Source organism: Typopeltis vanoorti, chromosome 23 (genome assembly GCF_054136105.1).
Source record: "Typopeltis vanoorti isolate ZY-2024b chromosome 23, IOZ_Tvanoo_1.0, whole genome shotgun sequence".
Classification (NCBI taxonomy): domain Eukaryota; kingdom Metazoa; phylum Arthropoda; class Arachnida; order Uropygi; family Thelyphonidae; genus Typopeltis; species Typopeltis vanoorti.
This window is the reverse complement of record NC_143571.1, coordinates 71,773,604-71,917,782: the sequence shown is the minus strand read 5'-3', so window position 1 is coordinate 71,917,782 and position 144,179 is coordinate 71,773,604. Positions and strand designations below refer to the sequence as shown.

General features: G+C 40.4%; 24 non-coding genes and 2 pseudogenes across 24 annotated transcripts; all 26 read left to right on the top strand.

The window, feature by feature from the left end:
• The first annotated feature begins 52,747 nt into the window (after nucleotides 1–52,747).
• Nucleotides 52,748–52,917, top strand: LOC150093967 (U2 spliceosomal RNA; annotated as a pseudogene).
• A 1,267-nt stretch (nucleotides 52,918–54,184) lies between these two features.
• LOC150093966 (U2 spliceosomal RNA) lies at nucleotides 54,185–54,377 on the top strand. Its single transcript, XR_016550389.1, has one exon. It is a non-coding gene; the product is annotated as a U2 spliceosomal RNA (small nuclear RNA).
• Nucleotides 54,378–55,299: 922 nt separating this feature from the next.
• On the top strand, nucleotides 55,300–55,492 carry LOC150093965 (U2 spliceosomal RNA). Its single transcript, XR_016550388.1, has one exon. It is a non-coding gene; the product is annotated as a U2 spliceosomal RNA (small nuclear RNA).
• A 929-nt stretch (nucleotides 55,493–56,421) lies between these two features.
• Nucleotides 56,422–56,614, top strand: LOC150093964 (U2 spliceosomal RNA). The gene has a single exon (XR_016550387.1). It is a non-coding gene; the product is annotated as a U2 spliceosomal RNA (small nuclear RNA).
• A 930-nt stretch (nucleotides 56,615–57,544) lies between these two features.
• Nucleotides 57,545–57,737, top strand: LOC150093963 (U2 spliceosomal RNA). Its single transcript, XR_016550386.1, has one exon. It is a non-coding gene; the product is annotated as a U2 spliceosomal RNA (small nuclear RNA).
• Nucleotides 57,738–58,667: 930 nt separating this feature from the next.
• On the top strand, nucleotides 58,668–58,860 carry LOC150093962 (U2 spliceosomal RNA). The gene has a single exon (XR_016550385.1). It is a non-coding gene; the product is annotated as a U2 spliceosomal RNA (small nuclear RNA).
• Nucleotides 58,861–59,830: 970 nt separating this feature from the next.
• On the top strand, nucleotides 59,831–60,023 carry LOC150093961 (U2 spliceosomal RNA). The gene has a single exon (XR_016550384.1). It is a non-coding gene; the product is annotated as a U2 spliceosomal RNA (small nuclear RNA).
• Nucleotides 60,024–60,952: 929 nt separating this feature from the next.
• On the top strand, nucleotides 60,953–61,145 carry LOC150093960 (U2 spliceosomal RNA). The gene has a single exon (XR_016550383.1). It is a non-coding gene; the product is annotated as a U2 spliceosomal RNA (small nuclear RNA).
• A 931-nt stretch (nucleotides 61,146–62,076) lies between these two features.
• LOC150093959 (U2 spliceosomal RNA) lies at nucleotides 62,077–62,269 on the top strand. The gene has a single exon (XR_016550382.1). It is a non-coding gene; the product is annotated as a U2 spliceosomal RNA (small nuclear RNA).
• A 930-nt stretch (nucleotides 62,270–63,199) lies between these two features.
• LOC150093958 (U2 spliceosomal RNA) lies at nucleotides 63,200–63,392 on the top strand. Its single transcript, XR_016550381.1, has one exon. It is a non-coding gene; the product is annotated as a U2 spliceosomal RNA (small nuclear RNA).
• Nucleotides 63,393–64,322: 930 nt separating this feature from the next.
• LOC150093957 (U2 spliceosomal RNA) lies at nucleotides 64,323–64,515 on the top strand. Its single transcript, XR_016550380.1, has one exon. It is a non-coding gene; the product is annotated as a U2 spliceosomal RNA (small nuclear RNA).
• A 929-nt stretch (nucleotides 64,516–65,444) lies between these two features.
• On the top strand, nucleotides 65,445–65,637 carry LOC150093956 (U2 spliceosomal RNA). The gene has a single exon (XR_016550379.1). It is a non-coding gene; the product is annotated as a U2 spliceosomal RNA (small nuclear RNA).
• A 930-nt stretch (nucleotides 65,638–66,567) lies between these two features.
• On the top strand, nucleotides 66,568–66,760 carry LOC150093955 (U2 spliceosomal RNA). The gene has a single exon (XR_016550378.1). It is a non-coding gene; the product is annotated as a U2 spliceosomal RNA (small nuclear RNA).
• Nucleotides 66,761–67,690: 930 nt separating this feature from the next.
• LOC150093954 (U2 spliceosomal RNA) lies at nucleotides 67,691–67,883 on the top strand. Its single transcript, XR_016550377.1, has one exon. It is a non-coding gene; the product is annotated as a U2 spliceosomal RNA (small nuclear RNA).
• Nucleotides 67,884–68,813: 930 nt separating this feature from the next.
• On the top strand, nucleotides 68,814–69,006 carry LOC150093953 (U2 spliceosomal RNA). The gene has a single exon (XR_016550376.1). It is a non-coding gene; the product is annotated as a U2 spliceosomal RNA (small nuclear RNA).
• Nucleotides 69,007–69,936: 930 nt separating this feature from the next.
• LOC150093952 (U2 spliceosomal RNA) lies at nucleotides 69,937–70,129 on the top strand. Its single transcript, XR_016550375.1, has one exon. It is a non-coding gene; the product is annotated as a U2 spliceosomal RNA (small nuclear RNA).
• A 930-nt stretch (nucleotides 70,130–71,059) lies between these two features.
• Nucleotides 71,060–71,252, top strand: LOC150093951 (U2 spliceosomal RNA). The gene has a single exon (XR_016550374.1). It is a non-coding gene; the product is annotated as a U2 spliceosomal RNA (small nuclear RNA).
• Nucleotides 71,253–72,182: 930 nt separating this feature from the next.
• On the top strand, nucleotides 72,183–72,375 carry LOC150093950 (U2 spliceosomal RNA). The gene has a single exon (XR_016550373.1). It is a non-coding gene; the product is annotated as a U2 spliceosomal RNA (small nuclear RNA).
• A 931-nt stretch (nucleotides 72,376–73,306) lies between these two features.
• On the top strand, nucleotides 73,307–73,477 carry LOC150093949 (U2 spliceosomal RNA; annotated as a pseudogene).
• Nucleotides 73,478–76,066: 2,589 nt separating this feature from the next.
• On the top strand, nucleotides 76,067–76,256 carry LOC150093948 (U2 spliceosomal RNA). The gene has a single exon (XR_016550348.1). It is a non-coding gene; the product is annotated as a U2 spliceosomal RNA (small nuclear RNA).
• Nucleotides 76,257–77,226: 970 nt separating this feature from the next.
• On the top strand, nucleotides 77,227–77,419 carry LOC150093947 (U2 spliceosomal RNA). The gene has a single exon (XR_016550371.1). It is a non-coding gene; the product is annotated as a U2 spliceosomal RNA (small nuclear RNA).
• A 929-nt stretch (nucleotides 77,420–78,348) lies between these two features.
• LOC150093946 (U2 spliceosomal RNA) lies at nucleotides 78,349–78,541 on the top strand. Its single transcript, XR_016550370.1, has one exon. It is a non-coding gene; the product is annotated as a U2 spliceosomal RNA (small nuclear RNA).
• A 931-nt stretch (nucleotides 78,542–79,472) lies between these two features.
• LOC150093945 (U2 spliceosomal RNA) lies at nucleotides 79,473–79,665 on the top strand. The gene has a single exon (XR_016550369.1). It is a non-coding gene; the product is annotated as a U2 spliceosomal RNA (small nuclear RNA).
• Nucleotides 79,666–80,635: 970 nt separating this feature from the next.
• On the top strand, nucleotides 80,636–80,828 carry LOC150093944 (U2 spliceosomal RNA). Its single transcript, XR_016550390.1, has one exon. It is a non-coding gene; the product is annotated as a U2 spliceosomal RNA (small nuclear RNA).
• A 930-nt stretch (nucleotides 80,829–81,758) lies between these two features.
• On the top strand, nucleotides 81,759–81,951 carry LOC150093943 (U2 spliceosomal RNA). The gene has a single exon (XR_016550368.1). It is a non-coding gene; the product is annotated as a U2 spliceosomal RNA (small nuclear RNA).
• A 2,922-nt stretch (nucleotides 81,952–84,873) lies between these two features.
• Nucleotides 84,874–85,065, top strand: LOC150093942 (U2 spliceosomal RNA). Its single transcript, XR_016550350.1, has one exon. It is a non-coding gene; the product is annotated as a U2 spliceosomal RNA (small nuclear RNA).
• The last annotated feature ends 59,114 nt before the right edge of the window (nucleotides 85,066–144,179 follow it).

Below are 144,179 nucleotides of genomic sequence, written 5' to 3'. Positions count from 1 at the left end.
ACAGCGTCTGTTTAAAATGAGGTCATCGTACATTTACCAAAAGATACCGATCCGTTCCTCTACCAGCGTGGTTTTGAATTCTGAAAGGGAGGCGATTGCACATCTCGTAACTTGTCTCTGTTTGTATTGGATTTGTGTCCAGAGAATGAAACTACATTAAAGAATATATCTGAAGAATGATAACTTATTTTGTAGATGTCATCTATCCTTCAGATTCATTCTGTAGATATGATAATTCGAATGCCCATTAGCATTCAGGAATAGGAAACTGAGGTGAACTGCTCTTTATAAAATTGATACAAAAAAAAATGATAGGACGTACTTTGTCTTCAAAAAGAAGAGGTCGAAAGTCCCTGACTTGACTGGAAGCCACTTCCAAGTCTTTTGACTGTTCGAATTGAAGTGAATATATGCATTGAAATATTTTTCTATGAATTCTATCGAAAATTCAGTAGCAATTTTTCTTGATGCAAAAATCGACCTACATATGCATGGATTTATCTCTCCTAGTTAAGGCTGGCTTTTTCTTAGTAGACAGTAGAATATATATAGACGTTATTCATGTATTTATGGAAATATAAGAGATATATGTGGCATTATTTTGTATTCGGGATTGGCAACGTTAGTACGAGAAAGTTATCAAGAATGTCGTACGTTGACTTTTTTCTTTTCTTCTGGTTAAACTAATGTTTTCACATATACATGCAAACAATATTCACAGAAATTTAAATTTAATGAAAAAACAAATAAAACATTAATAAAAAATACTAAATAATAATAATATATTAATATAATGACTTTTTTTTCTTAACCATTCTTGCCTCTCAGATAAGCACAATTATTTTCTTCCAAAAAAGTCGTTTTAATTCCTCAAATCATTAAAAAAATCGATCGCACAACAGAAGAGGAAGAAGTCCCATTCTTTATCAACCCTATACATGAGAAAAATTGTAGGACTTATAATACAAAAACACAACAACGATAGTGCAGTAGAGGGGCAGGTGATTAGAGAAAACAAAGCAATCTGTTGATGTGTTTCGTGAATAAGGGTTGTATTTAATGGGGAGAACAATATGGAGGGTGGTTGTTCCAAACAATAGTAGTGGATAGTAGTAGAATAGTAGTTTCTCATCCTCCTCCTCTATTATTCGATCCACTGATGGAATAATAGAGGAGGAGGATGAGAAACTGGTATGATGTTGATCAGGAGAGTGTTCTTACATATTTAGAAGAAAAGTGGTGGTGGAAGTGGGTCCAGTTCGGTTGGGTATTGCATTTCCCCCTTTTTTTTCTGTTGCAGAAACAGAGTGTTTATAAGAACGCAACTGGAGGTATTTTGTGAGAGAGGGTGACCTATTGAGCGAATATTGTTCTCAACGAGTATTCTTTATGAAAGATTTTGGTGAACCACACCATTTGTGAGAATACTAGTCTAGGGTTGGGCTGATATGAGATTTATAAAGTATTAGGAGTTGTGCAGGAGAGATGTAGTGTTTTGAACAAAGGAGAACACCAAGTTTTTTTTTTTTGAGAGTTGTATTAACATTTATGAAATTGAAATTGATAAAAAAAAGTCCTAAGAAGTACCTCGTCCTCAAATAGAAAAGATTGGAAATACCTAACTAGATTGAAGCCACTGCCAAGTCTTTTAATTGCTTAAATTGAAGTGAATGTATGCGACGAAATATTTTCCCATGGATACCATGAGAGAGAGAGAGAGAGAGAGAGAGTCCATAGAAAAGTAGTGCTATCACATTCATAACCTTCTCCTGATTCCCAAGAGTCTCCGTAGCTCAGTCGATATAGACGAAGCCCTTTGGTCGGAAAGACCTGGGTTCGATTTCCATCAGTGACGTGAAGAACCTTTATCTGGTCTCTTTTGACGAAAGGTGAGTTAGCCGGTCTCATACGGAGGTAGGGATTTTTTACCCGGAAACTCGGGTGTTTCGTCCCTCAGAACCAGCCCCGCGAACACACGCATCTCCAGACATAGGACACACCAGGAGGCTTAGGGCCAACCACCTTATCCTCGAGACGGTTGCGGTTACAAGAATAAGAAACCTTGACGCCGTAAAAAGGCAGAAGAGGAGGATTAAGAAGAAGAAATAGTTCCAATGAAATCATATTCAAAACTCAAATATTACATGAAGTTAATCCCGTTGCATTTATGTAAGAGATTTGGAAGAGATTTTCTAAATGGAGGGACTTTGCCGGCAACTACACTACGGTTTGCCAGAACTGATATCGAAGAGTTGCTTCGTTGCTTCGGCAAGACATTTCTATATTCCGATGTTTGAGGACTTAAAGGACAACCTTAAACAAGTACGCTTTAAAATCTTTAAACTTCTGTGTTGTTGAATTGAAGAAAAGTAAATTGCAATTTACTAAAGTGCTGATTTTTTATTCTTTGGTAAGGATTCTTTTTCTTACAAGCCATCAGTAATTTTACGTTAGGCATAACTAAATTGCCATTAATCGCCAAAAAAATGTAAATTCAACTAATCATTAAGCATTTTCGTGCATTTTCTAATCAAGATGACAAATCTTGTTTATAAAAATAATATGAACGATCATTGACCTCTTCACTTGCTGATTTTATTTTTGTTAGTACGCGGTCTCTACATTAGTTCTTATCGTAGGTGTCAACGAAAACATTAATCGATCTTCACTATGGAAAACATTAATTCATCATCATGACACGATGGCAATCGTTACGTTAAGAAATGAATTAAGTGACTAATACGTCAGAGAAAAGAACGAGGACATATTTTCAACAAGGCTTAATTATTTAATGTGTGCAACGTAAGGAAATACATTACGGAGAGACATTATGCGCATTTTAATGTTTGTGCTCTGCAATATATGAAGCTGAAGGTGGGAGAGAGAGTTCCGACAATTAAATTCCAGGACTAAATGGATAGCTGGGAAGCTCGTATTGCAGTAATTTAATTGGCATCTTCTTCAAAATAATTTTTTTTCATCCTTACTCCTATCTTTCTTGCAATTAACGTTACAAAAATAATCCAGGTCATAATTTTAATCCTTTATTAAGCCTGTTTCACCTCAGTGTCTTCCATGTTTTTGTACCATTTGTAGCAGGAAGGGTGTTTAAAGAAACAAGAAATCCTTACTGGGAACAAAATCCGAAGAACACGACAGTCCAATACAACCACGTAGTTTTCAAATTAATATAGGACAATATGTATTGTAATTTTTCTAACGCTTTTTATTCTCAAATGAAGTAATTGAAGCTTTTCTTAAAAGATTATTGGGCAGCGGTCGATCATCCTTCAGCAATCAAGTTAACAATAAAACTTTCAGGGAAAAGATTACGGCAGACATGTCCCGCCATCTCCTGGCTCTAAACCATAACAGTTATATATTGTGCCCGAAATAGTGCTAATTATACGTTCGAGTTTATTAGGTGTGGGGTTAAAAACCCAAATTTCTACCGAAAATCCTGTTTTGCCTCTGCAAAAAATTAACTAACTCAGAAATTAGCCGAAAAAGAAGGCCTAGATGATGTTTCTCTAGTCGGTGATTAGTATCGAACTTTCCTAGAGCGGTATAGCGCCAAAGCAAAACAGATTTCCGCAAGGCAGCATAGGCCTGCAAGCTCACACACATATATATAAATATAAATGTATTTCGATTTCTCTTCTATTGCATTTTGTTAGATCCTGAATGGAGAGCTTTACAAGTAAATTCTTTATTCAGGATTTAACATGATATTTACTACTAATTATGGAGATAATCTGCATATCAGCTGATAATTAGGTTATGTAATAATTTGTAGTCCATGTGTGCAATATAGTGAGAGTTGCTCCTGCACAACTGAAATGAGACGCAGAGAATTTTGTGTCAAAATAGTAAGAATTGTGTAAGGGAATTGTTAAGTTATTTGTAATTCCCATTGAAGCTGTCTAGTACATTATGAAATTCTGAGAAAAATTATAAGTAGTAATCCGAAATAATCGCGTATAATCTGTACGAGTCGAGCGTAGCGATGGAGGTTATACCTACGCGGAAAATGACGTCAGAACAGCTACCTGGAATAATGTAGCCTAACAGGTTAGGGAGAGTGTAGGATCACCCAAGGGGCATGAACGATGGGGTTCGTGGGTGAAACCCACTTCGAATAGTGGGTGCCCGAAAAGGGTGAATAAAAGACGAAGTGCGCCATTTTAGAGGGCTTTTTCCTTTCGGTTACTGGATTTGAGTTTTAGGAGGTTTGTCGGGGAGTCGTGAGCGAGCGGTGGATCGACTACGGTGATGACGGACGGCGGTTTCTTTTCTTAGAATGCTTGAAGATTTCCAAGCGGAGCTGATCGCGATATGACGGCTTATGCGGAATCGAGCCTTAGCAGAATGTCCCATCGGAGATAGTTTCCTGCGGAGCGATAGAAAGCACGCCACAGTCGAAACGATTAAAAGAAAAGCGTAGTGCATCGCCAGGCGCAAAGACAGCCGAGGAACACACAGTAAGGTAACCCAGATCTACATGAGATGGCGGCATGAAATCTGAAAGGATCCGGTAATGTAAAGATTTTCATTCTATGTTAAAAATCTCTTAGAAGAACAAGAAGTTTGTGTATACTCTAACTAAAGGACACTAGTAGAGAACTTTAAGTGAGAAATCGATTGAATCAATTAAGACCATGTGGAATAAACAAGAATTGTTGATAGGCAGTATTTTGATTGAGAATGGCTAGGCTTGCTTAATGAAATTTAGAATTATTATATTTATTGGTAGAGTATTAATGAAGATGTTCAATGCGTGTTCTGTGAATCACTTGTGAAACGAATTATATCCTAGTAGTATTATGCCTACACTTAATCTTATCCTTTCGTAATCGAAGAATTTAGCATACTCAGATTCATTGTGATTTAATATGAACCTTAACTTAGAGTGAATTTTGATCCATTGAATAATTGGATTTTCTTAACTGTAAATGTTTTATGTATTTCCAATAAACATGCTTTGTACCTTATACCTGATTACGAATTTAAACCACCACTTATGAAATAGAATCTTTTGGCAGGAAGGAATTTAGATATAATTGCTTAAGTGAGATTCGAGTCGCGACTGCTACCTGAATCTGCACAGCGCTAGCGTGAGATTAATTATTATGTATATCCCTTTTGAATTTAGAATTATTTCCCTGAATAAGAGTCTCGTCTGTTATAGGATGTTGGCTGGCGCTGCATAATATAAATTTTGCCAATATCCGAAGAGGAGATAAATCTGAATTAATATTTAAAGGCATGACAGTAGATTAGAAGGAGGGCTATTTAGAGGTGGAACAAGATATAATATAGGGTAAACAGCGAGATAACAATATATATGACAATGATGCATCGAAGTAACAATTTCTTTCAATTAATCTGTATTCTAATTTTTTTTAATAATAGGTTACCGTAAAGTTAATAAATTTACAATAAATATTGCTTTGTGATTACATTTTTATCAACTTTAATCACTTAAATACTTAATAAAATTAATTAATATTTTTTTGCAATAACCTCACTGGTTAGCCACATGGACAACATCTCTGCTCTTTAACTTAGTTACTGACAGGGCTCGAGTTCCACTGTGAACCCTCAGGTGTTACATGCATATCATTGTCCGATGAGACACTATCACTCTGTTTAGTAGAGGTCCTGAGTGGTTTGAATAAATGCCACATTTGGTATCTAAAGAAGACTTTCATAAGTATACAAGGTGGTTCAAAATTCCTCGTACAAACTTTGAGGGGAGGTAGAGAACATCAAAATCAACCATATTCACATAGAAAAGCATGACCGGAAACGTCACTGGAAGATACTAACAGGGACACAAAGATACAGAAATAACACAAGGCAGTAAGTAGGGTAAAAAACTTTATTAGGCGTAACTGAACAGTTCAATAGTAGTTGGATACATAATATGATAAACGAGGTGCATGTCTACCATCTCAGCTTTCTTAAAACGACGCATGTTCTTCGTACGACGTCGAAAGCTTGAATGAGGAAGCCCCAGTTGTTTACCTGGAGCGCTGGCGAACAGCGTCACCTATCACTTTCGGGTGGCGTTTCCGGTTATGCTTTCCTATGTGAATATGGTTGATTTTGATGTTCTCTACCTCCCTCAAACTTTGTACGTGGAATTTTGAACCACCCTGTATAACCCTTAACTACCCATTGTGCTAATTAACTATAGATTTACAACTTTCATGAGTGACCTAGCAAAATAATAATAATAATAACTGAAAAGGTCGGAAATTTGCGCTTGGATTTCTGTCGTTTTTCTCCACCTTCCAAATCCACTTTTGTTAACAAATGTAAGAAAAAATATTACTTTTATTGCATGGAATGCAGACAAGCGAAACCAATATATAATAATGAAATAAAAATCATGTTATTTTTGAATATATGGCTAGTGTAATTCTCAGGAACAGGAAAACAAAAAAAAAGAGAAATTTGAATTCTTGTGACATTTCGTGAGAATGGCTAAATAAAAATCCTGAATAAACAAAACAAGTGTGACATCATTTAAGAATAATCTTTCGCATAAAAAAGTGGTTATTTTTCATGCGAAGTTATAATTATTAACCAGAATGAAATTCTCGAGAAAAGCGATAAAGTCTGTAGAGGGCGTAGTTTTTTAAATGAATAACCGAAAGACTGATTCAGGAGAGGCATTCGTCTTAATATGCTGTAGAAACACGGTTATTCTTTTGTTTCTATTTTTTGATGCCTGGCAATATCTAGAGATTTCAAAAAATTAGATAAAAGAGCTCTGCCTACTTCCTTCGGGAGCAATAAAGGCATTCGAGGATTTGTTTTATCTGATATGAATTAAAAACTTCATATCCAGCTTAATCATAGCTATAACAGTCATAATGAAGACAGGATTATTTCGAAAAGTATCACGAAAAAAAGGGGTAAAAAATTCCCTTTTTAATTACTTTGTTTCGCCAACCTTTCAATAAGTTAAAAGTTTTGCTTGTCTTTTTAGATTGCAAGTAGGTCGAAGGATTTTCAAAACAGCCACACTATCATACTTTTTATTACGAAGCTTAAAAGCCTTTTTACACTCGAATGCGTGAAGCACTCCGAAGGGTTGATAATGACCAGTCGGTAAACAGGCGTAAAGGTGGAAAAAGCCCTTTCGTAAAAAAAAAAAAAAAAAACTGGTCTTTTGGGGATTGAGTCACCAATCCTCAGAGCACACTATTAAGGCATAGCATACGGACATCAAAGTGATATTAGAAAGTCCTCGAAGTTTGTTTCATGAGTATAATATGAATAAAAAAGGAAAGAAAAGAGAGATAAAGTAATCATTTTCCACAAAAAACTTATAATTCCTCATTGAATAAACAATAATTAGCTCGATTAAATTACATTAAGAAGGGAAAATGGGTGTTCTATTTTGAGTGTAACTTTCAAATAGGCTTTCTTAAATTTACTTAGAAGATCCCAATCAATTTTTTTCCCTTAATGAATTTGTTCTTTCAGCATATTCTAAGAAAATGAATCACTTGTGTCACTTCTACTCATTGCACGTGGTCATTTGGAATAGTTTGTCGAGTATGCAACCCTGTGCGAGACTAGCTAACTCACCTTTAGTTTTAAAGCCCCTATAAAGGTCCTTCGCTTTCTATACGACATTTAGGGTATTTATCATCACATTGAATGAAGCAAATTAAAGTATCCCATGCACTAATGATCGCTTCACAGTCGCACTATAAAAACATGTATTTGATTCTTATGGAGAAATCTGGTATCCATGAATTCGAACAGCAGCATGCACCACAAATAAATCAATCAATAAAATAAAATAAGGTGATGGATCATTCTGGGATGCATGATAAAATTCAATATTGCAATTCAGATAGATTCAGATTTGGTTTTCATGACAAACTCAATTGCATATGATATTTGATGCCCATCTCTTTTGCAATTCGATGTGGATTTTTTTATCAAAACGTTCACCATTTTTTCCTTTCTAGTGAAAACAAGAGTTACAAGAAAAATGAACGGTTGCTGAGAAAAGTGTCGATCTCACGACAGTGAGAGACCACCTCTAAAATTGGTGCAACGGTGGTAGATTGTGAGGTATTGTTGAAGAACATTCATTAAAATTTTTAGAGTAAGTCCATTATTAGGCAGTAGGCTGTCAGAATGGAACGGAAAATAAAGGTGTCGCAATGCGATAAAACATGTCTACAAGGCATCAATAATAATCAGTAGCTATTTTATTAGAACACCCTCATAATATCATGTGTTACTTTCCTTACAGGATCATTCGAAATCTCAAACTTTAAAGGTGTATTCTACACCTAAAAGGTAATAATAAGATCACAATAAACATGGATCCGGAAACTCTACATTTCCGAGATGTAGCTTTTTGTATTTGCAGCACGAACACCGACAACAAGCACACCAGATAGATACAACTCGACAAATCACGTGATTTGCAAACAACCCAAATCGCATGCATGCATGTCTAATAGTTTTGCTCTGAGAAAGTGGCAGTTGCTATTTGTCTCAGTGTTTCTAAGTCATACGTCAATATTTTGCAATGGAAGGGGGAGATCACACTTACTGTACTGCTGATATGCACTTTTATTATGGCCTCAACGAAAAGCATTCAGTACGTTGGCCTTATATAAAAATTTCCCTGATCGTCGAATTCCTTGCTCTCAAACATGCACTCGTCTTCATCACTGCCTTTGCGAGCTGGAAGATTTTCTGCGTCGCGAAATAGAGAGGCAGAAGGAATGACTGTGAGGGTACAGAAAGTTCAGGAAAATGTATTGCTGCTTGTGGCACAGAATCCACGCACCATCACAATGAGAATAACACTGGAAGGGAGTATTTCCTAAGCAGTTCTTTGGCAGATCTTGAAAAATAAGATTTATCCATATCATTTCCAGCCGGTTCATTTATTTTTACTAGAAGAGCATCATTGGGGCAATATTTTATGTGGACAGCATTTTCAATTAACATAACGATCCCATGTTGGCCAATCAAAATCCCAATGCAGTTCATTCAAGTCATGAGCAGCGTTCTCCATTGGCTTATAAACAAGTATCTTAGGAGGATTAATAAAGTCGTATATTTTGTCAAACCAGTTTACAGAACTTTCTATCATGATCTCTTGTATAACATAGTAGAAAACATCTTCTAAGTTGTTCACAGTGATGATTCTTTAGTGTGGAGAAGAAATATGTGGGTCATGCATGACAGAATCTCGGTTGTGTAGCTGAAGGTATCTTATCAAAGGTTTCTTGTAATCCAATAATTGGTTAAGGTAAATCAATTACATGCCCTCCTCAGACACCTGACCTAAATCCTGTGGATTTGTGTGAATTTGAAACCTCTGGTGTAGTCTATTGCCAGTTGGAAATGCTGATAAACTGAAGAAATATGATAAACATTTATGCACTGCCATTAGATACCAGCCAGAAATTTTCGAGAGCATGATACTGACAATAGTGATATGTCACAACTGCTGCGTGGTTAGCAACTGAAGCCATTTTCAATATCTGCTGTAGAATACATTCTTCCAAGGAAATTAGGCTTATTTCTTGTTACTCTGCCTTCTGTCTACAACTTGCAATGTAGACAGAAGGCACAGTAGCTTCATCCTGCCATTAAAGGCTCTATTTATAAACCTCTAAATGCGAGGTTTATACACTATGTTTATTGGGACATTATCGTTAGTTTTTAAATTAAAATAGTTATATCGGAGTGTGGAATTTCCCTGTTTGCTTTATGGTTAGAAACAATTGGCTGAATCCTGTCTGAGACGTGAAGAATCTTTTTTCCAAGCAAATCGGATTTTTCATCAAATAACAAACACAATATACTATACTCATAATAGTTGCTTCGACCGTAATTTCAAACAACACACACAGACACGCTCGCCCACGAACAGTTTCAGAACTACAGCATATTAAAGCCATATTCTGAAAATACACCATGATTGAAATAGCTGGAGGGTGTAGTATCCAGGAACACTGGATATGGACAGTTGTTACCAAGGAAACAGAGGGAGGTGGAATAAAAGATGAGCTAGTTCAGTGAATTTAAAGTTGGACTTCATATGAATGAGCGTTGAGCAGCTACCACACAGGTGATTATAGAATTAAGAGAAAGTGGAGGAATGATTAATGCCAATTCAGTGAAACAGCATTTTCACTGAATTGGCATATATACCAGTACTGAAAATATATGACAGTAATGGACCGCTTTTAAGATAGGTGTTGTAGTGCGTCACCTGCACTCGTCGATGTCCTGTGATTAGAAAGAGATGGTTCGGATTCCATCTAGGACACGAAGAACTTTTATCAGGGCTTTTACTGAGGCACGAAAAACTTTTATAAGTTCTGTTCGACTAAAGATGAGTTAGTCGTTCTTGATCCCATAAAATAGGCAAACCAGCTGAAGAAAACACGCATTTAACGGATAAAATAGGTCATCTTAATAGCTTCGGCCATAATTCCAAACAATTCAGCCTACTCCTTTCTGAAGACTAAATGGATCATGAAATAAGATTGGTTTATGAAATCAAGGTTGAAACAAACAAAATTCTGAGCTACTAAATATGTTCTCTGGCGGTACGCCCTGCCTTTTTTTACAGGAAAAAATTCTTTTTTTTTTAAATTTAAATTTTAATTTTAATTTTAAGGAATATTGAGAACTTTTTTAAATTGGCCAGTGTAAAGGACACTGAAAAGGGGAGCCGATCGGCGTTGTGGACATTAAAGCTACCAAGAAGGATGACTATTTGGGCTGCAGCGATGTCAGAAACCTGAAATTTGCAACAAATTTAAATCCGGCCTAATTAATCGAGTGGTTGCGTACTCACTATCCTACTAAAACACTTGATTTCGAATCCCACCTTCTCATGAGCATGGATGTTTGTGAAGGTTATTAGATGAGAAATAAATTTCATCGTCTGGTGTGAGATCACTTCCCTGCCTATTGGAGCTGTAAAGTTGCTTGAAAATTTCATGTTTGATTTCTTGAGTAGAATTTCCAGATTATGTAAAAATAAATAAATAAATAAATAAACTCTCTTTAGCGGATGTCGTTTAGAATTAGTGATGGTCTTTTGCCAGCTATCTTTCACTGGCTAACGGCGGAGATTGACTTCACTTCAGTCTTCTCCCTATGAGGAATAGAAATCGTTAACGGATTTGTTTAAAGAAGAAATCATTTTTAAAGAAAACAAACTTTAGCCCACCTACGGTATTAATGTACTATAGATTTACAACTTTTCGTGAGTAAAATTCATATAAAAATACCGAGACTTTTTAGAGTGGGCGATTACAGCGAGCAAAGAACCTCAACTCTTTGATAATGAAAATATTTTCGTAATTCATTTATTATTAAATATAAATGACACCAGACAAAAGTTACTGAACACTTACATTTCTAGTCGATGTTAATGAATAATTACTAATACGATTTCAGAATTATTATTTTTTATTGATGCCATTAATCATTTTATAATATACAAAAAATCTTCAGTGTTATTATTAAATCATATAGTTCAAGATGTAAATAATTCTTTCCACCTTAGACCTGAAAAAGTTGATGATGATGTTTCTGTAAATAGTACACAATATCACAGCTTACTTAAAATTACATTTATATGTAAAAATTGAAAATGTATGTTATTTATTTATATAGACGCTGTGATTTTATGCACTTTTTCTGTTTTATCACTTTATTTATACTTTATAATTAAATTATAAAATAGGAAAGCTATAAAAATAAATTATAATTTTATAATTTATAATTTATAAACTATAATTCTGTAGTAAATTTTTGCACATTCTGAATTTTCATACGCTTTGTGTAAGTGACAAGCTATGAGTAGTAAATCTGGATTTTCAATATTTGGAGAAATTAAAGTAATTATGGGAAAAATATTATGCGATTTAGTTCCTCGTTTTACAAGCACAGAAATTTCATAATTATCAAAACAAATATTTGCCACTAGACGGACATAGCGACGGCAGCGCCCCTGTATAAATCATTGTATTATGCATTGAAAACGAAATGGTAGAAATATTTCACTGCGTAAATAAATTCTTTATAGAAAAATGACAGTAATGGAAATCAACAGATAGCCGTTTATTCAACGAAGAAGAAAATAAATACACAAATGAATTTCTATCGTAAGTTAACGCAATCAAATGTTTATGGTTAATGTTTAACGTTACTTCTCATTCAAAACAACCATTCGTGTTTGAAATGGCAATTCATTTCTTGAAATATCTTTGATTACTTTTAATAGCAAGTAAATATTTGAAATCTATAAGCGGTTCTGCCAGATTAAATTAAAACAGCAGTCCTTATTTTGATGTATTTGGATAGCACGTACATTGTCTAGGAATGGTTTGGGATTAAATGAAGGCATTTAATATTGTTAAAGAATTTTTGAAAAGAAAATGTGTAAAATTGAGTAGTGGTGGATACACGAAAAACAAATAAATAAGGAAAACCACCCTTTTAATAGTAATGCAGAATTAAAGGAAACAGTTTACAAAACTCATCGTCAAAATTAAATTGAAATTTTGACTTGAAAACTATAAATTAATCTACCAAGTAAAGTTTTGGATTTGAATTCCAGTTTTAATAATTCATTTGTTTATTATTATTATTTTCATTTTTTATTCATTAATTTATTTATTTTTGCTAAATAAAGGAATCTTTACTGTGTGTGTGTGTGTGTGTGTTATGGACAACAGATGAATATTTATTTCATAATTAGAATATTCAAAGAAATTTATTATTTTTTTAAATCTTTTATTTCTACAAATAATTTTCATTTGACATATCTTTCTTGAAACATTTCACTTCTTTGATACCGTCGACATTGAATATCCACTGTCCATCTTTCTGACTCTGAGTAGCAACACCTTTCAGATTTCCTTTAATTCTTTATTTATGTAAATAGTATAATTTTGTAATTGGAAATTAAGAATTTCGAACTAAAATCATTAGTTTTATGTTATGCTTTCTCCATATTCATTAGTGCTAGAGTACCATCGTGATTATAAAATATAAAAATGAAAACGAAGTAGGAAAAACGAAATGTAGTCGAATTTATTCAAATGCAAACCTTTCCCTTATGTAATGCGTCTCTGTATATCATCAATACCTCAAGTATACCAGCATTTGGCGAAACACCAACCAGATAATGCAAAGACTTTTTTGGTGTGTGTTATTTCCTGTGATCATTTTCACTGCACTCCCATAGTGACAAGTACTTCATTCCTAGTTGCCAATATTCTCCTAACGATTCTCTTCGTACCTATCTCTCAATGATTCATTTTTTTGGGATTTCTTTTTCGATAACATCACCTGAAATATCTTATTTATGCAGCTCTCTCCACGACTATAATAACCACTAACTTGCCATACATAGCTCTATTCCATCCTTTTCCAATTGAGTTTATTATACGAATTTTTATTTTTCACATCCGAACCTCATTCTGTTCATGGTTTCGCCAGTCGTCTGTTTCATTTTCTATCTTTTTATTACCCCTATATTTATTCGGTTGTCTACAATGACATTTCAATAACATCTAGATGCAAATCATCCCTAGCATGCGCAAAAATACTGAAATCAAACAACTTTACGCAACCTTTTTTTTTTTTTGCTTCTGTTAAAGAGAAATGTACCATTTGTTATATAAAGGCGGTTAAAATTCAAGCGTTTGCCCTTTGTGGAGAAATTATTTTATTTCATAATTTCACTTTTATTATAATTTTTTTTGTCAAGTTGCTACGATCAGCATTATGTTAAAATTATGCAATGGCATGAAATTCTAGCTCTTTAGTTTATATCAAAGCGGTCAAAATATGCTTCTTCAATCACGCTTCATGTATACAAAACTCCCAGAAAATCTTTTTATTAAATACATATATCAAATAATTCATTACGACTGCACTTTTTTGACAACTCCCTTACAAGCTCAGAAGAAACGTGCAACGGAAAAAGAAATAGCCTTTTACGTGATGCAGAAAAAATATAACTTTGAGGTTTTTGTATAATTAAATGCATATTTTGATTTGTTATGCACGGTTGAAAGTATGGAAAAAATGGTGCTTAGATATTTCGTTTTGGTTGGCTTATTCTAGGGTCTCTTCACCGCTTAGTTCAAAGACAATTTATTTATTTTTTTTAAATTTGAGATTAGGTTTTTAAAATGCGGTATAAGTAAGAAGGATTGGTGTGAGCTTCACTCGTGTGATTTATAAAATTAAATCAGCAAAACTACAACGTATATCAATGAACAATCTAGAATTAGTGGAGGTGCCTCCACTCTTGGGGTAGCAAGTAATTTTCTGGGAGGTAGGAATGTGTTGTAATATGAAAAACTTTTTACAACACACAGAAGCATTTTCTTTCTTTCCTTCTTTCTTTCTTTCTTTTTTTTTTTTTTTGAAATCCTTTGTTTGGTTGAAGTAGTTTAGTTGTCATATGGTTGAATCCTATAGTACTGTAGAATTCAAACTTATTGGCACTCTGTAGTTTTCAGAAAGCAAATAGCTGAGAACAAATCTAGGCTATATATATAAAATGATAAGCCTTTTTATGTAACTTTTTTTGTCACGTTTTTGTGTGACGTTTTTTGTCAAGTTATTTGAAACGTTTTGAAACTCAGGGGCTACCCTGAGTGTCGAGTCTTCAAAATTCGAGTCATCAGAATTCAACGAGAACCGGCCTACCAGTCCGGAACTCGGGGGGGGGGGGGGGCGTAGGTGCCAGGGGGATGGATCCCCCACTTTGTGACTTTTCAAAATTCGAGTCGTCAGAATTCAAGGAGAACAGGCCTACCAGTCCGGAACTTGGGGGGCGCTGTAGGCGGCAGGGGGGGCCTAATTTCGAGTTTTCAAAATTCGAATCATCAGAATTCAACGAGAACCGGCCTACCAGTCCGGAACTCGGGGGCGGGGGGTTTGGGCGCCGTAGGTGCCAGGGGGATGGATCCCCCACTTTGTGACTTTTCAAAATTCGAGTCGTCAGAATTCAAGGAGAACAGGCCTACCAGTCCGGAACTTGGGGGGCGCTGTAGGCGGCAGGGGGGCCTAATTTCGAGTTTTCAAAATTCGAGTCATCAGAATTCAAGGATAACCAGCCTACCAGTACAGAACTCGGGGGGTTGGGCGGCGCAGGCGCCAGAGGGCGAAACCCCCTTTCTAGTTTTCAAAATTCAAGTCATGAAAATTCAAGGAGAACTGGCCTACCAGTCCGGAACACGGGAGGGCGCCAGGGGAAGGTACCCTCTAGTAATATATAAAAACAATATTTTTAGAGTTTTAGTTCGCCGACAGCATAAAATATAAGCAGCCATATGAGCGCAAAGTGTAGAAGCTTGGTTTATAGATCTATTAGATTCCTTTAATCCATACTTACGTATTTATTATTATTATTATTATTATTATTATTATTATTATTATTATTTTAATTGAAATGCAATGTAGAAAATGAATCACATATTCAGCACCTAGTGCTGAATTTTGTAAAAATTACAAGTTGGAATGTCACTAAAGATGATTATTGTAATTGTGTAAATATTTCAGAAATCAATAAAACAATAATAATTATTATTATTATTATTATTATTATTATTATTATTATTATTATTATTATAACGAGAATGAAAATTAGAGAAATTCCTGTTTCTCCCCCCCCACACACACAAACATATGACGAAGTCCCTCTCAAAAAACCATCACTACAAGAACACAAAGAAACAAACACACCATGTCTAAATCCAACCCTATCTCCACACACAAAAAAAAGTTAAACTGTAATAGCAGTTGAAGTCTTCCAAGCACGTACCAACAAACAGTAAAATCAACACCTGGCTTGTGACCAGTATAGGAACATAACCAAGAAACCACCACCACCATCTATCATCTATTATCTTCCTCAGATAAGCTTTGCTAAGCTTCGAGGAAGAAAATTATTAACTTGCAAGTATCTGTTATCCACAATTGTAATGTGTTATAAATATTATATACAGTATATATATATATATATATATATATATATATATATATATATATATATATATATATATAATTATTACAGCACCTATGTATGCAATTTATCTTGACACATAAAAATAAATAAATAAATAAATTATTATTATTATTATTATTAAGTATATTCAATATTCAAAAATTCTGTATAATCTTTGTTGTTAATATTAGAAGAACATGTGTTGAAAATACATAAGACAGAGGCAAAAAGTACTTTTAAAAATTTTAATTGAAATCCAATGTAGAAAAATGTAGCACTTTGTGCTGAATTCTGTAAAACTATAAGTTGCAATGTCACTCAAGATGTTTATTATACCTGTAAATATTTTAACAGATCAATAAAAAAATTATTATTATTATTATTATTATTATTATTATTATTATTATTATTATTATTATTATTATTATTATCATTAGATCAAATTTGATCTAAGCCAACGACTCCATTATCAACCATTTATTTTTTCCCCATTATAAAAACTGGGCTAGTTTTGATTATCAAGACAATAATTATATTTCTTCTCTTACTGGACAAAATCTAATCAAGTTAGTTGCAGTTGATACTCTATTAAAATATACTGAGCCATTTCAGTTTCGGTTTCAAATAAAATTATGTGTAACTGAAATATATCGTGTTTTATGAGTCTATGATCATTCTCGTACTTCTGTAGAAAGAAATATAAGTTACAGTAAATAAACTGTCTACAATATATTAGCGAAATGCTGCTAGGTTCCTCTTGTTGTTGTTGTTGTTGTTAGTGATTTTGCACACGAGAGGTTGTCGAGCCTAATCGCGCATTAATTTCGCTGCTTTTAATAATAAATGATGACGAAGCTATACAGGACTGATATTGAAAAACACCCTTCCTTATTATTCTCACGAATAATTTTCATTAAGTTTACAATAGAGATTGTTTGTTTTATTAATTTTCCCGTAAGCAAAGTGTTGTCTGATTTATGTGGACTGATATTAAATATAGAAATAAATAAATCCGCTATAAGGTAGTAGGCAGAGCTTTGTAGTCCTAACAAACTTCTGGAAATCGGCAGGTGGCTTGTCTCTATCCATAACCGTTACTGATAGATGAGCTCATCACTGCGAATGATTTAAAAGATATGGTGGCGAGAGTACAACTGGAGTTCTAACTAATACAGTTGTTGTATGAAATACTATGAGTTTTTATGGTCAACATTTCGGAATTGATGAGCCTCCATACCTCAATCGGTATAGAAGAAGCCCTTTGGTTAGAAAGACCTGGGTTCGAATTCCGTCTAGGAAGCGAAGAAAAATCATCAGGACTTTTCAGCTGAAGGTGATATAGCCAGTTTCATAAGGTGGTGGCATGGTTTTCTCCCAGAAAACTTGGGTTTTTCGTCCCTCCACTAGGAAAACTAGCTAATAGAATACAGATAAAAATATACTTATAGGCATAGGACTAAACATCTTATCCTTGGTTACGAAATCCAAAGATACTTGGAAGGTGGTGGGCGCTTAAGTTTCTGTTAGAGTCACTGATGAGATGATTTCTTCTGAATGGAATCCGAATTTCCGAGAGAGAGAGAGAGAAAGAGAGAGAAGAAAAACCTACTTGTCTGCACCAAAGATCGACTTTGTCAAGAACCGGCTGGGGAAAAAAAGGCCTGGAGAAACGTTCTTACATTCAACAAGAAGATTGGAACCAATACCAGTCTCTTTTTCTGAAGATCCAACATAAAATGCTTTTATTAGATTACAAATACACCAATTAACGGAATATGTGTTATTGTTAAAGAATTGTTTCATCGTCCCTGTTACGATTGCGGTTAATATAATTATTATCAGCTTCTTGTAAACTTAAACAGGAAAATGCTACATTTCTATCATCGTTAAATCATATGCACATATTTAGTACGATATTTAGTATTTAATATTTTATTATATTACGATTTCCTGTATTTCCTTGACGAATCTCAGTAAACGTGTATGTCCTAGTTCATTCGCTGTTACTATCCCGAGTGGTTACCGGATTCGACTTTTTCTGACGAAATCTTAGAAAGAGGAACTGGCAAATACATCTTCCAGCTGCTCCTTCTGCTTCCATCTCTCATCATCCATTTTCAGTCTTTTTACTGGTTCACCCATGTCAGCCGTTTCAGTAATTAGTCTTCTTGGCCAAAATGGATGAGATGCGTTTCACCAGCGCTCATCTCTTTCAATCCTCAAATTATCCCGCAGACCATAAGAGGCCGTAACGGCTTCTGCGAAGAGAAATACCCACGTGACCGACTTACACTAACTGAAGCGCTCCATGATATTATCTCATGAAATTACCAGTTTTCTTCAACCATCTTTAACTTTCTTTTGCCACGTAAGGAAAATAAAAACTACCAATCAAATGACACAAGCATGTGACTTACTAAATAAAAACCCCACCAGTAATGTATCAAAGTCTTGGTGGAGAGAGAGAGAGAGAGAGAGAGTATCAATTTTCGAACAATTAAAAACGCTATATATATTGACAATTGACAAAAACGTCTCCGCTCTGTAACCACAGAATATGGATTCGAACCTCTTTTTTGAATGCATGCGAAGGTTGCCTGAAAAGTTCTCAACCTAACAATGAAAAAAAGAATTTATAGTTTCAAAATTATTTTAATTTTTCAATATAATCTCCCTTAAGACTAATACATTTATTCCAGCGATGCTCCGGCGCCATTATCCCGTCCCTGTAGTGGTTCTCAATAAGATCTGCAAAATACCCCTCTACAGCTGCAATCACCTTTTGATTCGAAGAAAAACGCTGACCAGCGAGGAAGAGTTTTAGTTTTGGGGAGAGTTAGAGGGAGCCAAATCTGGGTAATATGGCGGATGTTCCAACAATTCATAGTGCAGATCCCTTATGGGGGGGGGGGTGGGGGGGGGGGGGGGTGGGGGGGGGGGGGGGTGGGGGGGGGGGGGGGTGGGGGGGGGGGGGGGTGGGGGGGGGGGGGGGTGGGGGGGGGGGGGGGTGGGGGGGGGGGGGGGTGGGGGGGGGGGGGGGTGGGGGGGGGGGGGGGTGGGGGGGGGGGGGGGTGGGGGGGGGGGGGGGTGGGGGGGGGGGGGGGTGGGGGGGGGGGGGGGTGGGGGGGGGGGGGGGTGGGGGGGGGGGGGGGTGGGGGGGGGGGGGGGTGGGGGGGGGGGGGGGTGGGGGGGGGGGGGGGTGGGGGGGGGGGGGGGTGGGGGGGGGGGGGGGTGGGGGGGGGGGGGGGTGGGGGGGGGGGGGGGTGGGGGGGGGGGGGGGTGGGGGGGGGGGGGGGTGGGGGGGGGGGGGGGTGGGGGGGGGGGGGGGTGGGGGGGGGGGGGGGTGGGGGGGGGGGGGGGTGGGGGGGGGGGGGGGTGGGGGGGGGGGGGGGTGGGGGGGAGAATAAAACCCCCTGTCTCCGTTCTTATGTTGTTTCCACACATGAAAAGTTATTAGCAAACCTATAGTACATTTCGTACCATGGGTGAGCTAAGGATTTTTTTTTTTTTGAGACAGGTAATTCACCTTTCGTTGAAAAACAAATTTTATTCTCATCCTTAACAGAATCAGTTCTTTCCAGCCAAGGAGTATCGTTGTAACCGACTCAGTTATAGCGGTGTTGCCGTATTGTTGATCGAAAAGAACTGACCATACATTAATAGTTTGTTTCAAAAAAATGTGATATCCTAATATTTTTAACGCACTTACTTCGTTATTGAATTAATTTATTCGCTGACATTCAACTAATATACCCTTCATAAACATTATCTGTGTCATTTTTTTAATAGCTCTAGAAATTTCTGAATAAATACGGGCGGGTCAATATTGGTTGACTTCATTCATAATTGGGCAGATAAACTAAACTCGCAATTTGATCCACGGGAAGAGAGAGAGAGAGAGAGAGATTTAAAAAAAGTAGAGAAATAAAGGGTAAGGGGAATGATTTAGGAAAGAGCCTCAGGTTCGCAGCATTGCCTCCATAACCAGGGCAATATACGCGAGGATTAAACTCTCCCTCGATGCCCATTAAGGTTTAAATGACCCACCAAGGAAGGAAGAAATTTATTAGGCAAAAATTGGATCTCAGGATTAATAACCGCAGCGTCCTCAAGCAAAACCCATTTTGGTGTCTTCTGGAAGATTATGGTCGTGGTGTGTTATAGTTATATAAAAATTTAAATAAAAATACATAAATCCCGGTCATTCTCAAAAGATAACGAAGAAAATAATTACTCTGGGAAGTTAAGAGGGAGAGGTGAGAGTAGGAGACAATTTATTAACAGAAAACTCGTTGTCATGACAACCAATATTAAGTAAACAGGTTCCCCCCTTCCCTTAAGTTTTAATTTCTCTCTCACGTGTGGTCAATTAAAATGCTGATATGACTATAATAAAAGAGGAAATTAAAAATTTTATAGTTTAGTGCTCTTTTTGCCCTTTAGCAAGGATTTTTTAGCGTGACAATAGATCAAAAAATTTTTTTACTGTTTTTTGTTATGACCTCCGCATATTATATGTACATTCTGGATCAATCATACTGAATTGTGAAAGTATAAAAAAAGTTGAATGCACACCGTTGACGTCGTGACTGACATATAGCAGTAAGCTGAAGGGAGAGGTTTAATGTCTCATGATGAGTGTTGAAAAATAAGTTTAGTGTTAGAGCAGCTTCAACCAAAATTCACGTTCGTGCTTAAAGATACGTAAGATGAGCATTGAAGATGAATAAATGAACGATTGAGGGTTGCAGAGAGAGTCACAAATTCAGAATATGAGACAAGAAGGAGAAGAAACAGATCGAAAGAAACAAACAAGGAGTTTTGTGATCTATAGAATAAATAATTTTGTTTCAGGTTTCCATGAGAACCAATGATTGTTAGATTTGATTGTTAGAGCCTTCGGCCCTAACCGTCGTTGGTTCTACATTCAAATTCATCCATCTTCTAGAAAAATGTCTACTATATACAAAGCTCAACATCCTACGATCGAAGAAAAACCACAAGAGTGGATGTCAAACCTTGCTGTAACACCTAGCACATGCACGTTTTCCTTTTCTAAATGGCATTCATTTGTGCCATGTGAAGGTACAGTTTCACGTAGTTGCAAATGTAAAGTTAACAAGACAAATAAAAGAATAATAGTTCTGAATCTCTTAAGTGTTTTCTCCATTTCCATGCTGTGCCCTTTTCTGTTTTTAACAAGTTGTATCACACCTTCTGCATCAAATATGTCTCCTAGACATTTCATTTTAGACAAAAGGTTCATTGGACTGACTCAGAAATTTATCTAACATTTATTATTTGCATTAATTCTTTTGAAATAAATTACTTTGCTATTCAATCCCTCCCTATCCCATTGAAAATAAATAGTGATAGTCGAATTAAAATAAAAATAAAAAAAAATAACGAAAAAAAATACTATTTCATATCAGAGTGATAGAATATGCAGAATTTTCTTTATGGGGAGGGTGACCGACTTTTTTTTTTAAATTAACTTTTCCAGTATTATTATCTATTAATATATAATACAGTATTTTTCAATTCGCATTTCACCATTCGAAAATGGAGACTAGAAAGGACTTATTTCTGTGGGTAAGTATCGCATAAAATATACCGTCTTTTAAGGAGGGGGGGTATAGATCTCTAGTACCCTTCCTTGCATAACCCATAGCCTTATCATCAATGTAGTAAGACTAATTATTCTGTTAACTTGTCCACAAATGGCACCGATGTGCTATAGATGTTGTAATATCTGGTGTGCATATTTATATACATAATTTTACATTTTTATTACTTCTTTCTTTTATATTTTACTTCATTTAAATTTATTTCATACTTCGTTAATGTCACGCAAATGGTAAAAATGCTAACAAAAAAATTCATACAAAATAGCTAAAGATTGCAATGTAATGCATTATTTAATGAATTCTTAAGAATATTTCATAATCAATAGTTAATAAAACGGATAAATTTCAGCAAAAAAAAATGAAGTCTATTGGTATAAATAGTACACAAATAGTACACAACTTTAATTACAATTCGTAATTAAAGTTAAATTGTAAAATAGAGGTTTTTTTTTTTTGTCTAATTAAAATGTTTATAACTTAGTTTCAAGCAAAATTTTTCAAATATTTATACTTCATATAATAAACAGTATAATAATAAAATAAAATGGAAGTTTTTCATTTTAAACATTTTTTTTGCATCAAAATATTTAAGATCAAATCAAAGATATAACCGTTTATAGACACTTCATTGTAATGTCAACGAGGAGCGACGCCCTCTAGTGCTTAAAATTAGAAAAATACAATTTCTAATTAAATGTTTATACGTTAGCTTCAGACGATTTTTTTTTCAAATGTTCATACTTAACTTAATAAACTGCGTTGCTTTAATAGAATAAAATCGAAGTATTTTATTTTAAAGATTTTTGTTTTGTATATTTTTTACATCAAAATAGTTAAGGTGTATTCTCGAGTTCTAATAGATTCTCATTTAGTTGTCATCACGCCAAACCTTGACTGCAGAATGGCATACTTGACACGTATCCTATCAGCCTTCGAGACTACACCTGAAACCGAATAGCAAACACGAAGCACAAAGAAACCGAACGGCGCCTCGGGCTTCGAAGCATTCTTTCCACGTGCAGAGACATTTCCTGGAAAGCTAAGGAGAGGTGAAATTGGAGAAAAGTGAAGTCAGCGATCGATGTAGCAGTCTGAGAAATTAAGATCCCTTGTGATAAGTGTACTAGCAATACGGAGAAGGAAACTTAATAGCCTTCAAGGTAGCGCAGCATCCCGAAGTCAATATCCCGAAGCTGTGCCTTTCCGCCCTATGTTAGACCAGGTCATTACGGCCCACTGTTTCAAGTACAACTGATTGCACAGCTTTATTGTATGTTCAGCAGCAAGAGGATTTATCAGACAGCGATCTCAACTCACTTGGAACCACGTGTTTCCTTTTGTGATGTCATCCAACAATGGCAGCTCGCAAGCACTGTTGACATCTGGCCTGCGATTACCGAAAGATTCTTCCGATATTTTCTTCTTTAGGAGGTGGTTAGTTCGATAAGTGTTTTCGTTGTGTAGAGAGAACTATCTGAACATCGTATCGGAATTTGAAGTGTTTGCCAAAAAGAAAAAAAAAAGATAGGAAGGATTCTTGAAACACAAACAATGAATTTTCTTGGTTTTTTTTAAAAACAATTCTAGAATGTACAACGACGGTTTATTTTTCAGTACCTGCATATTAATTCCAAATGAATTCAAATTCTGCTGCATAATTTCATTTATTTGATCTTTGATACGTGACGTCATCATCAAGTTACAAACCTCATCACAAAAAGTATGTCGTTTATAACTCTCGTGATTAAAAAAAAAAAAAAAAGAAGCTCCAGTTAGTAATGGATTGGAAGCGTCATCATCATCATCATAGGAAATTAATGCAATTTTCAGTGGATGTGCAGAAACGCACAGGGTTTTGGCAGACAACTCTCGCCATCTCGTGTTCCTAATCCTAACTAGTATTATTGTGCAAAATCGTCAACGTCAATTGTTCAAATTGTTCAACGTCAATAATGTTATATATCTGCATTCTGTTATTTGAGTTTATGAATAGCAAGACGGTTATGATTTGTATTTATTAATTCCTTTGTTTAAACTTTAAGTTATACTATTTACCCCCTGAAGATGTAAATCCTACGATTTACGAAACTTGTCGGGAACTATTATTTCAGTGTTTTATATAACTGAATAATAAAAAATGTGGTGTAACACCGAAATATATCTTTTGAACCAATTAGCCACAGAAGTCTATGCCTGCGGCAGGCATTATATAGTATAATTAAAAATTAAAGTATGTGGTGTTGCAACTTCATTTTAATTTTGAACCAAAATGTTGAAATATTTAAAAAAGTTAAAGAAAAAATATAAAGATTAAAATCTATATATTATTTATAAAAAATTATATTTTATACTTTTGTAGTGGAAACATAAAATGCTAAGGTATTAAGAAATAATAGGCAAATTGAATATAGACATTTAATAATAAGGTAAATGGATTTAGACGTCAGCAATAACGCCAGGGCTATCTATAGGTAAATGAGCAAAGTATCATACCTTATCTATGATGAAATATATGTTTATACTGTATACATTTCATAATAGATAATTCTAGATCGTCTAGATCAATTTACCTTATATAGAACATGAAGGTAGGGTAGAAATCCCTCCTCCCCCTCATCCGTTCCACCCTTCCCCAATCTATGGACTGCAAGCGCAGCATCGACTTTTACATTTGTTCTACTCGCATCGTCTGGTGATTTGCTCCAGAGTCACGTGGCTTGACGGATGTCCACCAAAAGAACAGAAAGAAGGCGAAGAGAGAAAGATATCGCGGCCTGTCAAAGCCGTGAATTCCCAGAGGAACCGTTGCGGTTGCAAGAGGTGGTTTCGAAGCAGAGGAGACTCCCCCATTGCATTTGCTGAAATAAGAGTGATACGTCCCTTGCGTCAGAACGTCTCCTATGCGAACATTCGTTGGAAATCAGTGAGAGCGAAGCCTGGCAGACTCCCATTTGTCTTTCGTATGTTGCTGAAGTCTGTTCTGACAGAGTAAGCTGGCGGATAGGAAGAACGGTGTAGTTAATAATACGCGAATAATTGTAATCGTTTGAAATTCTTTACAAGATGGATTCACTCTGCTAGGATTTAAGAACAACCTTTCGGCTTGTAACAAGAATGGGAGATGGAATTGTATCAAAAAGTACAGGGTCCGAATTTTCTAAGTTCCAGTATGACTAAGTTGCCATACGAAGTCGTATTTGTCCAAGTAATATTTGACACGTTAGCAAACACTTTCAATTGGAATTCATTCATCCATTCCCATTTTTTATGAAATATGTTATAATTCTCATTTTTGATCCTTTACATTAATTAAAATCGTCGACCTCTAAGATGTATGTTCAATTTTTGGAAGAGGTAGAAGTCGAAAGAAGAAAAAAGTCAGTTAACACGTTCATTGCCAAGCTGAAAATTGGAATTTCGTGTGGTGTCCAATTTTTTTTTTTTTTAGTTAACGACGCCCACGCGATAACGCGCGATCGGCCGTTTGGTGAGAACTCGCATCGCGCGATATCGCGTGATTGGAAATGAACGCGTCAAGTATTTAGAATTAGCGTTCATACTACCAATCGAATGTATAATGTCTCTCAGGTATGTCACTTTTTTCTGCTAGTTTGTAAAGGAAGGGGGGGGGGATGAACTAGATTTCCTGGAACTCACTTCTCCAAACCCCCAAGGCTTTGGGGCACTTCGTTCTTCTTTTGTCACAGAAACCTCCGTATTTCTTGTGCAGGAGAAATGAAATATACGATTTACTCTTCTGAATAGGTTTTAGAACATCAGGAAAGAAACATGCTCTCCTATAATCTTCCCACTGCAGAGGATCCCTATGCAGTCTTCGTTTGAATTGCTTCGATGTGTAGCTATTTAAGAAAACAACGACTGGGCCATTAGATGTGATTAAAATGCTAACGAAAATTAAAATCCTCTTCATGAAGGGGATTAAATTCGGTCTCAATAGCGCCATAAATATACAGAATTAACACGCAAACAGAGGAGAGAAAGAGAGAGATTTTTTTTTTTTTTGTTCATTACACCAATGAAAGGTTATAATAAGACGTTAGAAACATAAGCGGTCTTGAAACATAAGTTAGCTCTTATAGGTTACTTTGCTCGACAGACGATCAAACATTGAACTTCTTCAAGCCACTTAGTAGAAGTACTCTTGAAAACACTTTTTAAACTCCGAAACATAAATAAATAAATAAATAATATAAAAAAAAACAGATTCAAGCGCTGAATAAAGTCGGAGGTTGGCTGTAGTTTAGGAGCTGCTACTTTGCTCATATTATTGCTATAATTCTTAAAAATGTAAATTCCATCTGAAAGTGGAGCGTTGCCATAATAGCAACTGCGGTTGCTTCTAAATTGTACTCAACTTTGTGTCTTCTTCAGTACTTAACTCGATCTTTTTAAACATGAGGTTCTTTAGAGATTGTAAATAAGAGAGAGAGTGCTGTTTTGTACTTGATTTGGCATATAATTATCTCCTTGTAACAATTCCAAGTGCCGGTTTGCAACTTGCATATGCTGTGTACAAAGCTTAGTGTTAAGAAAAAGTTTTTTTCTAAGAAAAGGGGGGGAAACAATTTTTTTGCCTTAACATGCATGTTTGTTTTATAAGATCAAAAGAGATTCATGTTGTCTTGTCATCATTTCTCGTTTATATATTTTAAAATAAAAATCTAGTCTTGGCAATTCCTTTTCGGCCTAAATCCAGAACCAGATCTTCATAAATTTTACATTTAACAAGTCACTTAAGTATTCTTGCCTTAATCTTTACTGGGACTTATTAGGAAAGTTCTCTCATATTTTCTTTTATTTCCCTCGTTACAAACTGGTTTTCACTAGATGTTAGAGTTCACAGAGGATATGAAATAAGCAGTGACCACTTCCTTGTTAAAATAAAATTAAGATTACCACCTAAATGGCTACAAGTAACAAGAACAGAAAGAAAAATTTGTTTGTAAAACTAGACTATTGAATGACACACATGTACAATGGCTATATGAACAAAGAATTAATCAGTATCTAGATAAAATAAAACAAAATGAAGAAATAGAAATACAATGGCTTAATATAAAAACGATAATAATGCAGCAGCAAATGAAATATTAGGAAAGACCAAAAAATTCAATAAAAGGAAAAAACTGAAGATCTGGGATGATACAATGAAAGAAATAATCAAAAAGAAAAAAGAAGCCTATCACAAATGGTTAAGCAGTAAAAGATTAGAAGATGAAATAGAATATAAAAGAATAAGAGCCATAGTTAAAAGAGAAGTCAGAAAAAGACATAGAGAATCATGGAATAAATTTGTTTCTAATTTAGAACATGATTTATATAAAATAAGACCCAATGTATATAAGATTTTGAAACACCTAAATGCAGATACCAAAGAAAACATAAAATTAAACACTGAATTGAAATTAGAAGAATTTCTAAATTACTACACAGAACTGTGGACATACAAATATTTTAAAAAAGACAACTGGCAAACAATTAACGAAAATGAAAAGGAAATAACTGAAGAAGAATTAGAAATCAGCCTGAAAGAAACAAGAAACGGAAAATCACCTGGAGAAGATAAGCTAGGTTCAGAACTATATAAATACGCAGGAACAAGATTCAAAGGAAGACTCTTATTATTTTTAAATAAAATTTACTCAACTGGTATCCCCCCAATAGAATGGAAAAAAGCAATTGTGATTCCTATCTTTAAGAAAGGTAATAGAGATGATCCTAAAAACTATAGAGGTATCAGTATACTAAATTCATGTTACAAAATATACAGCAGAATCTTAAATAACAAACTAATGAAATATTCCGAAAACTTTATTCTAGAGGTACAAAATGGATTTAGAAAAGGACGATCATGTATAGACCCAGCCTTCTGCCTAAAATTAATAATAGAGAAAAGAAGAGAATATAATTTAGAAACACATATTGCATTTATTGACTTTGAAAAAGCATTTGACAAAGTTAAAAGAAACATATTATTTAACATATTAAAAGAAAGACAAATACCAAATAATATCCTAAAAGCTGTCACAAGTATATATGAAAATAATCAAATACAAATAAGATTAAATCATGAGCTATCATATACAAGAGAGATAAACCAAGGGGTCCGACAGGGATGTCCCCTCTCAGCAACTCTTTTTAATATCTACTTAAATGAAATAATAATAAAATGGAGTAAAAATTTACATCAAGGAATTAAACTTCCTCCTATTGAACTTAAACACTCTTCTCTTTGCCGACGATCAAATAATAATTACAAATTCTGAAGATAACTTACAGAAAGCTATTTTAAATCTAAATGAGATATCCAAAGATTATGGTATGATAATATCAACGGAAAAATCAAAAACTATGGCCTTTAAAGGACAAGACCCAGCAAGAACTAAAATAGTATTAGATAACAAGATCTTAGAACGGGTGAATTCATTTAACTACCTAGGATGTATGATCACATATGAAAATGAAAAAGATATAAACGTAAAAATTGCAAAATAATTAAAAATAGCAGGTGTAATTAACTCTATATTTAAACCAAACCTAGCTCAAAAACAAACCAGACTAAAAGTATACAATACATTAGCCCTACCGGTCTTAATGTATGGAAGCGAAATCTTGACAATAAAACAAAAAGACAAACAAAGATTAACAACAGCAGAAATGAAGTTGATGAGAAAAACTGCAAAGTATACCCTATTTGATCACAAAAGAAACGAAGAAATTATGAAAGAACTAAACCAAGAACCAGTAATTGAAAAAAATAAAAAATATAAACATCAATGGATGGAACACGTTCAAAGAATGAAAACAGAAAGATTACCAAAACAAGCCTTAAAGTACAAGCCATTAGGAAAAAGAAAACCAGCAGGACGTCCTCTTAAACGATTCAACGATGACTTCTAAGGCCGGAACAGGCCATACTATGATGATGATGATGATGACAAACTGGTGTTTTGTAAGCTTTATTCCAATCACCGAAGCTTCTCAAGTACACAAAGCATCCATCATGAAACTTTTATATCAGCGTATTGCAGCATTTTACTTGAAATATCCTTTACTCGGTCTACCAAATGTTTTCGATCTCAAATGTTGAAATATAATTCTGATTGTATCCCGCTTGGATATTTTTACCACTTTCTTATCGTTTTGTTATCTCATTCAACAATTTTTCGAAGTAATTACTTCAGACGAAAATACCCTTATCAGTGTATCGTCTTTAGTCTGATCCTTTCGGATTCTCTGTTGCCTTATTTTCTTTCTAAAATCTTTTCATCGCTTTTGTTTAGCTACTTTTACACATAACGTAACTTTCCTACATTTTTTTCATGTCTCCTAAGAGCACATGAAGATTTACTAGCCAGAAATTCTTCCTTTCTGTTTTTTTCCCCCTTTCATATGATTTCTTTAATTTCCTGTATCCAGCAGGTAGCTAATATTTTTCGATCTTTCAAACACACTTTACCATGTTTCTCTATATGAGTTAAGATTTTTTTTTAAAAAAGATTTTGTACTCATACATATGATTGGGTTCTTGTTTTCAAATTCCTTGTAAATGCATAACTACTGACAATTGTTACGACGTTTTTAATTTATAATAAATATTATATTAGGCCTACTTTTTAAAACATAATAGAGAATGTTTGTATAAAATTCTGGAACTTATTAGTTCATGATATGAATGGCATGTTTGATGCATAATCCTTGTTATTATTGATTATCTCAAGCACGCTTGTCTCAAGTCCAAATAAGGCGTGTGTAGTTTTCTTGCAGACGTTTCGATGCTGCTAACAACGTGTTTGGAATTAATTACATAATACTTTTAGCCTGTTCTTTTTTAGGGTGATTCTATGCTTATTTTATTGAATATAGGTAGAGATTAGGCCTAATGTGTTTTATTGAGATTTTTCCTGATGTTCAAATGTGCCACAGAAAATTCCATGCTCCACTTACTTGTACAAGAAAGATGATTTGTTTATAAACAAACACGAATCTACAAAACTGATATATAAAATAGAAGAATAGGAGCACGGAAAAAATTATTTGATATTGTGATTTCTAACGTGGATGGTCTCTGTAGTCAGCAGAACTTCCTGTTTTTTCCATAAAATATAAAAAATGCGTTGAAATCTCTGTTTCTTATAAAAACATTAATAGTAACAACATTAACAACAGGGATATCACAATATTACTATCTACAATACTTTAATATTAATGTTGAGAACTTGGTGAATACAGCAATTAAATTGAGTTAAGGAGATTGTCACATGGAAACACAGTAAACGCCATTTTGTATAATTCCATTTCATTGGTAATCAGACAGATAACACCGAATAATCCGTGCGAGAATATGTACGAGATTTCATAGTTATTTTCGCGAGTCACGCGCAATGAACATGAATGATATGGCACGAGGTAGAAAGCGACATTTATACTCACAAGCGTGCTGGTCACGTGTGCCGAGAGGAAATTGGCATTCGTAGCACACAGCCAATGAAGAAATCCCCGAATTTTATTGCCTACAAAGTGTGCAAAAGTTTGCCAAACACGTTGCAAGCAATTCAAACCCAAATCATAATTACAATAACTCGGGACTTAAGTTTAACAATAGCTTTCAGCTTCTCAATTTTATGTAGAATGTTTGGTAACAATTCTAGTATAATCTGTGTGACATCGTGCACGCACTGACTTCAGCTATTTACGAAGCTTAATTCGGAATGTATCGTTCGTCTATTTCGCCATCTGCAGTCGCCGTGATCCGAAACTAACATGCACTCTATTGCTAGTTCGTTACCTAGGCAACAGCTGGTGCGTTTCATACAGCAATCTGGTCAGATGTTCTCTCAGTTACAAGCAGTGAACGAAATGTGTTTGTTAAACAGCTGGAAATAGATAGTTCTTAGCCTATCTTGAGAATAAAAAATAAAAAAACCTGATTTCCAAAATGCTTATCGTCCTAGAACTTCCCTTAACACAACATAATATAATATAATAACAACACGGGAATTATTACACCAAGGTAACATCGAATATTCACAACCTAAAGAATTGCATCGACATCGACAACCTTAAAAATTATACAAAGTCAATCTGCACCTTATCCTTATAAGGACTGGCTTAAAGGGGCGAAGCAAGAATGCTTTTCATCTTCCCCGTTATCTGTAGAGGACAGTGTAGGGATAAGGTGTTATTGAGCTATTAAAGCTCTGATCATGGCAGGAGGGTAACAGCAATAGCCGAGCCTCAGTTAGAACTTCATTGGCTATAGCATTGCCATCCATTACCCTCCAAGGGTATTAGAATGAATGAATCAATCACCGCATCTCACGGTCGATTGATTCCAAGTCAATCTGCACGGTTTTCTTTATTGAAATTAATAAAATAATAATATTTAAATGAACAGGTGTATTAAAGATATAAATATTTTAAAGAAAAATTTAAAAAAAAACTCAAATATTTTTCTTCTTTAAATTTAATTTTAATATTTGGTATTATTTTAATACATTTTGATTGTTTTTTTTTCTATTTTTGTAAAAAATAAGAAAGGAAGGAAGGTGCCTGAATGGTCAATATTTTCATGAATTAGTTTGAAATGTAAGCTGGACTTTTATTCACAGGCACCACTCCGTGCTCATATATTCGGTTTTCAGCAAATAACAGTGCATGGCTAAAATCAATTTTCATTTTTTTTTCTCTTCTAGAAACCACATCACGGGCGAAGATCGGAGATTTGTGGAATTTGTAGAAGCTGAAGAAACACGATGAATTCAACTGTCACTGGCAGGAAGGACTTTGATGCGATTTTGCTTCAGTTGTAGGAAATATCTCCTCTTTCATCTTTCTAATGTCATGTCGTGCGGATGCTTGATTTCGCCACCCAGAAGAGAGAGAGAGAGAGAGAGAGAGAGAGGCGATTTCAAATTTTGTTTAAAATATTTTTTCACTTAGTTCATGTGACTTATTGATATGCTACAAGCTTTCTAAAAGATTTATTGCAGAATACCGTAATTGGTAAATTGCTTTCGTAACTTTGTGGCAATAGGTCTTGCAGCGCTGATTCAAAACTTGAAATTCCTAAATAAAATGATACTCAGACATATATGCAAATAATCAGCATAAGTATAAACGCTACATATGGCCATAAAGTAATGAGACTGATTTTATTTGTGCACTTAATTTTTGCTAATTAGGATCGATACATGCTGATAATTTCAATTTGCACTGAAAACTGTCGTATTATAATTATTATTCATTAAAATTCTTTTGCTCATTTAGTATGAGCTAAGGATTAGCTCATGTGATTCCCTTGCTCAAAACACCAAACGTGGAGCTTTCTCTGGAATCCACTTCAGGTCTCCAATAAGCAGGGCGATGGTCTGCCATCGGGCGACGAAATTCATCTATCACTAAAACATATTCGCAAACATCTGTGCCTATAGGATTCGAATTCAGGAGGGTATACTATCCATTCGGTCAACCCAGACAGTTGAAGGATCATTTAGGGTTAATTAAGACACTCGACTTCTAGTGAAAGAAAGATCTACTCATGCGGTAAAATGAAATTTTCTGTGAAGCTGATGGCATCTCCATTGACCTTTGAAGTGTGAACACATGCTCTGAGGATCGTCAGTCATCAACTAAGAGTAGCTGACACACGGGGGGGGGGGTGCGTATTTACAACTGAGAAGACGGAATATAGCCCGAAAAGTAAATATTAATTCGAAAATGTAAATATTTTAGAAATAATAATAATAATAATAATAATAATAATTAATTAATTAAAATTTAAAAGTAAATTAGAGGTAACAAATTCGATGTTCGTGTTCGACACTCCTCTGTGAGTGTTAAACACACATACATACTGGCCTTATAATTAATTTTAATACCTCCCAACCCCTGAAATAAAAAGAAAATTTCGATTATTCTCTCTCTCTCTCTCTCTCTGTTCTGGATGAACATTTACCAATCGACAAGCTTTTAAAATAAAATAAATAAAATATGAACTGTTGTAGAAATAAAGCAACGCACTTTAGATTGAATATAGCCAAACTAAAGAACCCTAGATATGCAGTCAAAACACAACGAGATCGTTGATTTTAATGAAATCATTAATATTCATCAGGTCTCTAATTCGTATGCAATTTCTGATTTACAGGATTAGTTTCTTCTTCATAAGAACAAGTTTTGTGTTTAAAATTTAGGCACTTTTGTTTTGTTATAAAAAACAAAGTCGAAACAACTTGCACTTTTTTTATACTTTAAATTTTAACCAATGCTGGAAAAGGTCACGCGCTCGTCTAGAATGCATCTTGCAATCCTGCAAGAAATCCAGTTAATACCTAAACAAAACTTAGAAGGGGAAAGAAATGAGATATAAACGCCGATGTCTTAAAAAAAAAAATGCAATCCGAAGACGCGTGTCATTGATATTGCATACATAATGTTGTCATTCCCTTTTTCATTTAGCCATCTCCAAAATCTTGTTCCCTTCCCCCTATAAATATTCGTTCTTTTCCGAACACAGAGAGATTACTTGCACCAAAGGAAAAAGTTTCATACTTTTTTTTCGTTTGCAACGAAAAACACATTTTCAATCTACAAGCATCGCCGAGGCAACTGTCGGTCCTGGACGTATTGACGTGCAAGCAAAATGTGTCTTTTGATTAGCTTTTCTTTCCAAAGAAACAACAGAGGGGTTAGTATAGGAGGAGACTTCGTTTGGTTGACAAGGAAAATAAAACCTGACAGAAAGTGAAATGTTCACTAGAGAAAAGAAATAAACAGAGAGAAAGAGAGGAAGAATATAAGGAATGAAATATAGTACCTCAGGAGAAAAAAAAACACATAAAGAATGAAATATTCGTGAATATCTGAATATTTCCAAGGGTTTGTTTTTATTCAGTTTTATAAACTAACATTATAGGTTATAGCAATACTGGCAGACGAAATAATCAGTAATATAAGAGCGACTTACTCATTGGTGGAAAAATAATTAGTTATTTTGATTTGTATTTTCGGGGCTGGAAACACTGAAGAATCGTTTATGTACTGATAATTATCAATACGATGCGATTTCTTATTTCATGCATAAATCTGCCAATACTAACCAGCCTAGTAATATTTCATGCGTAAAAATTTGTCTCATTACTTGCGACCATTGATTACAAGAACGTATTTGGGTATTAATAACACGCCATGATTGAGTGCTGCAAATGAAAATATAAAATATGTAAAAAAAATTACTCTTCTATAATATTATAAAGAAAATTATATTTAAATAAAGTTATTTAAAATTTCTTATTTTTTATTTTAAATAAATATTAAGTTTTAAAAATACACCTTTTCTTGATTAATATACTTTTTGTAGTGATGCGGCAGAGTGAGTTATGTTAATGTTCCCGGGGCAGCAAATCCTATCCTTGGAGGGTAATGGATGGCAATGCTGTAGCCAATGAAGTTCTAACTGCTATTGCTGTTACCCTCCTGCCATGATCAGAGCTTTAATAGCTAAATAACACCTTATCCCTACACTGTCCTCTACAGATAACGAGGAAGATGAAAAGCATTCTTGCTTCGCCCCTTTAAATCAGTCCTTATGAGGTTGTTAATGTTCCCCATTTACCGCAGAATTATCGCCCAATCAGTCTCATCTCCAATCTGGGTAAGGTTGCAGAGAAGGTCATCCTCTCACGACTCCAAACCTCAGTAAATGACCTAAACATCCTCCCTAAAGAACAGTTTGGTTTTCGGCAACACCATAGTACTACCCAGCAAATTGGGTAGTACTATGGTGTTGCTGAAGCCAGTTGTAGCTGGTGGAATATATCACCACCAGCTACAACTGGCGCCAGTGCACAGGAGCGGTATTCCTAGACCTGTCTAAAGCATTTGACAAAATCTGGCATTTTGGACTCCTGCACAAACTTATCTCAGCCGGTATCTCACTAAAAATGGTTCATCTAATCCGTTCATATCTTCAGAATAGATCAATGCAAGTTAAAATTAACGGTTCTACATCGTCCCAGCGCCATATCTTTGCTGGAGTGCCGCAGGGATCTTTACTGGCTCCATTGCTGTTTTCTGTATACATGTCAGACATCCCACACAATCCGATGACTTCCATTTTAGCACTGTATACGGACGATACGGCAATACTAACCAGATCTCTCAGACCCCACTTCGTTACCAGAAAGCTTCAAGAAAATCTTCTAAAGCTGGAGGGTTGGTTCTCCAAGTGGAGATTGCAAGTCAACCCCCTGAAAAGCTCAGCGGTTCTTTTCTCAAAAAGGCTTTTCGTGTCTCCTGCAGGAGATGTGTTACTATTCAATACTAAAATTCCCTGGCAGAAAGAAACAAATTACCTGGGTGTGATTCTCGACAAAAAGCTATCTTTCAATCAACATATCAAGTCTGCATGTGCAAAACCATCTAAAGCCATAGCTCAGATCTACCCGCTAATTAATAGAAATAGCAAACTCAGCAACAGAATCAAATTGCAGCTATACCAGATGACGATTCGTCCTATAATCACCTATGCCTCTCCAGCCTGGAGCCACACCTCTAATACTAACATTATTAAGATACAGCGAGTGCAGAACAAGTGCTTGAGAATGATTTTGAACGCCCCGTGGTATGTTAGAAACAGCCAACTCCACAGAGACACAAATATTCCCTATATTCTCTCTTATCTACAATCCTTAGCTTCTAAATTTTTTCTAAAGACGTCCACACATCCCAATGATTTGGTTCAACAAGCTGCAGCATACGAGCCAACGGACATATTCAAATATAGAAGACCAAAAACTATATTAGCCTCCTATAGCGATACATAATCTCCATGCCCATTCAGGGCGACCAAACTGCTCGTAAATTTTACCCTCACTGTAACCACGACAGATAGCGGGGAATATGAAAAGCATTTTGCTTCACCCCTTAAAGAATAAATGTCAATTGTCAATTGTCAATGTTAATGTTAGAGCTGACATGGGTAAAAAAGTCCTTTCTAGGACTTCCAGGGTAACAAATGGCAATGCTGTAGCCAATGAAGTTTTAACTGAGGTTCGGCTATTGCCATTACCCAGCCATGACTAGAGCTTTTTAGCTCAATAAGACTCCATCCACACAGATTTTCTTCATTCCGGCAGATGACGGGATAAAGAGTCAAGGACTCAGTCCATCGCCCTGTTCTTTTACGAACTTTAAGATGTTAATGTTAGCTGTTACCCAGTCATGACTGCAGCTTTTCGTGTTGAACGTGTTTTACTTCAATCAGATGAAGGGATAAAGAGCCAAGGACTCAGTCCATCTTCCCCAACAATATATATATATATATATATATCAGAAATATTATCGTATGATGTGTGCATTTATTACTGTTTGCGGGCATTTTCTTCCCTACTTCGGGACCAAGGATCATGCTGGTCCTCGCGCAGAGGTTGCGGCTGAGTAGTATTATCTGCTATGTAATTACATGAAAGAGTTTACAACAGATGGTATAAACGTTCTTTAATTAAAATCGCAAAAGTTATATACTGCGAATTCTTTCAACTTTCGAGATATGACACTCCACATCTGGAAACAAATGCGGAAGTATTATTCAACAGCATCAAAAATAGTTGGGGACAACCATTTCACAGGGACTTGGCCTATGGCATCTTCCGGTGAAGTGGGTAAAGTCGCGATACAGACCCAGACCGTGCGATCCATTTGCCAGAACGTTGAAACGGTGGGACATTTCTTCTATTTCTGTCCCCTCCCCCCCGCTCAATGTATCTGGCGAAGACTCAGTAACGTATTAGGCATCCCAATGCTGACCTTTGCGGAGGTCGTGTATTTTCAGTTTCCGCCACCTGTTAGAAAAATGCAGAAATTCTTAATTTTCCTAGTAAATGTGCTGAAATGCCATATCCGGAAAGTGCGAAAAAAAATCCCAGATTCGGGATGAAAATAGAATATACGCGAGAGTGCTCAGTGGGTTTTATTTTTACTTGCCTAGGTCCTTGGCACAGGAGAGATACCTGCTAGGGGATGGAAAGTTTTTCAATAAATGATGCAAACCACCTAATATCTATTTCATGACACAGGGCAATTTAAACCTTGTCTGTTTTTATAAAATAATTCCTTGGTTTTCTAGTTTCGCAAATAGGAGGGGGTATTGGCCTGATTAAAACCGAGCTGCGAAGGCCAACATCGAGGCGGTTTATCAGCTCCTTGGGAGCTGTACCACTTGGGCCAGGTTCTTCCCCCATTTTTCTGTTCATTTGGTTCTCTAATCAACGGTTATTACATTATGACCTTCGTGATCATTTCGTCTCTTTTGTTTATTTATTTTTGATAATTTATGTTTATTTTTCTTTTTTGGCATTTTTTAGAACAAGTGTGATGAGAGTGATGTCTAAGGACCTTTTTAGCCACAATCTCACGGTTATATAACTAAATTGATCGACTGAGGCCTCTTTTATAGCCTCCTACTATCATACTCTACATTTTGATCTCTTCCCTCTCACTACTTGCTGACCCTCAGCATTCTTTTATACTATAAAGGCCGGTGATGAGAGACATGAACTCCCAAAATATCTAGTTACTCGAAAAATACGCGTGTATAGTACATGTATTTATAGTATTTTAGATAAAGAATTGACCTTACAGCTGATTACACTCTTCAATTATCACTTGATAATCAAATACAAGTCCGGCCGACGAAAGTGGATTCGATCCTACCGGTCCAGTATGGGTGGACTGGCTAATAATGATTACTGTCGAAAAAGACAAAACATGCAGCATTCAGGCCTTTAATAGACCACCATGCACCTGTAATTTGTACCAGTTCCTCCTCCCTCTCGTTAGTCCTGTATGCAAGCCACTTAGTTTTTATTTCCAATTTTATAAAGTAGCAGTTATGTGTTCATACAACTATGGATAACTGCTCAGTAATTTGCCAACGTTTCATCGGGTTAGTTAATTCTATAAAATCTGGTCCTTCACACAGGAAAGATACTTTACACCTAAAGTAATTGCAGCACATCAGGCCCATCAAAAAGACCTTGACGATTATAATCTTAATAAAGAATATGATAATTTTATGGTACAGAAAAAATCTTAAAGATATAGTAACCTAAAGTTCGTAAGTCACTTGAAATATTAATATATCTTATTTCAGTCTTATCACCCGACTTATATCATTATTTTAATCAGTAAATGAAGTAATTCGTACGGTAAAGTGTATTTAATTGTTAATACAATCTTTTATATATATCTAACAAAAATTTCTTTTGATTCCTGTTTAAAATTATATTTAAGGTACTTCGAAAAGTAGCATCTGCTGACTTCAAAAATTTACTCTTCAACTAATAACCGATTCCTTGGTGCCAAGGTTTGCCATAACTGAAACTGGCAGATTCAAGTTCCCCAATGTTGCCAACCCTAAAAGTTGTATGCTTCATATACGTTAAATTAAACCTTATGCCTTTCAGCTATTACAGTATTTGTTGTTTGAACGTAAGTATAATACTGATGCAACCCAAAGTGAAAAATGACTACTGTATGTTGAACGCGTGGCCTTGGTTTTACAGAGAAAATCTGAAGTCCATTAAGCTGGATTGCATGTATATCTTATTTTAATATTTATATTTCTAAACTGTTACGCTAAGTAAAATCGCACTAAACGAAACACACGAAATAAATTATATTAAATGATTTTTTAATTGAAATAAATGTAATATGAAAGGTTCTTACCAAATTTAAAATTTTCCGGCCGAAAATATAACTAGTGCATTAAAAAAAAATAATAAAATTAAAAAAAAAAATATATATATATATATATATATAAATAGCGCCTCGGAAGGGTAGTTGGGTTTTGGTTTTCGGCTTGAAAGATCTGGATGTGAACCCATCTAGAATGGGAGAAATATTTAAGATTCTAATTCTGTCATAGTGAATAAGAATCGAACATTTTAGGGGATTATCAACTAAATCAAAGTTAAAGTCTCCCCCCCCCCCTCAAACTGATTTATCTTCCTTCTTGCAAAACAGACAAACCAGCCAGGAAAAACATTCAAGTATACTGCCGTAACCTTCGAGTCTTAATACTTAAGAAATACTTCGAGTCTTATTAAGATACAAATAAAATACTTCCAAATATTAAAAAACTCAAAAATAAATTCTCTGAAAGTTGGTCATCAAGATTTTGAAGGCATAATTAAAGGGGAAAACGTTTTTCGCATTGATTTATCCAAAAGAACATTACTGGATAATTTATGAATGCATAACGAGATATGAACCTCATTAATATTACATTTGTAATGCAAATTAAGTTTAAATTTAAATTAAATTAATGCAAATTCGCAATAGATTTGAAAAACCCACCATCTTAACATAAAATAACCTGACCTGATATATCATCAGGTCAGATTATTTTATTTCCATTATCAGAGGTAATAGAGGTATGTAGTGGCTTGAAAAAGTTCAATGTGTGGCCTCTAGAGTAGGGTTTCCGTATCAGGTAAAATTAATAAAAAAAAATGCAAAGAAATTATAAAAATTAACACAAAAATGGAAAAAAAAAAAAAAATCGTAACCCTACGAATATTCGGATATTCCATACACGGATATTCCTCTGCCATGAATGGATATATTTTTATTGGCACTGGGTAGTTTTTTGTATCTCTCACCTATGAAAGGTTGCAAAGTAAGAGTCACAAAAAACTACCCAATTCCAATAAAAATATATCCATTCATGGCAGAGGAATATCCGTGTATGGGGAGAGATAAACAAAATGAATCTAATAGGCGCTTTTATTTTTATTATTATTTAGAAATCTCATTTGCATTAAACTATAAATATACAGTGTCTAGACAAAAAGTTGGAGAATTAGCAATTTTGTTGATCGGCAACTACTGAAATGTACTTTCGCCTGGGAAATCTGTTAATGTAACACGAACAAGACGGGAAGAGGAACCGATATTAGAAGTCTCATCTGTAAAGCTCGCACATATGGGGCATCTCTAAAAGAAGCTGAGGCTTTAGAGGATATGTCAGTACAGATAGTAAGTTTTTTCCTGCTCTTAGAGAGCAAAGAAAAACCTACGACAGCAGTCATAATGCATGCCAAAAAAACAAAGATCAATGACAAGAATTGAACTGTGGCAGAAGTTATCGGAAAATATTTTGGCAGTGTTGCTAAAGTTTAATGAAAACAGAGCTCAGATAGCTACATAAACACAATACCCATAGCTGCCTCTTTGGAAATTTTTTTCATCTGTCGTAGATTTTTGGCATTGCTAACCAACAGTAGACAGTTGTCCTATGAATAAAAATCACTGCTGATAATTTATATTAAATCATCATCATCACCAACTCTGGAAAGAGTTGGTAATGATGAAGTCTTCTAGGACAATTTCCCTATTCATCGAGCCAAAACAAGATTCAACATGTTTCCAAGCATGGCTGTGAGTTCCTACACATGCACTAAGCAACACAATTCTCTATTCTGAATCCTATCAAACCCATGCAGGATATTCTGAAAAGATATAAACAACAGTAATAGCAATTGTCTTCTTCATCTCTCTCTCTCTCTCTCTCTCTCTCTCTCTCTCTCTCTCGCTACTTCTCAACTCTAGTCACCATTGTTGAGCAGTTCAAACCTCTGATAAGAGGTCCAGCTTATTTTGGACCACCACTCTCAAAATCGTTTGTCTACAAAATATTTCGTTGCCATGGAAATCCTATTTATCCGTCAATATGATTTTTAGTGGTGCATGCCCATGAACTAACAAAAATATCGACAGTGAAATATTCAACTGTGATCAATATAATAACTATACCGCACGTAAACAGATATAACAGATCAGTCAAGTACCGATCACTTTAATGTGAACACGGTGATACCCGTCATCATTTCTGTTCGCGGGCTAAAGAGCCCGACTTAAGGTGGGTAAAACTTTAACAGTAAACAGAGTCTAACTTCTGTTAGTTCCTAAAAATTTTCCTAACGCTGCTTTTGGAATGGAGGAAAACCTCCCTTCCAGGTAGCAGTGTACCAGCTAGTTTTAGCGTAAAAAGAACAATTAGTTTTATACAGCCTCAGTATTATACTTCCTAGGCATGTTTACTTAACTTTGAATTGTAAATTTTAGTTTAACTTTAACTTTAAATTTAATTTTATGCCCTGGCGCGGCCTGACTAGGCCTGGTAAACCATTCGCCAAGACTCTTTCAGCAGGGTGTTTCTTCCTTTTTAATTACTGGGCGTTTGCCGCCAGGAGCTTGCTCACCAGCTCCCTTTCGTCCAGGTTGGTCAGCACGTTGATGGCTTTGTATATTTCTGCTATTCCTTTTGTGCTAAGTCCCGGTATTATCTTTAATTGGTTTCGTGTCACTTTCCTTATATTCGGGAAGGTTGTTTCCCCCCATCCAACTCCGTAGGTCGCAAAGTCCGTGGTGAAGATGTATGGGGGTCCTATTGCATCGACTACTTGTTGAATTTCTTCTGGGTTGTGAACAGGGAGGGGGAAGACCGAGGGCTCATGGATGTCTTCCTCTTCAGAGGGCGTCTCCTCGTCATGTTTTGTTTTCTTGCCTTCGCTTTCCTTGATACTTCCTGGACGTTTTCCTTTTTTTGCTTGGGGAATTTCTGTAGTTTTAAATTCCTCTTCTCTGGGTATTTTTTTAATGTCAGCATCTTTATGGCTTCCTGATCGTTTGTTACTATCTTGAGCGACGCTATTGTTCCGTGAAGATGAATTGTGGGTGCTTTCTCTAAAGTCCTCGCCTGAGGAGTCTTCATTTTCCGAGAGCCAATGAAACTTTGAATGGTTCTCTGATGTTTCAGTCTCCGGCTCTGAGTTGGCCGTTACTGGGTGAGTTGTAACCTTACTAGGTCCTGCAATGTTGACGGTCGGCTCCACTTTATCTGTGGGTGAGGTTATAATGGAAGGAACGTTGCTGGAGGTCGGAGGAACTTCTACTGACGCACTGACATGGGCAACAGCTTCGACTAAGGGTGTCGGCTCTGTGACTGCTATCTCTGTGGTGCTTATAGGAGGATCACTATCTCTACTTGGGAGGGGGGGGAAGTCTTCAGTTGATGCTGGTACCTTATCTTTGGGACATTGATATCTTTTATGGTCGTTGCCTTTGCATAAGTTACAGGGTTCTGTGCACATCAATTGGGAGTGCCCTATGGCGGCGCAGTTCCCACATCTGTTCTGTGGGCAGTCTCTGGCAGTGTGGCCACCAAGCCGACAACGACTGCATAACTTTACCATACCAGCATAGCTAGTCATGATGGTATAACCCTGTATGATGACAAAGTTGGGGATATTCTTTTTCATTTTAATTTTTAGGTGGATTTTGTCACCTTGCTCTATATTGGGGTATCTTTTAAACGTCGGTCTACACACTTCTTGTATAGTTCCGTATTGTAGGAACGCCGCTTTAATGACATCGTCCGAAATTTCTGCGGGCAATTTTTTTAAGTAAACATATTTGAGCCCATAAGGATCTAATGGCGTTGGGTGGTAGCGTATGCCTCCGAGTTCAATGCCCTCCGTAATCAGTCGCTCCTTGGTGGGATGAAATTTGACTGTTACTTCATAGAGCCGACGTGTGAACTCCCAGCAATTAATGTTTTTAATATGGTTAAGGTCAATCACTTTAACTAAAGCATCTGCTAATTCTTCGGGATCAACTGTCTTTTGGAATGAGAACAGATATAACAGATCAGTCGAGTACCGATCACTTTATTGTGAACACGGTGTTACCCGTCATCATCTCTGTCGCGGGCTAAAGAGCCCGACCTGGGGGGTAAACTTTAAGATGGAGGAACAGATTCTAAAATCTGGTGACACCTAAGAAATTTTCATCACGCTGCTTTTGGAAGGGAGTGGAAAGTCCCTTCAAGGTAGCAGTATACCAGCTACAATGTACATAACGAAAGAAACTAGTGTATGTGTAGGATTAGGGTAGCCTCGGTGTGAAACACGTCCTTGGCTGACTCGTAAATTGCAGTCTCCCCACACCGTCCCGCTCCGGGAGCTCACGTGGTGTGAGCGCGCGGAGCGAGAGGGAGGAGGAGCGAGTGAGAGAAAAAAGGGTCGACGACCGCCGACCGGAAGTTCAAAGCGCACGGCTGAAGCCGTACGACATGCGGGGGATATGGAGGAAACGTTTAAAATTTGGACGTGCGGCCTGGATGGTTGTAAGGTAGAGGGGGTTTTAGATCTTGATTTTCAACTTACCGTTCCAAAGGTAGGCTAGGTTGCTCGGGGAGCACCACTGTCTCTGGAACTGGGTTGGGCCTAATTCTGACAGTTTCATTTCAAGGAAGTTTCTAATTGATGATCTACAGCTTCTTAGAATGTCCAGTAAGCCTTTCCTGCACTTCTGGAATAGGGCGATGTTTCTAATTTTCCAGATATGGAACCGGAACTCTATGATGGTGTATGTCAGGAGAAGTTGAAGCTGTTTGTTCATGCCTGGTGGTGGGTCGTCAAGGTGGAGAGCTTGCCTGTGTGATATTGTGGTGCGGAACCTGTCTCCTACAAGGCGCCACACTGCCTGTGCGGTGAAGCAGTTGAAGAAGAGATGGTCTGCGGTCTCTGGCTCTTGGCAATAAAGGCATTTGGCTGAGGCTCTCTTGTTCCATTTGGACACCTTGGTGTTGACTGGAAGTATGTTGTGGGTGATTTTAAAGTTGAGCTCTTTCCTTGTGGCGTAGAGGAAGTTCAGCCTGTTGTTTTTCCACGTCAGGAGGTTGTCTTCTGTGGGAAGGTCGGTGTCTTTAATGTTCCTGAGAGTGCTGTAGATAACGGTCCTGGGGTGCGCCGATATGCTCGTGCCTCCGAGGATTGGGGTCAGTTTCCTGATAGCGTCCAAAAGGGTTTTATAGTACTTTGGAGGGAAGATAGCTTGAGGTCCAGTATAGGAGATGTCGAAGTACTTGCATAGGCTTGTACCTAGCCAGTACTTGGTAAGGCCGTATCCGATGTGGCTTGGGTTACTAAGAGTTTTTACGATGGTTTCTAATTTGGTGGCGGTGATTGCTTCATTGATTAAGGGGATGTTCAGGCCCCCGATTTCGAGTGGTCTGGTCATCTTGATTCTTTTGATTTTGTCTTGTTTTCCCTTCCAGAGAAAGCGGAACAGTATGCTCTCTAGTTTTTGTATGGCTTGTTTGCTGATGTCTAGGGGCGTGCCGTAGTACATGATAACCGGGATCATCAACTGCTTGGTGATGTGTGCTCTTCCGTAAAGGTCGATCGGGCAAGAGCTCCACTTTTCTGCGATCTGGTGTAATTTTGAAGCGACCTTGTTCGCACTGCAGAATGAATTGCTGTTATCGAAGTCGATACCGAGAATTGTAATTGGTGGTGGGCGGGCTGTTTTCTTAGCCTGGTGTCCGATCGGGAGCGAGGCCGTTTTCTCCGAGTTGATTTGAGACCCGGTAGCCCGTTCGAACAGGTTGATTGTGTGATGCAGACCTTGTAAAGATTTCCTGTCCTTCATTACGACGGTGATGTCGTCTGCGTAAAGAAGGTATTTCAGGGAAGGGCCTGCGGGTTGGGGTAGCTCTATGCCCCGGATTTCCTGGTTTTCTTGGATCATGTTTGCCAGAATTTCTATGAAGATGACGTATAGAACTGGCGATAGTGGGCAGCCTTGTCGGACTCCTCTTGAAATCTGTAGGGGGTCCGTTAAGACTCCGTTTATGCCGACCTGACTATGGATGTCATGGTAAACTGTGCGGATGTGTTGGGCGAATTTTGGGCCGAAACCGTGTTTTGCTAGGGTTGCGAACAGAAGTTTGTGTGACACTCTGTCGAACGCTTTGCTCTGATCCAGAGTGACGAGGATGGCTGCAGATTCTGTGTGTTTCAGGTAGGAGATGGCGTCCCTGAGGAAGGAGATGTTGTGATCCATCCCCCTACCTGGGATAGCACAGGCTTGGTTGTTCCTAATGATGGGGGGCAGGGCGTGTGAGAGACGCTTTGCCAGGCATTTCGTTCAGATTTTGTAGTCTGTATTGAGAAGGGTGATGGGTCGCCAGTTTTTTACTTTCCGCAGGTCGCCTGTTTTGGGGATGAGGGTGATGATGCCAGAACAGATATAACAGATATTAACCCTAGTGTCAATATGATGAAATGGATGCAGAACAGAAGGTAATATTCCGTGTTAAACTTGTGGGTTCAGAACTACTTGAAAAAAAATGTGTCGCTATAATTCCGTTTAAGTACTGTAGTCTCCCCTTATTCCGCGGTCAACCCAGCTCCAAAAATATTAAATGGAAAATTCCAGAAATAAACAATTTATAATTACATCAACAAAGTGGGTATTAGATCCAAAATTATTTCAAATCCGAATGCTTGTAGAAACTATGAAAGTTTCGTAAGTTGACCTGAGAGATTATGAGAATACAATCCTCGGCATCTCCGAGTTATCTTTAGCTACTTTATCATAGTCAAGTAGTGCAAGCTAAGGCAACTCGGAGATGCCGAGGATTGTATTCTCATAAGCTCTCGGGTCAACTTACGAAACGTTCATAGTTTCTACAAACATTCGGCTTTGAAATAATGTTGGATCTAATATCCACTTTGCCTGTGTAATTTTAAATCGCCGAAATAAAGCCGTATGGCTCTTTCTTTTAGTAATGGACAATTCAGCTGATCCCAGAGGTAGTCCAACACCGAGGCAACTCGTTGCAAAGGTGGAGAAAGCTACTTGTTCCTTGCTGCCTTTCGAAAACCAGGAATATCAGGAATTGCGCGCTGTTCTGAGTAGTTCTCAGTTATCATGTCGACTGTCGCGGTATCGCAGTGCTTGCGTTCAAGTAACCCTTATTTTACTTAATAAGGGCCCAAAGCGCAAGAGTAGCGATGCTAGCAATTCGGATATACCAAAGACAAACCGTAAAGTGCTTCCTTTAAGTGAAAATGGTGAAAGTTCTCGATTTCATAAAATAATAAATAAATCATAAAAAAACGAGCGCTGAGGTTGCTAAGATTCCATTCACATTCAGATAACTTTTATTACAGTATGTTGTTATAATTATTCTATTTTATTATCAGTTATTGTTGTTAATCACTTACTTTGTCTAATTTATTAATTAAACTTTATCACGGGTATGGATGTATAGGAAAATACATAGTATATATAAGCTCGGTACTATCCGCGGTTTCAGGTATCCGTGGGGTGTCTTGGAACGTATCCCCCCGCGGATAAGGGGGACTACTCTATTAATTTATTTCGTTTTTCGCTATGACTGGATAATTTAATAGGAAAATTAAAAACAAAACTATATCTGCAAAACATATTTTCAAAATAGCTAATTTCAGTTGCTAGAATGAAAAATTATAATTAAAAATGTTTTTTCTTCTTTTTTTTCGATATTATTTTCTAAATGTTATGTACCGATGCCTCCATATCTTCTTATAAGCTCCCCTTTTCTTTTTATTAAATAATGTTTGCAAAGGAATGCTTTATTTGTTCAAAATGTTAATATATTAACATTTTTATGACTAAGGCCATATTCAGATACACAAAGATTAATGCATAAACAATCAATACATCATGTACCTCAAATAATACAAAATCGAATCACATTTGTGGTGTACATAATTAAAAGAAAAAAAAAACAGTAAGCGAAAATTCTAAATTACAATCTATTGAATTTAAATCACAACCATGAAGAAATATCAGAGAGAGAGAGAGAGAGAGAGAGAGAGAAATTCACTAGCGAAAATCAACTAAAAATATTTCGACAAAAGTAAAATACCTGATAATTTGATGTGAAACATTTTCCCGACTATCAGGGTGTTTTGCTGCCAGAAGGAAGGTAAAAATGTGTCGAGAGTGTACAATAAAAACAAATAGATTTTATATTAATTAAGCCCATTTATTCGTATTAAATAGGAGCTAACGTATATGTCACATAAGCTATGTCTATAGGATATTACAACTGCCCAATATTCTTCCATTACGCCACCTGCAGGATTCATCTGTAGATGAAGTCTGAAGTCTGTCATTTCGACGCACCAATTATCACAGCAACGTGGTAGTTTATTGTTCATTCGGTTTTGCCGGGCTGTTTCTTGTATTTCTTATTTTAAAATAATAACGTATAGCGTTTATTTATCTGCTTACTCAGATCTCTTTGACTTTTTTTCTCTCTCCCTCTCTACTTTTTTATATTTCGCTAGACCTTAGCGGCCAACAACATCATTACAAAAAATAGTTTGTGTTCAATTTGCTTCTATTCGTCTTTCACTGTCCCCCTCCAAGAATCAGAGAGAGAGAGAGAGAGAGAGAGAGAGAGAGAGAGAGAGAGAGATGCTATAATTGAGGGAGCTTTTCTGCAACAAATCCGACTTTTTTTTTCTTCAAAACATTTATCAAATGATTTGTTTCTGCATTCAAAGATTTTTTTTTTCTCCTCCAATTTTTCTTTAATTACAATCACCTAAAAAATCTCGTCTTTTCGTTAAATTGGCACTGAGATTAGAATTCTCGAACGTTTCTTTTCTATTTTATGTTCAATTTGTTATTTAACAGCATCGCACCGGCATTTCTAGTTCTTAAAAATAATTAATTTATTCACTAATTTTCCTTAAAAGAGACTCATTAATGTTCCAAAAAGAATAATTTAGAGTCCAAATGAGTGTTTTTTATATACTCTCTATATCTTTCTTCCATTGTTCTTTTTCATTCTGTTCATTCTCTCCTTCTCCATTTTTTTAAAATTTTTATTTTTATTTTCCTATAATGGTCACAAAAAACAACAGAATTGTATTTTCCTTCCATCCACAAATATGCTTTAGTATACACATACACTCATGGGCCAAAATATTAGGACTACCCAGCCTGTTTCTGGCCTACGAGACTGCAGGGGTGGTCGATAATAGGTCAGCAGTTATAGGACTGTTCTTGTGGGCATCGCTGGGTCCTCTCAATCCCTATTAAACATATCTTGACTGTTTCAGACCAGATATTGCCCTGGTTGACAGTGTGGCCGGGTGGATTTGGACTCTTCCAACAAGACAACGGCCCGTGTCACAAGGATCGTATTGTAGAAGCATGGTGTGAAGAGCATATCTAACAATTCCGTGTGCTTCCCTGACTGAGTAACTCCTCTGATTTGAATCCCACAGAACGTTTGCAGGATCATGTGGAACGCAATATCCGCGGTCGACGTCAGTGTCTCGCTCAATCACTGATCGGGATGTTATTTGTTTGTGCAGAATGCTTCAAGACACCTTTCAATAAATTCAAAAATCATTAGTTTATTTTAAACTATAAATTCTATACTAATCATAGTTTAACTAAATTCAGATACAATCATTCCCGTTTCATAAGTTATAAATATTTTGGAAGTTCTTTTCACTTGGTTGAACTATAATAAATTTAGTTTAATCCTTTATCCAAGTGTAAGCAAACAAAGTTTGCGCCTGAAGTATCTTCAGGACTGAGGCAACTCGCGGTAAAGGTGGAACAAGCGGTCATCACTCCTTGTCTTAGTATCTCCCATAATGCAAATCACATCTCCTTGCTGACATGTATAATGCTGTGCATTAAGGGAAGGGCCACTACCCAGACCGATACTGACATTTATTAAGGTCTCGTCAGTGGAAGCCATACCCAGAGGTGGTAGCAATGGAGAAGTCATCTTTACCTATATGAGTTGCCAAAAGGTGTCTCACCTTATTATTAAATTACTCTGGATTTAGAGAAAGACGTTGAAAGTTTTTTCACTTGGTTAGACAATAATAAATGTAGTTTAATCCTTTATCCAAGTATAAGCAAACAACGTTTGCGCCTGAAGTATCTTCAGGACTGAGGCAACTCGTGGTAAAGGTGGACCAAGTTTTTTCATCACTCCTTGTCTTAGTACCAAGATCCAGAGTCACCTCTGGGTCTAGCTCTCGCTGACAAGACCTTAATAAAGGTCTAAACCGGTCTGGGTAGTGGCCCTTTCCTTAATGCATAGCATTATATCTCCCATAATGCAAACTACATCTCCGCAAGGAGATATGGTTTGCATTATGGGAGATACTAAGACAAGAAGTGATGAGATCTTGGTCCACCTTTACCACGAGTTGCCTCAGTCTTCAAGATACTTCAGGAGCAAACTTTGTTTGCTTACACTTGGATAAAGGATTAAACTAAATTTATTAAAGTTATAAATATTTTGTTTTTCCTTCGTCAGTCTCCACAGTTAATCGATAATCGTTTTGTATTTCAACAACATTCAAATCTCGCGAAGATTTCTTTATAGTAATGATAACACATTCGATTGTTCAGTTTATCCGTTGCACGTGTGACGAGTTCATTGGCTTCTTGTAAATGGTCTGACAGGAATTATAATCCTAACAGAATGAATATATTTGAATAGATTGGTGTCTGCGACAGTCTCCATACGATTCCTAACAGTTTTTGTTTGCCTTAAAAAGTTTTTTCGTCCCAAGTCGCGAAACAAAACTCCATCCTCATAGGAAATATTCTCGCTCAGGTAGCAGATGTTATCCCAATCAGTTTGGAAATGAATTTTTTTTTTCTTGAAGCACTTAACACAGACAAGGGAGGCCGAAATTAAATTCTCAGACACGCTCGGAAAATCTGATTACGAAATACTTTTTCGAAAGGTTCGCAATATTTTCACTTTTTCTTTATTCTAATTACGCAATTCACCTTTTTGCTTTTATTACTAAATCGACTTCTTGGGGATTCCAATAATCACAGCTTTCTTTTAAGTCTTAGCTATTCGAATAAAGGTAGAAATCCCAGTCTTATTATGAAGAGAATAGTGGCGGCAGCCGAAATTAAATTGTTTAAAAGTTTTCATCTTCGGCAGTCTAAAAGAAAAAATTATCTCAAATTTTAGCAATAAATTTTATTACAAGAAAAAAAAAACTTCCGACGGCATAGGCATTCAGACTTTCTGTTTCTTTTGAATTTCCATCGTTTCTAATTTTCTTTACCGGTGTTATACATCTTTAATTCTGGAAATAGTGGAAATATACATTTTTTTAAATTTGGATGGGGGGGGGGTGGGGGGGGGGGGGGGTGGGGGGGGGGGGGGGTGGGGGGGGGGGGGGGTGGGGGGGGGGGGGGGTGGGGGGGGGGGGGGGTGGGGGGGGGGGGGGGTGGGGGGGGGGGGGGGTGGGGGGGGGGGGGGGTGGGGGGGGGGGGGGGTGGGGGGGGGGGGGGGTGGGGGGGGGGGGGGGTGGGGGGGGGGGGGGGTGGGGGGGGGGGGGGGTGGGGGGGGGGGGGGGTGGGGGGGGGGGGGGGTGGGGGGGGGGGGGGGTGGGGGGGGGGGGGGGTGGGGGGGGGGGGGGGTGGGGGGGGGGGGGGGTGGGGGGGGGGGGGGGTGGGGGGGGGGGGGGGTGGGGGGGGGGGGGGGTGGGGGGGGGGGGGGGTGGGGGGGGGGGGGGGTGGGGGGGGGGGGGGGTGGGGGGGGGGGGGGGTGGGGGGGGGGGGGGGTGGGGGGGGGGGGGGGTGGGGGGGGGGGGGGGTGGGGGGGGGGGGGGGTGGGGGGGGGATTACATTACCCCGGCGTGTCTAATAACGACCTGCAAATGCGACGCGTGTTGTTCTAGTCCATTTCCTCTACTGAAAACGCGAAAAACGAATCGGGGGGGGGGGGGGGATCGTCACGAACTTTGAGTTGGCGTCTACCAACAAGATGGGATTTGCTGTAGATATAGGCGTGCTGATGAAGGTACGGTTTCTGATTGGAAGGGCTGGCCTTGCATCGCCACTTCTTAAGATCAGAGTCCCTCTACGAGCCCCGTGCTTCCGCGCAACGGGTGCAACTTCAGGACCCGGGTCGAGCCCGCTTCCTACAGCGAACGCAAGGACGAAGGAACCGTCTCGGAAGGCGTCGCCTCCAGAAGACCTTGAAAGTCTCTCTGAAAGAAGCAGACCGCACACCCACGGCGTGCGGTCATCGCAGGGGAAGACCACCTTCTTCCGGACCGCAGGTCGTTATCGCTTATCTGCCTTTTGGCTAAGCTTAATAAGCGGCGTTAAAAGAGAGCTCTTAAGCTAAGAGCAAACCGTAGTATCTGTCTTTAGACGCTTGATATCAGTGTGGGTCTCTCAGAGACCCTTGATATCAAGCATCGACCATAGATCACATTAAACCCCGGACCGGGGCAAAGTTAAACACTCGGGAGTGGGAACAGGGTTAGGCCCTCCCCCCCCCCCCAAGCATAATGACGTCAAGAACGACGAGGGACTTGACCGTAAGGTTTACCCTGAAGAAGAGCGTCGACCCTGCTGCCCTTGCAGAGGCTCTAATCAATGTCATCGAACTAGACCATATCTGTAACATCAACTGCTGGGATTTCTTCAAGGGGCTCTACGAAGTAACCCTGAAATTCCACTCCACCAAAGAGCAGTTAGTAGAAAAAGGCATAGACCTGAACGGGGAACACTTCCACCCCATCCCCTTGAAAAATGATAACCTCAAATATGTGTATCTCAAGAGGCTTCCCGCAGAGATGTCCGACGAGACCATCAAAGCTGCCTTTCAACAGTATGGGACCGTCGAAGCAGTACACAGAACTCATATGGAAAAATACCCCAACATAGAACTCGGGGATAAAATATACGTTAAAATAAAAATGACGAAAACAATTCCAAACTTCGTAATAATCCAAGGCTACTACGTCATGGCGAGCTACACGGGCATGACTAAACTCTGCAGCCGCTGCCGCCAAAGCGGCCATATGGCAAGAAACTGTCCCAGGAATAAATGCGGGAACTGCGGCACCATTGGCCACTCCCAACCCACCTGCAAAGAACCATGCAGCCTCTGCGCCAAAGACGACCACAGGAAATTCCAGTGTCCAAAAGACTGTATCACGAAATCTCCCGAAGAATTCCCCCCCCTCCCCAGTAAAGCTCCAACCACCACAGAGCCACCTACAACAAATGCGGAAACGACGCCAACAGTAATAGAACCCTCCGAAACTACAGCAAATTCAGTCGATGCCGAGTGTTCAACACAAGGAGAACACCCACCCACCGGCGGCAACTCGACAAACACAGACGACGCAGAAAAGAAGCAACACTCTATAGAACCCAGCCAGAAAACCTCCAGCACCTACTCCTCAATAAACTGGGGCTCCGACGAAGAGGACGCCGCACAAGATGCGCGAATGGACGTGACCAGTAACAACAGCATCCCACCCACAACAAAAGCCACAGTTACTACAAAACGAGCAGGAAGCCACACCGAAGCCGAGGCAAAGAAACCGAAACAACAAGAACAATCAACAACAGAGGAATCAGACGCAGAATCCGAGGAGTCGGAGGACTCAGAGTTCGAAGACAATATGATGCAACCCCTCAACGCAGCAGAATACCTACTCAGCGTCCACCAATCAAACCCAAAGCTACAGGAAAGTTACAAACAACAACTCGCAAAGCTACCAGCCCGCTTCTATAACGAAAGCCCACATAGATTAGGGTTCGAATGGGGCGCCTTCTACAGCAAAAACATGTCTATGTTTACAGCTGCCGAAGCAGAATCCATGACCTTCCTAAACAAAGAAGTAAGAGAGACAATCCAATACACCCTGCAGGAATTAACTACAAACAGGAAAAGAGAGATAATCGCGGCAGCCACCGAAAACCGGCGAAAAATGAAAATATTAGAGGCCCAACAGGCACAAGGAAAATAACAGGAAGAAACACCCTGCACAAAAACAGACCAATGAGCCACACTACTAGCGGAAACGCAGTTAACCGAAACTAACCTAACCTAACCTAACCTAACCTAACCGAAATTAACTTAACAACAAAAAAAAAAAAAAAAAAAAAAAAAAAAAAAAAAAAAAAAAAAAAAAAAGATGCCAAGGAAGTTCAAAACTGAGGCAACCTAGCTCCCATCGATAGGAAACATAGTTGGTTACACTGTTACCACAGAAGGAGGTTTCCACTCCTTCTGGAAATCAGAGTAAGGAAAATCTTAGAAATAAGTAGACATTTATTGTCTTTAAGATTACCCCCCAAAGTCGGGCTTTTTAGCCCGCAAACAGAAATGATGACGGGTAACACCGTGTTCACAATAAAAGTGATCGGTACTCGACTGATCTGTTCTTATCAGCTTAATATCTGATACGGAGGTCCATCGGACCCCAAGATGTTAAACTGATTTTTGGAACTCGGCGGAATGCTCGGGGCTCGCTCCACGTCTGCCACGAGTTGCTCTGGCCTTGCACTACCCCCAGAGTCGGCTCATTATATCGAAACCAAAAAGAAGGCGGGATGATCGCACCGGCACCCATACAGAGCGGAGCGAGTCTTCCGCCCGGCTGTCTTTGAGACCCGGTTCCAGGGCGCTTCTCCCAAGATGAAGGGCAGCCACTCCGAAACACGTCGCAAAACTTTCGACGTCGCTGTTATCTTTGTGACCCGGGTCGAGCCCGGTTCCTGTGAGACGAAGGGAAGCCACTCCAAACACACCGCAAGAATTTCGACGTCACGTGACTCATAAGAGTTGTGCCCGCTGCTACACGAAAAGACCAAAATAAAAAAAAAACACCAAAGCTCGCTGATGTAGGTAGGGGGGCGGGGGGAGGGGAGGCGTTTTTTATTGTTTTCATGTGTACTATATACCCGCCATGTCTTTTTATTGTTTTCATGTGTACTATATACCCGCCATGTCTTTTTTTGTATTCATGTGTAGTATACAACCGCCATGTCTTTTTTTGTTTGTCTGTGTATTACATTGCCCCGGCGCGTCTAATAACGACCTGCAAATGCAACACATGTGTACTATATACCCGCCATGTCTTTTTATTGTTTTCATGTGTACTATATACCCGCCATGTCTTTTTTTGTATTCATGTGTAGTATACAACCGCCATGTCTTTTTTTGTTTGTCTGTGTATTACATTGCCCCGGCGCGTCTAATAACGACCTGCAAATGCAACACATGTGTACTATATACCCGCCATGTCTTTTTATTGTTTTCATGTGTACTATATACCCGCCATGTCTTTTTTTGTATTCATGTGTAGTATACAACCGCCATGTCTTTTTTTGTTTGTCTGTGTATTACATTGCCCCGGCGCGTCTAATAACGACCTGCAAATGCAACACCGCGACGCGTGTTGCTCTAGCCCATTTCCTCTACCGAAAACGCGAAAACGAATCGCGGGGGGGGGGGGGATCGTCGAGAAGTTTGAGTTGGCGTCTACCAACAAGATGGGATTTGCTGTAGATATAGGCGTGCTGATGAAGGTACGGGTTCTGATTGGAAGGGCTGGCCTTGCATCGCCACTTCTTCAGATCAGAGTCACTTTATGAGCCCCAGGCTTCCACGCAACGGGTGCAACTTTAGGACCCGGGTCGAGCCGGCTTCCTACAGCGATCGCAAGGACGAAGGAGCCGTCTCGGTAGGCGTCGCCTCCAAAAGACCTTGAAAGTCTCTCTGAAAGAAGCAGACCGCACACCCCCGGCGTGCGGTCATCGCAGGGGAAGACCTCCTTCTTCCGGACCGCGGGTCGTTATCGCTTCTCGGCCTTTTGGCTAAGATCAAAGTGTAGTATCTGTTCTTATCAGCTTAATATCTGATACGGAGGTCCATCGGACCCCAAGATGTTAAACTGATTTTTGGAACTCGGCGGAATGCTCGGGGCTCGCTCCACGTCTGCCACGAGTTGCTCTGGCCTTGCACTACCCCCAGAGTCGGCTCATTATATCGAAACCAAAAAGAAGGCGGGATGATCGCACCGGCACCCATACAGAGCGGAGCGAGTCTTCCGCCCGGCTGTCTTTGAGACCCGGTTCCAGGGCGCTTCTCCCAAGATGAAGGGCAGCCACTCCGAAACACGTCGCAAAACTTTCGACGTCGCTGTTATCTTTGTGACCCGGGTCGAGCCCGGTTCCTGTGAGACGAAGGGAAGCCACTCCAAACACACCGCAAGAATTTCGACGTCACGTGACTCATAAGAGTTGTGCCCGCTGCTACACGAAAAGACCAAAATAAAAAAAAAACACCAAAGCTCGCTGATGTAGGTAGGGGGGCGGGGGGAGGGGAGGCGTTTTTTATTGTTTTCATGTGTACTATATACCCGCCATGTCTTTTTATTGTTTTCATGTGTACTATATACCCGCCATGTCTTTTTTTGTATTCATGTGTAGTATACAACCGCCATGTCTTTTTTTGTTTGTCTGTGTATTACATTGCCCCGGCGCGTCTAATAACGACCTGCAAATGCGACGCGTGTTGTTCTAGTCCATTTCCTCTACTGAAAACGCGAAAACGAATCGGGGGGGGGGGGATCGTCACGAAGTTTGAGTTGGCGTCTACCAACAAGATGGGATTTGCTGTAGATATAGGCGTGCTGATGAAGGTACGGTTTCTGATTGGAAGGGCTGGCCTTGCATCGCCACTTCTTAAGATCAGAGTCCCTCTACGAGCCCCGTGCTTCCGCGCAACGGGTGCAACTTCAGGACCCGGGTCGAGCCCGCTTCCTACAGCGAACGCAAGGACGAAGGAACCGTCTCGGAAGGCGTCGCCTCCAGAAGACCTTGAAAGTCTCTCTGAAAGAAGCAGACCGCACACCCGCGGCGTGCGGTCATCGCAGGGGAAGACCACCTTCTTCCGGACCGCAGGTCGTTATCGCTTCTCGGCCTTTTGGCTAAGATCAAAGTGTAGTATCTGTTCTTATCAGCTTAATATCTGATACGGAGGTCCATCGGACCCCAAGATGTTAAACTGATTTTTGGAACTCGGCGGAATGATCGGGGCTCGCTCCACGTCTGCCACGAGTTGCTCTGGCCTTGCACTACCTCCAGAGTCGGCTCATTATATCGAAACCAAAAAAAAAAAAGGCGGGCTGATCGCACCGGCACCCACACAGAGCGGAGGGAGTCTTCCGCCCGGCTATCTTTGCGAACCGGTTCCAGGGCGCCTCTTCCAAGATGAAGGGCAGCCACTCCAAAACACGTCGCAAAACTTTCGACGTCGCTGTTATCTTTGTGACCCGGGTCGAGCCCGGTTCCTGTGAGACGAAGGGAAGCCACTCCAAACACACCGCAAGAATTTCGACGTCACGTGACTCATAAGAGTTGTGCTCGCTACTACACGAAAACACCAAAATAAAAAAAAAAACACACCAAAGCTCGCTGATGTAGGTAGGGGGGCGGGGGGGAGGGGAGGCGTATTTTATTGTTTTCATGTGTACTATATACCCGCCATGTCTTTTTATTGTTTTCATGTGTACTATATACCCGCCATGTCTTTTTTTGTATTCATGTGTGCTATATAACCGCCATGTCTTTTTTTGTTTGTCTGTGTATTACATTACCCCGGCGTGTCTAATAACGACCTGCAAATGCGACGCGTGTTGTTCTAGTCCATTTCCTCTACTGAAAACGCGAAAACGAATCGGGGGGGGGGGATCGTCGAGAAGTTTGAGTTGGCGTCTACCAACAAGATGGGATTTGCTGTAGATATAGGCGTGCTGATGAAGGTACGGTTTCTGATTGGAAGGGCTGGCCTTGCATCGCCACTTCTTAAGATCAGAGTCCCTCTACGAGCCCCGTGCTTCCGCGCAACGGGTGCAACTTCAGGACCCGGGTCGAGCCCGCTTCCTACAGCGAACGCAAGGACGAAGGAACCGTCTCGGAAGGCGTCGCCTCCAGAAGACCTTGAAAGTCTCTCTGAAAGAAGCAGACCGCACACCCGCGGCGTGCGGTCATCGCAGGGGAAGACCACCTTCTTCCGGACCGCAGGTCGTTATCGCTTCTCGGCCTTTTGGCTAAGATCAAAGTGTAGTATCTGTTCTTATCAGCTTAATATCTGATACGGAGGTCCATCGGACCCCAAGATGTTAAACTGATTTTTGGAACTCGGCGGAATGATCGGGGCTCGCTCCACGTCTGCCACGAGTTGCTCTGGCCTTGCACTACCTCCAGAGTCGGCTCATTATATCGAAACCAAAAAAAAAAAAGGCGGGCTGATCGCACCGGCACCCACACAGAGCGGAGGGAGTCTTCCGCCCGGCTATCTTTGCGAACCGGTTCCAGGGCGCCTCTTCCAAGATGAAGGGCAGCCACTCCAAAACACGTCGCAAAACTTTCGACGTCGCTGTTATCTTTGTGACCCGGGTCGAGCCCGGTTCCTGTGAGACGAAGGGAAGCCACTCCAAACACACCGCAAGAATTTCGACGTCACGTGACTCATAAGAGTTGTGCTCGCTACTACACGAAAACACCAAAATAAAAAAAAAAACACACCAAAGCTCGCTGATGTAGGTAGGGGGGCGGGGGGGAGGGGAGGCGTATTTTATTGTTTTCATGTGTACTATATACCCGCCATGTCTTTTTATTGTTTTCATGTGTACTATATACCCGCCATGTCTTTTTTTGTATTCATGTGTGCTATATAACCGCCATGTCTTTTTTTGTTTGTCTGTGTATTACATTACCCCGGCGTGTCTAATAACGACCTGCAAATGCGACGCGTGTTGTTCTAGTCCATTTCCTCTACTGAAAACGCGAAAACGAATCGGGGGGGGGGGGATCGTCACGAAGTTTGAGTTGGCGTCTACCAACAAGATGGGATTTGCTGTAGATATAGGCGTGCTGATGAAGGTACGGTTTCTGATTGGAAGGGCTGGCCTTGCATCGCCACTTCTTAAGATCAGAGTCCCTCTACGAGCCCCGTGCTTCCGCGCAACGGGTGCAACTTCAGGACCCGGGTCGAGCCCGCTTCCTACAGCGAACGCAAGGACGAAGGAACCGTCTCGGAAGGCGTCGCCTCCAGAAGACCTTGAAAGTCTCTCTGAAAGAAGCAGACCGCACACCCGCGGCGTGCGGTCATCGCAGGGGAAGACCACCTTCTTCCGGACCGCAGGTCGTTATCGCTTCTCGGCCTTTTGGCTAAGATCAAAGTGTAGTATCTGTTCTTATCAGCTTAATATCTGATACGGAGGTCCATCGGACCCCAAGATGTTAAACTGATTTTTGGAACTCGGCGGAATGATCGGGGCTCGCTCCACGTCTGCCACGAGTTGCTCTGGCCTTGCACTACCTCCAGAGTCGGCTCATTATATCGAAACCAAAAAAAAAAAAGGCGGGCTGATCGCACCGGCACCCACACAGAGCGGAGGGAGTCTTCCGCCCGGCTATCTTTGCGAACCGGTTCCAGGGCGCCTCTTCCAAGATGAAGGGCAGCCACTCCAAAACACGTCGCAAAACTTTCGACGTCGCTGTTATCTTTGTGACCCGGGTCGAGCCCGGTTCCTGTGAGACGAAGGGAAGCCACTCCAAACACACCGCAAGAATTTCGACGTCACGTGACTCATAAGAGTTGTGCTCGCTACTACACGAAAACACCAAAATAAAAAAAAAAACACACCAAAGCTCGCTGATGTAGGTAGGGGGGCGGGGGGGAGGGGAGGCGTATTTTATTGTTTTCATGTGTACTATATACCCGCCATGTCTTTTTATTGTTTTCATGTGTACTATATACCCGCCATGTCTTTTTTTGTATTCATGTGTGCTATATAACCGCCATGTCTTTTTTTGTTTGTCTGTGTATTACATTACCCCGGCGTGTCTAATAACGACCTGCAAATGCGACGCGTGTTGTTCTAGTCCATTTCCTCTACTGAAAACGCGAAAACGAATCGGGGGGGGGGGGATCGTCACGAAGTTTGAGTTGGCGTCTACCAACAAGATGGGATTTGCTGTAGATATAGGCGTGCTGATGAAGGTACGGTTTCTGATTGGAAGGGCTGGCCTTGCATCGCCACTTCTTAAGATCAGAGTCCCTCTACGAGCCCCGTGCTTCCGCGCAACGGGTGCAACTTCAGGACCCGGGTCGAGCCCGCTTCCTACAGCGAACGCAAGGACGAAGGAACCGTCTCGGAAGGCGTCGCCTCCAGAAGACCTTGAAAGTCTCTCTGAAAGAAGCAGACCGCACACCCGCGGCGTGCGGTCATCGCAGGGGAAGACCACCTTCTTCCGGACCGCAGGTCGTTATCGCTTCTCGGCCTTTTGGCTAAGATCAAAGTGTAGTATCTGTTCTTATCAGCTTAATATCTGATACGGAGGTCCATCGGACCCCAAGATGTTAAACTGATTTTTGGAACTCGGCGGAATGATCGGGGCTCGCTCCACGTCTGCCACGAGTTGCTCTGGCCTTGCACTACCTCCAGAGTCGGCTCATTATATCGAAACCAAAAAAAAAAAAGGCGGGCTGATCGCACCGGCACCCACACAGAGCGGAGGGAGTCTTCCGCCCGGCTATCTTTGCGAACCGGTTCCAGGGCGCCTCTTCCAAGATGAAGGGCAGCCACTCCAAAACACGTCGCAAAACTTTCGACGTCGCTGTTATCTTTGTGACCCGGGTCGAGCCCGGTTCCTGTGAGACGAAGGGAAGCCACTCCAAACACACCGCAAGAATTTCGACGTCACGTGACTCATAAGAGTTGTGCTCGCTACTACACGAAAACACCAAAATAAAAAAAAAAACACACCAAAGCTCGCTGATGTAGGTAGGGGGGCGGGGGGGAGGGGAGGCGTATTTTATTGTTTTCATGTGTACTATATACCCGCCATGTCTTTTTATTGTTTTCATGTGTACTATATACCCGCCATGTCTTTTTATTGTTTTCATGTGTACTATATACCCGCCATGTCTTTTTTTGTATTCATGTGTGCTATATAACCGCCATGTCTTTTTTTGTTTGTCTGTGTATTACATTACCCCGGCGTGTCTAATAACGACCTGCAAATGCGACGCGTGTTGTTCTAGTCCATTTCCTCTACTGAAAACGCGAAAACGAATCGGGGGGGGGGGGGATCGTCACGAAGTTTGAGTTGGCGTCTACCAACAAGATGGGATTTGCTGTAGATATAGGCGTGCTGATGAAGGTACGGTTTCTGATTGGAAGGGCTGGCCTTGCATCGCCACTTCTTAAGATCAGAGTCCCTCTACGAGCCCCGTGCTTCCGCGCAACGGGTGCAACTTCAGGACCCGGGTCGAGCCCGCTTCCTACAGCGAACGCAAGGACGAAGGAACCGTCTCGGAAGGCGTCGCCTCCAGAAGACCTTGAAAGTCTCTCTGAAAGAAGCAGACCGCACACCCACGGCGTGCGGTCATCGCAGGGGAAGACCACCTTCTTCCGGACCGCAGGTCGTTATCGCTTCTCGGCCTTTTGGCTAAGATCAAAGTGTAGTATCTGTTCTTATCAGCTTAATATCTGATACGGAGGTCCATCGGACCCCAAGATGTTAAACTGATTTTTGGAACTCGGCGGAATGATCGGGGCTCGCTCCACGTCTGCCACGAGTTGCTCTGGCCTTGCACTACCTCCAGAGTCGGCTCATTATATCGAAACCAAAAAAAAAAAAGGCGGGCTGATCGCACCGGCACCCACACAGAGCGGAGGGAGTCTTCCGCCCGGCTATCTTTGCGAACCGGTTCCAGGGCGCCTCTTCCAAGATGAAGGGCAGCCACTCCAAAACACGTCGCAAAACTTTCGACGTCGCTGTTATCTTTGTGACCCGGGTCGAGCCCGGTTCCTGTGAGACGAAGGGAAGCCACTCCAAACACACCGCAAGAATTTCGACGTCACGTGACTCATAAGAGTTGTGCTCGCTACTACACGAAAACACCAAAATAAAAAAAAAAACACACCAAAGCTCGCTGATGTAGGTAGGGGGGCGGGGGGGAGGGGAGGCGTATTTTATTGTTTTCATGTGTACTATATACCCGCCATGTCTTTTTATTGTTTTCATGTGTACTATATACCCGCCATGTCTTTTTTTGTATTCATGTGTGCTATATAACCGCCATGTCTTTTTTTGTTTGTCTGTGTATTACATTACCCCGGCGTGTCTAATAACGACCTGCAAATGCGACGCGTGTTGTTCTAGTCCATTTCCTCTACTGAAAACGCGAAAACGAATCGGGGGGGGGGGATCGTCACGAAGTTTGAGTTGGCGTCTACCAACAAGATGGGATTTGCTGTAGATATAGGCGTGCTGATGAAGGTACGGTTTCTGATTGGAAGGGCTGGCCTTGCATCGCCACTTCTTAAGATCAGAGTCCCTCTACGAGCCCCGTGCTTCCGCGCAACGGGTGCAACTTCAGGACCCGGGTCGAGCCCGCTTCCTACAGCGAACGCAAGGACGAAGGAACCGTCTCGGAAGGCGTCGCCTCCAGAAGACCTTGAAAGTCTCTCTGAAAGAAGCAGACCGCACACCCGCGGCGTGCGGTCATCGCAGGGGAAGACCACCTTCTTCCGGACCGCAGGTCGTTATCGCTTCTCGGCCTTTTGGCTAAGATCAAAGTGTAGTATCTGTTCTTATCAGCTTAATATCTGATACGGAGGTCCATCGGACCCCAAGATGTTAAACTGATTTTTGGAACTCGGCGGAATGATCGGGGCTCGCTCCACGTCTGCCACGAGTTGCTCTGGCCTTGCACTACCTCCAGAGTCGGCTCATTATATCGAAACCAAAAAAAAAAAAGGCGGGCTGATCGCACCGGCACCCACACAGAGCGGAGGGAGTCTTCCGCCCGGCTATCTTTGCGAACCGGTTCCAGGGCGCCTCTTCCAAGATGAAGGGCAGCCACTCCAAAACACGTCGCAAAACTTTCGACGTCGCTGTTATCTTTGTGACCCGGGTCGAGCCCGGTTCCTGTGAGACGAAGGGAAGCCACTCCAAACACACCGCAAGAATTTCGACGTCACGTGACTCATAAGAGTTGTGCTCGCTACTACACGAAAACACCAAAATAAAAAAAAAAACACACCAAAGCTCGCTGATGTAGGTAGGGGGGCGGGGGGGAGGGGAGGCGTATTTTATTGTTTTCATGTGTACTATATACCCGCCATGTCTTTTTATTGTTTTCATGTGTACTATATACCCGCCATGTCTTTTTTTGTATTCATGTGTGCTATATAACCGCCATGTCTTTTTTTGTTTGTCTGTGTATTACATTACCCCGGCGTGTCTAATAACGACCTGCAAATGCGACGCGTGTTGTTCTAGTCCATTTCCTCTACTGAAAACGCGAAAACGAATCGGGGGGGGGGGGGATCGTCACGAAGTTTGAGTTGGCGTCTACCAACAAGATGGGATTTGCTGTAGATATAGGCGTGCTGATGAAGGTACGGTTTCTGATTGGAAGGGCTGGCCTTGCATCGCCACTTCTTAAGATCAGAGTCCCTCTACGAGCCCCGTGCTTCCGCGCAACGGGTGCAACTTCAGGACCCGGGTCGAGCCCGCTTCCTACAGCGAACGCAAGGACGAAGGAACCGTCTCGGAAGGCGTCGCCTCCAGAAGACCTTGAAAGTCTCTCTGAAAGAAGCAGACCGCACACCCACGGCGTGCGGTCATCGCAGGGGAAGACCACCTTCTTCCGGACCGCAGGTCGTTATCGCTTCTCGGCCTTTTGGCTAAGATCAAAGTGTAGTATCTGTTCTTATCAGCTTAATATCTGATACGGAGGTCCATCGGACCCCAAGATGTTAAACTGATTTTTGGAACTCGGCGGAATGATCGGGGCTCGCTCCACGTCTGCCACGAGTTGCTCTGGCCTTGCACTACCTCCAGAGTCGGCTCATTATATCGAAACCAAAAAAAAAAAAGGCGGGCTGATCGCACCGGCACCCACACAGAGCGGAGGGAGTCTTCCGCCCGGCTATCTTTGCGAACCGGTTCCAGGGCGCCTCTTCCAAGATGAAGGGCAGCCACTCCAAAACACGTCGCAAAACTTTCGACGTCGCTGTTATCTTTGTGACCCGGGTCGAGCCCGGTTCCTGTGAGACGAAGGGAAGCCACTCCAAACACACCGCAAGAATTTCGACGTCACGTGACTCATAAGAGTTGTGCTCGCTACTACACGAAAACACCAAAATAAAAAAAAAAACACACCAAAGCTCGCTGATGTAGGTAGGGGGGCGGGGGGGAGGGGAGGCGTATTTTATTGTTTTCATGTGTACTATATACCCGCCATGTCTTTTTATTGTTTTCATGTGTACTATATACCCGCCATGTCTTTTTTTGTATTCATGTGTGCTATATAACCGCCATGTCTTTTTTTGTTTGTCTGTGTATTACATTACCCCGGCGTGTCTAATAACGACCTGCAAATGCGACGCGTGTTGTTCTAGTCCATTTCCTCTACTGAAAACGCGAAAACGAATCGGGGGGGGGGGGATCGTCACGAAGTTTGAGTTGGCGTCTACCAACAAGATGGGATTTGCTGTAGATATAGGCGTGCTGATGAAGGTACGGTTTCTGATTGGAAGGGCTGGCCTTGCATCGCCACTTCTTAAGATCAGAGTCCCTCTACGAGCCCCGTGCTTCCGCGCAACGGGTGCAACTTCAGGACCCGGGTCGAGCCCGCTTCCTACAGCGAACGCAAGGACGAAGGAACCGTCTCGGAAGGCGTCGCCTCCAGAAGACCTTGAAAGTCTCTCTGAAAGAAGCAGACCGCACACCCGCGGCGTGCGGTCATCGCAGGGGAAGACCACCTTCTTCCGGACCGCAGGTCGTTATCGCTTCTCGGCCTTTTGGCTAAGATCAAAGTGTAGTATCTGTTCTTATCAGCTTAATATCTGATACGGAGGTCCATCGGACCCCAAGATGTTAAACTGATTTTTGGAACTCGGCGGAATGATCGGGGCTCGCTCCACGTCTGCCACGAGTTGCTCTGGCCTTGCACTACCTCCAGAGTCGGCTCATTATATCGAAACCAAAAAAAAAAAAGGCGGGCTGATCGCACCGGCACCCACACAGAGCGGAGGGAGTCTTCCGCCCGGCTATCTTTGCGAACCGGTTCCAGGGCGCCTCTTCCAAGATGAAGGGCAGCCACTCCAAAACACGTCGCAAAACTTTCGACGTCGCTGTTATCTTTGTGACCCGGGTCGAGCCCGGTTCCTGTGAGACGAAGGGAAGCCACTCCAAACACACCGCAAGAATTTCGACGTCACGTGACTCATAAGAGTTGTGCTCGCTACTACACGAAAACACCAAAATAAAAAAAAAAACACACCAAAGCTCGCTGATGTAGGTAGGGGGGCGGGGGGGAGGGGAGGCGTATTTTATTGTTTTCATGTGTACTATATACCCGCCATGTCTTTTTATTGTTTTCATGTGTACTATATACCCGCCATGTCTTTTTTTGTATTCATGTGTGCTATATAACCGCCATGTCTTTTTTTGTTTGTCTGTGTATTACATTACCCCGGCGTGTCTAATAACGACCTGCAAATGCGACGCGTGTTGTTCTAGTCCATTTCCTCTACTGAAAACGCGAAAACGAATCGGGGGGGGGGGGATCGTCACGAAGTTTGAGTTGGCGTCTACCAACAAGATGGGATTTGCTGTAGATATAGGCGTGCTGATGAAGGTACGGTTTCTGATTGGAAGGGCTGGCCTTGCATCGCCACTTCTTAAGATCAGAGTCCCTCTACGAGCCCCGTGCTTCCGCGCAACGGGTGCAACTTCAGGACCCGGGTCGAGCCCGCTTCCTACAGCGAACGCAAGGACGAAGGAACCGTCTCGGAAGGCGTCGCCTCCAGAAGACCTTGAAAGTCTCTCTGAAAGAAGCAGACCGCACACCCGCGGCGTGCGGTCATCGCAGGGGAAGACCACCTTCTTCCGGACCGCAGGTCGTTATCGCTTCTCGGCCTTTTGGCTAAGATCAAAGTGTAGTATCTGTTCTTATCAGCTTAATATCTGATACGGAGGTCCATCGGACCCCAAGATGTTAAACTGATTTTTGGAACTCGGCGGAATGATCGGGGCTCGCTCCACGTCTGCCACGAGTTGCTCTGGCCTTGCACTACCTCCAGAGTCGGCTCATTATATCGAAACCAAAAAAAAAAAAGGCGGGCTGATCGCACCGGCACCCACACAGAGCGGAGGGAGTCTTCCGCCCGGCTATCTTTGCGAACCGGTTCCAGGGCGCCTCTTCCAAGATGAAGGGCAGCCACTCCAAAACACGTCGCAAAACTTTCGACGTCGCTGTTATCTTTGTGACCCGGGTCGAGCCCGGTTCCTGTGAGACGAAGGGAAGCCACTCCAAACACACCGCAAGAATTTCGACGTCACGTGACTCATAAGAGTTGTGCTCGCTACTACACGAAAACACCAAAATAAAAAAAAAAACACACCAAAGCTCGCTGATGTAGGTAGGGGGGCGGGGGGGAGGGGAGGCGTATTTTATTGTTTTCATGTGTACTATATACCCGCCATGTCTTTTTATTGTTTTCATGTGTACTATATACCCGCCATGTCTTTTTTTGTATTCATGTGTGCTATATAACCGCCATGTCTTTTTTTGTTTGTCTGTGTATTACATTACCCCGGCGTGTCTAATAACGACCTGCAAATGCGACGCGTGTTGTTCTAGTCCATTTCCTCTACTGAAAACGCGAAAACGAATCGGGGGGGGGGGATCGTCACGAAGTTTGAGTTGGCGTCTACCAACAAGATGGGATTTGCTGTAGATATAGGCGTGCTGATGAAGGTACGGTTTCTGATTGGAAGGGCTGGCCTTGCATCGCCACTTCTTAAGATCAGAGTCCCTCTACGAGCCCCGTGCTTCCGCGCAACGGGTGCAACTTCAGGACCCGGGTCGAGCCCGCTTCCTACAGCGAACGCAAGGACGAAGGAACCGTCTCGGAAGGCGTCGCCTCCAGAAGACCTTGAAAGTCTCTCTGAAAGAAGCAGACCGCACACCCGCGGCGTGCGGTCATCGCAGGGGAAGACCACCTTCTTCCGGACCGCAGGTCGTTATCGCTTCTCGGCCTTTTGGCTAAGATCAAAGTGTAGTATCTGTTCTTATCAGCTTAATATCTGATACGGAGGTCCATCGGACCCCAAGATGTTAAACTGATTTTTGGAACTCGGCGGAATGATCGGGGCTCGCTCCACGTCTGCCACGAGTTGCTCTGGCCTTGCACTACCTCCAGAGTCGGCTCATTATATCGAAACCAAAAAAAAAAAAGGCGGGCTGATCGCACCGGCACCCACACAGAGCGGAGGGAGTCTTCCGCCCGGCTATCTTTGCGAACCGGTTCCAGGGCGCCTCTTCCAAGATGAAGGGCAGCCACTCCAAAACACGTCGCAAAACTTTCGACGTCGCTGTTATCTTTGTGACCCGGGTCGAGCCCGGTTCCTGTGAGACGAAGGGAAGCCACTCCAAACACACCGCAAGAATTTCGACGTCACGTGACTCATAAGAGTTGTGCTCGCTACTACACGAAAACACCAAAATAAAAAAAAAAACACACCAAAGCTCGCTGATGTAGGTAGGGGGGCGGGGGGGAGGGGAGGCGTATTTTATTGTTTTCATGTGTACTATATACCCGCCATGTCTTTTTATTGTTTTCATGTGTACTATATACCCGCCATGTCTTTTTTTGTATTCATGTGTGCTATATAACCGCCATGTCTTTTTTTGTTTGTCTGTGTATTACATTACCCCGGCGTGTCTAATAACGACCTGCAAATGCGACGCGTGTTGTTCTAGTCCATTTCCTCTACTGAAAACGCGAAAACGAATCGGGGGGGGGGGGATCGTCACGAAGTTTGAGTTGGCGTCTACCAACAAGATGGGATTTGCTGTAGATATAGGCGTGCTGATGAAGGTACGGTTTCTGATTGGAAGGGCTGGCCTTGCATCGCCACTTCTTAAGATCAGAGTCCCTCTACGAGCCCCGTGCTTCCGCGCAACGGGTGCAACTTCAGGACCCGGGTCGAGCCCGCTTCCTACAGCGAACGCAAGGACGAAGGAACCGTCTCGGAAGGCGTCGCCTCCAGAAGACCTTGAAAGTCTCTCTGAAAGAAGCAGACCGCACACCCGCGGCGTGCGGTCATCGCAGGGGAAGACCACCTTCTTCCGGACCGCAGGTCGTTATCGCTTCTCGGCCTTTTGGCTAAGATCAAAGTGTAGTATCTGTTCTTATCAGCTTAATATCTGATACGGAGGTCCATCGGACCCCAAGATGTTAAACTGATTTTTGGAACTCGGCGGAATGATCGGGGCTCGCTCCACGTCTGCCACGAGTTGCTCTGGCCTTGCACTACCTCCAGAGTCGGCTCATTATATCGAAACCAAAAAAAAAAAAGGCGGGCTGATCGCACCGGCACCCACACAGAGCGGAGGGAGTCTTCCGCCCGGCTATCTTTGCGAACCGGTTCCAGGGCGCCTCTTCCAAGATGAAGGGCAGCCACTCCAAAACACGTCGCAAAACTTTCGACGTCGCTGTTATCTTTGTGACCCGGGTCGAGCCCGGTTCCTGTGAGACGAAGGGAAGCCACTCCAAACACACCGCAAGAATTTCGACGTCACGTGACTCATAAGAGTTGTGCTCGCTACTACACGAAAACACCAAAATAAAAAAAAAAACACACCAAAGCTCGCTGATGTAGGTAGGGGGGCGGGGGGGAGGGGAGGCGTATTTTATTGTTTTCATGTGTACTATATACCCGCCATGTCTTTTTATTGTTTTCATGTGTACTATATACCCGCCATGTCTTTTTTTGTATTCATGTGTGCTATATAACCGCCATGTCTTTTTTTGTTTGTCTGTGTATTACATTACCCCGGCGTGTCTAATAACGACCTGCAAATGCGACGCGTGTTGTTCTAGTCCATTTCCTCTACTGAAAACGCGAAAACGAATCGGGGGGGGGGGGATCGTCACGAAGTTTGAGTTGGCGTCTACCAACAAGATGGGATTTGCTGTAGATATAGGCGTGCTGATGAAGGTACGGTTTCTGATTGGAAGGGCTGGCCTTGCATCGCCACTTCTTAAGATCAGAGTCCCTCTACGAGCCCCGTGCTTCCGCGCAACGGGTGCAACTTCAGGACCCGGGTCGAGCCCGCTTCCTACAGCGAACGCAAGGACGAAGGAACCGTCTCGGAAGGCGTCGCCTCCAGAAGACCTTGAAAGTCTCTCTGAAAGAAGCAGACCGCACACCCGCGGCGTGCGGTCATCGCAGGGGAAGACCACCTTCTTCCGGACCGCAGGTCGTTATCGCTTCTCGGCCTTTTGGCTAAGATCAAAGTGTAGTATCTGTTCTTATCAGCTTAATATCTGATACGGAGGTCCATCGGACCCCAAGATGTTAAACTGATTTTTGGAACTCGGCGGAATGATCGGGGCTCGCTCCACGTCTGCCACGAGTTGCTCTGGCCTTGCACTACCTCCAGAGTCGGCTCATTATATCGAAACCAAAAAAAAAAAAGGCGGGCTGATCGCACCGGCACCCACACAGAGCGGAGGGAGTCTTCCGCCCGGCTATCTTTGCGAACCGGTTCCAGGGCGCCTCTTCCAAGATGAAGGGCAGCCACTCCAAAACACGTCGCAAAACTTTCGACGTCGCTGTTATCTTTGTGACCCGGGTCGAGCCCGGTTCCTGTGAGACGAAGGGAAGCCACTCCAAACACACCGCAAGAATTTCGACGTCACGTGACTCATAAGAGTTGTGCTCGCTACTACACGAAAACACCAAAATAAAAAAAAAAACACACCAAAGCTCGCTGATGTAGGTAGGGGGGCGGGGGGGAGGGGAGGCGTATTTTATTGTTTTCATGTGTACTATATACCCGCCATGTCTTTTTATTGTTTTCATGTGTACTATATACCCGCCATGTCTTTTTTTGTATTCATGTGTGCTATATAACCGCCATGTCTTTTTTTGTTTGTCTGTGTATTACATTACCCCGGCGTGTCTAATAACGACCTGCAAATGCGACGCGTGTTGTTCTAGTCCATTTCCTCTACTGAAAACGCGAAAACGAATCGGGGGGGGGGGGATCGTCACGAAGTTTGAGTTGGCGTCTACCAACAAGATGGGATTTGCTGTAGATATAGGCGTGCTGATGAAGGTACGGTTTCTGATTGGAAGGGCTGGCCTTGCATCGCCACTTCTTAAGATCAGAGTCCCTCTACGAGCCCCGTGCTTCCGCGCAACGGGTGCAACTTCAGGACCCGGGTCGAGCCCGCTTCCTACAGCGAACGCAAGGACGAAGGAACCGTCTCGGAAGGCGTCGCCTCCAGAAGACCTTGAAAGTCTCTCTGAAAGAAGCAGACCGCACACCCGCGGCGTGCGGTCATCGCAGGGGAAGACCACCTTCTTCCGGACCGCAGGTCGTTATCGCTTCTCGGCCTTTTGGCTAAGATCAAAGTGTAGTATCTGTTCTTATCAGCTTAATATCTGATACGGAGGTCCATCGGACCCCAAGATGTTAAACTGATTTTTGGAACTCGGCGGAATGATCGGGGCTCGCTCCACGTCTGCCACGAGTTGCTCTGGCCTTGCACTACCTCCAGAGTCGGCTCATTATATCGAAACCAAAAAAAAAAAAGGCGGGCTGATCGCACCGGCACCCACACAGAGCGGAGGGAGTCTTCCGCCCGGCTATCTTTGCGAACCGGTTCCAGGGCGCCTCTTCCAAGATGAAGGGCAGCCACTCCAAAACACGTCGCAAAACTTTCGACGTCGCTGTTATCTTTGTGACCCGGGTCGAGCCCGGTTCCTGTGAGACGAAGGGAAGCCACTCCAAACACACCGCAAGAATTTCGACGTCACGTGACTCATAAGAGTTGTGCTCGCTACTACACGAAAACACCAAAATAAAAAAAAAAACACACCAAAGCTCGCTGATGTAGGTAGGGGGGCGGGGGGGAGGGGAGGCGTATTTTATTGTTTTCATGTGTACTATATACCCGCCATGTCTTTTTATTGTTTTCATGTGTACTATATACCCGCCATGTCTTTTTTTGTATTCATGTGTGCTATATAACCGCCATGTCTTTTTTTGTTTGTCTGTGTATTACATTACCCCGGCGTGTCTAATAACGACCTGCAAATGCGACGCGTGTTGTTCTAGTCCATTTCCTCTACTGAAAACGCGAAAACGAATCGGGGGGGGGGGGATCGTCACGAAGTTTGAGTTGGCGTCTACCAACAAGATGGGATTTGCTGTAGATATAGGCGTGCTGATGAAGGTACGGTTTCTGATTGGAAGGGCTGGCCTTGCATCGCCACTTCTTAAGATCAGAGTCCCTCTACGAGCCCCGTGCTTCCGCGCAACGGGTGCAACTTCAGGACCCGGGTCGAGCCCGCTTCCTACAGCGAACGCAAGGACGAAGGAACCGTCTCGGAAGGCGTCGCCTCCAGAAGACCTTGAAAGTCTCTCTGAAAGAAGCAGACCGCACACCCGCGGCGTGCGGTCATCGCAGGGGAAGACCACCTTCTTCCGGACCGCAGGTCGTTATCGCTTCTCGGCCTTTTGGCTAAGATCAAAGTGTAGTATCTGTTCTTATCAGCTTAATATCTGATACGGAGGTCCATCGGACCCCAAGATGTTAAACTGATTTTTGGAACTCGGCGGAATGATCGGGGCTCGCTCCACGTCTGCCACGAGTTGCTCTGGCCTTGCACTACCTCCAGAGTCGGCTCATTATATCGAAACCAAAAAAAAAAAAGGCGGGCTGATCGCACCGGCACCCACACAGAGCGGAGGGAGTCTTCCGCCCGGCTATCTTTGCGAACCGGTTCCAGGGCGCCTCTTCCAAGATGAAGGGCAGCCACTCCAAAACACGTCGCAAAACTTTCGACGTCGCTGTTATCTTTGTGACCCGGGTCGAGCCCGGTTCCTGTGAGACGAAGGGAAGCCACTCCAAACACACCGCAAGAATTTCGACGTCACGTGACTCATAAGAGTTGTGCTCGCTACTACACGAAAACACCAAAATAAAAAAAAAAACACACCAAAGCTCGCTGATGTAGGTAGGGGGGCGGGGGGGAGGGGAGGCGTATTTTATTGTTTTCATGTGTACTATATACCCGCCATGTCTTTTTATTGTTTTCATGTGTACTATATACCCGCCATGTCTTTTTTTGTATTCATGTGTGCTATATAACCGCCATGTCTTTTTTTGTTTGTCTGTGTATTACATTACCCCGGCGTGTCTAATAACGACCTGCAAATGCGACGCGTGTTGTTCTAGTCCATTTCCTCTACTGAAAACGCGAAAACGAATCGGGGGGGGGGGGATCGTCACGAAGTTTGAGTTGGCGTCTACCAACAAGATGGGATTTGCTGTAGATATAGGCGTGCTGATGAAGGTACGGTTTCTGATTGGAAGGGCTGGCCTTGCATCGCCACTTCTTAAGATCAGAGTCCCTCTACGAGCCCCGTGCTTCCGCGCAACGGGTGCAACTTCAGGACCCGGGTCGAGCCCGCTTCCTACAGCGAACGCAAGGACGAAGGAACCGTCTCGGAAGGCGTCGCCTCCAGAAGACCTTGAAAGTCTCTCTGAAAGAAGCAGACCGCACACCCGCGGCGTGCGGTCATCGCAGGGGAAGACCACCTTCTTCCGGACCGCAGGTCGTTATCGCTTCTCGGCCTTTTGGCTAAGATCAAAGTGTAGTATCTGTTCTTATCAGCTTAATATCTGATACGGAGGTCCATCGGACCCCAAGATGTTAAACTGATTTTTGGAACTCGGCGGAATGATCGGGGCTCGCTCCACGTCTGCCACGAGTTGCTCTGGCCTTGCACTACCTCCAGAGTCGGCTCATTATATCGAAACCAAAAAAAAAAAAGGCGGGCTGATCGCACCGGCACCCACACAGAGCGGAGGGAGTCTTCCGCCCGGCTATCTTTGCGAACCGGTTCCAGGGCGCCTCTTCCAAGATGAAGGGCAGCCACTCCAAAACACGTCGCAAAACTTTCGACGTCGCTGTTATCTTTGTGACCCGGGTCGAGCCCGGTTCCTGTGAGACGAAGGGAAGCCACTCCAAACACACCGCAAGAATTTCGACGTCACGTGACTCATAAGAGTTGTGCTCGCTACTACACGAAAACACCAAAATAAAAAAAAAAACACACCAAAGCTCGCTGATGTAGGTAGGGGGGCGGGGGGGAGGGGAGGCGTATTTTATTGTTTTCATGTGTACTATATACCCGCCATGTCTTTTTATTGTTTTCATGTGTACTATATACCCGCCATGTCTTTTTTTGTATTCATGTGTGCTATATAACCGCCATGTCTTTTTTTGTTTGTCTGTGTATTACATTACCCCGGCGTGTCTAATAACGACCTGCAAATGCGACGCGTGTTGTTCTAGTCCATTTCCTCTACTGAAAACGCGAAAACGAATCGGGGGGGGGGGGATCGTCACGAAGTTTGAGTTGGCGTCTACCAACAAGATGGGATTTGCTGTAGATATAGGCGTGCTGATGAAGGTACGGTTTCTGATTGGAAGGGCTGGCCTTGCATCGCCACTTCTTAAGATCAGAGTCCCTCTACGAGCCCCGTGCTTCCGCGCAACGGGTGCAACTTCAGGACCCGGGTCGAGCCCGCTTCCTACAGCGAACGCAAGGACGAAGGAACCGTCTCGGAAGGCGTCGCCTCCAGAAGACCTTGAAAGTCTCTCTGAAAGAAGCAGACCGCACACCCGCGGCGTGCGGTCATCGCAGGGGAAGACCACCTTCTTCCGGACCGCAGGTCGTTATCGCTTCTCGGCCTTTTGGCTAAGATCAAAGTGTAGTATCTGTTCTTATCAGCTTAATATCTGATACGGAGGTCCATCGGACCCCAAGATGTTAAACTGATTTTTGGAACTCGGCGGAATGATCGGGGCTCGCTCCACGTCTGCCACGAGTTGCTCTGGCCTTGCACTACCTCCAGAGTCGGCTCATTATATCGAAACCAAAAAAAAAAAAGGCGGGCTGATCGCACCGGCACCCACACAGAGCGGAGGGAGTCTTCCGCCCGGCTATCTTTGCGAACCGGTTCCAGGGCGCCTCTTCCAAGATGAAGGGCAGCCACTCCAAAACACGTCGCAAAACTTTCGACGTCGCTGTTATCTTTGTGACCCGGGTCGAGCCCGGTTCCTGTGAGACGAAGGGAAGCCACTCCAAACACACCGCAAGAATTTCGACGTCACGTGACTCATAAGAGTTGTGCTCGCTACTACACGAAAACACCAAAATAAAAAAAAAAACACACCAAAGCTCGCTGATGTAGGTAGGGGGGCGGGGGGGAGGGGAGGCGTATTTTATTGTTTTCATGTGTACTATATACCCGCCATGTCTTTTTATTGTTTTCATGTGTACTATATACCCGCCATGTCTTTTTTTGTATTCATGTGTGCTATATAACCGCCATGTCTTTTTTTGTTTGTCTGTGTATTACATTACCCCGGCGTGTCTAATAACGACCTGCAAATGCGACGCGTGTTGTTCTAGTCCATTTCCTCTACTGAAAACGCGAAAACGAATCGGGGGGGGGGGGGATCGTCACGAAGTTTGAGTTGGCGTCTACCAACAAGATGGGATTTGCTGTAGATATAGGCGTGCTGATGAAGGTACGGTTTCTGATTGGAAGGGCTGGCCTTGCATCGCCACTTCTTAAGATCAGAGTCCCTCTACGAGCCCCGTGCTTCCGCGCAACGGGTGCAACTTCAGGACCCGGGTCGAGCCCGCTTCCTACAGCGAACGCAAGGACGAAGGAACCGTCTCGGAAGGCGTCGCCTCCAGAAGACCTTGAAAGTCTCTCTGAAAGAAGCAGACCGCACACCCGCGGCGTGCGGTCATCGCAGGGGAAGACCACCTTCTTCCGGACCGCAGGTCGTTATCGCTTCTCGGCCTTTTGGCTAAGATCAAAGTGTAGTATCTGTTCTTATCAGCTTAGCGGATCAGTGCTCTTAAAGTTTTCTAACTGGTTTACCAGCTTGGATATCGATAAGGTTCCCTTTTTAGGGAGCCTAGATATCATAAGCTGGTAGATCCAGACTAACACCAATTTGTAGTACCTGTTCTTTGAACAGTACTACTTAAACCCCGGACTGGGGCAAGATCAAACACTGTTTTTTTGTATTTCAGTGGTGAGAAATACCTTCTCACTGCACAGGCCTATCAGTCTGCAGACTCACTGTCCCCTCTGTTGTATCAGAGGTAGTCGGCCTGACTCCACCCGCTAAGAAGACCAGGGTGGTTAGGTGTTTGTATTCAAACACCTAGGACGCGGGGACTGCAGGTTTCAGACCTAGAGAGGTTTTCTCACTGAACCCTCCGTAACAACATCAGTCCCATCACTTTATAAGGTGGGAACTGCCCAACACTACAGTTCTTCCTTTATTATATAAGTGCTGCCTTCTATGAAGCATGAATTCTAAACTAAACAGAGACCTCACGGTCAGATTTACCTTTAAAAAACAGGTACAACCAGAATTACTGGCGGACGCCATTTTAGATCAATTTGGCGAAGAAATACTGACTAAACTTAAATCAATCAACTGTTGGGATTACCCAAAAGGTATGTACGAAATAACAACAAAGCTGTACACCACCAGAGACCAACTTATGGAGCAAGGACTTCTAATTGAAAATCAAAGATTTTTCCCCATGACTGTTGGTGGAGACACCATTAAATACATTTATCTCCACAGACTGCCTGCAGAGATCGATAATGAAGCATTAAAGAAAGTCTTTTCCACCTATGGACAAATTCTTGAAGTTGTTCGCCCTCACTTTGTGAAATATCCTCAAATTGAAAGAGGCGACAAGATACACCTCAAAATCAAATTAAAAAAATCCATTCCCAATTTTGTTGAAATTTGTGGCTACACAGTGATGGTCAACTACAAAGGGATTACCAGGCTGTGTAGTCGTTGTAAAAAAGAAGGTCATCCAGCTCGGGATTGTTCCCTAAATAAATGTGGCAATTGCGCCCAAATTGGACACTCACAGGTTACCTGCAAAGCTCCATGTAATCAATGTGGGAACTCTTCCCATTCCAAATTCCAATGTCAGAGATTTAACACATCTTTACTGTCTTTGGAAGAATTTCCTTCTCTTCCCAAAAAAGAAAGTATCAAATTAAAACCTTCTTCACCTCAAGTTCTTCAAAAAAGTCTTATCTCTGTAATAGAAGAAACTACAAAAGTTCCATCGTCATCTCTCACAGATTTAGATAATGCAATCCTTGAAGATTCTCTTCCTTCCTCTACTTCTGAAGTGCTACAAGCCCCAGTTGAAAAGGAAAGGAATTGCTCTAAGCCCTCTACTACTCATGATTCTAAAGTATCTGAACAGTCCGACATCGCGCCAAGGCATGATATTGTGGAAAAGTCTCCAACAGAGCTTCCTTGTCCACTTACAGGTCAAGACCCAACTACCATGGTCTCCCTCTCAGAACCACCAGAAGAGGAGGAATCTTCATCTGATGTGGAAGATATGGAGCCCGAAATGTCTAAAAAAGAAGAAAAGCAGATAACATTAGCATTCGAGCCTACTGTCAGCAGCCCACAAGTACATGATTCTAGTGCGTCTATGCTCCCTCCAGAAAGTTTAATCTTCATGTCACAACACCCAGGTAAACGCCCAGGTAGCGTGATTGGCGAAGAGCCAAAGAAACAAAGATCAGAAGTTCGTAAGGTAACACCTGAAACACAAAAACGTTTAGAAAGTCCTACAAGAAGTCCTCTTAATGATTTTATCAATTATAAATTTAACGCAGAAGTCATACTCATGACACATATAACCAAAACGAACACTTTTACAAAGTGTATTGAAACAATTGGAAAACCAGTGATATTTATTTCAGGTCCTAGAAAACTAGGTTTTAAATGGGGCAATTGCCAAATAAACAATATAGAGGACATTCATAAATTTTCGTTGAACATGCTACACGAGGTGGGCAAGGGGCTCCGCTCTGAACTAATTTATGTTTTGTATCGTATCAGTTTGGATCCTCAAGAAGAATTCTGGAATAAAGTCATGAACTTAAAAGGCAACGTCAAACACTTTAAAAAGTTAGATAACCCAAGTTCGTCCCTCATCGCAGCCAAGTTGACGATGGAGACGATGCCCCAGTGGGACAACCCTCAATGGTAACACACCAATTTCTTCTACTGTTTAAGTATGCTTTCCCTTTTAAAATTTTAAGTACTATTTAAATTTTCTAGAATTATTACAAGTTAAATATTTAGACTTTTTTTAAAGGTAAATTACTATAGAAGACTTACTGCTACCTCGTGAGCGTGGAGAAATTTTCTCCACCTCACGAAAGGCAGGTTTTGGCCAAAAATTAGTTAGCTAAAAACAAGTTTAATTTTTTACCTTTTCCTTTAAATTTAAATTTAAAGTTTAATAAAGTAATGTGAGGTATCCAAAATGTAGATATATAGTTTCTTTTATATATAAAAAATATCATCGAGGTTTTACTGCCACCTCGTGGGAGTGGGGATATTTTCTACACCCCACGAAAGGCAGGTTAGTCCAAAAGGTAGTAGGCTAGGGATTTCTAGTGGATTCTAGCATCCACTGGCCTTAAAAGTTTGTCCACATTTCAGAAGAGCTGTTTAGCTCTTGACAGAAATGATGACTGGGCAAAAATTTCCTAATGTGATCACCTAGGTACTAGTCTGATCTGTTCTTATCAGCTTAATATCTGATACGGAGGTCCATCGGACCCCAAGATGTTAAACTGATTTTTGGAACTCGGCGGAATGATCGGGGCTCGCTCCACGTCTGCCACGAGTTGCTCTGGCCTTGCACTACCTCCAGAGTCGGCTCATTATATCGAAACCAAAAAAAAAAAAGGCGGGCTGATCGCACCGGCACCCACACAGAGCGGAGGGAGTCTTCCGCCCGGCTATCTTTGCGAACCGGTTCCAGGGCGCCTCTTCCAAGATGAAGGGCAGCCACTCCAAAACACGTCGCAAAACTTTCGACGTCGCTGTTATCTTTGTGACCCGGGTCGAGCCCGGTTCCTGTGAGACGAAGGGAAGCCACTCCAAACACACCGCAAGAATTTCGACGTCACGTGACTCATAAGAGTTGTGCTCGCTACTACACGAAAACACCAAAATAAAAAAAAAAACACACCAAAGCTCGCTGATGTAGGTAGGGGGGCGGGGGGGAGGGGAGGCGTATTTTATTGTTTTCATGTGTACTATATACCCGCCATGTCTTTTTATTGTTTTCATGTGTACTATATACCCGCCATGTCTTTTTATTGTTTTCATGTGTACTATATACCCGCCATGTCTTTTTTTGTATTCATGTGTGCTATATAACCGCCATGTCTTTTTTTGTTTGTCTGTGTATTACATTACCCCGGCGTGTCTAATAACGACCTGCAAATGCGACGCGTGTTGTTCTAGTCCATTTCCTCTACTGAAAACGCGAAAACGAATCGGGGGGGGGGGGGATCGTCACGAAGTTTGAGTTGGCGTCTACCAACAAGATGGGATTTGCTGTAGATATAGGCGTGCTGATGAAGGTACGGTTTCTGATTGGAAGGGCTGGCCTTGCATCGCCACTTCTTAAGATCAGAGTCCCTCTACGAGCCCCGTGCTTCCGCGCAACGGGTGCAACTTCAGGACCCGGGTCGAGCCCGCTTCCTACAGCGAACGCAAGGACGAAGGAACCGTCTCGGAAGGCGTCGCCTCCAGAAGACCTTGAAAGTCTCTCTGAAAGAAGCAGACCGCACACCCACGGCGTGCGGTCATCGCAGGGGAAGACCACCTTCTTCCGGACCGCAGGTCGTTATCGCTTCTCGGCCTTTTGGCTAAGATCAAAGTGTAGTATCTGTTCTTATCAGCTTAATATCTGATACGGAGGTCCATCGGACCCCAAGATGTTAAACTGATTTTTGGAACTCGGCGGAATGATCGGGGCTCGCTCCACGTCTGCCACGAGTTGCTCTGGCCTTGCACTACCTCCAGAGTCGGCTCATTATATCGAAACCAAAAAAAAAAAAGGCGGGCTGATCGCACCGGCACCCACACAGAGCGGAGGGAGTCTTCCGCCCGGCTATCTTTGCGAACCGGTTCCAGGGCGCCTCTTCCAAGATGAAGGGCAGCCACTCCAAAACACGTCGCAAAACTTTCGACGTCGCTGTTATCTTTGTGACCCGGGTCGAGCCCGGTTCCTGTGAGACGAAGGGAAGCCACTCCAAACACACCGCAAGAATTTCGACGTCACGTGACTCATAAGAGTTGTGCTCGCTACTACACGAAAACACCAAAATAAAAAAAAAAACACACCAAAGCTCGCTGATGTAGGTAGGGGGGCGGGGGGGAGGGGAGGCGTATTTTATTGTTTTCATGTGTACTATATACCCGCCATGTCTTTTTATTGTTTTCATGTGTACTATATACCCGCCATGTCTTTTTTTGTATTCATGTGTGCTATATAACCGCCATGTCTTTTTTTGTTTGTCTGTGTATTACATTACCCCGGCGTGTCTAATAACGACCTGCAAATGCGACGCGTGTTGTTCTAGTCCATTTCCTCTACTGAAAACGCGAAAACGAATCGGGGGGGGGGGATCGTCACGAAGTTTGAGTTGGCGTCTACCAACAAGATGGGATTTGCTGTAGATATAGGCGTGCTGATGAAGGTACGGTTTCTGATTGGAAGGGCTGGCCTTGCATCGCCACTTCTTAAGATCAGAGTCCCTCTACGAGCCCCGTGCTTCCGCGCAACGGGTGCAACTTCAGGACCCGGGTCGAGCCCGCTTCCTACAGCGAACGCAAGGACGAAGGAACCGTCTCGGAAGGCGTCGCCTCCAGAAGACCTTGAAAGTCTCTCTGAAAGAAGCAGACCGCACACCCGCGGCGTGCGGTCATCGCAGGGGAAGACCACCTTCTTCCGGACCGCAGGTCGTTATCGCTTCTCGGCCTTTTGGCTAAGATCAAAGTGTAGTATCTGTTCTTATCAGCTTAATATCTGATACGGAGGTCCATCGGACCCCAAGATGTTAAACTGATTTTTGGAACTCGGCGGAATGATCGGGGCTCGCTCCACGTCTGCCACGAGTTGCTCTGGCCTTGCACTACCTCCAGAGTCGGCTCATTATATCGAAACCAAAAAAAAAAAAGGCGGGCTGATCGCACCGGCACCCACACAGAGCGGAGGGAGTCTTCCGCCCGGCTATCTTTGCGAACCGGTTCCAGGGCGCCTCTTCCAAGATGAAGGGCAGCCACTCCAAAACACGTCGCAAAACTTTCGACGTCGCTGTTATCTTTGTGACCCGGGTCGAGCCCGGTTCCTGTGAGACGAAGGGAAGCCACTCCAAACACACCGCAAGAATTTCGACGTCACGTGACTCATAAGAGTTGTGCTCGCTACTACACGAAAACACCAAAATAAAAAAAAAAACACACCAAAGCTCGCTGATGTAGGTAGGGGGGCGGGGGGGAGGGGAGGCGTATTTTATTGTTTTCATGTGTACTATATACCCGCCATGTCTTTTTATTGTTTTCATGTGTACTATATACCCGCCATGTCTTTTTTTGTATTCATGTGTGCTATATAACCGCCATGTCTTTTTTTGTTTGTCTGTGTATTACATTACCCCGGCGTGTCTAATAACGACCTGCAAATGCGACGCGTGTTGTTCTAGTCCATTTCCTCTACTGAAAACGCGAAAACGAATCGGGGGGGGGGGGGATCGTCACGAAGTTTGAGTTGGCGTCTACCAACAAGATGGGATTTGCTGTAGATATAGGCGTGCTGATGAAGGTACGGTTTCTGATTGGAAGGGCTGGCCTTGCATCGCCACTTCTTAAGATCAGAGTCCCTCTACGAGCCCCGTGCTTCCGCGCAACGGGTGCAACTTCAGGACCCGGGTCGAGCCCGCTTCCTACAGCGAACGCAAGGACGAAGGAACCGTCTCGGAAGGCGTCGCCTCCAGAAGACCTTGAAAGTCTCTCTGAAAGAAGCAGACCGCACACCCGCGGCGTGCGGTCATCGCAGGGGAAGACCACCTTCTTCCGGACCGCAGGTCGTTATCGCTTCTCGGCCTTTTGGCTAAGATCAAAGTGTAGTATCTGTTCTTATCAGCTTAATATCTGATACGGAGGTCCATCGGACCCCAAGATGTTAAACTGATTTTTGGAACTCGGCGGAATGATCGGGGCTCGCTCCACGTCTGCCACGAGTTGCTCTGGCCTTGCACTACCTCCAGAGTCGGCTCATTATATCGAAACCAAAAAAAAAAAAGGCGGGCTGATCGCACCGGCACCCACACAGAGCGGAGGGAGTCTTCCGCCCGGCTATCTTTGCGAACCGGTTCCAGGGCGCCTCTTCCAAGATGAAGGGCAGCCACTCCAAAACACGTCGCAAAACTTTCGACGTCGCTGTTATCTTTGTGACCCGGGTCGAGCCCGGTTCCTGTGAGACGAAGGGAAGCCACTCCAAACACACCGCAAGAATTTCGACGTCACGTGACTCATAAGAGTTGTGCTCGCTACTACACGAAAACACCAAAATAAAAAAAAAAACACACCAAAGCTCGCTGATGTAGGTAGGGGGGCGGGGGGGAGGGGAGGCGTATTTTATTGTTTTCATGTGTACTATATACCCGCCATGTCTTTTTATTGTTTTCATGTGTACTATATACCCGCCATGTCTTTTTATTGTTTTCATGTGTACTATATACCCGCCATGTCTTTTTTTGTATTCATGTGTGCTATATAACCGCCATGTCTTTTTTTGTTTGTCTGTGTATTACATTACCCCGGCGTGTCTAATAACGACCTGCAAATGCGACGCGTGTTGTTCTAGTCCATTTCCTCTACTGAAAACGCGAAAACGAATCGGGGGGGGGGGGGATCGTCACGAAGTTTGAGTTGGCGTCTACCAACAAGATGGGATTTGCTGTAGATATAGGCGTGCTGATGAAGGTACGGTTTCTGATTGGAAGGGCTGGCCTTGCATCGCCACTTCTTAAGATCAGAGTCCCTCTACGAGCCCCGTGCTTCCGCGCAACGGGTGCAACTTCAGGACCCGGGTCGAGCCCGCTTCCTACAGCGAACGCAAGGACGAAGGAACCGTCTCGGAAGGCGTCGCCTCCAGAAGACCTTGAAAGTCTCTCTGAAAGAAGCAGACCGCACACCCGCGGCGTGCGGTCATCGCAGGGGAAGACCACCTTCTTCCGGACCGCAGGTCGTTATCGCTTCTCGGCCTTTAGGCTAAGATCAAAGTGTAGTATCTGTTCTTATCAGCTTAATATCTGATACGGAGGTCCATCGGACCCCAAGATGTTAAACTGATTTTTGGAACTCGGCGGAATGATCGGGGCTCGCTCCACGTCTGCCACGAGTTGCTCTGGCCTTGCACTACCTCCAGAGTCGGCTCATTATATCGAAACCAAAAAAAAAAAAGGCGGGCTGATCGCACCGGCACCCACACAGAGCGGAGGGAGTCTTCCGCCCGGCTATCTTTGCGAACCGGTTCCAGGGCGCCTCTTCCAAGATGAAGGGCAGCCACTCCAAAACACGTCGCAAAACTTTCGACGTCGCTGTTATCTTTGTGACCCGGGTCGAGCCCGGTTCCTGTGAGACGAAGGGAAGCCACTCCAAACACACCGCAAGAATTTCGACGTCACGTGACTCATAAGAGTTGTGCTCGCTACTACACGAAAACACCAAAATAAAAAAAAAAACACACCAAAGCTCGCTGATGTAGGTAGGGGGGCGGGGGGGAGGGGAGGCGTATTTTATTGTTTTCATGTGTACTATATACCCGCCATGTCTTTTTATTGTTTTCATGTGTACTATATACCCGCCATGTCTTTTTTTGTATTCATGTGTGCTATATAACCGCCATGTCTTTTTTTGTTTGTCTGTGTATTACATTACCCCGGCGTGTCTAATAACGACCTGCAAATGCGACGCGTGTTGTTCTAGTCCATTTCCTCTACTGAAAACGCGAAAACGAATCGGGGGGGGGGGGATCGTCACGAAGTTTGAGTTGGCGTCTACCAACAAGATGGGATTTGCTGTAGATATAGGCGTGCTGATGAAGGTACGGTTTCTGATTGGAAGGGCTGGCCTTGCATCGCCACTTCTTAAGATCAGAGTCCCTCTACGAGCCCCGTGCTTCCGCGCAACGGGTGCAACTTCAGGACCCGGGTCGAGCCCGCTTCCTACAGCGAACGCAAGGACGAAGGAACCGTCTCGGAAGGCGTCGCCTCCAGAAGACCTTGAAAGTCTCTCTGAAAGAAGCAGACCGCACACCCGCGGCGTGCGGTCATCGCAGGGGAAGACCACCTTCTTCCGGACCGCAGGTCGTTATCGCTTCTCGGCCTTTTGGCTAAGATCAAAGTGTAGTATCTGTTCTTATCAGCTTAATATCTGATACGGAGGTCCATCGGACCCCAAGATGTTAAACTGATTTTTGGAACTCGGCGGAATGATCGGGGCTCGCTCCACGTCTGCCACGAGTTGCTCTGGCCTTGCACTACCTCCAGAGTCGGCTCATTATATCGAAACCAAAAAAAAAAAAGGCGGGCTGATCGCACCGGCACCCACACAGAGCGGAGGGAGTCTTCCGCCCGGCTATCTTTGCGAACCGGTTCCAGGGCGCCTCTTCCAAGATGAAGGGCAGCCACTCCAAAACACGTCGCAAAACTTTCGACGTCGCTGTTATCTTTGTGACCCGGGTCGAGCCCGGTTCCTGTGAGACGAAGGGAAGCCACTCCAAACACACCGCAAGAATTTCGACGTCACGTGACTCATAAGAGTTGTGCTCGCTACTACACGAAAACACCAAAATAAAAAAAAAAACACACCAAAGCTCGCTGATGTAGGTAGGGGGGCGGGGGGGAGGGGAGGCGTATTTTATTGTTTTCATGTGTACTATATACCCGCCATGTCTTTTTATTGTTTTCATGTGTACTATATACCCGCCATGTCTTTTTTTGTATTCATGTGTGCTATATAACCGCCATGTCTTTTTTTGTTTGTCTGTGTATTACATTACCCCGGCGTGTCTAATAACGACCTGCAAATGCGACGCGTGTTGTTCTAGTCCATTTCCTCTACTGAAAACGCGAAAACGAATCGGGGGGGGGGGGATCGTCACGAAGTTTGAGTTGGCGTCTACCAACAAGATGGGATTTGCTGTAGATATAGGCGTGCTGATGAAGGTACGGTTTCTGATTGGAAGGGCTGGCCTTGCATCGCCACTTCTTAAGATCAGAGTCCCTCTACGAGCCCCGTGCTTCCGCGCAACGGGTGCAACTTCAGGACCCGGGTCGAGCCCGCTTCCTACAGCGAACGCAAGGACGAAGGAACCGTCTCGGAAGGCGTCGCCTCCAGAAGACCTTGAAAGTCTCTCTGAAAGAAGCAGACCGCACACCCGCGGCGTGCGGTCATCGCAGGGGAAGACCACCTTCTTCCGGACCGCAGGTCGTTATCGCTTCTCGGCCTTTAGGCTAAGATCAAAGTGCGTCACAAAGTTCAAGGTCATTGAAGAGCTGCCCAAGTCAGGCACTACCTACAGTGAGTAAGCGGACGGCCGATTGACATCGACGGCGGGTTGCGTAGCGGCTCCCGATGTCGAATCGTACGTCAGCGGAAAGCGTAAACCCCGGACCGGGGCAAAGTCAAACACGTTCGAGGGATAAGGATGCGGTAGGCCCGCCATCGCAAATGGCATCGCAACGTTTAATAAGGGACTTAACCGTTAGGTTTTCCCTCCAAAAGAGCGTTAGTCCGGTGGACATCGCTGAAGCAGTGGTAGCAACGATCGGAGAGGAAAAGGTTACCAACATTAATTGTTGGGATTTCTTGAGAGGGTTGTTCGAGGTGACAGTCAAGTGTGACGAAGCTAAAGTCCGTTTAATGGACGAAGGAATCATTCTCGGAGAAGAGCGCCACCTAGCCACAACAGTCGGCGGAAGTGGCATAAAGATAGTTTATCTTAGAAAGCTGCCCGCCGAGGTAGACGATGAAACTATCCGCCAAGTATTCCAGAATTATGGAACAGTTCTTAACATCATTCGCCCAAGGTTTGAGCGGTACCCGGCTATCGAGCAGGGCGATAAAATTTCTCTAAAATTAAGAATGGACAAACCTGTCCCGAATTACATTAACATCTTGGGCTTCTTGGTGATGACAAGTTACCAAGGAGTAATTAAATGCTGCCATAGATGTCAACAGTCCGATCACATCGCCCGGGATTGCCCTCGGAACAAATGCGGAAACTGCGCCACCATCGGCCACTCGCAACCATCCTGTACAAAACCATGTACGCTGTGCGGGGACAGCTCACACAGGAAATATCAATGCCAACAAGGAAGAAAAGTGACTTTAACTGAAGATGACTTCCCCCCCCTCCCATCTAAAGAACAATCAGTTACAATGGCACCCAAAGATAAACACGGGAATACGCCTCCCCCAACAAGAACTGAAAACACCACAGTACCCCAAGAAACAGCTGCAAACTTTTCTGTCTCCTCCTCGAGTTCAACGAACTCTGACAAAACCTGGTTTCCCTCGAGTGCCAGTGACTACTCCGACGACGATGAAACAACAGAGGACAGAATAGCCAGGAAGAAAGCGGAAAAACGCCGAGGCAGTTTAAAAGAAAGCGAGGAGAAGAAAGCAAAACAGGAGAAAGCAACCAACTTAGAAGGGCCCAAGAGTGCCGCCAAGGAAGGGAATAAACCCCTAGAATTTGCCGAAACCATCATAGGCTTTGAAAAAACGGCCGCAATAGACAAAGTCATAGAAATATCGGGGCAGCCCACCATGTTCACTACCGATGGGAAGACCCTGAGCTTTAAATGGGGAACAACAGTCGTCCCAGATGTTCAGAAAATGTCAATGGATCAACTGGAAACTATACCAACTTTAAACAGAGATGCAAAAGTAAAGATATACCTCAAAATCCACGGGTTAATAACGGACAGGAAGGAAGAGTTGTGGCAGGCAATATGGCGCAACCAAGAGGAAAGGTTGAAATTTGAGGAAAAAAAGAAAAAAAAGGCAGCCTCCAAACCGAAACAGGCACCATGAGACCAACTTCCCTCACTATAACGTAACGATGTACACCCCCTCCCCTCATAGCGTAGAGGCCTCACTTTGTGAGAGTCCCTACGCGGTCAGGAAAGGGGAGTATTAGTATAAGTATTTAAATTCAAATTTAAAAATTAAAAGTAAAATTAAATTAAATTAAATTAATTAACATTGCCAAGGAAGTTCTATACTGAGGCGAAACTCTAAAAATTAGATACAGTTTCTCATAGGTATTCTTTAGCTGGTATACTATTACCTCAGAAGGAGGTTTCCACTCCTTCTGGAAAATAGTTAGGCAAATTTGCATATTAAAGTAGACAATCTTGTCTACAAAGTTTACCCTTACTAGTCGGGCTCTTTAGCCCGCGAACAGAAATGATGACGGGTAACCCGTGTTCACATTAAAGTGATCGGTACTTGACTGATCTGTTCTTATCAGCTTAATATCTGATACGGAGGTCCATCGGACCCCAAGATGTTAAACTGATTTTTGGAACTCGGCGGAATGATCGGGGCTCGCTCCACGTCTGCCACGAGTTGCTCTGGCCTTGCACTACCTCCAGAGTCGGCTCATTATATCGAAACCAAAAAAAAAAAAGGCGGGCTGATCGCACCGGCACCCACACAGAGCGGAGGGAGTCTTCCGCCCGGCTATCTTTGCGAACCGGTTCCAGGGCGCCTCTTCCAAGATGAAGGGCAGCCACTCCAAAACACGTCGCAAAACTTTCGACGTCGCTGTTATCTTTGTGACCCGGGTCGAGCCCGGTTCCTGTGAGACGAAGGGAAGCCACTCCAAACACACCGCAAGAATTTCGACGTCACGTGACTCATAAGAGTTGTGCTCGCTACTACACGAAAACACCAAAATAAAAAAAAAAACACACCAAAGCTCGCTGATGTAGGTAGGGGGGCGGGGGGGAGGGGAGGCGTATTTTATTGTTTTCATGTGTACTATATACCCGCCATGTCTTTTTATTGTTTTCATGTGTACTATATACCCGCCATGTCTTTTTTTGTATTCATGTGTGCTATATAACCGCCATGTCTTTTTTTGTTTGTCTGTGTATTACATTACCCCGGCGTGTCTAATAACGACCTGCAAATGCGACGCGTGTTGTTCTAGTCCATTTCCTCTACTGAAAACGCGAAAACGAATCGGGGGGGGGGGGATCGTCACGAAGTTTGAGTTGGCGTCTACCAACAAGATGGGATTTGCTGTAGATATAGGCGTGCTGATGAAGGTACGGTTTCTGATTGGAAGGGCTGGCCTTGCATCGCCACTTCTTAAGATCAGAGTCCCTCTACGAGCCCCGTGCTTCCGCGCAACGGGTGCAACTTCAGGACCCGGGTCGAGCCCGCTTCCTACAGCGAACGCAAGGACGAAGGAACCGTCTCGGAAGGCGTCGCCTCCAGAAGACCTTGAAAGTCTCTCTGAAAGAAGCAGACCGCACACCCGCGGCGTGCGGTCATCGCAGGGGAAGACCACCTTCTTCCGGACCGCAGGTCGTTATCGCTTCTCGGCCTTTTGGCTAAGATCAAAGCGTGTGTTATCGTTCAAGGTCGTTGAAGAGCTGCCCAAGTCAGGCACTACCTACAGTGAGTAAGCGGACGGTCGATTGACATCGACAGCGGGTCGCGTAGCGGCTCCCGATATCAATTCGCCCGTCAGCGGAAAACGCAAACCCCGGACCGGGGAAATAAAAAACACTTGGGAGCGGGACTAGGGTTAGGCCCTCCCTCCGCTATAATGACGTCAGTCAAGATGGCGAGGGACTTAACCGTAAGGTTTTCCCTCAACAAGCCATTTGACCCTGTTACTTTGGCAGAAGCCATAATCAGTGTCGTCAGAATAGAAGACGTCAAGAACATCAATTGCTGGGACTACCAGCGAGGACTTTACGAGGTTACTCTAAAGCTACACCTCAGTAAGGACAAACTGGTGTCCGAAGGTATTTTATTAGAAGGTAAGTGCTACCATCCTGCGCAACTACAGAACGACAACTTAAAGCACGTGTATTTAAAAAAATTACCGGCTGAAGTTACCGACGACAGTTTGAAGCAAAAGTTTCAACAGTATGGGGATGTCCAGAGTGTGTGCAGGGCTCACATGGACAAATATCCCACAATAGAACAGGGCGATAGGATATGCGTCAAAATCAAAATGACCAAAACAATCCCAAACTTCCTGAATATTGACGGGTACAGCGTGATGGCCAGCTATGCCGGCATGACGAGGCTCTGCAGTCGCTGCCGCCTCAGCGGTCACACGGCAAGAGACTGCCCAAAGAACAAGTGTGGGAACTGCGGCGTCGTCGGCCATTCCCAGCCAAAGTGTTCAGCACCATGTAGCCTATGCAACATGGACCATAGAAGGTACCAGTGCACCATGGGAAATGTATCATCAGCACCAGAAGTCTTCCCTCCTCTGCCAACCAAAGACCCCACTACAGAAGGCCCAGCCGAAGCAGCTTTGGAAACAACATCATCAGAAGTCTCCCACCCACCTACCTCCAACAATCCTCCTAAGACAACTACAGATAAAGTGCAGCCAACTGCTCCCATTGATGTTATAGTCAACCCAACAATGGTCGAGCCTTTGCCAGAGTCAGAAACCTCAGAATCCGCCGAAAGCCACTCGGCTTTTTACGGCGGCTCTGAAGATGAAGTCTCCTCAGGAGAAGATTTCAGAAGCAGCAAATCACCTTCATATAGTAGCATCGTCTCCCAAGGATTAACAAAACATCCATGGAGTCAAAAAGATAAAAAAATGCCAAGTGCTGAGGCACCAAACCACCCAGAAACCTCAAAAGTACTAAAAGGAAAACGCCCTGGCAGCCTGAAAGGAAACGAAGGGAAAAAACCAAAACAAGATGAGGTGACGTCCTCTGAGGAAGAAGATGAACCAGAACCCGTCATCTTTGAATTACATGTCAACAGACCAGAAACAATACAAAACGTCGTAGATAACATCGGACCACCCGTCATCTTCACCAGAGACTTTAGGACTGTTGGCATCCAATGGGGGGAATTTACCTTCCAAAACGTTAGGAAAGCAACTAAGAACCAGTTGAAAATAATCCCCGATCTGAGTGTGGGGGTGGGGGGGGGGGGGGGTGGGGGGGGGGGGGGGTGGGGGGGGGGGGGGGTGGGGGGGGGGGGGGGTGGGGGGGGGGGGGGGTGGGGGGGGGGGGGGGTGGGGGGGGGGGGGGGTGGGGGGGGGGGGGGGTGGGGGGGGGGGGGGGTGGGGGGGGGGGGGGGTGGGGGGGGGGGGGGGTGGGGGGGGGGGGGGGTGGGGGGGGGGGGGGGTGGGGGGGGGGGGGGGTGGGGGGGGGGGGGGGTGGGGGGGGGGGGGGGTGGGGGGGGGGGGGGGTGGGGGGGGGGGGGGGTGGGGGGGGGGGGGGGTGGGGGGGGGGGGGGGTGGGGGGGGGGGGGGGTGGGGGGGGGGGGGGGTGGGGGGGGGGGGGGGTGGGGGGGGGGGGGGGTGGGGGGGGGGGGGGGTGGGGGGGGGGGGGGGTGGGGGGGGGGGGGGGTGGGGGGGGGGGGGGGTGGGGGGGGGGGGGGGTGGGGGGGGGGGGGGGTGGGGGGGGGGGGGGGCACTACATCAAGCCTACCTAGTTATTCGGTGAAAGTAAACATCTCTTAGGGACCTGTAGTGTCTTCATATAAAGGAGCGGTCCCTTGATGAAATGTTCCCGCAAGCATTCATTTGACACGTATTCAGCATCGTAAAGGAGAACTCGATAACATTTGAAGGTAATTCCAGTCAAAGTTACCGAAGGCGTGAGTGATATGTGTGTAACAGAGTTGAAATGTCTACAATTGCTGATGCGTGGACCAAGTTTAATGAGTATTTCATGATAATATGCACGTTCTAGCTTTTACCATTAATGAACCTGGCTATTTGCACCGTTTAACTACACTACATTACTCTAAAATCCAGAATTCGCTTAAAATATCATTATTCACCATTGCTGTCCTCATATTTGAATCCAAATTCACTTAGAATATCTTCACGTATACTGAAATATTTCCTCTTGTATAGTACTATACTAATGCTAAAATTACCATATATATATATATATATTTATATGGTAATTTTAGCATTAGTATAGTACTGTACAAGAGGAAATATTAAAATAACCATAGACATAGCAGACATAAAAAAAGTCCTTATCCTTATAAGGACTGGCTTAAAGGGGCGAATCAAGAATGCGTTTCATCTTCCCCGTTATCTGTAGAGGACAGTGTAAAGATAAGGGGTTATTGAGCTATTAAAGCTCTGATCATAGCAGGAGGGTAACAGCAATAACCAAGCCTTAGTTAGAACTTCATTGGCTACAGCATTGCCATCGATTACCCTCCCTGGGTACCAATTTTAGTCGCCTCGTACGACATGCATTAGCTACATTGGTGCTATTCTAATCCCGGCAACCACACGACACGGGGTGAAAGTTCTTTAAGTTCTTAAAAGAACTGGGCGATGGACTGAGTTCTTGACTCTTTATCCCGTCATCTGAATGAAGTAAATCTGTGTGGATGGAGTGTTATTGTTGAGCTAAAAAGCTCTAGTCATGGCTGGGTAACGATAACAGCCGAGCCTCAGTTAAAACTTCATTGACTACGGCATTGCCATTTATTACCCTGGAAGTCCTAAAAAGGACTTTTGGCTTCCCACCATCAAGGCCGTTTGTGAAAGTTCTTAAAATTCGTATATGATAATATTTCAAATTTGATATACAAAAAACATTATGGTGTATTAATTAAATTTAGATTCAAAATTGTAACATAATATAGCTGGAAAATAATTTATTAATTAAATATTGTATAAAATTTTATTTATATTTTTATTAATATTAAAAAGAATCAGTGTAATCTTCAACATCTTTTAAGTAGTAAATTCCATAATGCTTGAACATTTCAGATAACTAATAAGATTTCGCACATTATTTTGTCAATTTATTGAAAAATTGCTTCACCAATAATGATGAGCCAATGGAATTGCTAGAATATTTATCTGTTATTTTTATTCATGTATTCCTAATTTAACTATGAAAAGACAGTATCAACAAGGAACAACCAAGTACAACTGAATTGAAGATCACTTTTAAGCCAAAATAAACGAAACGGTAATTATGATTGGTTTTCAATGCATCATAATGATTCTAACTTTGCTATGAGGGAGGGTGATGGATTTTTTGGTGTCATCCACCCATAAAAGGCTGTAGCGTATAGTACATCAGTACTTTGAGAGGGCTAAGAATACTTTATTACTTTATATAGTCCTGAAACCCTACTCTGGAGGCCACATGGAACTTTCAGGCCACTTCAGTTCTCCAATAAGCGAGACAATGAAATTCATCTCCAATCTAAAGACAATTCACAAATATCCATGCCTAAATACGGGAGTAAATTAGTAGCGGTAAATAAATTTCATTTGGATATGTTGTTCCTACACCAAATCGATTGGGTTCTAGAATATTGAGCGCGATGGCTGTTGGTGCCTCTTGCAATTTTTGTAACTCTGGTTTGCAGCTGCAATATACTTTATCCCTCGGTGAATTTATTTATTCTTTCCACAGATGTGATGATATTCTCTGCTTCCCAGAACACACAGTTGAAAACAGCGTTCAAATTCACAATTGCAACGCGAAACAAAGTGAGTGTAGTTTAATTATAAGTTAAATACATTCGCTCGGAATTATTAAAAATATAAGTTATTCTAAAATAAGATTTTCAACAGCAACAGCAACATTTGCATTTAAACAGCGTAAAGCGGAAACTTCTTTTTTTTCTTTTATACGGTTTCTCGAGTCCATTGAAACACTATTACTGAGTTTTCCTTATAATAAAGTGCCCCTTTTACTCATAGAAACAACTTAATTATAGCTAGCGCAACGTTATTCGGGTATGCTCTTTATAAAGTCTCGTAATGAAGTGCGTTTCTCCTCAGGTTTTAACACTCGAGAATTGCATACGACTACAAATTCTAACATCAAAAGATTGCTTTGACATCTTTGTAGAAACTCCCATCCGTTTCACGCGTTGCTATGGTAATCACACGTAGTGGAATCTTAACAGGTGTTGCCTAGTGTAGGCATTCGATGAATGCGAGAAGATAGAGTTGTAAATAAGGAAATATTCGTATTAATTACACTCGCTTAAAGGAGAAACTGCATCTAGACATCAATGCAAATGTCGTGTGTTTTTTTTACGAGATTAAATCGTAAAGAACTTCGTAATTATTAAGAACATGAGCAATTTTCTTGCGTGTTTTCGAACTTGAGCAATTGTTGAGACTAACTGGCGTCCAACCACTTTCCAGACGGCAATATACTGGGACTTAAGCACCCTTCAAAGTTTCCAACGGAAGGCAATATATATGGCTGACTTTCTATTTCCTCTAACTAATCGATTGCCAGACCAAAAGAACTCATTTTCCACACAACAACAAAAAGAGCTCCAAGTTTTACTTTTTTTTTTCTTTGCCACAACATCCCAAAAGGTCTTTTTTCGCTCATTTATTTCTGTCAAAACTTTTTCACTTGCGACAAAGCCACAGACAATTTTCGTGCTGTTTCTTGTTTGGTCTCTGCCAGCGGACAACGCTGGTGGTGACGGAAGGTCTGCATCGTCCCATAAATGCAGTTAAACCTCTTTTATGTCTTTGCCAATAAGGAGAAAAGTCCGATGAATGAAATTTTGTTTATAACAAGATTGTCAGTAAATCTAGTTATCCATTTATCAGGAAATCCATCAGGCAATGCCAAGTTCTGGAGTATCTACTGCCGAATATCAAATATTTATAACGTATAAGACTAGCATTTGTGATACATTAAACTAATCAGCCAGTCCAATTAATTTGTTATTTAAGAAAAAATATATACGTAGAGCTTAAAAGTGCTATCTATGCATTATTAATGGATTACTAGTTATGAATTTCCTGAAAAGCAGATTCTTATTGGAGAATATTAGGAATTCTTGCTGCTCATCCAAACTTCTGTTTCATTAATTACTTTATAGTTCTAACTGAATTAAACTCTGATCTACCAAACAATCGCACAGCAGTCTGTCATAGACACTCCTGCACACTTTTCTTTTTTGTCTTTTGTACTTATTTGAATTCTAGCTGAGATTGAGATTTATTAAATTGCCTTGTAAACAGTGATGTAGTACAAAGTGAAGCATTACTTCATTGAAATAGTGCAGTAGGGAGAGTGGGATGTGCTCTTTGATTCGACACAGCCAAAGTATCTATTGCTAAGAGATTTTACAGTATACCATATCTGTAAAATGAGGCAGTATACCAGATATGGTATACTGCCTCTTAGCGGTATACCATGTCTGACTTTGACTGCAGTTTTCCAAATAACAAAAACACCAAAACAACAACAGCCCTTCAGTTGAAAAGATTTGTAATTAAAACCAGAAGAACATCAATGATAAAGTCTTTTCAATTGAAGGTAAGCTGATCTGTCTCGAACGGGCATAGCAGGTTTTTCTGTAGGATTTCTACACATTACATCATCTTGCAAAACAGTTGCTTTGTGAGATTATGTTACTGATTGTTCCACAACGGACCAGTCGGGAAACAAACAGTAACTGACACAAACACTAACTGACACAAACACTACACTACACAAATGAGGTTTAGCCTGCCTTAACTTAATCTTCAACAGCAACTAAATGAAGATATATATGTGTGTGCCATGAGAATATAGACTGCATAATAATATAAACTGTTTAATAATGCTTTTATTAATGTTTATTCCCAAAACAGAAACGTGATTAATACAATAAACTAAATGGAATTATAATGCTAAATAGAAATAAACAATAATAACACCATACGCAATACACTTTCCAAAATAAGACTATATAAATGATATAAGCTTCCATTCGGCAATTAAAGATGTAATTTAAAAGACTGGTAGGGCATTGATTTAAAAGTATGGAACATCGAAACCACTGTTTCCACCAGGCATCATTCCAACAGCAATTAATTTAGTCTTTAAAACTAGCCCGATTTAAAGACGGTGTCGAAAAAGAAACAGTATATTCTGCACTTAGTGAACGACAGATTTACGAGCATTGTATTTGTTACCGAGTCACAGTGCATTGTATTTTCTTAAGCTAATACTTCATTAGTACACAAAAAAAAAGCGATTTCAATTGTTGCCAACTGCACGAACCTCCAGCAGACGACAAAAGAAAGTTGCCGACCTCAGGATGACGTTTCTCACATTTCTCCATTTGATGGGAAACAAACCTGATTTTGTTTTATTGAAAGCGTACAAAGTTAGATGCGGGTTGAATAATGCAATTGGTAGACACGTCTTTCTTTCTCTCATTCTCTATTTCTATAAATACAATCTCATTTGCGTTAAGCCTGCAAAGGAGGTTTGCGTGCACAGAGAACGAGATCTTTTCATATCGTTAACTATTTGCTGAAAAGGAAAACAAATCCTTTTCACTCAGCTCTGGGATCGATCAGGAAAGCTTAAAAGTTTGCCTTAAGAAGATGGAGGTTCTTTCTTTCTTTCTCTTTTTGGAATGCCGAACGAACGAAGGAAATTAATCTCGGAAATGCAGACTTAATATTCCAGTTCGATAAAAATGGAAGTAAAATTCAAAGATAAAAAATAGAATAAGTTCGAGTAGAGCGCCAGTGAAACTGTGATTTATGAATACGAAATTGCAAACGGATTCTTAAAATTGATCCGTCTCCTCGTTTCTGACCTTCTTTTTTTCCCTTTCTTAAAGCGAACATTTCTGGCTTCTTCTGTAACGAGAGAAATGCTTCAAGTCTCTGTTTCGCCTGTAAAAGATTCGAATTAATAATAAAACTGCAACAATTGTTTTGGTTTATGCGACATCGAATGGGTGTGGAAACAAAGACAACAATCAAGCATTCAGAAAGTGCTGCGCTTTATAATTATAGCTGAACCACAATCCCGTCTGGATTAAGAGTGGGGCTGCTTTTTTGTAATAGTGTGACATGCATTCAATAGGCCTAATACTTCAAGAGACTATTCACTGAGATTACACGTTTCTTGTTCGTGATATGGTGGACAATTTGAAAAAAAAAATCGTCTTGAAAAAGAAAGAAAGAGGAAGGAAGAATAAAAGAAAGAATGCTATTAAAAGAAAAGAGAAAGAAAAGAAAGACAGAAATATATTAAACGAAAAGAAAAAAGGAAGAGAGGCTGAAGATAAGAATATCCAAAGAAAAGAGTAAGATAGATAGATAGAGAGAGAGAGAGAGAGAGAGAGGGAGGGAGGAAGGAGAACGAAAGAAAGAAGGGGAGAGGACAGGATAGAAAGAAAAAAGAGGCGAGTAGAGAGAAAGAGGGGGAAGGCGGTTGGAAAAGAAGAAAGAAAGAATAGAAGGAAGGGAGAAGGGGGGAGAGAGAGAGAGAGAGAGGGCATGACAGAAAGAAAGAATGAGACAGAGTAGTGAGAGAGAGAGAGAGAGAGAGAGAAAATAGTAGAGAAAGAAAGAAAGAAAAGGACAAGAGTAGAGAAAGAAAGTGAGTCTCCTTAGGTGAGTGAGTATAGACGAAGGAAAGACCTGGGTTCGATTCCCGTTAGTGACGTGAAGAACCTTTATCTGGTCTCTTTCGACGAAGGGTGAGTTAGCCGGTCTCATACTGAGGGACAGGGTTTTTCTCCAGGAAACTCGGGTTTTTCGTCCCTCAAAACAGACAAACCGCCCACTAGAATACACGCAATTTACAGACTCAAACGCAATTTAGTTATGCCTCTAAATTTACAAGAATATTTAGAGGCATAACCGCCTTATCCTCGTGTTACGGTTGGGAAGTCCAAGGATAGTTGGAAGGCTATGGGCGCTTAAATGCCTGTTAAAGCCACTGATGGATGGAGAGAGAGAGAATAAAGTATAGAAATAAAGAATAAGAAGGGAGATATACATAGAGAGAGCTGCAAGTAAATGTCTCAAACTCGTTCTGCGCAGCTCATTCAGTTATTTCATCTGTTAATTGTCATTGATTGCATGACTAAACTGAGTTTAAGATTATACGAAAGCTATGAAAAATTCCACAGGATTGATTGATTTATGTTGCGTTTTTGGAAATACAAACTAATCCTCGTCTACGGCGACATACTCACCTTCTTAATAGGTTCCTACGTTTTACTTTACCGTAAAGAGGCAGAAGATTTCGAAACTATTTTGCAGGCTACTTCTTGAGAAAAGAGCACTCAGTCTAATTTCTTCCGCTGTTGAAAAGCGGAGAGTTTTGAGGAGACTTTGGTGGAAGTCGCAAGGGTGAACTATCTGTCGGGTACAGATGGTACAAGCAGCAGTACAATAACACAAAGAATGAAGAACTCTATGCCGAAGCAGTTGCTCTAAAGCAGCCACTGACCTGTCACCAACAATGCTGAAGTCGTCTCTTGGATGACATTTCTTAGGCGTTTCGACATGACTTTGTTTAGAAAGAAATATAAAGCGCTTCCGTAATACATATGAAAGAACAGCGAGATATTACGACCATTGATTGCAAAAGACCTGAATTAAGTTCGATTCACGAGAGGAAATTTTTTATTTTAGTTGAGCTTTTCAGTTGAAGGTGAGTTAGTCATTGCATTTTTTTTTTTCTTGGAAACTCGGCTTTTTATTCCGCAGGCAAAAGTAGTACTGTTATCATCATCATCATCATCATCATCATCATCAGCGAGAGATGGGGAGGGATTAATGAATGAGAGAAGAATAAGAAAGAGAAAAATAGATAGAACGAGAGTATAGATTGAAAATGTGAAGGAGAAAAGAGATGAAAGAAATAAAGTAAGAGATTGTACCAAAGTGAGAAAGAAAGGAACATACAACACACACACAAAAACAGCAGAAAGAGAGAAGAGCATATGAAACACGAATGTGTGTACGTGAAAGACAGAGAGAAAGATAATGCGTGAGATAAAGCGCTACAGAGAAAGACAGAAAAAAGAAACAAGCAGAGCAGAAATCAGAAATACGAGGAACAGAGAAAAATATCCAACCATTAATCATCCATGTTCTCCTCAGGTGCTGTTAAAAGAGAGGGGAACGCCACGCACGCACACGCACGCACACACACACGCACGCACACACACACACACACACACACACACACACACACACACACACACACACACACACACACACACACACACACAGTGATCCTGCTACCATTGGCTTAGCGAATGGCAAGCTGAAGATGGCTGTAAGTGAGCCCAATTAAAGTTTTTCTTCGATAACTTTAATTAAATCCACGTGGGTGGTCGCTCTTAGAGATAATTGAATGAAAAGCGGAGTACGGGATGTCTTTAAGAAAGTACTTCATTATATTTTTAAATCATTAGCACTGCTTAATTTAATAATTCTGTGATACTCAGCAGATGCTAATGCCTCTCTTCTCTTCTCTTTACTAATCCTCTCTCTCTCTCTCTCTCTCTCTCTCTCTCTCACTGTACTTCTCAGTCAGTTGATTTTCTTTAAAGTAACCGCACCGGAATATATCGTGCAAGCTCCTGGACTAACCTAATGCACTCAGCAATAAAGTATGTGTTAATTAACTCGGCTAATTTTAGTAAGTAGTTCCGAAACGTCTCTCTAATATCAGATTACTGAAGAATCAATTAAAAGCCATTTATTTCAAAAGGTATGCGAGATTTAAACATATTCTACAATAACACTATGATGAAATTTTTTTTTTTTTCAGTCTTTGTTAGTGCATCTTGTTAATTTCTGACAGTATGTTGCTCACAGTACTGCTAGGGGACGCCACAGGAAGTTCAAAGGCCAATATTTTTTAATAACGCAGAATCTACATTATATTCTGGCTCCCTGTTCGCAATAACTTCTAAGAAAACTCACCTATTTTCCTCATTAACATTACAGTCATAAACTTTCATTAAATTCCAGTCACTTCCAATTCTCTCAAGAATTAAACATCGAAAGAAAAAATCCTGTGTGGCTTTTAATATTGTAGCACCAACACATGTGTTGCGTTTCCCAATTTCCCCTTAAAATCAATATCGTTTTGGGAAAATTATTTTATGCTTCACTTTCCCCTCCCAGATTGAGTAAAGTGACAAGGCCTGAAACATCTCCCCCAATCAATAGCCTTTCTCAATATTTAAGAAGCGAGTTTTGGTCCAAAGAATACCACCAGATGTTTCTACACACGACTTTTAAATAGAACCAAGAGAAGCGTTAAATTTTATAACTTAAACTCATTTTTTTTTCTTATGCTTCGAACATAACAAAATGGGACAACTTATGACACACAGATGTTGCGTATTGATGAGAGAAAGAGAGATGCCACAATGGAGGCATTACTGAAACTTTCTCAGTTGGATGTCGATCACTCATTACACCACCAGCATCCATATGTAATAATTACTCATAGTTAGAAAATATCTGACAATATGTAATAGTTACTCATAGTTAGAAAATATCTGATAATATCTAACAATTTTTCTTATCCTAATAAGGACTAGCTTAAAGGTGCGAAGCAAGAATGATTTTCTTCTTCCCCGTTATCTGTAGAGGACAGTGTAGGAATAAGGTGTTTCGAGCTATTAAGGCTCTGATCATGGCAGGAGGGTAACAGCAATAGCCGAGCCTCAGTTAGAACCTCATTGGCTACAGCATTACCATCCATTACCCTCCAAGGGTATTAATCACCGCATCAAGTTCATGCTCAAATTTCTTCCCAATTTTTCTTATCCTTATAGTCCTTATAAGGAATTTTTCTTGATTTCTGAGTCGATTTTATATTATATCTCATACAAAAATAAAAAGACTGTATTACCATATTTAAGTAATATCTGGAATATTTCTAATTAAAAAAAGTCATTTAAAAATATTTCATAGAATATTATAGTTCAATCCTATCCCAATGGCTTTAACAGGCCTTTTAAGGCCCACAAGCTTCCAAGCATGCTTGGATTTCGTAACCGAAATATTATAGTTCAAGATGAACTCTATTCATATTTTTGTATTATATTATGTATTTAATCGAAATTCAGCTAGTTGAGTGTTCTTAAATTTTAGAATGGATTGTGGAAATAGGGAAAAGTAATTTCAAGTATCATCACTAGATGGCAGCCGGCAAATCTTTGAATAAACCGTTGTTATGGTTACAGTATGATATTCAATTTCATAATGTTACTATTATTAGCATTTATTCCTATTACAATACCTTTTTTATGATAGTAGCGAGCATGTTGCGATTAAGATTTATACTAAAAAGTGCTTTCTGGCCTATCTATCTATCTCTCCAGCTATCCATCCATCTGTTTAATCTACGTTCTCTGAAATTCTATGTTTACGCTAACAAATTCCAGTGCGCGCGCTGCTCATGTTGTAAAGCCTTAAAATATTTATGAGCTTCAATATCAATTGCAATGGCTGTAATGCAATCAGCGGAGAGTGGAAATTCCGTCTATTCCACTAGGAGACAACAGTCGATCAACCACGTGTACGACCGCCAATAACAGTCAAGTGTGATCCGTCGGGCTTAAACAAAATATCATAGCACAATATTCACTTGATCAATATTTTCGCACCATGTTCAAATAAAGACAAGTTAAGAGAGTTGAAGTGAGTTTTCAGAACAGAATTTTGTTAGCAACAAAAGGGGATTAAAGGTTTATTACAAGAATGGACGGATCTATTTTTAGACTAATTAATTTTCACGAGACTTGACACATCATTGAAAGTACTGTTAACTGTTTTTATATTCATTTAACTTGAAGTGCTAAGTCTCTCTGCTTTGTTTTTTCATATTCAGTATAGAACTTTACTTGGCCTCACCATGTGACCAAGATCACAGGCTAATCCAAATCATCTCTTAATCCCTTTTGAGGTATGCGTTTTTTTTTTTTTTTAATACAGAAGAGCCATTTGTCTCGAAGGTAAGGAAAATTTTATTGTCGTTTCAAAATGTTATTCTAATAAAATAGATACTTATCTCTCTTTTTGCAACATTTGAGAGTTATTTTGATTTTTTTTTAATTCCAAATGTTTTTTTTTTTTATTTTTTTTTTTATGATAAAACACTTGATCAAAGACTGGAGATCACAGACACGAGAGTTCTGAGAAAGATTAGGAAAGTGAACAGACGGCATCACTGGCAATATCATATTAAAAATAAAGATATTAGGAAAAATCGTGACATCGTCAGCATTCAGGAATGTATTAGCAGAGGCTAATCTTAAGAATTATGGACGTAAACAGTATGGGGAGAGGAGAGGTTAGCATAAGTGTTTGTTTGCCAGCATAACATGAAAAAATACCCCAAAGAAGACCAAGATCTAGATGGATTGATGCAGTAAAAGTACCTTAGAAGACTGACAGATAAGATCGGATAATGTTGGGGTTTTGAAAGATAACAGATTAATTTGGAGGAAAATGATCGACAGGAAGGTAGCAATGATGCGACTTTTTATGTCGAACTATCACCATATCATGAACATATTAGGAATTTGATGACGATGTTTTTAATAATAATAAAAAAATTAATCTCATAGCTTTGAGAGTTTTTAAAGAAATTTGAAGTGAATATTATCCTCCCTGAATACAAAGAGTAGCTCATCTCACTTAACAAAGTAATTTGCCCCGCACGGTGACAAAACGGAAGTGGCGTAAAACATCTTGAGTAATGTATTAATGGAAGTCTGATAAAACATTAATTACGTCAACATTACGGCTTGGCATTGTTTGAAACAAAAGAATAAGGCATTCTTATTCTTTTTAAGAACAAGTTCATTACAACTCACCTTCTATTAACAACATAAGCTGGCTCACAAAGCAAGTCTGCAAAATACTTCTTTATTTTTTTTTTCCTTTTTAAAATTCCTTCTTAAGGTATTTCAATGTTTTTATTTTTTTTCTTTCTGGTTTTTATCTTTTATTTTTTTCTCTCTTTCTTTTTCTTGTTTTTTCTTTTTTCTCTTTCTACTTATTTTTTCTCTTTCTGGTTTTATTTTATTTCTCACCTTTTCTTTATATTTCAATCTTGGCTTATCAAAATCTCTCTCTCTATCTCGATTTCGTGTAGCAACAGGATAGACCTGGATTCGAATCTTACAAGGATTCGTGGGAAGATGTTTTAGCACTTTTAAGGTAAAGCCGGATTCACCTCTCAGGTGATGGAGGAAACATTCGAACCAGAAAATTGCATTATTTGCCAATCAGAAAAATCGGTAAGCGAACACACGTCGTCGGCCTTAGTTACCAGGAAACTCGGCTCCTAATTTCTCTTTCCTCTTTTTCTCCTTACTATCTCTTCGTGCTTTTTTCCCGTATTTTCATTTTTTTCTCGTTAAACTTTTATTTTCCTCTGATATAGCTATGCTTTTTTTTAATTCCTTTCCTCTCTTCTGACTATCTCTCTTTTCCCTCACTCTCTGTCTCTCTCCTCTTACCATCTCCTGTTCCCTTTACGATACTTTTCTTCTGTGTGAAAAAAAAAGAGAGCAAACTCGATAGACAGACAATGGGAGTTGGTGAAAATGCCTCTTTCTAGATTTGCTTACATTCAATCAAATCTTTTCTTCACCATGGAAAGAGAGATGGAATTTTTAAAAGAACAGTTTATTGAAAATGGAATAGGATAATAGTGAAAAGCATTTATTTAAACTAAACGTAAAGGTAAAAAGGGTAGAGGAGAAGTTGTTAGAAAGGTCTCAATAAAAAAATCGACAGAAAAAAAGATCGAGGCAGAAACCTCACATTTACTCAGATTGATGCTTTTTTCCTTCTCCTTTTGGTGCATTCATTCCTTTCGTGGCAATTTTATAACTCTGCAGACTCCCAAATGCGACAGGCAGCCTTTGTGTGTTGTCTGCGTTTCGTCCTCTTTCAATGTCGGATGCGTTTTATTTTACTCGTTAAGTTCCTCAAATATATTCCTTTCTGCTAACGATTTCTCTTTCTTGAAACTTTTCCCTACTCTTTCTAGATTGGCAATCCTTTAAGAGTTGAGATTTATGGAAAATGCTGTTCCTCATTTCGTTTCCATTTGTGCTCGGCGACGAATAGAAAGCGTGACTGCTCGACAACTAACTGGACCCTTCCGCCTTTATTTGTTGTGGAAAAGTTCAAAGTTCATCTTTATTAGACCTGAGACTGAACATGATATATCTTTCTTTTCTTTCCATTTATACCTGCTGTATCTCCGATATTACTTCATGGTTATCAATCTGGGATGCACTAGAAGATTCCGATAGCGAATTCCAAGAGCATGGAATAAAAATTTACGATAATCATCAAATATCTGACTATTTGGTAAATTTAAGCTATTTAGATAACAACTTGATTTACAAATAAATAAATATAATATAATAAAATTATATTAAAAGATACGTTCAACTTTGTTATTTGATCATGATCACAAGAAATAACCAGCGCCCATCCATCACCGAATCGGAACAAACCCTCATGTGTAGCCTACGGCGGAAACTACAAAGCAGGCTTTCACTGGAATTTGATTATTACAAAGAAACAGGAACTGTCGCAAAGTTCATAGAGGAGTGGAATCCAACTGGTATCCTATTCTGGATTGCCGACGACAATACACTTCAGCTGAAAAATAAACTAAAAGTGATACTGAACTGTAATATTGACTCTTAATGAAAAGACAAATTCTGTCTACCACTAGTGTATCTTTTTCCCTCATTTCTATTGTATACCTTAAAAGAAATCCCTTTTTTTTTCTCTGTAATGTACATTCTCATAATATGTAAATAGTCCTTTTTTGTTGTCTATCTTCCAATGTATACTTTAGCAAGTTTAATAAAAAAAATTTATCTACACACACACACACACACACACACACACACACACACACACACACACACACACACACACACACACACACACACACACACACACACACACACGCACGCACGAGCCAAAAAAATTATGACCAACTACAGTATACTGCACGGTTAGTAGAAAACAGACCGGTGGTGGCAGCGACTGTATTCTGGTATGGGGACTGTTCTCATGGATATCACTGGATCCTCTCATTCTCACTGAACATCCCTTGATCGTTAATTATTATGTGGCCCAATGGATCTGGACCCTTCCAGCAAGACAACGCCTCGTATCATAAAGAGCATCGTGCAGTTTGAAGATCGTATCCATACATTTTGTGTGCTCCTTTGGCAGTTCGATTCTGACTGACCAACCTTCCCTTTTCAGTTGTTTCTGATGACTTTGTAGGCATTGCCTACAAAGTATTCCTGTTGAGGTGTTTACAGGGTAGTTCACCATTGCTTTCTCCAACCCCTCAATTTTATTCGTGCTCGGGACCGGCATATGGCTGGGACGTATTCATGACTGCAGTCCATGTGCGTTCAAGGGGCCGGTTTGCCTATTTTCGGGAAGATAAACTGGGGAGAAAACCCTGCTGTCCACGCCCAAGACTGGCTAGCTTGGCTATGTCTAAGAATGATCCTTAGGTTCCTCACGTAGGCGACGGGAACCGAACCTAGCACATTCCTTTGCCACGCATATTGTTGTGAAGCGCATTGCTACTAGGCTAACCGCGAGGAAAATTCAATTCTCCAGATTTAAATCCCATTGAACATTTGTTGGGCCATGTGGAATGGAGCATCCATCGGTTTATGCCAATGCATCGACCAACTGGATAGAACGTCGTTCTATCCAGTTGGTCCGGAATACCTCAGGACACCTTCTGTGGTCTGGTGGAGTCAGTGCCAAAATAGATGCAAGCTTTTCGGCCAAAGGAAGATCAACGCGATACTAGGCAGAGGTTATAATGTTTTGGTCCTTGAGTATGTATATATATATTTTGTTTTCGGTGTTAATTTTACTGGAACTGCAACAAGAAATACAGGTTCATACCACAACAACATAAGACCACCACTGCACTTAACAGATGGGACGATATACTTGTTGACTTGGTATGTCGAGTGGATAGCGTCTCCTATCTCCACCGACAGGTTATGGATTCACATCCCACTTTGGATTGGAGGTTTGTGTATGTCTTTGGATGGTAGAAGACTTTCGTTTCCCGGTGTATGAAACTATTACATTTATGCATTTATAAAATTTTGGGATAAACATAAACATTTACAAACTCTTTTAATAATGTTTGCCTGATTTCAAGAGCTTTTATAGCCTGAATTTCCAATGGTTTATGTCCAATCTTAGCAAACATAACAGCAATCTTTCCATGAAAATACAGTCTACGGAGTTCAGTACATAATGTCCCAGCACAAACTTCCGTGTCCACAAACCTACAGTTGTAGACATCTTGAACAACGGATTGAAAGAATCAATTGCTGTATAACAGGAGGAATACATACGACAACTCCTTTCTTTCGGCATTTTCCTATCTCTTTTCCATCCAGTTATTTATGTGGGCTTGTTACAATTTCTTGAGTTTCTTTTCGCCATCGGTTTTCATCTTTTAATGACTGATCTCGGCTATCCCTGTTGTGTTGCACACTGACGGGATGAAAGCTGGTAGAGCAGCCAAATATAGCACCTCATTCGTAAGTCGCTTAGCTCTAAAAACGCTCAATTTTCAATAAGGACACCCCTGGAGGTGTTCATTCACCCTTGTTTTTACACTTGGCTACATGATTTGTCAAAGTAGCAGTGTTTTATAAAAAAAATCAAGATGTCCGATGAAAGTTTGTCACCTGTTATAATCTCACCCATCTTGGAGTCAACTTTAGAGTCCAAGTAAAACAACACATTCAAAATAGCGGACTCTTAAATTACTCAAATCGTACATCATTCTTCAGCGATTGACGAACAGCTTAATTGACTACCCACAGTTATTAGCTTCGTTGTTTCATGCTTCTGTCAATGTTTAATCCATTGATTATACGAAGTACTTGAACAAACTAATTCGTCTTCATCCGTTAAAGAAAGGTTAAAAAAAGTGTAGCGATTAATCATTATGTTGACCTCCGTCACTGCAGATCGAGGCGTGGTTTCTTAAGCCCTTTGGCTTTAAGTAGATTTTAAAAGTTTCTCCTGATATCTTCTAAAGGGATGCTGTCGTCTTATCTACAAGAGAGAGAGAGAGAGAGAGAGAGAGAGAGAGATTTGAATCGTTATAAAACTTTCCATGTGTTATTGTTGTTGTTCTTATTTGTTTATTTCCATCAATTTTAATAATTCAGTCCCAATTAGACGACGTTATACGGAACTGCTAATTAGAAAATTTGTAGAAAAGGAACCGTACAAATAAATGTAAAAAGAGCACTAAAATCACTATTTTTAAACCAGCTCAATGGATACTTACAAGAATTAATGCCTTCTAATTAATATTTCTGTCTTTTAAACTCTACTCTGCTAAAAGTTTTTTAATCTTTTCGCTTTTTCGTCTCCTGATTTTTTCCCCCATACAATGTGTCATACATTGAAAATTTCCGAAGTACATTTAAAATATAAAAAAATAAAATAAAAATTAATTTATTATTATTATTATTCTGGCAGTTTCGAATTTTCAATTTGATTCTGTTATAATTATTAAACCGACATTTGTTTCTTCTTCTTCTTCTTCTTCTTCTTCTGCAGCTTCTCCCACTTAAGTGGGGTCACTGTTTGTAATGAGTCTCCTCCACACCTTCCTGTCTTGGGCTGTCACCACATCCAAGTTCTTCATCTTCAAGTCCTCTTCTACCAGCTCCCTCCATTTCTTCTTTGGCCCCCCCACGCTTCCGCCTTCCTTGCATATCCATCTGCATGATACTTCTTCCCACATATTCGTCCTCCCTCCTCATCACATGACCAAACCATCTCAACCTTGCATCCTCCTGTATTTTCGCTCCTAAGTTCGTAACTTTCACTGTTCCCCTGATATAGTCATTTCTCAGACGATCCTTTCTGGTCACACCGCACATCCACCTAAGCATTCTCATCTCTGCTACTTCCATCTTGCTGATGTTATTTTTTTTTCTCAGGGCCACAGTTTCTATAGCATATGTCATAGCTGTCCTCACTACTGTCCTATAAATTTTGCCTTTCAGATTGATCGGCACCCTCTTATCGCATAACACTCCAGCCATCTCCATCCAGTTCCTCCAACCCGCTTGTATCCTGCATCCCACTTCCTTCTCAGCTCCTCCATCTTCTTCCACTGTTGAATCTAAGTATCTAAAGTCTCTCACCTTCCTGATGACATTTCCTTCCAGCTCCAGATCTGTCTCCTGACCGCCGCCGCCCACTGCGCAACACATATACTCTGTCTTACTTCTGCCCAGTCTCATACCTCTCTTCCAGTACTTTTCTCCATCTTTCCAGTTTAGTTCTCGCTTCTTCTCTTGAATCTACACACAGCAAGATGTCATCTGCATACAACATTGTCCAAGGCGCATCTTCTCTCACCTCCTCTGTTACCACCTCCATCACAATATTAAACAGAAACGGACTTAATGCTGACCCTTGATGCAAGCCAACTGTTACTTGAAAACTTTCTGTCTGTCCCAAACAGGTCCGAACACTTGTCTTCACATTTCTGTACATTTCCCGCACCAACCTGACATGCACCTTCTTCTCCCTCAGACACCTCCAGACTTCTTGCCTTGGCACTCTATCGTATGCTTTCTCCAGATTAATAAATACCAAATGTAGCTCCCTTTGTTTCTCTGGATATTTTTCCATCATCTGTCGTAACCCAAAGATAGCATCTTTTGTTGATCTACCAGGCATGGAACCAAATTGTTCCTTTGCAATCTCCACCTCCTTCCTCTATCTACCATCAAGAACCCTTTCTAGGATCTTCATTGTGTGGGACATCAATTTTATTCCTCTGTAATTTTTACAGTCTTGTGCATCCCCTTTACCCTTGTAGATGGGAACAAGAGTACTCTCCCTCCATTCCTCGGGTATATTTTCCTGTTGGCAAACTTTCATGAACAGGTCCCACAGCAGGTCAATTCCCTCTTCCCCCAGTGCCTTCCATGCCTCCACTGGAATTCTGTCGGGGCCCACCGATTTTCCATTCCTCATCCTCTTCATGGTCTCAGTCCCTTCCATTCTACTAATGTTCTGCACCATCCTCTCAGAAGGCTGCCCATCTCCTCTGTGAGTCCTTGCATTTTCCTCATTCAAAAGTCCCTCAAAGTATATTTTCCATCTGTTTCTTATGTCCACATCCCTCCATAATACTCTTCCTTCAACATCTTTGATCTGCCTCACATGTAAGATGTCCTTTGCTGCTTTATTTCTACATTTCGCTAGTTGGTAAATTTTTCTCTGTCCTTCCTTTGTTTCTAATTGATCATACAGATCTTGATATGCCATGGCCTTCGCCTGTGCCACAACTCTCTTGGCTTCTTGCTTTCTCTCTTTGTACACCTCTCTGTCCTCTTCCACTCTTGACTCGTCCCACTTCTGCTTTGCCTTCCTCTTAGCTGTCACTGCCACTTGTACATCATTATTCCACCACCAACCCTCCTTCTGCTCACTAATCTTTCCAGGACCGGCACCTATTGAGGCTAGCTTGCCTCCTTCGGTGGCTGCATAAGACGAAATGACTTAGCAAGATAGGAAAGGCTCACCCCTAGCCCTCGAATACTCTAATAGCATCAGGGGGAAGGAGCAAGGAGAGGAGAAAGAAGCAAAGAAAGAAGTGGAGGGACCAGTCTACAGAATAATATAACAGATATATATTACATGAAGTAAGGCATGGTCCAGCATCAGGTACCTCGGGTTTGCCATGCCCGTACTCACTGAAGTGAGCCCTTGAGGTATTTGTTTCTTTTTAAAACCGACATTTGTTTACAACAACAATAATAATAATAATAATAATAATAATAATAATAATAATTATTATTATTATTATTATTATTATTATTATTATTATTATTATTATTATTATTATTATTATTATTATAGGTGGGATTAATCCGCCTCACTTATCTACACGAAATCCTCATAATCAAAGACTGCAGATTATGTAACAAAACAGTCAGTGAGGAGTATAATAATAATGAAGATACTGATATTAAAAAAAATAAAAAATAAAAAATTGTGTTTATGCAAATAGGCTGTAAAATAATAAGCTATGATACTGATATTGAAAAAAAAAATTATGTACATTTATATTTAAAAAAATCACAGTACTCTACATTTAGTACTGAACAGGGAATGTAATAGTATACTTTATTGTGTATATGTAAATACTCTGCATGATGATAAATAAATAAATGTTAATAAAAATTTTAATTAAAAAAAGTAATTGTTAATGCGAATTGTGAAGTTCCCGCCTTTACAAATTAATTGGTTCCTGGCTACCGTTCGTAAAGTGAGAATTCGTGAAGTGAGAACTACCTGTGTGTGTGTGTGTGTGTGTGTGTGTGTGTGTGTGTGTGTGTGTGTGTGTGTGTGTGTGTGTGTGTGTGTGTGTGTGTGTGTGTGTGTGTGTGTGTAAAATCAATTTTATAAGCTAGGTTTTTAATCCTTTTTCCCAAGTAAGAAAACAGACAAGTCAGTCAAGTTTGCGGTGCACGTAGTACAACACTAGGCAATAAATAGCATCAAATATCTCCGCAAGGAAAATTGCATTAGGGAAAAATTCTAAGGAAGGTGATCAGAGCTTACTCCAACTGTACCACGAGCTGCCTAGTGTTGCACTATGTGCAGCCTCAAACTTGACTTACTTGTCTGTTTGCTTACTTGGGAAAAAAGATTAAAAACCTAGCTTATAAAATTGCTTGGTATCTTTAACATAATATATACCCAAGGTAAAAAGCTGTATTATATTGTTATTATTAATGCATTATACAGGGAAGAAAAGAAAAGAAAGAAAAAAAATCTGTACGAATTTCATTGTTACAAAAAAAAAGAATTAAACCTGTTGTAAATAGGTAGTCTTATGTGTTGTAAATATGTAATCACAAAATTAATCGTAATTTTAACAATAAAAAAAGATTTTCTGTCAGACTAATGCATTAATTTTCAAATGATTTATAGTCCTTATAAGGACTGGCTTAAAGGGACGAAGCAAGAATGCTTTTCATATTCCCCGTTATCTGTAGAGGACAGTGTAGGGATAAGGTGTTATTGAGCAATTAAAGCTCTGATCATGGCAGGAGGGTAACAGCAATAGCCGAGCCTCAGTTAGAACTTCATTGGCTACAACATTGCCATCCAAGGGTATTGGATTGAATGAATCAATCACCGCATCTCACGGTCGATTGTTCATCTATATTTCAAATGATTTTTTAATCTACTTATTTATATATAATTTCGATATATAACTAATATAAAGGTTTATCAAGAGAGCTACTGTTTATATATTTTTTAAGTAATTAAATTAGATTTTTTTATTTAAAATAATCTACCTCGTAGAAGAATTTATGTATAAAGTTGAGTTATATATAAGTTCACCTCATATTTGTTATCTCGTTTGAAAAAAATATTTAAAACATCAATAATAATTAAATATATAAAACTATGCTGAATATCTTTCGTTAATGGCAAAGGATTAGGGCTTAACACTTTAGATAGCTAGAAAAAAAAGAATAAAAATAAAGTCATTAAATAAAATAATTAAATCAACCTGCTAGTAATAATAATAATAATATAAATAATAATAATAAAATAGATTTTCCTTAATAAATCATGCGCAAGAAAAGATTAAAATCAACTCTTAAAATGAATACCATGATAGCAGCGTCCTCTAGCGAATAGCAATAGTGAAGTGATAAACTTTCACTTGACATAGCAATAGGTAGAATTTACTAATTAGGAACTTACTAAAACATAAATAATAATACCATGACTACATGAAATTATTTCTCTTTTAAATAAACATCTATTCTTTTGAAAAAACGAAGTGTGTGTGTGTGTGTGTGTGTGTGTGTGTGTGTGTGTGTGTGTGTGTGTGTGTGTGTGTGTGTGTGTGTGTGTGTGTGTGTGTGTGTGTGTGTGTGTGTGTGTGTGTGTGTGTGTTCTCCGTTTCCTAAGATACTTCTTCGTTTCATTCTTCGATAAGGAACTAAAGCTGGCAACCTTTTTCGTGAATAACCCAAAGAATTTCCAACACGAATCTGATAGCATTTGATAGATCACTGGAATGCTGTCCGACGGTCTCCCTTGAGACATAAAAAATTCGATAAACCCATGACTAGGAATAAATGATGCAGAATTATAGGACGCATCAAGATTTGGGTTCGTTAAAAAAAAGAAGAAAAAAAGGCGAGCACTTCTCCAGATATTTTTTCCCAAATCCCTAAAGGACGTGTACTTTATCAAGATACAAACATTTCCCTCGTATGCCAGAGAAAGTGACAAAAATTTATGGGATCTTCACCTTCTCATAGGTTTTAGAAAGCTTAGGTTTAAAAAAAAAAAATAAATAAATAAAAAAAAAAATATATATATATATATATATATATATATATATATTTCAGTTTAAGCCTTGAATGAAACTAGTATAAAAACACAAGGCATCTTACATCGCTAATTGGAACTGATATCCCTGAGGTGCGATTACTTAATAAAAATTGTGATATTGTGATAGAGAAAGCTTAATGTAAATGGAACTGCTCCTGCATAATCAACCCCAAAGATAATACAAGAAATCAGTTGTTTATTTACTTATTAAAATTGTATGTTGCAATGAATATTGACAAGGAAACATACAAGAAAATTCTTGAAGATAAAGATGAATTGTAAAACTTTTAATTAGTCAAATCAAAGATTTTTATATTTTTTTATTATTATTATTATTTAGTATAAACTTAATAATGTAGTCGAAAATAGTATGAGAGTGGAAATAATGCTAAAAGTGAAGAACTGTTAATGCACATAGGAATATAAAATAGAAGGAGAAATAAAATTGAGTTGAAAATAAAAATTAAAAGATTTAATATACTAATGCTGAAATGCACCTTATCCTGGAATTATGCTTTCGAAATTCAAGGATATTTGGAAAGTCGTGGGCGCTTAGGGCCTGTTCGCCACTAATGATAACGAGAAGAATGAATAAAAATATGTCTTCAAGATATATAAAAGTTTCACCGAATTAAGCTTAATGCCGTTGAAATAATCCTCTAAACGTTTTGGAGTCACCAAATTGTGTGACGCAAGACGATATGTTGATATTGTTTGGATAATTTCCTTTTGTGTTACGCAGTGATCAGCATTCATTTCAGACAAATTATGGAGACTACAACCGTGTTAGAAATAATTATTTTAATTTCCCGACATTTCGCCCTTCCTATTAAGGTCATCATCTGGAGTATAGACACATATATATACACACTGGTAAGCTATATTACATTTCACCCAGTATGTCAAAGAAACAATGATTTGATCAACGGTTATTCTACTGGCCTGACCTCTATTTTAAAAAAATGAAATAAAATAACTACATCAAAGCTATATTCTATTTATGATAACATCCGAGAACAATTTCATAGAGATAGTTTTATTACAGCCAAAGTGATGTCCTAATTTAACACGACAGTTGTTATAGTAGAGTTAAAATCCTGGATTACCTGAAGTCCTATTTATACCTATTTATTCCTGTTTAGAGCCTCCGTAGCTCAGTCGTTATATACGAAGCCCTTTGGTAGGAAAGACTTGGGTTCGATTCCCATCAGTGAGGTGAGGAACCTTTATCTGGTCTCTTTCGACGAAAGGTGAGTTAGCCGATCTCATACGGAGGTAGGGAGTATTTTTCACCCGGGAACTAGGGTTTTTCTTCTCCTAGAACAGGCAAACAGGCCCCCGTGAACTCACACATCTCCAGACATAGGAGACACCGGAAGGCATAGGGCTAACCAACTTATTCTCGAGTTGCAGTTGCAAGAAAACCTCAAAACCGTAAAGGTAGAGGAGGAAGATTAAGTAAGTAAGAATTCATGTTTACCGGCATCCTACACATACTGCCAATATATATATATATACAGATATACTACTACCCCCACCCAATACAAAAACTAGGTGTCATTAACATACTTAAAAACAGGGCTTTGAAGATTTGCTCCGATGAACAAGCACTGAGAGGTGAATTAAAAGTTATCAGCAACACCTTCCTGAAAAATGGCTACAGCCAAAATACTATCAACAAAATTCTTCATAAGACCTCACCTAGAAACAAAAATAAACTAGATTACAATACAACTCTAACCATTTCATACATTAATGGATATCAGATAAAATAAATAGAATACTACAGAAATACAACCTAAAAGCCACCTTTAAACCTCCTGTAAAATTAAAGAACACTCAACTCATCCAAGGATCCACTCCCTCCGCTGGCCCACCCTAGAGTATACTGTATTCATTGCACCTATAATTTGCCTTATACAGGGGAAACAGGACGCACAATGCCTATCCGAAAAAAGAAACATAAAACGGAACATTAAATTTAATAAATATGGCAAATCTGGCCTTTCTGATCATGCCCTGAATACTCTACATAGAATTGACTAGAAAGGCATTTGTTGTTTACATCACACCAAAACGTGGTATGAGCGTAAATTTAAGGAGCCTGTGAAATTCTTATCAACCACCCTAATCTTAACAATATTGATGGTCTAAAAATCCCAAGAATATGGAAGGCACATATTCTATCGATAATGTAACAACTTGCATGTTAATTCATGTTAAATTAGGACATCACTTTGGCTGTAATAAATCTATCTGTTCTCTAATGTTGTCATACATAGAATATAGCTTTGATGTAGTTATTTTATTTTTATTTCTTTGTTGTATTTAATTTTTTTCACTAGAGGTCAGGCCAGTAGAATAACCGTTGATCAAATCATTGTCTCTTTGGCATAATGTTTGAAATGTAATATAGCTTGTCTCTGTGTGTATATATATATATATATATATGTATGTATACTCCAGATGATAACTTTATATGAAGGTCGAAACGTCGGGAAACTAAAAAAATCATTATTTCTAACACGGTTGTAGTTTCCATAATTTGTCTGAAATGAATTGGTATTGTTAGGCCATTTTCAATAGGCTCAACAAAGGCTATGAGGAGAGAGTATTACGTTAATTCTGTTAATTGCGTGTTTCTTCTGTTCGTTTGCATGGTCTGCAGATTGAAAAAACGGACAGTAATGACAACTCTTAAAGATTATCGCCATTCACAAATTCGTAGAACTTATGATTAATAATCATTCCTTTTGCTCTTTTAAGAGTAGTTTAAAAATGGTGTATTAACTTTATATTATAACATTATTAAAATATTTTTAAAATTTAGAATTTTTTGTTTCTTTTTCATTACATAAATAATTTTAAAATATTTTATAAATAGTAAAATTATTGACTTAACATGTGAGAAAGAATATGTATAATATCCGTATAATTTAATACTCAATTAATACGTGAACAATCATAATAATAATGGGCTGTACTCGACAGTTGAATTATATCAGTTGCTATGTATGAATGAATGAATGTAGAAAGTGAAAACGTGTAGGAGAGAATAACTACTATTTGTGGTTTTTTTAGCCAAATATATTTATTTTAAACTAAGTTATACCAACTAGTTTCGCCAACTGCGGCTGTTGGCTTCATCACAGAAAAGAATCTTGTGGATTAATTTCCTAGGATAACCATTCTTTGCAAGATTATTTGATATCAGGGATAGTTCATCTTGGAGTTCTTTATCATCAGCTGTAATGAGAGAGGCTCTATTTTTAGCATGTGTACAATGCTAAGTTGCTGAGAAATATGGTGTGAAGAAGTGAAGTGTAAGTATCTACCTGTATTGGTAGGTTTGCGATAAACTATAAGACTGATGCGTCCATTTATTTTTTTTTAATTAAAATGTCCAGAAATGGTAATTGGTTATCTTTCTCAAGTTCTAGAGTGAATTGAATTTTGTAATGTAAAGAGTTGATGTTGCTTAGGAAATTGAACAAATCCTTTTCCGTATTTTTCCGAACAATAAAAATATTATCAACGTATCTCCACCAAACTGTGGGTTTAGGATTCACAGATCATTGGCCAATTCTTAAGATCTCCAAAAGATAGTCATCCTTTTTTCAAATATGCCAGAGTTTACAACATACCCTGCTCGTGCGGCTTAAACTATATTGGTCAGATTTCAAGAAGTTTCGAAATCAGAAAAAAGGAACACATAGAAGACGTCAATAATAACAGAGAAGACAAATCGGGGTTAGCCTTTCATTTTGTTAGGACTCACCATATTAGAGAATGGGATAAGAGCTCCATGTTCTATTTAGAGGAGGATTTCCGCTCCCGAATGATAAAAGAAGCCGCTACAGTTCTCTGTTCAGAAGAAAACCTAAATAGAAACCAAGGATTAATTCTGCCCGAGATCTGGAAGACCCTCATTAGATCTTTCAACATGGCAGAATTAAATTTTGCTGCCAACTACAGAACGTTCCTACATAACTAGGAGATCATCCACGTGCTACACGTGTGATGTACGCGTTCTTGTGCTTTTATAAAAATGCAATTGTATTCGGTCCATTTATGGTTTCAGTGCAAACAGTTTCTTAGCGTTTAAGAGTTCTTCCATTTATATAATTTTAACCCTGATGAAGCCAACAGCCGCAGTTGGCGAAACTAGTTGGTATAACTTAGTTGAAAATAAAATATTTGACCAAAACAAAAAACAAAACAAAACTGGGGGGGGGTGGGGGGGGGGGGGGGTGGGGGGGGGGGGGGGTGGGGGGGGGGGGGGGTGGGGGGGGGGGGGGGTGGGGGGGGGGGGGGGTGGGGGGGGGGGGGGGTGGGGGGGGGGGGGGGTGGGGGGGGGGGGGGGTGGGGGGGGGGGGGGGTGGGGGGGGGGGGGGGTGGGGGGGGGGGGGGGTGGGGGGGGGGGGGGGTGGGGGGGGGGGGGGGTGGGGGGGGGGGGGGGTGGGGGGGGGGGGGGGTGGGGGGGGGGGGGGGTGGGGGGGGGGGGGGGTGGGGGGGGGGGGGGGTGGGGGGGGGGGGGGGTGGGGGGGGGGGGGGGTGGGGGGGGGGGGGGGTGGGGGGGGGGGGGGGTGGGGGGGGGGGGGGGTGGGGGGGGGGGGGGGTGGGGGGGGGGGGGGGTGGGGGGGGGGGGGGGTGGGGGGGGGGGGGGGTGGGGGGGGGGGGGGGTGGGGGGGGGGGGGGGTGGGGGGGGGGGGGGGTGGGGGGGGGATCTTCTCTGTTATTATTGACGTCTTCTATGTGTTCCTTTTTTCTGATTTCAAAACTTCTTGAAGTCTGGCCAATATAGTTTAAGCCGCACGAGCAGGGTATGTTGTAAACTCCGCCATATTTGAAAAAAGGATGACTATCTTTTGGAGATCTTAAGAATTGGCGAATGGTCTGTGAACCCTAAACCCACAGTGTGGTGGAGATACGTTGATGATATTTTTATTGTTCGGAAAAATACGGAAAAGGATTTGTTCAATTTCCTAAGCAACATCAACTCTTTACATTACAAAATTCAATTCACTCTAGAACTTGAGAAAGATAACCAATTACCATTTCTGGACATTTTAATTAAAAAACAAATAAATGGACGCATCAGTCTTGCAGTTTATCGCAAACCTACCAATACAGGTAGATACTTGCACTTCACTTCTTCACACCATATTTCTCAGAAACTTAGCATTGTACACATGCTAAAAAATAGAGCCTCTCTCATTACAGCTGATGATAAAGACCTCCAAGATGAACTATCCCTGATATCAAATAATCTTGCAAAGAATGGTTATCCTAGGAAATTGATCCACAAGATTCTTTTCTGTGACCCCCTAGAAAGACGACCGGAAGATATACATTTCAATTCTACTATTGTGATTCCATTTACTGGGACAGTTTCTAATAAGATTGCTGAACTCCTCAAGCCACATGGAATACGAGTAGCTTTTAAACCTTCACAGACAATTCGCCAATTCTTAAGATCTCCAAAAGATAGTCATCCTTTTTTCAAATATGTCGGAGTTTACAACATACCCTGCTCGTGCGGCTTAAACTATATTGGCCAGACTTCAAGAAGTTTTGAAATCAGAAAAAAGGAACACATAGAAGACGTCAATAATAACAGAGAAGAGAAATCGGGGTTAGCCTATCATTTTGTTAGGACTCACCATATTAGAGAATGGGGTAAAAGCTCCATGTCCTATTTAGAGGAGGATTTCCGCTCCCGAATGATAAAAGAAGCCACTACAGTTCTTCGTTCTGAAGACAACCTAAATAGAAACCAAGGATTAATTCTGGCCGAGATCTGGAAGACCCTCATTAGATCTTTCAACATGCCAGAATTAAATTTTGCTGCCAACTGCAGAACGTTCCTACATAATAACTAGGAGATCATCCACGTGCTACACGTGGGATGTACGCGTTCTTGTGCTTTTATAAAAATGCAATTGTATTCGGTCCATTTATGGTTTCAGTGCAAACAGTTTCTTAGCGTTTAAGAGTTCTTACATTTATATAATTTTAACCTTGATGAAGCCAACAGCCGCAGTCGGCGAAACTAGTTGGTATAACTTAGTTTAAAATAAATATATTTGACCAAAAAAACCGCAAATAGTAGTCATTCTCTCCTATACGTTTTCACTTTCTACATTCACTCATATATAGCAACTGATATAATTCAACTGTCGAGTACAGCCATTATTATTATGATTGTTCACGTATTAATTGAGTATTAAATTATACGGATATTATACATATTCTTTCTCACATGTTAAGTCAATAATTTTAGTATTTATAAAATATTTTAAAATTATTTATGTAATGAAAAAGAAACAAAAAATTCAAAATTTTTAAAATATTTTAATAATGTTATAATATAAAGTTAATACACAATTTTTAAACTACTCTTAAAAGAGCAAAAGGAATGATTATCAATCATAAGTTCTACGAATTTGTGAATGGCGATAATTTTTAAGAGTTGTCATTACTGTCCGTTTTTTCAATCTGCAGACCATGCAAACGAACAGAAGAAACACGCAATTAACAGACGTAATACTCTTGCCTCATAGCCTTTGTTGAGCCTATTGAAAATAGCCTAACAATACCAATTCATTTCAGACAAATTATGGAAAGTAGCACCGTGTTAGAAATAATGACTTTTTTAGTTTCCCGACGTTTCGACCTTCATATAAAGTTATCATCTGGAGTATACATACATATATATATACACACAGAGACAAGCTATATTACATTTCAAACACTATGCCAAAGAGACAATGATTTGATCAACGGTTATTCTACTGGCCTGACCTCTAGTGAAAAAAAATTAAATACAACAACGAAATAAAAATAAAATAACTACATCGAAGCTATATTCTATTTATGACATAGAACAGATAACATAGATAGTTTTATTACAGCCAAAGTGATGTCCTAATTTAACATTAATTAACATGCGAGTTGTTACATTATCGATAGAATATGTGCCTTCCATATTCTTGGGATTTTTAGACCATCAATATTGTTAAGATTAGGGTGGTTGATAAGAATTTCACAGGCTCCTTAAATTTACGCTCACACCACGTTTTGGTGTGATGTAAACAACAAATGCCTTTCTACTCAATTCTATGTAGAGTATTCAGAGGATGATCAGAAAGGCCACATTTGCCATATTTATTAAATTTAATGTTCCGTTTTATGTTTCTTTTTTCGGATAGGCATTGTGCGTCCTGTTTCCCCTGTATAAGGCAAATTATAGGTGCAATGAATACAGTATACTCTAGGGTGGGCCAGCGGAGGGAGTGGATCCTTGGATGAGTTGAGTGTTCTTTAATTTTACAGGAGGTTTAAAGGTGGCTTTAAGGTTGTATTTCTGTAGTATTCTATTTATTTTATCTGATATCCATTAATGTATGAAATGGTTAGAGTTGTATTGTAATCTAGTTTATTTTTGTTCTTAGGTGAGCTTTTATGAAGAATTTTGTTGATAGTATTTTGGCTGTAGCCATTTTTCAGGAAGGTGTTGCTGATAACTTTTAATTCACCTCTCAGTGCTTGTTGATCGGAGCAAATCTTCAAAGCCCTGTTTTACGTATGTTAATGACACCTAGTTTTTGTGTTGGATGGGGGTAGGAGTATATCTGTATATATATATTGGCAGTATGTGTAGGATGCCGGTAAACATGAATTCTTACTTACTTAATCTTCCTCCTCTACCTTTACGGTGTTGAGGTTTTCTTGCAACTGCAACTCGAGAATAAGGTGGTTAGCCCTATGCCTCCCGGTGTCTCCTATGTCTGGAGATGTGTGTGTTCACGGGGCCTATTTGCCTGTTCTAGGAGAAGAAAAACCCTAGTTCCCGGGTGAAAAAAACTCCCTACCTCCGTATGAGATCGGCTAACTCACCTTTCGTCGAAAGAGACCAGATAAAGGTTCCTCACCTCACTGATGGGAATCGAACCCAAGTCTTTCCTACCAAAGGGCTTCGTATATAACGACTGAGCTACGGAGGCTCTAAACAGGAATAAATAGGTATAAATAGGACTTCAGGTAATCCAGGATTTTAACTCTAATATAACAACTGTCGTGTTAAATTAGGACATCACTTTGGCTGTAATAAAACTATCTCTATGAAATTGTTCTCCGATGTTGTCATAAATAGAATATAGCTTTGATGTAGTTATTTTAGTTTTATTTATTTATTTTATTTCATTTTTTTTTAAATAGAGGTCAGGCCAGTAGAATAACCGTTGATCAAATCATTGTTTCTTTGACATACTGGGTGAAATGTAATATAGCTTATCAGTGTGTATATATATGTGTGTATACTCCAGACGATGACCTTAATAGGAAGGGCGAAATGTCGGGAAATTAAAATAATTATTTCTAACACTGTTGTAGTCTCCATAATTTGTCTGAAATGAATGCTGATCACTGCGTAACACAAAAGGAAATTATCCAAACAATATCAACACATCGTCTTGCGTCACACAATTTGGTGTGACTCCAAAACGTTTAGAGGAGATATATTTCAACGCCATTAAGCTTAATTCGGTGAAACTTTTATATCTTGAAGACATATTTTTATTCATTCTTCTCATTATCATTAGTGGCGAACGAACAGGCGCCCTAAGTGCCCACGACTTTCCAAATATCCTTGAATTTCGAAAGCATAATTCCAGGATAAGGTGCATTTCAGCATAAGTATTTTAAATCTTTTAATTTTTATTTTCAACTCAATTTTATTTCTCCTGCTATTTTATATTGCTATGTACATTAACAGTTCTTCACTTTTAGCATTATTTCCACTTTCATACTATTTTCGACTACATTATTAAGTTTATACTAAATAATAATAATAATAAAAAAATATAAAAATCTTTGATTTGACTAATTGAAAGTTTTACAATTCATCTTTATCTTCAAGAATTTTCTTGTATGTTTTCTTGTCAATATTCATTACAACATAAAATTTTAATAAGTAAATAAACAACTGATTTCTTGTCTTATCTTTGGGGTTGATTTTGCAGGAGCAGTTCCATTTACATTAAGCTTTCGTTGTCACAATTTTTATTAAGTAATCGCACCTCAGGGATATCAGTTCCAATTAGTGATGTAAGATGCCTTGTGTTTTTATACTAGTTTCATTCAAGGCTTAAACTGAAATATATATCTATATATATATATATATATTATTTTTTTTTTAAACCTAAGCTTTCTAAAACCTATGAGAAGTTGAAGATCCCATGAATTTTTGTCACTTTCTCTGGCATACGAGGGAAATGTTTGTATCTTGATAAAGTACACGTCCTTTAGGGATTTGGGAAAAAATATCTGGAGAAGTGCTCGCCTTTTTTCTTCTTTTTTTTAACGAACCCAAATCTTGATGCGTCCTATAATTCTGCATCATTTATTCCTAGTCATGGGTTTATCGTATTTTTTATGTCTCAAGGGAGACCGTCGGACAGCATTCCAGTGATCTATCAAATGCTATCAGATTCGTGTTGGAAATTCTTCGGGTTATTCACGAAAAAGGTTGCAGCTTTAGTTGCTTATCGAAGAATGAAACGAAGAAGTACCTTAGGAAACGGAGAACACACACACACACACACACACACACACACACACACACACACACACACACACACACACACACACACACACACACACACACACACACACACACACACACACACGCTTCGTTTTTTCAAAAGAATAGATGTTTATTTAAAAGAGAAATAATTTCATGTAGTAATGGTATTATTATTTATGTTTTAGTAAGTTCCTAATTAATAAATTCTACCTATTGCTATGTCAAGTGAAAGTTTATCACTTTACTTTTGCTATTCGCTAGAGGACGCTGTTATCATGGTATTCATTTTAAGAGTTGATTTTAATCTTTTCTTGCGCATCATGTATTAAGGAAAATCTATAATATTATTATTATTTATATTATTATTACTATTATTATTATTACTAGCAGGATGATTTAATTATTTTATTTAATCACTTTATTTTTATTCTTTTTTTTTCTAGCTATATAAAGTGTTAAGCCCTAATCCTTTGCCATTAACGAAAGATATTCAGCATAGTTTTATATATTTAATTATTATTGATGTTTTAAATATTTTTTTCAAACGAGATAACAAATATGAGGTGAACTTATATATAACTCAACTTTATACATAAATTCTTCTATAAGGTAGTTTATTTTAAATAAAAAAATCTAATTTAATTAGTTAAAAAATATATAAACAGCAGCTCTCTTGATAAATATTTATATTAGCTATATATCGAAATTATATAAATAAGTAGATTAAAAAAATAATTTGAAAATTCATGCATTAGTGTGACAGAAATTTTTTTTTATTGTTAAAATTACGATTAACATTGTGATTACCTATTTACAACAGGTTTAATTATTTTTTGACAATGAAATTCGTACAAATTTTTTTCTTTCTTTTCTTTTTCCCCCTGTATAATGTATTAATAATAATAATATATTAAAATTACGATTAATATTCTGATGACATATTTACAAACTTGACTTATATTTGTCTGTTTGCTTACTTGGGGAATGGAGTAAAACCAGGTTTAAAATAGCTTGGTATCTTTAACATATATATATATGTAGAAAATTTTTTACCTTGGATATATATTATGTTAAAGATACCAAGCAATTTTATAAGCTAGGTTTTTAATCCTTTTTCCCAAGTAAGCAAACAGACAAGTAAGTCAAGTTTGAAGCTGCACATAGTGCAACACTAGGCAACTCGTGGTACAGTTGGAGTAAGCTCTGATCACTTTCCTTAGAATTTTCCCCTAATGCAATTTTCCTTGCGGAGATATATGATGCTATTTATTGCCTAGTGTTGTACTACGTGCACCGCAAACTTGACTTACTTGTCTGTTTTCTTACTTGGGAAAAAGGATTAAAAACCTAGCTTATAAAATTGCTTTTACACACACACACACACACACACACACACACACACACACACACACACACACACACACACACACACACACACACACACACACACACACACACACACACACAGGTAGTTCTCACTTCACGAATTCTCGCTTTACGAACGGTAGCCAGGAACCAATTAATTTGTAAAGGCGGGAACTTCACAATTCACATTAACAATTACTTTTTTTAATTAAAATTTTTATTAACATATATAGTGCTATATGCATTCATTTCACTTTTCACAATAATAATAAAAATAAAGAAATAAAAATAATTTTTTTAACTTTAATAACATTTATTTATTTATCATCATGCAGAGTATTTACATATACACAATAAAGTATACTATTACATTTCCTGTTCAGTACTAAATGTAGAGTACTGTGATTTTTTTAAATATAAATGTACATTTTGTTTTTCAATATCAGTATCATAGCTTATTATTTTACAGCCTATTTGCATAAACACAATTTTTTATTTTTTATTTTTTTAATATCAGTACCTTCATTATTATTATACTCCTTACTGACTGTTTTGTTACATAATCTGCAGTCTTTCATTACCTCAAGTAACAAATACCTCAAGGGTTCACTTTAGTGAGTACGGGCATGGCAAACCCGAGGTACCTGATGCTGGACCATGCCTTACTTCATGTAATATATATCTGTTATATTATTCTGTAGACTGGTCCCTCCTCTTCTTTCTTTGCTTCTTTCTCCTCTCCTTGCTCATTCCCCCTGATGCTATTAGAGTATTCAAGGGCTACGGGCGAGTCTTTCCTATCTTGCTAAGTCATTTCGTCTTATGCAGCCACCGAAGGAGGCAAGCTAGCCTCAATAGGTGCCGGTCCCAAGCCCGGATAAATGCGAGGGTTGATGTCAGGAAGGGCATCCGGTCGGAAAACTTCAGTGCCAACTCAAACTATGATTATGAGTCAAAGAGAAAGTGATATAAGGGCTAGGGCGTACCCCTTAAGCGACGCGCAGCCACATCGCCCTACAGCTGCGAGAAGTGGACGAGGGCTACCCCATCAAGGGCGGGTGCGGTTAAAGAAGCGAGCCCAACAGGTGGAGAGGATGTTGCGAGTGGGAACACTGAATGTTGGAAGCATCACTGGAAGGGGAAGAGAGGTGGCAGACATGATGAGGAAGAGGAAGTTGGACATTTTATGTGTGCAGGAGACAAGGTGGAAAGGGGGAAAGGCAAAGGAACTGGGAGATGGATATAAATTGTTCTACTCTGGAGCGAATAACGAGGGAAGAAATGGTGTAGGAATTGTGGTGTGTGGCAGAATGAAGGGTGAAGTACTGGACGTGGGTAGAAGGAACGACAGGATCATGCGAATGAAATTGGGTCTTGGAGAAGAGCGGGTGGTCGTATTATGTGTATATGCCCCGCAAGTTGGTTGTACAGCAGAGGAAAAAGATGAGTTCGGGAACGTGTTAGATGAAGAAATGAGGGAATTGGAAGAAAATGCGATGGTGATTGTAGGAGGAGACTTGAACGGGCACATACGAAGACAGAATAGAGACTGTGAAAGGGTGCATGGTGGCCACGGAGTGGAAATGATGAACCAGGAAGGAGAGAGGGTTGTGAACTTTGCAGTAGCGTTTGATCTGGCAATTGTGAACTCGTTTTTCTACAAGAGGGAAGAACATTTGATAACATTTAGGAGTGGTAACAACAGCTCACAAATTGACTACATTTTGACTAGAAGAAAACATCTTAAGGTTGTGACAAATTGTAAAGTAATTCCAACAGATCAAGTAGCACAACAACACCGACTGCTGTGCGCAGACTTTAAAATAAGATCGAAGATAAGAACTTCTGGATGCCATGGGATGAAGACAATTAAGTGGTTTCGCTTAAAAGAGGAGAGTGTGAGGAATCGTTTTAGGGAGAGGGTGTTAGAGAGGATTTCAGATGGACTGGAAAGTGTACAAGATTGGTGGAAACAATTCAAAAGTAATCCTGAGCTGTGCAATCGAGGTGCTTGGTGAGACATCTGGAAAGATTAGTGAGCAGTAGGAGGGTTGGTGGTAGATTAATGATGTACAAGTGGCAGTGACAGCTAAGAGGAAGGCAAAGCAGAAGTGGGACGAGTCAAGAGTGGAAGAGGACAGAGAGGTGTACAAAGAGAGAAAGCAAGAAGCCAAGAGAGTTGTGGCACAGGCGAAGGCCATGGCATATCAAGATCTGTATGATCAATTAGAAACAAAGGAAGGACAGAGGAAAATTTACCAACTAGCGAAATGTAGAAATAAAGCAGCAAAGGACATCTTACATGTGAGGCAGATCAAAGATGCTGAAGGAAGAGTATTATGGAGGGATGTGGACATAAGAAACAGATGGAAAATATACTTTGAGGGACTTTTGAATGAGGAAAATGCAAGGACTCACAGAGGAGATGGGCAGCCTTCTGAGGGGATGGTGCAGAACATCAGTAGAATGGAAGTGACGGAGGCCATGAAGAGGATGAGGAATGGAAAATCGGTGGGCCCAGACAGAATTCCAGTGGAGGCATGGAAGGCACTGGGGGAAGAGGGAATTGACCTGCTGTGGGACCTGTTCATGAAAGTTTGCCAACAGGAAAATATACCCGAGGAATGGAGGGAGAGTACTCTTGTTCCCATCTACAAGGGTAAAGGGGATGCACAAGACTGTAAAAATTACAGAGGAATAAAGTTGATGTCCCACACAATGAAGATCCTAGAAAGGGTTCTTGATGGTAGATTGAGGAAGGAGGTGGAGATTGCAAAGGAACAATTTGGTTTCATGCCTGGTAGATCAACAAAAGATGCTATCTTTGGGTTACGACAGATGATGGAAAAATATCGAGAGAAACAAAGGGAGCTACATCTGGTATTTATTGATCTGGAGAAAGCATACGATAGATTGCCAAGGCAAGAAGTCTGGAGGTGTCTGAGGGAGAAGAAGGTGACGGAGAAATATGTCAGGTTGGTGCGGGAAATGTACAGAAATGTGAAGACAAGTGTTCGGACCTGTTTGGGACAGACAGAAAGTTTTCAAGTAACAGTTGGCTTGCATCAAGGGTCAGCATTAAGTCCGTTTCTGTTTAATATTGTGATGGAGGTGGTAACAGAGGAGGTGAGAGAAGATGCGCCTTGGACAATGTTGTATGCAGATGACATCTTGCTGTGTGTAGATTCAAGAGAAGAAGCGGGAACTAAACTGGAAAGATGGAGAAAAGTACTGGAAGAGAGAGGTATGAGACTGAGCAGAAGTAAGACAGAGAATATGTGTTGCGCAGTGGGCGGCGGCGGTCAGGAGACAGATCTGGAGCTGGAAGGAAATGTCATCAGGAAGGTGAGAGACTTTAGATACTTAGGTTCAACAGTGGAAGAAGATGGAGGAGCTGAGAAGGAAGTGGGATGCAGGATACAAGCGGGTTGGAGGAACTGGAGGGAGATGGCTGGAGTGTTATGCGATAAGAGGGTGCCGATCAATCTGAAAGGCAAAATTTATAGGACAGTAGTGAGGCCAGCTATGACATATGCTATAGAAACTGTGGCCCTGAGGAAAAATAACATCAGCAGGATGGAAGTAGCAGAGATGAGAATGCTTAGGTGGATGTGCGGTGTGACCAGAAAGGATCGTCTGAGAAATGACTATGTCAGGGGAACAGTGAAAGTTACGAACTTAGGAGCGAAAATACAGGAGGAGGCAAGGTTGAGATGGTTTGGTCATGTGATGAGGAGGGAGGACGAATATGTGGGAAGAAGTATCATGCAGATGGATGTGCAAGGAAGACGGAAGCGTGGGGGCCAAAGAAGAGATGGAGGGAGCTGGTAGAAGAGGACTTGAAGATGAAGAACTTGGATGTGGTGAGAGCCCAGGACAGGAAGGTGTGGAGGAGACTCATTACAAACAGTGACCCCACTTAAGTGGGAGAAGCTGCAGAAGAAGAAGAAGAAGAAACAAATGTCGGTTTAATAATTATAACAGAATCAAATTGAAAATTCGAAACTGCCAGATACAATCCAAATAAAAACTGTAATAATAAAAATAATAAATTAATTTTTAGTTTTTTTTATATTTTAAATGTACTTCGGAAATTTTCAATGTATGACACATTGTATGGGGGAAAAAATCAGGAGACGAAAAAGCGAAAAAGATTAAAAAACTTTTAGCAGTGAGTAGAGTTTAAAAGACAGAAATATTAATTAGAAGGCATTAATTCTTGTAAGTATCTATTGAGCTGGTTTAAAAATAGTGTTTTTAGTGCTCTTTTTACATTTATTTGTACGGTTCCTTTTCTACAAATTTTCTAATTAGCAGTTCCGTATAACGCCGTCTAATTGGGACTGAATTATTAAAATTGATGGAAATAAACAAACAAGAACAACAACAACAACAAGGACGACAACAACTAACACATGGAAAGTTTTGTAACGATTCAAATCTCTCTCTCTCTCTCTCTCTCTCTCTCTCACTCTTGTAGATAAGACGACAGCATCCCTTTAGAAGATATCAGGAGAAACTTTTAAAATCTACTTAAAGCCAAAGGGCTTAAGAAACCACGCCTCGATCTGCAGTGACGGAGGTCAACATAATGATTAATCGCTACACTTTTTTTAACCTTTCTTTAACGGATGAAGACGAATTAGTTTGTTCAAGTACTTCGTATAATCAATGGATTAAACATTGACAGAAGCATGAAACAACGAAGTTAATAACTGTGGGTAGTCAATTAAGATGTTTGTCAATCGCTGAAGAATGATGTACGATTTGAGTAATTTAAGAGTCCGCTATTTTGAATGTGTTGTTTTACTTGGACTCTAAAGTTGACTCCAAGATGGGTGAGATTATAACAGGTTACAAACTTTCATCGGACATCTTGAATTTTTTTACAAAACACTGCTACTTTGACAAATCATGTAGCCAAGTATAAAAACAAGGGTGAATGAACACCTCCAGGGGTGTCCTTATTGAAAATTGAGCGTGTTTTAGAGCTAAGCGACTTACGAATGAGGTGCTATATTTGGCTGCTCTACCAGCCTTCATTCCGTCAGTGTGCAACATAACAGGGATAGCCGAGATCAGTCATTAAAAGATGAAAACCGATGGCGAAAAGAAACTTAAGAAATTGTAACAAGACCACATAAATAACTGAATGGAAAAGAGATAGGAAAATGCCGAAAGAAAGGAGTTGTTGTATGTATTCCTCCTGTTATAGAGCAATTGATTCTTTCAATCCGTTGTTCAAGATGTCTACAACTGTAGGTTTGTGGACACGGAAGTTTGTGCTGGGACATTATGTACTGAACTCCGTAGACTGTATTTTCATGGAAGGATTGCTGTTATGTTTGCTAAGATTGGACATAAACCATTGGAAATTCAGGCTATAAAAGCTCTTGAAATCAGGCAAACATTATTACAAGAGTTTGTAAATGTTTATGTTTATCCCAAAATTTTATAAATGCATAAATGTAATAGTTTCATACACCGGGAAACGAAAGTCTTCTACCATCCAAAGACATACACAAACCTCCAAACCAAAGTGGGATGTGAATCCATAACCTGTCGGTGGAGATCGGAGACGCTATCCACTCGACATACCAAGTCAACAAGTATATCGTCCCATCTGTTAAGTACAGTGGTGGTCTTATGTTGTTGTGGTATGAAACCTGTATTTCTTGTTGCAGTTCCAGTAAAATTAACACCGAAAAAAAAATATATATACATACTCAAGGACCAAAACATTATAACCTCTGCCTAGTATCGCGTTGATCTTCCTTTGGCCGAAAAGCTTGCATCTATTTTGGCACTGACTCCACCAGACCACAGAAGGTGTCCTGAGGTATTCCGGACCAACAGGATAGAACGACGTTCTATCCAGTTGGTCGATGCCAATGTATCGCGCGGTCGATGCATTGGCATGAAACCGATGGATGCTCCATTCCACATGGCCCAACAAATGTTCAATGGGATTTAAATCTGGAGAATTGAATTTTCCGCGCGGTTAGCCTAGTAGCTATGCGCTTCGCAACAATATGCGTGGCAAAGGAGTGTGCTAGGTTCGGTTCCCGTCGCCGACGTGAGGAGCTTAAGGATCATTCTTAGACATAGCCAAGTTAGCCAGTCTTGGCCGTGGACAGAAGGGTTTTCTCCCCAGTTTATCTGGAGGTTTTCCTCCCGAAAACAGGCAAACCAGCCCCTTGAACGCACATGGACTGCAGTCATGAATACGTCCCACCCATATGCCGGTCCCGAGCCCGGATAAAATTGAGGGGTTGGGGAAAGCAATGGTGAACTACCCTGTAAACACCTCACCAGGAATACTTTGTAGGCAATGCCTACAAAGTCATCAGAAACAACTGAAAAGGGAAGGTCGGTCAGTCAGAATCGAACTGCCAAAGGAGCACACAAAATGTATGGATACGATCTTCAAACTGCACGATGCTCTTTGTGACACGAGGCGTTGTCTTGCTGGAAGGTCCAGATCCATTGGGCCACATAAGAATTAACGATCAAGGGATGTTCAGTGAGAATGAGAGGATCCAGTGATATCCATGAGAACAGTCCCCATACCAGAATACAGTCGCTGCCACCACCGGTCTGTTTTCTACTAACCGTGCAGTCTACTGTAGTCGGTCATAATTTTTTGGCTCGTGCGTGCGTGCGTGTGTGTGTGTGTGTGTGTGTGTGTGTGTGTGTGTGTGTGTGTGTGTGTGTGTGTGTGTGTGTGTGTGTGTGTGTGTGTGTGTGTGTGTGTGTGTGTGTGTGTGTTTTCTTTTTAGATATACAATAGAAATGAGGGAAAAAGATACACTAGTGGTAGACAGGATTTGTCTTTTCATTAAGAGTCAATATTACAGTTCAGTATCACTTTTAGTTTATTTTTCAGCTGAAGAGTATCACCATCGGCAATCCAGAACAGGGTACCAGTTGGATTCCACTCCTCTATGAATTTTGCGACAGTTCCTGTTTCTTTGTAATAATCAAATTCCAGTGAAAGCCTGCTTTGTAGTTTCCGACGTAGGCTACACATGAGGGTTTGTTCCGATTCAGTGATGGATGGATGGATGGGCGCTGGTTATTTCTTGTGATCATGATCAAATAACAAAGTTGAACGTATCTTTTAATATAATTTTGTTATATTATATTTATTTATTTGTAAATCAAGTTGTTATCTAAATAGCTTAAATTTACCAAATAGTCAGATATTTGATGATTATCGTAAATTTTTATTCCATGCTCTTGGAATTCGCTATCGGAATCTTCTAGTGCATCCCAGATTGATAACCATGAAGTAATACCGGAGATACAGCAGGTATAAATGGGAAGAAAAGAAAGATATATCATGTTCAGTCTCAGTTGGTCTAATAAAGATGAACTTTGAACTTTTCCACAACAAATAAAGGCGGAAGGGTGCAGTTAGTTGTCGAGCAGTCACGCTTTCTATTCGTCGCCGAGCACAAATGGAAACGAAATGAGGAACAGCATTTTCCATAAATCTCAACTCTTAAAGGATTGCCAATCTAGAAAGAGTAGGGAAAAGTTTCAAGAAAGAGAAATCGTTAGCAGAAAGGAATATATTTGAGGAACTTAACGAGTAAAATAAAACGCATCCGACATTGAAAGAGGACGAAACGCAGACAACACACAAAGGCTGCCTGTCGCATTTGGGAGTCTGCAGAGTTATAAAATTGCCACGAAAGGAATGAATGCACCAAAAGGAGAAGGAAAAAAGCATCAATCTGAGTAAATGTGAGGTTTCTGCCTCGATCTTTTTTTTCTGTCGATTTTTTTCTTGAGACCTTTCTAACAACTTCTCCTCTACCCTTTTTACCTTTACGTTTAGTTTAAATAAATGCTTTTCACTATTATCCTATTCCATTTTCAATAAACTGTTCTTTTAAAAATTCCATCTCTCTTTCCATGGTGAAGAAAAGATTTGATTGAATGTAAGCAAATCTAGAAAGAGGCATTTTCACCAACTCACATTGTCTGTCTATCGAGTTTGCTCTCTTTTTTTTTCACACAGAAGAAAAGTATCGTAAAGGGAACAGGAGATGGGTAAGAGGAGAGAGACAGAGAGTGAGGGAAAAGAGAGATAGTCAGAAGAGAGGAAAGGAATTTAAAAAAAGCATAGCTATATCAGAGGAAAATAAAAGTTTAACGAGAAAAAAATGAAAATACGGGAAAAAAGCACGAAGAGATAGTAAGGAGAAAAAGAGGAAAGAGAAATTAGGAGCCGAGTTTCCTGGGTAACTAAGGCCAACGACGTGTGTTCGCTTACCGATTTTTCTGATTGGCAAATAATGCAATTTTCTGGTTCGAATGTTTCCTCCATCACCTGAGAGGTGAATCCGGCTTTACCTTAAAAGCGCTAAAACATCTTCCCACGAATCCTTGTAAGATTCGAATCCAGGTCTATCCTGTTGCTACACGAAATCGAGAGAGAGAGAGAGCTTTTGATAAGCCAAGATTGAAATATAAAGAAAAGGTGAGAAATAAAATAAAACCAGAAAGAGAAAAAATAAGTAGAAAGAGAAAAAAAGAAAAAGAAAAAGAAAGAGAAAAAAGAAAAAACAAGAAAAAGAAAGAGAGAAAAAAATAAAAGATAAAAACCAGAAAGAAGAAAAATAAAAACATTGAAATACCTTAAGAAGAAATTTTAAATAGGAAAAAAAATAAAGAAGTATTTTGCAGACTTGCTTTGTGAGCCAGCTTATGTTCTTAATAGAAGGTGAGTTGTAATGAACTTGTTCTCAAAAAGAATAAGAATGCCTTATTCTTTTGTTTCAAACAATGCCAAGCCGTAATGTTTACGTAATTAATGTTTTATCAGACTTCCATTAATACATTACTCAAGATGTTTTACGCCACTTGCGTTTTGTCACCGTGCGGGGCAAATTACTTTGTTAAGTGAGATGAGCTACTCTTTGTATTCAGGGAGATAATATTCACTTCAAATTTCTTTAAAAACTCTCAAAGCTAAGAGATTACGTTTTTTATTATTATTAAAAACATCGTCATCAAATTCCTAATATGTTCATGATATGGTGATAGTTCGACATAAAAAGTCGCATCATTGCTACCTTCCTGTCGATAATTTTCCTCCAAATTAATCTGTTATCTTTCAAAACCCCAACATTATCCGATCTTATCTGTCAGTCTTCTAAGGTACTTTTACTGCATCAATCCATCTAGATCTTGGTCTTCTTTGGGGTATTTTTTCATGTTATACTGGCAAACAAACACTTATTTTGCTAACCTCTCCTCTCCCCATACTGTTTACGTCCATAATTCCTAAGATTAGCCTCTGCTAATACATTCCTGAATGCTGACGATGTCACGATTTTTCCTAATATCTTTATTTTTAATATGATATTGCCAGTGATGCCTTCTGTTCACTTTCCTAATCTTTCTCAGAACTCTCGTATCTGTGATCTCCAGTCTTTGATCAAGTGTTTTATCATAAAATAAAAAATAAAAAAAAACATTTGGAATTAAAAAAAAATCAAAATAATTCTCAAACGTTGCAAAAAAGAGAGATAAGTATCTATTTTATTAGAATAACATTTTGAAACGACAATAAAATTTTCCTTACCTTTGAGACAAATGACTCTTCTGTATTAAAAAAAAAAACGCATACCTCAAAAGGGATTAAGAGATGATTTGGATTAGCCTGTGATCTTGGTCACATGGTGAGGCCAAGTAAAGTTCTATACTGAATATGAAAAAACAAAGCAGAGAGACTTAGCACTTCAAGTTAAATGAATACAAAAACAGTTAACAATACTTTCAATGATGTGTCAAGTCTCGTGAAAATTAATTCGTCCAAAAATAGATCCGTCCATTCTTGTAATAAACCTTTAATCCCCTTTTGTTGCTAACAAAATTCTGTTCTGAAAACTCCCACTTCAACTCTCTTAACCTGTCTTTATTTGAACATGGTGCGAAAATATTGATGAAGCGAATATTGTGCTATGTTATTTTGTTTAAGCCCGACGGATCACACTTGACTGTTATTGGCGGTCGTACACGTGCTTGATCGACTGTTGTCTCCTAGTGGAATAGACGGAATTTCCACTCTCTACTGATTGCATTACAGCCATTGCAATTGATAACGAAGCTCATAAATATTTTAAGGCTTTACAACATGAGCAGCGCGCGCACTGGAATTTGTTAGCGTAAACATTGAATTTCAGAGAACGTAGATTAAACAGATGGATGGATGGATAGGTAGAGAGATAGATAGGCCAGAAAAGCACTTTTTAGTATAAATCTCAATCGCAACATGCTCGCTACTATCATAAAAAAGGTATTGTAATAGGAATAAATGCTAATAATAGTAACATTATGAAATTGAATATCGTACTGTAACCATAACAACGGTTTATTCAAAGATTTGCCGGCTGCCATCTAGTGCTGATACTTGAAATTACTTTTCCCTATTTCCACAATCCATTCTAAAATTTAAGAACACACAACTAGCTGAATTTCGATTAAATACATAATATAATATAAAAATATGAATACAGTTTATCTTGAACTATAATATTCTATGAAATATTTTTAAATGACTTTTTTAATTAAAAATATTCCAGATATTACTTAAATATGTTAATACAGTCTTTTTATTTTTGTATGAGATACAATATAAAATCGACTCAGAAATCAAGAAAAATTACGAAAATAAATAAGAATTGTGTGAGCAATCGACCGTGAGATGCGGTGATTGATTCATTCAATCCAATACCCTTGGAGGGTAATGGATGGCAATGCTGTAGCCAATGAAGTTCTAACTGAGGCTCGGCTATTGCTGTTACCCTCCTGCCATGATCAGAGCTTTAATTGCTCAATAACACCTTATCCCTACACTGTCCTCTACAGATAACGGGGAATATGAAAAGCATTCTTGCTTCGCCCTTTTAAGCCAGTCCTTATAAGGACTATAAGAAAAATTCCTTGAGGACCGAATAGTCTTTTTAGGACTTCCAGGGTAACAAATGGCAATGCTGTAGCTAATGAAGTTTTAACTGAGGCTCGGCTATTGCCGTTACCCAGCCATGACTAGAGCTTTTTAGCTCAATAACACCCCATCCACACAGATTTACTTCATTCAGATGACGGGATAAAGAGTCAAGGATTCGGTCCATCGCCCAGTTCTTTTAAGAACTAAGAAAAATTCCTTATAAGGACTATAAGGATAAGAAAAATTGGGAAGAAATTTGAGCATGAACTTGATGCTGTGATTAATACCCTTGGAGGGTAATGGATGGCAATGCTGTAGCCAATGAGGTTCTAACTGAGCTTCGGCTATTGCTGTTACCCTCCTGCCATGATCAGAGCCTTAATAGCTCGAAACACATTATTCCTACACTGTCCTCTACAGATAACGGGGAAGAAGAAAATCATTCTTGCTTCGCACCTTTAAGCTAGTCCTTATTAGGATAAGAAAAATTGTTAGATATTATCAGATATTTTCTAACTATGAGTAACTGTTACATATTGTCAGATATTTTCTAACTATGAGTAATTATTACATATTGGCAGATATTTTCTAACTATGAGTAATTATTACATATGGATGCTGGTGGTGTAATGAGTGATCGGCATCCAACTGAGAAAGTTTCAGTAATGCCTCCATTGTGGCATCTCTCTTTCTCTCATCAATACGCAACATCTGTGTGTCATAAGTTGTCCCATTTTGTTATGTTCGAAGCATAAGAAAAAAAATGAGTTTAAGTTATAAAATTTAACGCTTCTCTTGGTTCTATTTAAAAGTCGTGTGTAGAAACATCTGGTGGTATTCTTTGGACCAAATCTCGCTTCTTAAATATTGAGAAGGGCTATTGATTGGGGGAGATGTTTCAGGCCTTATCACTTTACTCAATCTGGGAGGGGAAAGTGAAGCATAAAATAATTTTCCCAAAACGATATTGATTTTAAGGGAAAATTGGGAAACGCAACACATGTGTTGGTGCTACAATATTAAAAGCCACACCGTATTTTTTTTCGATGTTTAATTCTTGAGAGAATTGGAAGTGACTGGAATTTAATGAAAGTTGTTCATTACTGTAATGTAAATGAGGAAAATAGGTGAGTTTTCTTAGATGTTATTGTGAGCATGGAGCCAGAATATAATCTAGACTCTGTATTATTTAAAAATATTGACCTTTGAACTTCCTGTGGCGTCCCCTAGCAGTACTGTGAGCAACATACTGTTAGAAATTAACAAGATGCACTAACAAAGACTGAAAAAAAAATTTCATCATAGTGTTATTGTAGAATATGTTTAAATCTCGCATACCTTTTGAAATAAATGGCTTTTAATTGATTCTTCAGTAATCTGATATTAGAGAGACGTTTCGGAACTACTTACTAAAATTAGCCGAGTTAATTAACACATACTTTATTGCTGAGTGCATTAGGTTAGTCCAGGAGCTTGCACGATATATTCCGGTGCGGTTACTTTAAAGAAAATCAACTGACTGAGAAGTACAATGTGTGTGTGTGGGAGAGAGAGAGAGAGAGAGAGAGAGAGAAAGAGAGAGGATTAGTAAAGAGAAGAGAAGAGAGGCATTAGCATCTGCTGAGTATCACAGAATTATTAAATTAAGCAGTGCTAATGATTTAAAAATATAATGAAGTACTTTCTTAAAGACATCCCGTACTCCGCTTTTCATTCAATTATCTCTAAGAGCGACCACCCACGTGGATTTAATTAAAGTTATCGAATAAAAACTTTAATTGGGCTCACTTACAGCCATCTTCAGCTTGCCATTCGCTAAGCCAATGGTAGCAAGGATCTCTCTCTCTCTCGTGTGTGTGTGTGTGTGTGTGTGTGTGTGTGTGTGTGTGTGTGTGTGCGTGTGTGTGTGTGCGTGTGCGTGCGTGGCGTTCCCCTCTCTTTTAACAGCACCTGAGGAGAACATGGAGGATTAATGGTTGGATATTTTTCTCTGTTCCTCGTATTTCTGATTTCTGCTCTGCTTGTTTCTTTTTTCTGTCTTTCTCTGTAGCGCTTTATCTCACGCATTATCTTTCTCTCTGTCTTTCACGTACACACATTCGTGTTTCATATGCTCTTCTCTCTTTCTGCTGTTTTTGTGTGTGTGTTGTATGTTCCTTTCTTTCTCACTTTGGTACAATCTCTTACTTTATTTCTTTCATCTCTTTTCTCCTTCACATTTTCAATCTATACTCTCGTTCTATCTATTTTTCTCTTTCTTATTCTTCTCTCATTAATCCCTCCCCATCTCTCGCTGATGATGATGATGATGATGATGATGATGATGATAACAGTACTACTTTTGCCTGCGGAATAAAAAGCCGAGTTTCCAAGAAAAAAAAAATGAAATGACTAACTCACCTTCAACTGAAAAGCTCAACTAAAATAAAAAATTTCCTCTCGTGAATCGAACTGAATTCAGGTCTTTTGCAATCAATGGTCGTAATATCTCGCTGTTCTTTCATATGTATTACGGAAGCGCTTTATATTTCTTTCTAAACAAAGTCATGTCGAAACGCCTAAGAAATGTCATCGAAGAGACGACTTCAGCATTGTTGGTGACAGGTCAGTGGCTGCTTTAGAGCAACTGCTTCGGCGGCATAGAGTTCTTCATTCTTTGTGTTATTGTACTGCTGCTTGTACCATCTGTACCCGACAGATAGTTCACCCTTGCGACTTCCACCAAAGTCTCCTCAAAACTCTCCGCTTTTCAACAGCGGAAGAAATTAGACTGAGTGCTCTTTTCTCAAGAAGTAGCCTACAGAATAGTTTCGAAATCTTCTGCCTCTTTACGGTAAAGTAGAACGTAGGAACCTATTAAGAAGGTGAGTATGTCGCCGTAGACGAGGATTAGTTTGTATTTCCAAAAACGCAACATAAATCAATCAATCCTGTGGAATTTTTCATAGCTTTCGTATAATCTTAAACTCAGTTTAGTCATGCAATCAATGACAATTAACAGATGAAATAACTGAATGAGCTGCGCAGAACGAGTTTGAGACATTTACTTGCAGCTCTCTCTATGTATATCTCCCTTCTTATTCTTTATTTCTATACTTTATTCTCTCTCTCTTTCTTTCTCCATCCATCAGTGGCTTTAACAGGCATTTAAGCGCCCATAGCCTTCCAACTATCCTTGGACTTCCCAACCGTAACACGAGGATAAGGCGGTTATGCCTCTAAATATTCTTGTAAATTTAGAGGCATAACTAAATTGCGTTTGAGTCTGTAAATTGCGTGTATTCTAGTGGGCGGTTTGTCTGTTTTGAGGGACGAAAAACCAGAGTTTCCGAGAGAAAAACCCTGTCCCTCAGTATGAGACCGGCTAACTCACCCTTCGTCGAAAGAGACCAGATAAAGGTTCTTCACGTCACTAACGGGAATCGAACCCAGGTCTTTCCTTCGTCTATACTCACTCACCTACGGAGACTCACTTTCTTTCTCTACTCTTGTCCTTTTCTTTCTTTCTTTCTCTACTATTTTCTCTCTCCCTCTCGCTACTCTGTCTCATTCTTTCTTTCTGTCATGCTCTCTCTCTCTTTCTCCCCCCTTCTCCCATTCTTCTATTCTTTCTTTCTTCTTTTCCTATCACCTTCCCCCTCTTTCTCTCTACTCGCCTCATTTTTCTTTCTATCCTGTCCTCTCCCCTTCTTTCTTTCGTTCTCCTTCCTCCCTCTTTGTTTCTCTTCTTTCGATCTTTCTCTTCTCTCTCTTTTTTTCGACCTTTCTATTTTCTTTTCTCTCTGTGTTTCTCGTCTTTCGATTTCTTTCTCTTTCTGCTTCCTTCTCTCTCTCTCTCTCTCTGTATCTACCTTACTCTTTTCTTTGGATATTCTTTTCTTCAGCCTCTCTTCCTTTTTTCTTTTCTTTTGATATATTTCTGTCTTTCTTTTCTTTCCCTTTTCTTTTAATAGCATTCTTTCTTTTATTCTTCCTTCCTCTTTCTTTCCTTTTAAAGACGATTTTTTTTTCAAATTGTCCACCATATCACGAACAAGAAACGTGTAATCTCAGTGAATATGTCTCTTGAAGTATTAGGCCTATTGAATGCATGTCACACTATTACAAAAAAGTAGCCTCACTCTTAGCACTGCTTACGCTGCCCCTAACAATACTAGGCGTTCCCTTTTCTGAGACCCTAGCATTACCAGTCCAAAAATTGCAAGAAATAAGCATGGAAAGGTTAAGGTTGTTCAAATCAACCTTTTTCTCCTTCTACGGTAGAGCCACAGTAATAAAAACAATCATAATTTAATGCTGATGCATACCGTCAATATCACAGGTATCACACTGTTACAAGAAAATCAACTCTCCAAACAACTCATAGACTTCTTCTGGAATGATAAAAAACACGAAGTAAAAAAGGACTACCTACAACTAAAAAATGAAAAAGGGGGTTATGCTCTGCCCGATTTCAAAAGCTTGTTCCATGCAAATACGTTCAAAACCATACCGAAGGCCTTAAACTCCAACCACACTTCCAGCCTGCTAATTAGATATTTCATAGGATTTTTCCTCCCCTCTTTGGGATCACGGACTATGCTGGACCCCGCGCAAAAGGTGTGCCCAAGTGATACCGCACACTAGTGAAATTGCTCACAACACTCAGAGACAATGGAACAGAAATCCTCACACACAAAGCCAAAGCAGTATACTGGGATTTTTTCCAACTCTCCGGGCGTGATACACATGAGTATCACGTGAGTGTATTTCATGAGCAACAGGAACAGTCATTTCGATTCGTGTGAGGGATATAATAATAGCGTTTCGTTTCGACACTGTTTTTGAAGAAGTGACTCAAATCTGAAATAGCAAATAGCATCTACATACAGCATAGAGTTCCTATTTCTTAAATGCAGGAGATATTACTGATTTATTGTTTGCACCAGTAGTGCAGTATACTACAAATTACATAAAAACTAAAGACGGAAGTACTACATAGTACTGAAAGTGTGTTCAGTACAATTTAGTAATAAATTGTAATTAATATATAAGTAATCGAAGCATTTTAAAAAGTATCATTACAGCTCAAGTAAGATAACAACTTGTTATCTTACTTACTTATCTTACAACTTGTTCTGTGGCTAGCAGAAACAAAATCTCCAGTTACAGTGCCAACATTTGAAAACGTTTGAAATTGTTTGCATACAAAGTCGAAATTGTCCAGGAGATAAAGCCAGATGATCATCCAAGGCGTGAAGAATTTCCTAACCTCATTTTGAACCGCATCGATGAGGATAATGATTTTTTGCAGCGTGTTTGTTTCTCTGATGAGACAACATTTCACGTGAGTGAGTAGTCAACAGACACAATGTAAGGATCTGGGGATCTGAAAACCCACATGCCATAAGAGAACACATTCGAGCTACTCCAAAACTCAATGTGTGTGGTGCGGACTAATGCATGATCGACTGAGTGGCCTTTTCTTCTTTCTTGAAAAAGAAATGAATGGAACTGTGTACTTAGACATGCTCAATAATAATCATGCCATTCCCCAGCTACAGGAGATGCAACCAAATATTATATTTGAATAGAACGGAGCCCCCCTCCCCTCATTGGTCTCGTAATGTTCGAATCGTCCTAATCGAGAATTCCCGAATCGCTGGATTAGCAGAGATGGTCCAATCCCATGTCCCCGAGGTCACCGGACATTACACCCCTAGACGTGTTACCGCCGGTGCACATGTCGAAGTTGATCACTGAGTTTCTTTTTTCTCTATATGTTATGCATTGAAGTCTAACTTTGTGTTCCATTTCAAGTATCCACTGAAGAGTAATAATATATTATAATCAGGGTAAACATTTGTGGTCACCCTGTATATTAAAAAATATATATCGATCAGCCCAGATTTCTTTACTAGGATGAAAATAATGTGATGTAGCATGGATATAACGATGAGGAATATAAGGTTTCTCTTCTTTATGACGGACATCAGCAGACTTACCTTGAGCGAAATAAGACATGCTACGAGAGCCAGGAATCTGGCAGACAACTGGAAAGCTGTGCGGAGGATGCTAAGGTGAAGAAAGGATGGTTGAAATCTTCCTCATAAGACAATCATGATATCAAGAATGGAAACAGCGATACTGGAGAGGCCTCAGAATTTTCGGAATACGTTCCGATATTCTTTTAGCATAATACCAGAGATTGAAAGTGGTAAATGCTTTGGCAATAAAGGACTCACTGAAAACAAAAGCTGATTTGATGTAGTGTGGTTCTTGAAATATTAATAAATCCTCTGTAGAACATTATCACGAACATCCTAGGATGATACTAATGTGATGTGGCATGGATATAACGATGAGTATGTGAAATACCGAGAATTGCAGACTACCATCTGATGATGAAGAATCAATAAATCCAGAAAGGCTAACGTTTTTTTTTTACCCTTCTTCTCTTCGAGTTTCAAATTCAAATTCGAAGATTCAATTTCAATAAGAATTTGAATCTTCGGATGAATGGCATTTATTTTAGAGACAAAAAGTACTATAAGTCCAATGGAGACCCATTCTGCACAGCAAATATCTGTAACATAGTCCGCATATATGTAACAGAGCGTAGGTTTCTTAAGATAACGGTAATTAAGGAGAAGATCTTCAAGGTGCTCATAAAGTAGTTAGCAAGCGTAGGAGAAACAGGTTATCCCACAGTTGTACTTTCAGTTTGTTGATGTAATTTATCCTGAACATTAAAATAGTCAGATTAGCTATTTAGCCAGATTAGATATATCTGGCCATTAAAATAGCCAGATATATGTAAGCTAAACTTTTAAAATCCAAAAAGTTCTTACTATGGGAGGCAGATTTTCCCTTGAAGTTAGACCGTAACGTTGACACGTGCTGATAACTTTCATCCAACGCAAAGCCAGTACAATCGACGGCAGGACTTAAAGGCATCTCCGGTTTGTAGATTTGTGGAAGACCATATAATCTAAGATAATAAGCATAGACGATCTTGAGGTGCTTTTTTATTTATTTATTTAAGTCTTCTTCTCAACTGGAGATATTTATGAACTGAACAATCAATGTATTAAGTTTATTAATCTGGCTAACAATAGGATCAGACTGGATAGGATGATAAGTAGAAAAATCACGTAACACAAAGGAAATCTTAAAATCTTCTGTCCTATCTTGTACAGCTACTGTAATTATTGACTATGTAAGTTCTGGTAATAATAAGATTGTTATTTTTCTTCAGAGATTAAGAGCTTTCGATTCAGGAAACGATGGGATAGAAGGAAGTAGTTTCGCTCTAAAAAAAGTATCATAGCAGACTCAAATGGATTCTGTTGGTAGTCCACGAAGGAAAAGAACGCAGGCTTTTGTCTATAAGTTCATAATAAGCAAATCTCCCAAAGGAACAACATAGTTATGACCTTTAGATAATTCATCTTGATTGAGCCGACGGCCAGATATATTAACTAATTTATACATGTTATTCGCAATATTAGAAAATGGGGTCCTCGAACGGCTGACAAGTAAATTAAATTTCTGTTCGAGTATGTCACGGAGAGTAATATTAAAAAAAAAAAAAACCTCAGTAAATAACTGAGTTGAAAAATCAAAAGAGAAAGTATCGATGGCATCTTTAGTACAACTGAATAATAGAACATACCGTAGTTAAATACAAACAACAGACTAATTTTAAAAAGTGCCCATAGCTCAAGTAAAACAACTGTTCAATAATAATATTCCTAATTGATTTATTTATTTTTAAAAAGTATAAATATACATATCAAAATCAAAATCAGGAATTATTATAGTATTGATACAATAATATTTCTCATAGGGGAAAACCTAAAGATACTTTATTATTATTATTCATGACATGACAACCAGCTGTGGCTTTGCGCTTCGCAACCATATGCCTGTGGAATGAGTGTCAAAATAATAAAGAGATAATATCAATCTTTGCACTATCTAGCGGTGTATATTACTGAAATAAATTTTTTATTTATTTGAAAATATAGACCAAAAGGTTTCTCATCATTAAGATACTACAATAGAGCATATTATAGATCCGTACATATTTTATAGTCAAATATATAAAATTACTTAGAAAAAAAAAATAGCTTGATCCATAATATCCTACATTATAAAAGCATGCTATATTTCATTAATTGAATTACAAGTAGCTCTACCTGGTGGTACAAATCTTACAATTCAGAATTGATACAGGTTGTTCGGTACTGTTATCAAACAAACAAATAATAACAATTTCGATGCATTTCAATCACTTTCTGAAAAAAAAATCCAGTGTCTTTTATTTCAGTGGAACATATGACCTCTTGCTAAAGGCACCTTCAAGAAAACTGATTCCAGTAATGTGTCCAAATTGGTTTCGGTAAAAGAATCTAGCTTCTGACGAGGACCTTTGATGTCAATTTAGTGAAGGTACATGAAAAATGGCCGCTATCTACACGCTGCATAGCGTCAGAAGCTTGTGTTAGTAAACACTGGTATTGTGTCCATTACGGAGATTGCTGTTTGGAGTCTCAAACGTATTTGTACGATGGGTTTTACGCAGTTAGTGCTAACTAAATAAACTGTCCTGAAGTCATGGAAAGCTCTAAGGCAACTGGGCTATTAGACGTACTTGGGCACTGAGAAGGTATATATCAGCTAACCGATTAGCTATCTTGAGACGCCTAAAGATAGTGGTTTCTGCCGAGGAAGCCATCGGTTAGAAAATTAAAATCAACTGCAAAGGGATGGAAAAGTTCTCCATATTCATTAAAATTTACAAAGCTGTCTTTCGCTGTTTTGTAGGCATTAAATGAAACGAAACTGAACCAATGCTTTATTTTGTGTAAATTCCCTTCGAGAGTAATTCTGGAAACATCTTTTTGTATCTGAAAAGCCATGAAATTCTATCAGAAAAGAAACTGTGTTTCGTAAAGATGATAACGGATGTGAAGATAAGGAAGAAGAAGGCAAAAATAAGAAATGCAAATATAAAGAAAGGAGATAAAGACAAAATCTTGAAGATTATGGAGAAAGTGAAGATAAAAAATGTGAATTTATAAAAAAAGAAGGTAAAGATAAAAGATTATAGCAGAGGGTAAAAAGGTGTGATGTTTTATGATGAAAATGATGATAGCAAAGAGAATGAATGATGATGAAAATAAAGGGAATGAAGATCAAAATATTAAAACTTGCATATTTCATGTAATATGATTTCGAAAGAAACCATCAAAAATGTAAGAGAGAGATTGCATGAAGCGAGCAACTTCATGAATAAAGGTTTGGGAAATATTATCGAGAAATTTCATTTCTTGCTGATATGTCCAGGAAGGTGTAAAATTTAATCCTATTTACGGTAGGAATACTTTTTATGCGTAACCATTTATGACAATTATGAAGTTATTGACAGGGTAAACAGCAATTATATTAGCATCCAAATTAACGCAGAACATTAAAAATTGAAGAAATATTTCTGCTGAATTTTCACGTGTTTCTGGCCAATCACTCATTTATCCAACTAACTCAAAACAGTACAATAAACTCAAATAAAAAAATAAAAGAAAATGGTTGGTCGATTGGTAGAGCCTCTGCTACTAATGGCTCAGTTAAGTAAGTTTGAGCGCGGTTAGTAGTTGGAAGGGACCAATCGTTCGATGCTGTCGGCACACTCTCCCTCGATGAGTCTGTGGACTCCCTGGAGGTGTCAAAATAATAATAATAATAATAATAAACCTAGGGACTCTCTATCGACAGCTCTCTTGCCACCCCTTCCTCCTCCTCCGTTGCTGCTATCATCACTAATGCTGGGGATAGAGATGCGGAAGACAGGAAGTCTGCATTCACAGACATTAGTCTGCCAGATTCCTTTCTTGTGCAACGGTGAATGTGTGTCCGGCTGTCTTACAAGTCAGCTATGTGTCGAGAGGAGAGCCGCTTCATCAATCAATCCGTGCTGTCTAAAGAACGCCAAGGACTCGAGGGGGGGGGGGATGAGAAAAGGGGGTTGGAATTCCGAAATGCCGTCAACCCTCGTAATCAAATCTACCTAGAAAACTAAAACAAGAAACTTCTTTAGATTTTTTTTTATTTCATAAGATCTCTTCAGAAGGGGAAAAAAATGAGGAATACGAAATCAAATGAAGATATTTTTGGTCGTATTTTCCACCTCTGCGGGGAGGAGCTGCAAAGCGTTCATTTGAATAATGATTATTCAAATGAAGCTTTAAATAATGATTATTGTATCGAATCATATTGTAAATGCGTTTCTTTCTCGAGTTGTTCGAGCGACTTGTACTCTAGCTCACCCTCTACCCTCTCTATGTCGAAAAACAGTAAATGATGTGATACTTAGACAAGAAACGAGGAGCTACATTTATTATGTCTGTTAAATACGTGTTATTTCTATGTGCCGCAATGAATAACCCGAGGTTTTTCGGAAGGAAAAACTTTTTCATCCTCGTACAAGAACGACTAACTCACCTTCTTTTTCTTAAAAAAAAAACAATAAAACTTATAAAAGTTCTTCGTGTCCTGAGGGAATTCAAACCCAGGTCTCTCCGACCGAAGGGCATCGTCGAGCTGAGGGGACTGTTTGGCAGGGAAAAAACGTGGGCATCTCTGTAAGAGGTGAAAAGACCTTATAAGTTCATGAGTCCTTGAAACATTTCAAATCCCGATCTTTTCTGCCAAGGATGTGTGTGTGTGTGTTTTCAAACTAGACCACAGAAGCTGAAAAATAATTCCATAAACTTTTTCAGGTAGGCTGGGATTTTTTCTATTTTTTTAATCAATTTTATTTATTTGTTACATAGTCCCGAAACCCTACTCTACGAACCAAACATGGAAGTTTTTCAAGCCATTTCAGACCTTCAATAAAGGGGTGGTAGTGTCACACCGAGAGTCTGAGTTTGCTCTCTTAAGGTTTTTGCCTTAAGGGAGCAATTTGAGTCTCCGGGGAAAGTGTTCTCCGGCACGGCCCGCTGATGGGCTTTGTCGGTGAATGCTTTTCCTCGGAATATGAGCGGTTCTGCTCGGTGGGTTTATTTCTAAATACTATCGAAGTATTTAAGTTATATATGTACAGTATATATATATATATATATATTATATAGGTTATATATATATATATATATATATATATATATATATATAACTACTGTAATCAGATACTGTTATAAGTTATATATATATATATAACTACTACTGTAATCAGATACTGTTAATAATAATAATAATTTGTGAGTTCAACAAATCTTCATCATCGGCCTGTAGAGTAAGATAGGCTGAGAGTCAGCAGATAGTAGGAGAGGAAATAAAGATAGAGTGCATAGTGGTAGAGTAGGTGAAAGAGGCCTCAGTTGACCTGTTTTAGCTGTTTGCCCCCCAGGGGCGTTTCTAAAACGGTCGTTGATTTTTCACTTTACAAAAAAAAAGGAAAAATCCTAAAAAGGAAAACATGTAACAAAACAAAAACAAAAAGGTACACAGAAAAGCAAAAATTGAAAGCTAAACTTAGAGGTGGAGGAAGGATCTGGCCCGAGTGATGCAGCTCACAAGGAACTGCACCGCCTCGCTGTAAGCCTTCGCCGCTCGGGTTCTCAGGTCCTCCCCCACCTGTGGGAGCTAAAAACCAGTGAAGCTGAGTACAGTAAAACTCACAAAGTGGTTACTGTGTCTTTCTTTTGTTGTGGGCTGTTAATATTCTCTTGGCTACTTCACTTCCCTTGACCATGTCCAGTTTGCAGAGAGCTATAAAAAACGCCGAAACTGCCTCCTCATCTAAATCCATAGCTACCTCTACTTGATCAGGGCTGATTTTGCTGATGTCATCCACGAAAAGGTCACCCCATTTTGCACTGACAACATCAGGTCCATGCTTCCCTGTAAGGAGGAGTTCAGGTTCTCCTAATTTTGCCATCGCTTCTTTGAATTTATCCGCCACCCCAGGGATACCTCTAATAAGATGGCTTAGAGTCTCCCCTGCTTTTGCATGAGGAACTTCTGGGTGAGCGGTCTCAGATACTTTTGCTGTTTTTGGCGTTACCAACTCTTCTTCCTGTGGGCTTAATGGCCGTTTGGAGGTGTTGATGTTCACCTCCATCTTTCCTTCTTCTGTATTAGTATCTATATTGGTATTGATGGTTTCAATAGCCACTGTTTCTTCTTGTTGGATTTTACTGCTTGTGGAAGTTTTTTTCCCCTTTCGGTTTTTCTTAGAAGTGGAGGTATGGATTTCTGTTATATCAGGATCAGGAGCAGCCTCGAAAGGAGGAGAAGCTTCCTGTGGTGTGTCATTTCCATTGCTTGGTGGAGTTGCTGGCGTGATTGCACCACCCATCCTCTCAGCAAGGGTTCTGGATGGGCATGTGTCCACTTTGTGGTCAATTACCCCACATTTCAGGCAAGCTGACTCACAGTTGTCTTGGTTGTGGCCTGCTTTGAGGCAGTTTTTACATTTCACTCTAGGACAGTCTGCCCCAAGGTGAGTGAAAGCACCACATCTGAAACATTGTTTTTTAACACCAGGGTAATTTATCATTACTCTGGCGGATCCAATAAAAATGAAGTTGGGAACGGGCGTTTTCATCTCGAGGGAGATGTGGACTTCACCCGACTTCCATTTGGGGTTTTCGGCGTCATTTAGGACTTCCACCTTGTGTATAACGCCGAATTTCCCGAATATTTCGTGGATGATCTTTACATCCGTTTCAATATATTCTAAAGGGAATCTGGGGATTCTAAGTAATTTGGTAATACTCCCTACCAAAAATGGAACTATTGTTTTTCCATTACATTCGAATCCTGCAAGTAGTTTGTCTCTTGTTTGCTCACTCCTTACTACTACTTGGAAGCGGCCACCACCAAAGGGAGTAAACCCAAAAATCTGCTCAGCACCGACGCTTTCGATGAGGGCTTTGGCCAAACATCGAGGTCGTACATCAGCTTTCACTTCGATTCCAAGGGTCCGCGTACGCGGCAAAGCCATGCTGGTGAGGCCTAAGCTATTCCCACCACCTAGTGTGTTATTGTTGCCCCAGTCTGGGGTTTATTCTGTATTTGTATTTGCTGCTGTAGTTTATTACAAGTGTCTCTATGAGACGCTTTGCCGATAATAACTGAGCTAACATATATATATATATATATATATTACATATATATTACAAGTGTCTCTATGAGACGCTTTGCCGATAATAACTGAGCTAACATATATATATATATATATATATATATATATATATATATATATATATATATATATATATACTATATACTATACTATATATATATACTATATATATATACTATACTATATATATATATACTATATATATACTATATACTATACTATATATATATACTATACTATATATATATATATATATATATAC